Source organism: Salmo salar, chromosome ssa13 (assembly GCF_905237065.1).
Source record: "Salmo salar chromosome ssa13, Ssal_v3.1, whole genome shotgun sequence".
NCBI classification, from domain to species: domain Eukaryota; kingdom Metazoa; phylum Chordata; class Actinopteri; order Salmoniformes; family Salmonidae; genus Salmo; species Salmo salar.
This window is the reverse complement of record NC_059454.1, coordinates 12,836,552-12,980,399: the sequence shown is the minus strand read 5'-3', so window position 1 is coordinate 12,980,399 and position 143,848 is coordinate 12,836,552. Positions and strand designations below refer to the sequence as shown.

General features: G+C 44.0%; 5 protein-coding genes across 13 annotated transcripts; 2 read left to right on the top strand and 3 right to left on the bottom strand.

Annotated features, from left to right (window-relative positions):
* Window positions 1-27,855: 27,855 nt before the first annotated feature.
* Window positions 27,856-41,383, bottom strand: LOC106566469 (minor histocompatibility antigen H13). 2 transcript variants are annotated; one of them, XM_014134535.2, is made up of 13 exons: window positions 40,998-41,380; window positions 40,016-40,051; window positions 39,245-39,343; window positions 38,855-38,937; window positions 38,670-38,758; window positions 38,485-38,570; window positions 38,041-38,166; window positions 37,648-37,705; window positions 32,738-32,821; window positions 32,519-32,555; window positions 32,331-32,433; window positions 32,134-32,219; window positions 27,856-29,178 (listed from the first exon to the last, which is right to left on the bottom strand). In XM_014134535.2, exons 1-13 carry the CDS (start codon window positions 41,223-41,225, stop codon window positions 29,106-29,108), a joined length of 1,188 nt encoding a protein of 395 aa, XP_013990010.1. In that variant the 5' UTR covers window positions 41,226-41,380; the 3' UTR covers window positions 27,856-29,105. The 2 variants fall into 2 exon arrangements, with proteins under 2 accessions (XP_013990010.1, XP_013990011.1); XM_014134536.2 differs by lacking the exon at window positions 40,016-40,051 and having other exon boundaries at window positions 40,998-41,383.
* Window positions 41,384-41,463: 80 nt separating this feature from the next.
* On the bottom strand, window positions 41,464-53,486 carry LOC106566468 (deoxyribonuclease gamma). 2 transcript variants are annotated; one of them, XM_045692951.1, is made up of 10 exons: window positions 53,269-53,428; window positions 44,735-44,838; window positions 44,339-44,493; window positions 44,047-44,135; window positions 43,507-43,593; window positions 43,185-43,297; window positions 42,997-43,109; window positions 42,686-42,843; window positions 42,483-42,579; window positions 41,464-42,305 (listed from the first exon to the last, which is right to left on the bottom strand). In XM_045692951.1, the coding sequence occupies exons 2-10, from the start codon at window positions 44,766-44,768 to the stop codon at window positions 42,153-42,155; spliced, it is 999 nt and encodes a 332-aa protein (XP_045548907.1). In that variant the 5' UTR covers window positions 44,769-44,838; window positions 53,269-53,428; the 3' UTR covers window positions 41,464-42,152. The 2 variants fall into 2 exon arrangements, with proteins under 2 accessions (XP_045548907.1, XP_013990009.1); XM_014134534.2 differs by lacking the exon at window positions 44,735-44,838 and having other exon boundaries at window positions 53,269-53,486.
* An 11,877-nt stretch (window positions 53,487-65,363) lies between these two features.
* Window positions 65,364-69,222, top strand: LOC106566466 (sorting nexin-21). 2 transcript variants are annotated; one of them, XM_014134532.2, is made up of 4 exons: window positions 65,364-65,561; window positions 66,368-66,575; window positions 66,994-67,142; window positions 67,217-69,222. In XM_014134532.2, exons 2-4 carry the CDS (start codon window positions 66,380-66,382, stop codon window positions 67,985-67,987), a joined length of 1,116 nt encoding a protein of 371 aa, XP_013990007.1. In that variant the 5' UTR covers window positions 65,364-65,561; window positions 66,368-66,379; the 3' UTR covers window positions 67,988-69,222. The 2 variants fall into 2 exon arrangements, with proteins under 2 accessions (XP_013990007.1, XP_013990006.1); XM_014134531.2 differs by having other exon boundaries at window positions 66,368-66,647.
* Window positions 69,223-69,299: 77 nt separating this feature from the next.
* LOC106566485 (inositol 1,4,5-trisphosphate receptor type 3) lies at window positions 69,300-121,629 on the bottom strand. 6 transcript variants are annotated; one of them, XM_045692949.1, is made up of 58 exons: window positions 121,194-121,629; window positions 106,271-106,341; window positions 104,891-105,012; window positions 104,628-104,714; window positions 100,002-100,160; window positions 99,670-99,768; window positions 99,256-99,339; window positions 98,460-98,606; window positions 98,265-98,360; window positions 98,090-98,149; window positions 97,843-97,982; window positions 97,647-97,746; window positions 97,396-97,556; window positions 97,054-97,195; window positions 96,738-96,899; window positions 96,355-96,527; window positions 96,142-96,261; window positions 95,782-95,970; window positions 92,386-92,637; window positions 92,136-92,280; window positions 91,852-91,993; window positions 91,268-91,464; window positions 91,010-91,130; window positions 90,832-90,886; window positions 89,558-89,723; window positions 89,203-89,358; window positions 87,614-87,688; window positions 87,370-87,498; window positions 87,096-87,218; window positions 86,054-86,254; window positions 85,577-85,828; window positions 85,269-85,394; window positions 84,782-84,907; window positions 84,518-84,638; window positions 83,905-84,086; window positions 82,808-82,956; window positions 82,511-82,619; window positions 82,265-82,355; window positions 81,855-82,030; window positions 81,549-81,696; window positions 81,184-81,332; window positions 78,191-78,391; window positions 77,923-78,033; window positions 77,713-77,808; window positions 77,459-77,560; window positions 77,252-77,335; window positions 75,772-75,882; window positions 75,424-75,616; window positions 75,008-75,127; window positions 74,588-74,760; window positions 74,253-74,417; window positions 73,934-74,123; window positions 71,728-71,829; window positions 71,403-71,524; window positions 71,087-71,252; window positions 70,816-70,976; window positions 70,465-70,626; window positions 69,300-70,058 (listed from the first exon to the last, which is right to left on the bottom strand). In XM_045692949.1, exons 1-58 carry the CDS (start codon window positions 121,283-121,285, stop codon window positions 69,999-70,001), a joined length of 7,914 nt encoding a protein of 2,637 aa, XP_045548905.1. In that variant the 5' UTR covers window positions 121,286-121,629; the 3' UTR covers window positions 69,300-69,998. The 6 variants fall into 6 exon arrangements, with proteins under 6 accessions (XP_045548905.1, XP_045548901.1, XP_045548902.1 ...); XM_045692945.1 differs by having other exon boundaries at window positions 69,300-69,998; XM_045692946.1 differs by having other exon boundaries at window positions 69,300-69,998; window positions 71,403-71,521.
* A 9,911-nt stretch (window positions 121,630-131,540) lies between these two features.
* Window positions 131,541-136,565, top strand: LOC106566465 (G-protein coupled receptor 37-like 1). The gene is made up of 2 exons (XM_014134530.2): window positions 131,541-132,658; window positions 134,902-136,565. The coding sequence occupies exons 1-2, from the start codon at window positions 131,585-131,587 to the stop codon at window positions 135,739-135,741; spliced, it is 1,914 nt and encodes a 637-aa protein (XP_013990005.2). The 5' UTR covers window positions 131,541-131,584; the 3' UTR covers window positions 135,742-136,565.
* Window positions 136,566-143,848: the final 7,283 nt, after the last annotated feature.

Sequence of the window (143,848 nt, the reverse complement as noted above, 5' to 3'; positions counted from 1 at the left end):
ACCTGTTAAAAACACATGCCTCCTAAAAGAGAGCATTCTCCACGTCAGGCCAGTGAGAGGTCACATGCGTGCTGTGTGTGTGTGTGTGTGTGTGTGTGTGTGTGTGTGTGTGTGTGTGTGTGTGTGTGTGTGTGTGTGTGTGTGTGTGTGTGTGTGTCTGCGCGTGTTTCCTTCTCCAGTCATCTGGGATATGCTGCTTGCTAACTGTCACTAACTGTTTCAGCACACATGCCTCCCCCTCTCCCTCTCTCTCTCTCTCTCTCTCTCTCTCTCTCTCTCTCTCTCTCTCTCTCTCTCTCCCCCTCTCAAAGTTTCTCTGAACAGCCCCCCCTTCAAACCGATTGCTGTCTCTCTCTCTCTCGGCATTGGGAACACATTATTGCCAAATCAAGTGAAATAGATAATAAACAAAAGTGAAATGAACAGTAAACATTACACTCACAAGTATAGAGATATGTAATATTATGTCTATATACAGTGTAATAATGTGCCAATAGTTAAAGTACTAAAGGGAAAATAAATAAACTATGTTTTGTATTTACAATTGTGTTGGTTCTTCACTGGTTGCCCTTTTCTTGTGGCAACAGGTCACACATTTTTCTGCTGTGATGGCACACTGTGGTATTTCACCTAATAGATATGGAAGTTCATCAAAATTGTAATCTCTCTCTCGCTTTGTCATACACATCATCATACCTCCTCTAGTGGGATGAACATGTAAAGTAGAGGAACTGTGATAAAACAGGATAACAAGGAAGATATGAATGCGTCCCATCCTTTTAACTTCATAGAATGATAGGAGTCAAACCTAGAGCTGAAGTCGTTCGTTAACCTGTTTTTCAAAGTGACTGTACAGCCTGTTCAAACAGAGGTGAGCCGATTGTAGTGGTTGTAAAAACGTATGATCATAACATGAACAATGTGACTCCTTCCTATCCCCCTGGGCATCGCCGTGGGAAGTAGAGCTGCTGCGGGTGCTCCAGCACCCCCTGAAAACCAGAATTAAAAATACAATAATCAATCATTAAAAGAAATGTAAAAAAAAAATGTAAAACAAATTCTCACATAAGTAGGTCACTGGGCCTGTTCTGTTCCTGTAACGCCCGTCTATGGGGAAGCCTCTGACTGGATCAGCCCTCCCTACAGGGCTGTTGGGGCCAGTCTCACGCCGGGTCACCTTCTCTGTATGATCCATGTGTGTGTGACATGCCGGTACCATAGCATGGCCTCAATACTGGTAGTGACGTCAGACTTTGTCCCCTCGTCCCTGTGGGTCACAGTGATGAGTGAGGAGGGGGCAGGAGGGACAAGGCAGATGGCTCATCCCTTCAAACAATCAACTTCCTGTGCCACCGGCCTGCTCGCCTCTGGACAGGAAGTACCTACATTCCCGAAAGCAGCAGAATAGAGAGGCGACCAACGGCAACAAGCTGTGTTCTCCCCTCTTTTGTTTTTCAGATCCTCTCATTTTATGGACGTGTGACCCAGATGAGAAGTTTTGTGAGGGGATGTGTGTGTCCCAGATGAGAAGTTTTGTGAGGGGATGTGTGTGTCCCAGATGAGAAGTTTTGTGAGAGGACGTGTGTGTCCCAGATGAGAAGTTTTGTGAGGGGGTGTGTGTGTCCCAGATGAGAAGTTTTGTGAGGGGATGTGTGTGTCCCAGATGAGAAGTTTTGTGAGGGGACGTGTGTGTCCCAGATGAGAAGTTTTGTGAGGGGATGTGTGTGTCCCAGATGAGAAGTTTTGTGAGGGGACGTGTGTGTCCCAGATGAGAAGTTTTGTGAGGGGACGTGTGTCTCAGATGAGAAGTTTTGTGAGGGGACGTGTGTCCCAGATGAGAAGTTTTGTGAGGGGACGTGTGTGTCCCAGATGAGAAGTTTTGTGAGGGGACGTGTGTGTCCCAGATGAGAAGTTTTGTGAGGGGACGTGTGTGTCCCAGATGAGAAGTTTTGTGAGGGGACGTGTGTGTCTCAGATGAGAAGTTTTGTGCCGGGACGTGTGTCTCAGATGAGAAGTTTTGTGACAGGACGTGTGTGTCCCAGATTAGCATGAAGAGCAGGATGGACTGTATTGTTTACAATTTTGAAATGTAACATTAAATCAAATCAAATCAAATTTATTTTTATATAGCCCTTCGTACATCAGCTGATATTCTCAAAGTGCTGTACAGAAACCCAGCCTAAAACCCCAAACAGCAAGCAAAGCATGTGAAAGAAGCACGGTGGCTAGGAAAAACTCCCTAGGAAAAACTCCCTAGAAAGGCCAAAAACCTAGGAAGAAACCTAGAGAGGAACCAGGCTATGAGGGGTGGCCAGTCCTCTTCTGGCTGTGCAGGGTGGATATTATAACAGAACATGGTCAAGATGTTAAAATGTTAAAATGTTCATAAATGACCAGCATGGTCAAATAATAATAATCATAGTAGTTGTCGAGGGTGCAACAAGCACGTCCGGTGAACAGGTCAGGGTTCCATAGCCGCAGGCAGAACAGTTGAAACTGGAGCAGCAGCACGGCCAGGTGGACTGGGGACAGCAAGGAGTCATCATACCAGGTAGTCCTGAGGCATGGTCCTAGGGCTCAGGTCCTCCGAGAGAAAGACAGAAAGAGAGAAAGAGAGAATTAGAGAGAGCATATTTAAATACACACAAGACACCGGATAAGACAAGAGAAATACACCAGATGTAACAGACTGACCCTAGCCCCCCGACACATAAACTACTGCAGCATAAATACTGGAGGCTGAGACAGGAGGGATCAGAAGACACTGTGGCCCCATCCGATGATACCCCCGGACAGGGCCAAACAGGCAGGATATAACCCCACCCACTTTGCCAAAGCACAGCCCCCACACCACTAGAGGGATGTCTCCAACCACCAACTTACCGTCCTAAGACAAGGCCGAGTATGAATTGAACATTACTAAAATGTAATAAAATGAACACAGTTTGATTCATAAAGTTGGATGCTATAAAAATCGATGTACTATAATTAACATCATATTTTCACTACAAAGAATTGAAAATGTCTTCATTAATATTCTAACTCTGAAACACAAGCACATGTCCAGAGAACAGGATCATCTCCAAATAAAACAACACATTCCTGAGTCACATTTCACATCAACAGAGAGAGGACATATCATATCAACAGAGAGAGGACATTTCATATCAACAGAGAGAGGACATTTCATATCAACAGAGAGAGGACATTTCATATCAACAGAGAGAGGACATTTCATATCAACAGAGAGAGAGACATTTATATCAACAGAGAGAGGACAAAAACAGAGAGAGGACAATATCAACAGAGAGAGGACATCATATCAACAGAGAGAGAAATCAACAGAGAGAGGTCATTATATCAACAGAGAGAGACATTATATCAACAGAGAGAGGACATTTCATATCAACAGAGAGAGGACATTTCATATCAACAGAGAGAGAGAGCGAGAGAGAGAGAGAGACAGAGAGAAACAGAGAGAGAGAGAGAGAGAGAGAGAGAGAGAGAGAGAGAGAGAGAGAGAGAGAGAGAGAGAGAGAGGGAGACAGAGAGAGAGAGGGGGGATAGGAATGGAACAAATGAAAAAGAGAAACATGCCTATGGTCTTAATAAAATTCACCCTAATTTCTCAATTTTTTCCCTTGCTCCCTCCCTCCCTCCCCCTTCCCTCCCTCCCTCCTTCCCTCCCTCCCTCCCCCCTTCCTTCCCTCCCTCTCCCTCTTTATTGGGTCTCTGGGAACATGTCTTCCCCAGCTGTACAGCCCCACAGACACACACAGGCCAGGCTCCCGGCTCTGAGCACAGCTGGCCAGACTTTGTGGAGCCAGTCGTCAGGCTGCATGAAGCCCTGCCCACCCTCGCTTCCTACGCAAACATGCCCAGGTGTGGGGGGCCCACTCCCGGCTCCCCTCTCTCCTCTCCTCCTCTGATGTGCTCCTCCATCCAGAGGACCCTTGTGTGTATGCGTGTGTGTGTGTGAGAGAGAGAGAGAGAGAGAGAGAGAGAGAGAGAGGGAGCTGTGTCCACACTGAAGGAGGATGACACCCAGGGGGGGACCGTTAACAACAACAATTACTGTTTAGTTCCGGGCTAGGTTACTGGTAACTAGCTTCACAGCAAGACTAACTACTGGGCAATATCATGTTGCAGAAAAAGTAGGATTAATTCACTTTCAATCTCTTTGAGAAGCCTCGTGTGTCGACCAATGACTGTATGGTCTTTAGACCAGCAGTCCATAAGCAAAGCCTTGCTTTTAATGATGTGTAGAGTTGATAAATTCAACCTATTCAAACTGTATTGGACAAATATTTCACATATGATAATTAATAGCTGTAATTATTCAACTTAACTTCCTATTGGCTTCCTGTTGCTACGTCAGTGTAAAAAGCATTATACCATATCTGCTCAAAGTTTAATAATTGGGACATTTTCATCTCTTGATTTAACTCATTAAGTAAGATAATGATGTCTGTGTATACCAGCTCCTAATCTCTAACAGCTGTAAACAATTGAAATGCCCCCAAGTCTGCAAAGATAGGAGAGATTGGGGGAGAGGGATAGAAGACAGATAGGAGAGATGGGGGAGAGGGATAGAAGACAGATAGGAGAGATGGGGGAGAGGGATAGAAGACAGAGATAGGAGAGATGGGGGAGAGGGATAGAAGACAGAGATAGGAGAGATAGGGGAGAGGGATAGAAGAGTGGAGAGATGGGGAGAGGGATAGAAGACAGATAGGAGAGATGGGGGAGAGGGATAGAAGACAGATAGGAGAGATGGGGGAGAGGGATAGAAGACAGATAGGAGAGATAGGGGAGAGGGATAGAAGACAGATAGGAGAGATGGGGAGAGGGATAGAAGACAGATAGGAGAGATGGGGGAGAGGGATAGAAGACAGATAGGAGAGATAGGGGAGAGGGATAGAAGACAGATAGGAGAGATGGGGAGAGGGATAGAAGACAGATAGGAGAGATTGGGGAGAGGGATAGAAGACAGATAGGAGAGATGGGGGAGAGGGATAGAAGACAGATAGGAGAGATGGGGGAGAGGGATAGAAGACAGATAGGAGAGATGGGGGAGAGGGATAGAAGACAGAGATATGAGAGATGGGGGAGAGGGACAGAAGACAGAGATAGGAGAGATGGGGAGAGGGATAGAAGACAGATAGGAGGGATGGGGAGAGGGATAGAAGACAGAGATAGGAGGGATGGGGAGAGGGATAGAAGACAGATAGGAGGGATGGGGAGAGGGATAGAAGACAGATAGGAGAGATGTTAGAGAGGGATAGAAGACAGAGATAGGAGAGATGGGGGAGAGGATTAGAAGACAGAGATAGGAGAGATGGGGGAGAGGGACAGAAGACAGAGATAGGAGAGGTGGGGAGAGGGACTGAAGAGAGAGATAGGAGGGATGGGGGGAGGGATAGAATACAGAGATAGGAGAGATGGGGAGAGGGACAGAAGACAGAGATAGGAGGGATGGGGGAGAGGGATAGAAGACAGAGATAGGAGAGATGGGGGAGAGGGATAGAAGACAGAGATAGGAGAGATGGGGGAGAGGGATCGAAGACAGTCATTCATGCTGCTAAGTGTTTAGATATCCACGAGACTGGTCACATGGTCAGGATATTGACTGTGATTTGTGTAGGGGAGGAGACAACACAGCAAACAGCTGGATATGCTTTTAGTACTCAGTGCCAGCAGTAACCCACAAGTAGACACAACAACACCACTCACCTGAACACATTCCCCATCTGCACACACCGCAAAACAAGGGGTAATTTGTCTGTCTGTAGGACAAAGAAGTTAATGAAGCACTCAGTAGAATGAAAAGGAAGCATTGCCCTAATACCAACAAATCAGAACTATGTTCCAGACTAGGGCTGTTGAATTCTGGTCCTGGAGGGCCGACACACCTGGTAGTTAATTGCAGTCCCCTGGTGTCCCAGGTCTGAGTCAGTGCCTGACTACAAGGAGAGTATTAACACCAGAAGGGTTTTGGCCCTCCAGGACCGGAATTCAACAGCCCTGTTCTACATAGAGGTATCTTAGCTCAGGGACACTTTGTTAGTCAAAGTGGTAGGCCAATTTAGTCTTTATTCACCAGGGTTAGGGTCAATTCAATTTAAATTCCAATTCCATATTTCTTCATTCAAAAGCATTGAATATAATTGGAATTACAGTGTAATTCCTGAATTGACTGGAATTGAAATGGAATTGACTCCAATCCTGTTACTCACAATCTATCTAAACAGTACTCTATCGTAGTGCTTCAGGGTCATAAGAAGGCAGAAACTGGGTAAATGTGTTGAACACATGGTCTGACAGGGTCACGCTGGGCCAGGTCACAAGGCCAGGCCTGAGGTCAGACACAGCCGTCAGCCAGTCTGCTAGTTACCCAGCTCAGCCAGCCAAGCCTCCAAGGATGGACAGACCCTAACTGCTAACATTCTACCTCCACCAAAGCCCTCGTTGGGGAATCGAATCTCACTCACTCCTACAAGAGAATGGCAGATAAGAGAGGGAGCTCATTATCCTCAAAGTGAGTAGTGGTGTGTCTGTCTGTCTGTCTGTCTGTCTGTCTGTCTGTCTGTCTGTCTGTCTGTCTGTCTGTCTGTCTGTCTGTCTGTCTGTCTGTCTGTCTGTCTGTCTGTCTGTCTGTCTGTCTGTCTGTCTGTCTGTCTGTCTGTCTGTCTGTCTGTCTGTCTGTCTGTCTGTCTGTCTGTCTGTCTGTCTGTCTGTCTGTCTGTCTGTCTGTCTGTGTGTGTGTGTGTTTAGAAAAGAGTGGGAGGAATGCAAAAAAGCAACACTCATCAGAAACGCAGAGACTCGGACTGGGAGGGAGGGAGAGAGGAGTAGAGTGAGGGAGGGGGGGAGGGAGGGAGGGAGGGAGGGAGAGAGGATTTAAGTGGATTCAGCAGCTTTCTAAGCAGAATGCTTGGGGCATCCATCTTCTCTCAGAGGCAGACATTTCCAAAGCAACGCAATGCCTCAACAAACAAACAGACAGAAAGACAACACTCCCAGAACACTGTCCCACTCTTTTCTGAACACACCAAACAATGGATCTGGTCTCAGAAAGATGGACCCAGCTGACACCCAGAGATCTGACAATGAGTGCTATGGACCCTGGTGTTATGATAGACCAAAGACCACAGGTTATAATGGTGCCACTGCTAAAAGTGATACAGTGCTATAGTGTGTTGCTCAATCTGAGAGAGCAATCCTTTCCAAAGGACCCCCCCCTATTGATGATCCACTGTACCCATCACACAAACGTGTACACACCAACAGCCAACAGCTGTATTGAGACCACAGAAACACTCCACAGCTTAACACCCCACCAGGGAGCATGTATGAGTCAGTGGAGAGTTATTAGTGTTTAAAGGTTTGGTAATCACTCGTAAAGAGAGCATGACCACAGGCACATCGTTCTTTCTCCCTGCCCCTCTCATTCTTACTTACGTGACACGTATACACATTACCGTGACAGTGGGGAAGACAAAAAAGGAAACGTTTAGAAAAAACAAGCTCCAGAAGAGACCAGAAATTATTTGAAGATTTTTTTTTAATGAAAACTTGAAATCTAGGAATTTTAACAGCTCACACCAGGCCAGTTAATTCAATGCAGCATCCCTCTCGCTCCATCTCCTTCTCTCCTTTTTCTCTCCCTCCTCCCTCCATTCCTCCCTCACTCCTTCTCTCTTTCTCCCTCCTCTTACCCTCCCTCCCTCCCACGCGCCGTAATTGAAGTCATCAGCTCTCCCTGCTCTCTGCTCCGTGGAGGAGTTGGCGTCTGACTGTCGACAGCCAGGCAGCGTGTTGGGGGCTTTGGCCCGGGATTTTTTGTGGCCGCTGCGCTCCCTATCCTGCGGGATCCTTCCCCTTGTAATTTAGCAGTGAGTTGATGACATGTGCTGGTGATATTTCCAGAGGAGCGCAAGGGGCCAGCAGCACACATCTGGAGTCTAGACCTACTGGCTCTATAGCAGGCCCACGCTCTCTGGCTCGGCCCGGGCCTTGGTGTCCAGTGTTTGCATAGCTGGTCGTGTTACATTAAAATAAAAAATGGGCCTATTTTACCTGCCCCTGTTCTCCCTGCTCGACGAAGGAGAAGCTAACTGGACGCGTTGGATGCTTAGGGATATTATTATTCTTTAAAATGTCTGGCGCCAGTTTTAGTGTCCACATTAGACAGGAAAATAATCTCTGAACAACAGCTCTTTATAAAGCCTGGATACTAAAGGGGCCAAACCCTGGAAAAACAAACACACACACACACACACACACACACACACACACACACACACACACACACACACACACACACACACACACACACACACACACACACACACACACACACACACACACACACACACACACACACACACACACACACACACACACACACACACACACAATTTGAGTCATACAACTCTAGTTTGGCAGTTTAAGCCATAACTACAGTTTACTCCAGTAAAGTAGGTTATTAAAGAGATCTGGTTTGGAGAACAGTGTTTCAAACACTGTTTGTGCTCCGGGTGAACCGTTACAGACCATGAGAGATTCACAGTATCCTTTTTCATAGAACAGTCTAAGAATATTTTAAACCAAACAAGAAAAATCTATTGATCTTTTCATTTGTATTCTGTCTCCTGCATTCACCTACTTTACCCCAATTGAAGCTGTAAATGGAGGGGGAACAACTCTTCAGTTTCACCTCTTTTACATGAAGAGACGGCCTCCTTAGAAAATGGCGCCGATGGATGGGGCTGCCGTGCTTCTATCTCTTAGGAAACTTTGCAGTATTTTTTTTTTTTTTTATGTGTTATTTCCTACATTATTAGCCCAGGAAAGTTTTGGTGTTATTACATATTATTAAACTTTTGGATATCAAAGCGGAGGTAACTCACCAGCATTACCAGCATTACGACCAGGAATACGACTTTCCCGAATCGGATGCTTTGTTCGTACCCCCCAGAGGAATTGAACTGATTCCAGAATCTGATCCAAAACACCGCCAGCGGAAAAGAGGTTCTCAGAGTTCTAGTCTGACTCAGGAGGTGCGTACATCACCCACCATTTTCGAGTATATTACTCGCTAATGTTCAGTCTCTGGATAATAAAGTTGACGAGCTCAGGGCAATGATTTCTTTCCAGAGAGACATCAGGGATTGTAAAATACTCTGTTTCACGGAAATATGGCTCTCTCGGGATATACTGTATGAGTCCGTACAGCCAGTTGGGTTCTCAGTTCGTCACGCAGACAGGAGTAAATATCTCTCCTGGAAGAAAGGCGGGGGTGTATGTCTCATGATTAACTACTCATGGTGTGATTGTGATAACATACCGGAAGTCAAGTCCTTTTGTTCCCCCGACCTAGAATACCTCACAATCAAATGCCGACCGTAGTACCTCCCAAGAGAATTATCTTTGGTTATAGTCACAGTCGTGTATATTCCCCCTCAAGCCGATACCATGACTGCCCTCAAAGAACTTCACTGGACTTGATGCAAACTGGAAACCTACAAGGCCCTCCCCCGCCCTCCCTTTGGCAAATCTGATCACGACTCCATTTTGCTCCTCCCTTCCTAAAGGCAGAAACTCAAACAGGAAGTACCCGTGCTAAGGACTATTCAATGCTGGTCTGACCAATCGGAATCCACACTTTAAGATTTTTTTTATCACGCGGACTGGGATATGTTCCAGGTAGCCTCCGAGAACAACATAGACGAATACCCTGATACGGTGACTGAGTTTATCAGGAAGCTGCCAAGGACAGTGGGCTCTCCTTCTCCGTGGCCGACATGAGTAAGACATTTAAGTGTGTTAACCCTCGCAAGGCTGCCAGCCCAGACGGCATCCCTAGTCGTGTCCTCAGAGCATGCGCAGACCAGCTGGCTGGAGTGTTTACAGACATATTCAATCTCTCCCTATCCCAGTCTGCTGTCCCCACATGCTTCAAGATGCCCACCATTTGTTCCGGTACCCAAGAAAGCAAAGGCAACTGAACTAAATGACTATCGCCCAGTAGCACTTACTTCTGTCATCATAAAGTGCTTTGAGAGACTAGTCAAGGATCATATCACCTCTACATATACTGACACTCTAGACCCACTCCAATTTGCTTACCGCCCCAGTAGATCCACAGACGATGCAATCGCCATCACACTGCACACTGCCCTATCCCATCTGGACAAGAGGAATACCTACAGTATAATGCTGTTCATTGACTATAGCTCAGCATTCAACACCATAGTACCCTCCAAGCTCATCATTAAGCTCGAGGGCCTGGGTCTGAACCCTACCCTGTGCAACTGCGTCCTGGACTTCCACCCCAGGTGGTGAAGGTAGGAAACAACACCTCCGCTAATCCTCAACACCGGGGCCCCACAAGGATGCGTGCTCAGCCCCCTCCTGTACTCTCTGTTCACCCATGACTGCGTGGTCATGCACGCCTCCAACTCAATCATCAAGTTTGCAAATCACACAACAGTAGTAGGCCTGATAACCAACAATGACGAGACATCCCACAGGAGGAGGTGAGGGCCCTGGGAGCGTAGTGCCAGGAAAATAACCTCTCACCCAACATCAACAAAACAAAGGAGCTGATCGTGGACTTCAGGAAACAGTAGAAGGAGCACCCCCCTATCTACATCGACGGGACCGCAGTGGAGAAGGTAGAAAACTTCAAGTTCCTCGGCGTACATATCACTGACAAACTGAAATGGTCCAGCCACACAGACAGTGTGTTGAAGAAGGCGCAACAGCGCCAGCGCCTCTTCAACCTCAGGAGGCTGAATAAATTTGGCTTGGCACCTAAAACCCTCACAAACTTTTACAGATGCACAATTGAGAGCATCCTGTCCCGCTGTATCGACTGCCTGGTACGGCAACTGTACCGCCCGTATTCGCAAGGCTCTCCAGAGGGTGGTGCGGTCTGCACAATGCATCACCAGGGGGCAAACTACCTGCCCTCCAGGACACATACAGCACTCGATGTCACAGGAAGGCCAAAAAGATCATCAAGGACAACAACTTTTGTTAATTACATTCCTTTACTTTAGAATTGTGTGTGTTGTTGTGATATTGTTAGATATTACTTGTTAGATATTACTGCATTGTTGGAGCTAGAAACACAAGCATTTCGCTACACCCGCAATAACATCTGCTAAACACGTCTATGTGACAAATCAAATCAAATCAGAGGATGTGTACTTGCTGAGGAGAGAGGTGAGGGTGAGTTGTCAGAGGGCCTCTCTCTCTCTCTGCTCTCTCTCTCTCCCCCTCTCTCTGTCTCTCCCTGTCTCTCTCTCTCCCCTCTTTCTCTCTGTCTCTCCCTATCTCATTCCCTGTCTGTCTGTCTGTCTCTCTCCCCCCCCCCTCTCTCTGTCTCTCCCTGTCTCTCTCTCTCCCCCTCTCTCTCTCTGTCTCTCCCTATCTCATTCCCTGTCTGCCTCTCTCTCTCTGTCTCTCCCTGTCTCTCCCTATCTCTCTACCCTCTCTCTCTCTCTCTCTCTCTCTCTCTCTCTCTCTCTCTCTCTCTCTCCCCTGTTGTCTACACCATGCTGTTGAGGCTGCTGTAGACCTTCATTGCAAAACAGTGTTTTAATAAATCATTTGGTGACGTGAATATATTTAGTATAGATTTATCTAAAAATAATAACTTTTTTAATGTTTCACAATTTGGATTTTTCTGAAATTCACTGAGGAGGATTGTCCTCTCCTTCCTCCTCTGAGGAGTCTCCACTGACTTTAAGTTATGGCTGATTCTGATCGCTAGGCGAACTTAGATTACATTTTGCAGTATGAAATAAAATCTGATTAAGTTTGTTTTGTTTCTTATTTACCTCCTCTCTCCCTATTCAGACAGGAAATGCCCTGCTGTATTTCATACAGGAGCCGTATGAGACTTGCTATATCAAACAACTCTGGTCACTAGTGCACTGCCTGGCACACGGCCAAATACGCTACTTTGAATCGCTTCATATTTTGCCAACATGGCTGTTTTAGTTCCTCCAACAAATCCAACCCTTTGACACATACTCCCAAGTACGCGCACACACACACACACACACACACACACACACACACACACACACACACACACACACACACACACACACACACACACACACACACACACACACACACACACACACACACACACACACACACACACACCTGTCAGTGTTAGAGTGAGGGTCTGGTAATGAGTTGTAGTGATTGTTTAGAGACGTTCCTCTTCCTCCAACTGAATAGTTCCACACTTAGTCCAGTACAATATGAGCAGTACCCATACAAGGACAGCAGCAGAGGGACCCAGACTCTCTCTCTCTCTCTCTGTCTCTCTCTCTCTCTCTCTCTCTCTCTCTCTGTCTCTCTCTCTGTCTCTCTCTCTCTGTCTCTCTCTCTCTGTCTCTCTGTCTCCCTGTCTCTCCCTGTCTCTCTCCCTGTCTCTCTCTCTCTCTCTCTCTCTCTCTCTCTCTCTCTCTCTCTCTCACTGTCTCTCTCTATCTCTCTCTCTCTCCCTGTCTCTCTCTCTCCCTGTCTCTCTCTCCCTGTCTCTCTCTCCCTGTCTCTCTCTCTCTCTCTCTCTCTCTCTCTCTCCTGTTGTCTGCCTGGTCTCTGAGCTCTGTTAGGTCTCCCTCCACTGCTCCACTGCTCCATTTTCCCATTGTGGGGAGGGAGTTCCAGGCCAGGGCCTGTCAACTGTGATTTCCCTGAACGAGCATTGCAGATACCCCCCGGGCAGAGGCGGATGGAGGAACGGACAGGGCGGCTGGGCTTGACACCCTGTCAGATCTGGCTTTCCCCTCCAGTATGAAAGCAGGGCCTGGTTCTCTGGTCACTACAGGCCTAATTAGTCCTGACATTAATTAAACACAAGTGTACAGTAGCACACTCTAGTAGGAGCTACTGCAGTAGCAGCCCTAGTGGTGGACTACTGGCCCCGGCCTCTGGGCTGACAGGGAGGCAGGCCAAGCACATAGCCTGTAGAGCTGCTCTGTGTTGTCTTGTTTGGTTGGCTGTCCACTGTTCTGTCTCCTGTGGTTGTCTGTTATTGGCTGCCATCTCTCTCTCTCTCTCTCTCTCTCTCTCTCTCTCTCTCTCTCTCTCTCTCTCTCTCTCTCTCTCTCTCTCTCTCTCTCTCTCTTTCTCTCTCTCCTAAGTCACAGAGTAAATGTTTAAGAAACTCTAAACTGACTGTAATGTGCACAAATATTTTCCCCACCGTTTAGCCCGCTGGGAGTGTGGGGACCTTGGACTCTCTCTCTTTTTCTCTGTCTCTCTCGCTCTCTCTCTCTAGGCTGAGGGAGCAGGGGGTGAGAGAGTGAGAGGTCCAGGGGTGAGGGTTGGGTGCAGGGTGAGGAGCAGTCAGCACCAGTTTATGATTGATCGTCCTTGAAAGCGAGAAAGAGAACAGTGGAAATGAAAATAAATGCTTTGACAATCTTTCCCATGTGTGAAAGAGAGAGAAATAGTCCTCAGAGAGAGCGAGAGCGAGAGCGAGAGAGAGGGAGAGAGAGAGAGAGAGAGGAGAGAGAGAGAGAGAGAGAGAGAGAGGGAGAGAGAGAGGGAGAGAGAGAGGGAGAGAGAAATGTGAAGAGACAGGAGAGATACAAAGAAAGAGTGATGGAGACAGATCTGTGTCAATGAGAAATAAAGTCCAAAGAACACATGTCAAATTTGCAGTTTCCCATGTGAAATAGTTTTTTTTTTACATGTTGAGCTTAAATTTGACATTACATTTCGAGTTCACATGTTAACTCCACCTTTTCACTTGTGAAAAACATTAACATGAAAATGTCACATTCACATGTGAAAATTGCATGAGCAGTTTCACATGTGAAAAACTTCCACTCTGGATTGTTTTTCACATGTGAACTTGCAATTCCACATTTGAAAATCAAATTTGCAGTTTCACATGTAAGAAAACTCCAAGTGTGAAAATCTCACTTTCACATGTGGAATTGCAGATTTAACATGTGAGGTTGAAATAATTCTCCTCACACGTAAAAAGATGGTGTTAACATGTTGCAGTAGCAATGTTGCCATCGGTGGAATTAGGTATGAATGTCCACATCTACAAAGCTCAAATACGGGACAAGGGAATGATTTTGCTGGACACTCGTAGAACAGTGGACATACTGGTGTATGAAGGGCAATGCCAGTTAAAAGGGCAATCCTTAGTTGCTACATACATTTTGAGACTTATAAATGAATGATATGCCTCATGAGCTTAGTTGAACTGTCATACCCCATCAGAACCCCAAATATAGGCTTGTTTGACTCCAAAACTTGTGAACAAAGCAATTGCAAGCAACCACTATATTGCCTAAAAACATGGTTAAAACTATAATTTAGATGACATGGATGGTCTGTCCTTGCATCCATAGCATAGTCTGTGGGTTTAAGTGTGGTTGCATTTCTCCAGTTCCATCCCTCAGCCTTTTTACTGAAACAGTGACGGGTAGAACTCTTTGAACATGTTTCAATTCTGGATTGTTGCTTTAAACACCTTTAATAGAGTCATGGTGTTATTATATGGTGCGGTGAGTTACTTTAATAGAGTCATGGTGTTATTATATGGTGCGGTGAGTTACTTTAATAGAGTCATGGTGTTATTATATGGTGCGGTGAGTTACTTTAATAGAGTCAAGGTGTTATTTTATGGTACGGTGAGTTACTTTAATAGAGTCATGGTGTTATTATATGGTGCGGTGAGTTACTTTAATAGAGTCATGGTGTTATTATATGGTGCGGTGAGTTACTTTAATAGAGTCATGGTGTTATTATATGGTGCGGTGAGTTACTTTAATAGAGTCATGGTGTTATTATATGGTGCGGTGAGTTACTTGAATAGAGTCATGGTGTTATTATATGGTGCGGTGAGTTACTTTAATAGAGTCATGGTGTTATTATATGGTGCGGTGAGTTACTTTAATAGAGTCATGGTGTTATTATATGGTGCGGTGAGTTACTTTAATAGAGTCATGGTGTTATTATATGGTGCGGTGAGTTACTTTAATAGAGTCATGGTGTTATTATATGGTGCGGTGAGTGTACTTTAATAGAGTCATGGTGTTATTATATGGTGCGGTGAGTTACTTTAATAGAGTCATGGTGTTATTGTATGGTGCGGTGAGTTACTTTATTAGAGTCATGGTGTTATTATATGGTACGGTGAGTTATTTTAATAGAGTCAAGGTGTTATTTTATGGTACGGTGAGTTACTTTAATAGAGTCATGGTGTTATTATATGGTGCGGTGAGTTACTTTAATAGAGTCATGGTGTTATTATATGGTGCGGTGAGTTACTTTAATAGAGTCATGGTGTTATTATATGGTGCGGTGAGTTACTTTAATAGAGTCATGGTGTTATTATATGGTGCGGTGAGTTACTTTAATAGAGTCATGGTGTTATTATATGGTGCGGTGAGTTACTTTAATAGAGTCATGGTGTTATTATATGGTGCGGTGAGTTACTTTAATAGAGTCATGGTGTTATTATATGGTGCGGTGAGTTACTTTAATAGAGTCATGGTGTTATTATATGGTGCGGTGAGTTACTTTAATAGAGTCATGGTGTTATTATATGGTGCGGTGAGTTACTTTAATAGAGTCATGGTGTTATTATATGGTGCGGTGAGTTACTTTAATAGAGTCATGGTGTTATTATATGGTGCGGTGAGTTACTTTTGTCATTAATATCAAGAAAAAGTAGAGCACAAAATTCTTAGTATTGCAAACAAACGTAATGAATGCGAAACCTATATCCAATAACATAAGTTAAAACAGATTAAAACAAAATGTAAACTTCACACATGTCCAAAACCCACGTGTCTGACTCATGTGAAATTGTCAACAACAACCAAAAACATTCATGAGGTTTGTTAACCATGTGTTTTTTATTACATGTCATTTTATCATGTGCTGTTTTAGTAAGGGAGGGGGACAGTGACAGCTATAATGACCAAGATAGATTGTTGCCTGAAAGCCTGTTGCAAGGTCAGGTAAAACGGCTCTGTCAGCACTGCTATGATATCATATAGGAACATTGAATCCATCACACTCAATGTAATCAACCCTGTGTCCTGCTGTGCCACTTTTGGTATGGAAAATGGAGCCTAATATTTTACATTCTGTTTTATGGTTTACTCTGTACCATCCCGGCATGGACACCCATGTGGACAGAGGGCTGTCAGTTTAACTCCTTGGATGTGCTGTTGGTGAGTGGTACAGACATCTCTCTTTTTCCACGGTGAAAATGTCCAGTAATTGACGACCCCGTCTAATATTTCAGCCCCTTAAAAGTGGTGGCCTACTGTGACCATAGTATTTGGTCACACCTCAGGTTGGAACTCTCACCATCCCCCACGATTTGATTCAGTCTGTCTTTTTCTAGCTTGTTGTTTTTCCTGAATTCTAAGTCACATGCTGTATCTGTGTCCTGGGTACCGCTCATGGAGTTTTTGAAATGAGTAGAGTACTGTATATTCTATATGATCAACTCTCACATGAACAGTGGGAAATGTGTTGTATTCAGCAAATCTCTCTCGCCCATCAACAAGCATTACGTTCTCATTTTCCATTGCTGTGTTACTCTCTTTTACTTCATTTTTTTCTGCCTCTGAATTACATGACTAGTGAGAAAACTTCCAATAAAACAGTGCATCATTTAATAAACAGAACAAGAAATAGGAACAAAGCACAGACAGGAAACTGAAACAGAAACAATGATGCCTGGGAAATGAACCAAAGGGAGCGACATATATAGGGCAGGTAATCAAGGAGGTGATGGAGTCCAGGTGAGTCTGATGACGCGGAAGTGCGCGTAACGATGGCGATAGGTGTGCGTCATAACGAGCAGCCTGGTGGCCTAGAGGTCGGAGAGGGAACACGCGTGACATTAACAGTACAAATGACTACCATGCTGAGACAATGACACAACAGTTCTAATTTCCCAGCCTCCTCCCTTCCTTGCCAGTACAGTCCCACAGGCATCTAACAGGAAGAGATTCAGAATAGTTGAATATGTTTGTGGTTGGATCTATTAAAGCTATGAGATAAATGTATAGCAGAAAGAAAGGAAACGCAACAAGGAGAAACAGATGAACTATTATAGACATGCATAACAACAAATGTTGATGGCTGTGACATTAGGGAACTAGGGCCTGACAGAAGGAGTCTAGGCTGTGACATTAGGGAACTAGGGCCTGACACAAGGAGTCTAGGCTGTGACATTAGGGAACTAGGGCCTGACACAAGGAGTCTAGGCTGTGACATTAGGGAACTAGGCCCTGACACAAGGAGTCTAGGCTGTGACATTAGGGAACTAGGCCCTGACACAAGGAGTCTAGGCTGTGACATTAGGGAACTAGGCCCTGACACAAGGAGTCTAGGCTGTGACATTAGGGAACTAGGCCCTGACACAAGGAGTCTAGGCTGTGACATTAGGGAACTAGGCCCTGACACAAGGAGTCTAGGCTGTGACATTAGGGAACTAGGCCCTGACACAAGGAGTCTAGGCTGTGAGATTAGGGAACTAGGCCCTGACACAAGGAGTCTAGGCTGTGACATTAGGGGAACTAGGGCCCTGACACAAGGAGTCTAGGCTGTGACATTAGGGAACTAGGCCCTGACACAAGGAGTCTAGGCTGTGACATTAGGGAACTAGGCCCTGACAAAAGGAGTCTAGGCTGTGACATTAGGGAACTAGGCCCTGACAAAAGGAGTCTAGGCTGTGACATTAGGGAACTAGGCCCTGACACAAGGAGTCTAGGCTGTGACATTAGGGAACTAGGCCCTGACACAAGGGTACTAGGCCCTGACACAAGGAGTCTAGGCTGTGACATTAGGGAACTAGGCCCTGACACAAGGAATCTAGGCTGTGACATTAGGGAACTAGGGCCTGACACAAGGAGTCTAGGCTGTGACATTAGGGAACTAGGCCCTGACACAAGGAGTCTAGGCTGTGACATTAGGGAACTAAGCCCTGGCACAAGGAGTCTAGTCTGTGACATTAGGGAAGTAGGCCCTGACACAAGGAGTCTAGGCTGTGACATTAGGGAACTAGGCCCTGACACAAGGAGTCTAGGCTGTGACATTAGGGAACTAAGCCCTGACACAAGGAGTCTAGGCTGTGACATTAGGGAACTAGGCCCTGACACAAGGAGTCTAGGCTGTGACATTAGGGAACTAGGCCCTGACACAAGAGGCCCTGACACAAGGAGTCTAGGCTGTGACATTAGGGAACTAGGCCCTGACACAAGGAGTCTAGGCTGTGACATTAGGGAACTAGGCCCTGACACAAGGAGTCTAGGCTGTGACATTAGGGAACTAGGCCCTGACACAAGGAGTCTAGGCTGTGACATTAGGGAACTAGGGCCTGACACAAGGAGTCTAGGCTGTGACATTAGGGAACTAGGGCCTGACACAAGGAGTCTAGGCTGTGACATTAGGGAACTAGGGCCTGACACAAGGAGTCTAGGCTGTGACATTAGGGAACTAGGCCCTGACACAAGGAGTCTAGGCTGTGACATTAGGGAACTAAGCCCTGACACAAGGAGTCTAGGCTGTGACATTAGGGAACTAGGCCCTGACACAAGGAGTCTAGGCTGTGACATTAGGGAACTAGGCCCTGACACAAGGGTACTAGGCCCTGACACAAGGAGTCTAGGCTGTGACATTAGGGAACTAGGCCCTGACACAAGGAGTCTAGGCTGTGACATTAGAGAACTAGGCCCTGACACAAGGAGTCTAGGCTGTGACATTAGGGAACTAGGCCCTGACAAAAGGAGTCTAGGCTGTGACATTAGGGAACTAGGGCCTGACACAAGGAGTCTAAGCTGTGACATTAGGGAACTAGGCCCTGACACAAGGAGTCTAGGCTGTGACATTAGGGAACTAGGCCCTGACAAAAGGAGTCTAGGCTGTGACATTAGGGAACTAGGCCCTGACAAAAGGAGTCTAGGCTGTGACATTAGGGAACTAGGCCCTGACACAAGGAGTCTAGGCTGTGACATTAGGGAACTAGGCCCTGACACAAGGGTACTAGGCCCTGACACAAGGAGTCTAGGCTGTGACATTAGGGAACTAGGCCCTGACACAAGGAGTCTAGGCTGTGACATTAGGGAACTAGGCCCTGACACAAGGAGTCTAGGCTGTGACATTAGGGAACTAGGCCCTGACACAAGGAGTCTAGGCTGTGACATTAGGGAACTAGGCCCTGACACAAGGAGTCTAGGCTGTGACATTAGGGAACTAGGCCCTGACACAAGGAGTCTAGGCTGTGACATTAGGGAACTAGGCCCTGACACAAGGAGTCTAGGCTGTGACATTAGGGAACTAGGCCCTGACACAAGGAGTCTAGGCTGTGACATTAGGGAACTAAGCCCTGGCACAAGGAGTCTAGTCTGTGACATTAGGGAAGTAGGCCCTGACACAAGGAGTCTAGGCTGTGAAATTAGGGAACTAGGCCCTGACACAAGGAGTCTAGGCTGTGACATTAGGGAACTAGGCCCTGACACAAGGAGTCTAGGCTGTGACATTAGGGAACTAGGCCCTGACACAAGGAGTCTAGGCTGTGACATTAGGGAACTAGGGCCTGACACAAGGAGTCTAGGCTGTGACATTAGAGAACTAGGCCCTGACACAAGGAGTCTAGGCTGTGACATTAGGGAACTAGGCCCTGACACAAGGAGTCTAGGCTGTGACATTAGGGAACTAGGCCCTGACACAAGGAGTCTAGGCTGTGACATTAGGGAACTAGGGCCTGACACAAGGAGTCTAGGCTGTGACATTAGGGAACTAAGCCCTGACACAAGGAGTCTAGTCTGTGACATTAGGGAACTAGGCCCTGACAAAAGGAGTCTAGGCTGTGACATTAGGGAACTAGGGCCTGACACAAGGAGTCTAGGCTGTGACATTAGGGAACTAGGCCCTGACACAAGGAGTCTAGGCTGTGACATTAGGGAACTAGGCCCTGGCACAAGGAGTCTAGTCTGTGACATTAGGGAACTAGGCCCTGGCACAAGGAGTCTAGGCTGTGACATTAGGGAACTAGGCCCTGACACAAGGAGTCTAGGCTGTGACATTAGGGAAGTAGGCCCTGACACAAGGAGTCTAGGCTGTGACATTAGGGAACTAGGGCCTGACACAAGGAGTCTAGGCTGTGACATTAGGGAACTAGGCCCTGACACAAGGAGTCTTGTGAGAGTAGTTGGAACCTGTTGAAAGTTGTTTCCCTACTGATTTTCAGTCTTATTGACTAAGAGCAACTACTGATGAAGACAACGAGTGAGAATGATTAATATAACAGCATGCAGTGGTGTAAAGTACTTAAATAAAAATACTTTAAAGTACTACTTAAGTAGCTTTTTGGGTTATCTGTACTTTAGGATTTATATTTTTGACAACTTTTACTTCACTACATTCCTAAAGAAAAGAATGTACTTTTTACTACATACATTTTCCCTGACAACCAAATGTACTCATTACATTTTGAATGCTTAGCAGGACATTAAAATAGTCAAATTCACATCCTTATCTAGAGAATATCCCAGGTCATCCCTACTGCCTCTGATCTGGTGGACTCACTAAACACACATGCTTCTTTTGTAAATGATGTCTGCATGTTGGAGTGTGTCTCTGTCTATCTGTAAATGATGTCTGAGTGTTCCCCTGGCTATCTGTAAATGATGTCTGAGTGTTCCCCTGGCTATCTGTAAATGATGTCTGAGTGTTCCCATGGCTATCTGTAAATGATGTCTGAGTGTTGGAGTGTTCCCCTGGCTATCTGTAAATGATGTCTGAGTGTTGGAGTGTTCCCCTGGCTATCTGTAAATGATGTCTGAGTGTTGGAGTGTTCCCCTGGCTATCTGTAAATGACGTCTGAGTGTTGGAGTGTTCCCCTGGCTATCTGTAAATGATGCCTGAGTGTTGGAGTGTTCCCCTGGCTATCTGTAAATGATGTCTGAGTGTTGGAGTGTTCCCCTGGCTATCTGTAAATGATGCCTGAGTGTTGGAGTGTTCCCCTGGCTATCTGTAAAGGGTGTCTGAGTGTTGGAGTGTTCCCCTGGCTATCTGTAAAGGATGTCTGAGTGTTGGAGTGTTCCCCTGGCTATCTGTAAAGGATGCCTGGGTGTTGGAGTGTTCCCTTGGCTATCTGTAAAGGATGCCTGAGTGTTGGAGTGTTCCCCTGGCTATCTGTAAAGGATGCCTGGGTGTTGGAGTGTTCCCCTGGCTATCTGTAAAGGATGCCTGAGTGTTGGAGTGTTCCCCTGGCTATCTGTAAATGATGTCTGAGTGTTGGAGTGTTCCCCTGGCTATCTGTAAAGGATGCCTGAGTGTTGGAGTGTGCCCCTGGCTATCTGTAAAGGATGCCTGAGTGTTGGAGTGTGCCCCTGGCTATCTGTAAAGGATGCCTGAGTGTTGGAGTGTTCCCCTGGCTATCTGTAAATGATGCCTGAGTGTTGGAGTGTTCCCCTGGATATCTGTAAATGATGTCTGAGTGTTGGAGTGTTCCCCTGGCTATCTGTAAAGGATGCCTGGGTGTTGGAGTGTTCCCCTGGCTATCTGTAAATGATGTCTGAGTGTTGGAGTGTTCCCCTGGCTATCTGTAAAGGATGCCTGAGTGTTGGAGTGTTCCCCTGGCTATCTGTAAAGGATGCCTGAGTGTTGGAGTGTTCCCATGGCTATCTGTAAAGGATGCCTGGGTGTTGGAGTGTTCCCCTGGCTATCTGTAAAGGATGTCTGGGTGTTGGAGTGTTCCCCTGGCTATCTGTAAAGGATGTCTGAGTGTTGGAGTGTTCCCCTGGCTGGTTGTAAATAATGTCTGAGTTTTGGAGTGTTCCCCTGGCTGTCTGTAAAGGATGCCTGAGTGTTGGAGTGTTCCCCTGGATATCTGTAAAGGATGCCTGAGTGTTGGAGTGTTCCCCTGGCTGGTTGTAAATAATGTCTGAGTGTTGGAGTGTTCCCCTGGCTTAAAAAACAAGAAAATGGTGCCGTATGGTTTACTTTATGTAAGGAATTTGCAATTATTTAAACTTTTACTTTTGATACTTAAGTATATTTTAGCAATGACATTTACTTTTGATACATAAGTATATTTAAAACCAAATACTTCTATACTTTTACTCAAGTTGTATTTTACTGGGCGACTTTTCCCTTTTTCTTGAGTCATTTTCTATTAAGATTTGTTTACTTTTAATCAAGTATGACAATTGGGTACTTTTTCCACCACTGACAGCTTGTGATGAGTGATAGGCTTTAAGATGGACTATGATATATCATTCAGCTTCCTCTCTGCATTCTCAATTACGCTTCTCTTCTTTCACTTTACTCCCCTCTTCATGCTTATAATGACTTTTTCTCTCTCTCTCTTTCCTGTCCTTAGTTTCTGTTTTGGCTATGGTCAAATGAAACGGAAGCCCCTGGCGTCTCAGAAGCTCTCTCTGGCTAATCCCCTTGACTAAGAGGACACATTTCGGTAAACAGAATTGGGTCACAAGACATAAAGAGGCAAATGTTCACCAATTACATCATAGCATTTCCTGTAAGAGAGTGAAAGAGAGAGGGGGGGTGGTGTGTGTGTGCTTGACAGTGGGGGTCTAGGGGAGAGGGAGTTGTTGTGCCCCTGCTCCCGTTTCTGTGGAGATTTCTTTGACGATTTCGTGAGAAAAAGACATGTTGGAACGGAATGAAGTATTTCACATGGTTCTCTCTTCACCCCCTTGCCCTCTTCCTCAATCCCCCCTCCACTATCTTCCCCTTTCTCTTCTCTCGTGTATCTCTCTCCCATCTCTCTCCCCGATCCCTCATCTTTCCATTTGAAACTGATTAACAGGGTAACGTGTGTCCTCTCTCTCCTGGCTGGAGGAGATTCCACAGGAAGCCATGATGTGACCCAGCAGTGAGCCATGAGCCTGATCTGGCCTGACCTGGCCTGGTTGAACCTCCTCCGACTTGGAGGAACACTGTGACCCGTCACACAGACAGGAGATTAGTATCCAGGCCAGAATATGGGGCTGGTCTGCTCCAAGCCAGGAGACTGCATTAGGCCATGTCTGGGAGGATGGCAGCTGACACATGGACCCTGTATCTGTCACTGTCGTTAGCCACCAGTCCTGAACAGTGAGCAACGTGACGTGGTGCTGTCTGGAGGATCTTGACACTGATGTAAGGTCAAAATGTCTTCCCCACACACGTTTCGTAGCAGCTGGTTTTGATAATGATAATAAAGTGGTCGTAAAGATGACGTAAATATGACATGCTAATGGGAATGTCAGGCTGCTCTGTGCATACATAAGTCATCAGAGAGAGGTGGATCTGACACTTTGTTTTTCCTTATCAATCATACAAGGCTCACTCCAGTCCACCAGCTGGGAAAACTAAGCACACACTGTTAAAAATAATTGTATAAGTGTGTTATTATTTCTTACTGAGCCCAACCAGATGTAGAACTATAAATCAGAGATTAAAAACACAAATTATTATTTCTCTGCAAAGGATGACTGTTGAACATAGCCAGTAACTGTAAATTAAAATGTTGACCAAAAATAGAACAGTTCTGCATGAATATTGACTATGGCTTTACCACTTGACTGGTTAATAGACCTCCCCTGTGTGACCTATGACCCCCCCGACTCTCAGTGGTCAACTAGGGGCAGGGGGTGGAGGGTGGGCTGGTGGGGGTGGTGAGGGATCAGAATAGATCAAAATGAGGTTACCGAGAGAGAGAGAGAGAGAGAGAGAGAGAGAGAGAGAGAGAGAGAGAGAGAGACCAAGTCACTAGGCAACACCCTGACGACGCGCTGGAGCTAATACATGCTATTTCTTTTAGGGGGCATGACACGGCCAGGGGTAGGGTCCCTCTCCCTCCCAGTGGGCCCCCGCAGAAGCACACCTGCATCGGGAGTGGGGGGGCTCAGCACAAAGACTGGAACATAGGGGCTCTGTAGTGGAGCTGCTCTAAGAGGAGAAGATACAGCAACAGAGAGAGAGAAAAGGAAGAAAGTTCTAGCTTTGGGACCTGACACCTGACCCCTCCATACAAACACACGCGGTATAGTGCATTGTTGCTGCGGCCTTACTACAGCACCATAGTCATAACAGCTGGCTCGTGTTGTATTCCTCTCTAAGTGTGTGTGTGTAGGTGTGTGCTCGTAGATCATGTTTCACCCGGCCACAACGTTCAGGCCTCTCTGTAGTGGCTTCAGTTTCACCACACAGGCCCGGGGACATGGTTTGCCTGTTGTCATGACACTGGGACTTGGTGCAGAGTGAATGCTGGGAACTGGTTTGCATCTCGGGACTCAGCAAACACAGCAGGGCAAAGACCCATGACCACCAGAGGAAGTCCACCCCCCCCACACACATACATACACGTCAGATATTAACTGTAGGAATACAATTTGACATTTTAATCATTAAGCAGACGGTCTTATCCAGAACAACTTAGAGTTGGTGCATTCATCTTAAAGTACATTTTCCACAATAAATCAGCATGGGCAAGTCTGATAATACCTTATTACTCCTCTATCAGTGAGACTAGCCTATGTAATGTACATCTCAAGCCTGAGGTGTGGGAGAGGGTATCAAGTATGTATTATGTCCTCAATGATGATAATACATCCTCATTTCCTATCTACAGGTAATATCTTCAGCTTCCTGTCTGTCCACAGAGATCACTGTGATTCATAAAGTACTTCCCCCTCACAGACACCGAGGTGATGAATGCCAGATGTAGTTGGCATATTTTATTAGCGGCTGGACGGCAGACAGTAGGTCTTTACCTCAGACTCTTCTCTCTCTCTCAGTATCCCCTAGCTACCAGACTGTCTCCACTCAGTAGCCACTCACCACCAGATTGACTGGAAGGGAGTCTGACTGTATAATCAGAATCACCTTTAGTCAACAAGGACATTTACATATAGGCAGAATCAGATTTGGTGAAATGGTGCTGCTACAGTCAATAGAATCAACAAAGAGTATAGACGATAAACAGAGCACAGAATATATACTCATCATTATCACCCTTAGTATCAGCAGAACTCGCAGCAGTCAACTGATTCGACAAGAGTCACAAAGACCGATTACACAACAACTTCATATTAGTTTCCTTCTAATCTTAACTATTAGGAGTCCTGGGCAACATTCCTAGAGTTTATCTCAAACGTGAACAGTGTAATAAATCAATCTAGAGGATGGGGTTGTGACTAACACAATGAAACAGAAAGATGAATCGGGGCTCCTGCAGAGACATTTCCTCTGCTTCCTCGTCTGTACTCTATCTCACGGCTCAGTTGTAGAGCGAGCCACTACACCCCCTGGTGGCATTTTTGCAATCTACAACCACTCATAAATTCCTACATCCCTTGAGAGAACTTATCCTCTAACACTTTGCTTTACGAGGGGCGTCACGGTAATTCCTTCACATCTCCTCACTATCCCAGACACCAGATAGGTGTGGTTTCATAAATTCTCTCAGCTCGTTTGTCTGTCTGCATATCAGTCTGTCTGGGCGGCAGGCACGGGGCCAGTAACCGAAAGGCTGGTTTTGAATCCCCGAGCCGTAATGTGAAAAATCCATTGATGTGTCCTTGACCGTCGTGTCGTCGAACAGGGAGTACAGGAGGGTGCTAAGCACACATCCATGTGGGATGGAGGGATCAGCGTGGTGGTGTTGTTGCCTATTCTCACCACCAGGGGTCAGCACATCAGGATTTCCACGATCCAGCTGTGTAGTGAACTGTGTAGCTGCAGGTGGAGTTTTTTTAAATAAGCAACACTGGAACCTACAGCACCATAGGAAAGTATTCAGACCCCTTGACCTTTTCCACATTTTGTTAAGTTACACCCTTATTTATAAAATTGAGGAAATAAAACAATATTAAAAACAAAAATACCTAATTTACATAAGTATTCAGACCCTTTTCTATAAGACTCAAAATTGAGCTCAGGTGCATAACATACTGCTTGATTAGTTGAATAGCCATCATCACTGTTACGTCCTCAGAAAGCATGAGCTCCTGAGTTGGGAAAATCTTGTGCAATACACCGACGCATGTCTTGTCTTCAAGATCCTAAATTGCCAGTCTCCTCCACTCAGTACTTTTGTTAAACAGAAAACCCAAACATATGGCAGCAGATCCACAAGGTCTGCCATGAGAGGTGACTGTATAGTTCCCTTAAGGAAAGCATCTTTAGTCAACCTGCTTTCTCTGTGAGAGCTTCCCATATCTGGAACACACACACACACACAACTGCACCACCTATCACACTTCACAAAAAACATGGCTAAAGGCCAATCAGATGTGAACATAATCCCCAGCTGTGTATTGCCGCTTTCCATGTTGTCTGTTGCTCGTGAGGTGTGGTAACACTTTGTTGCTTTTATGGATTTTGTCTTGTTGCTTTTTGTGCTATGTATGCTACATCTTGCTTGTCCTATGTTGCTCTGCGTGTGCTCAATGATGGTCTGTATTGTTATTGTAAATGTTTTTAATAACCTGCCCAGGGACTGCGATTGAAAATTCGTCAGAGCAAAAACCAAGCCATGAGGTCAAAAGGAATTGTCCGTAGAGCTCCGAGACAGGATTATGTCGAGGCACAGATCTGGGGAAGGGTACTAAAACATTTTCTGTGGCATTGAAGGTCCCCCAAAAAACAGTGGCTTCCATCATGCTTAAATGGAAGAAGTTTGGAACCACCAAGACTCTTCCTAGAGCTGGCCGCCCGGACAAACTGAGCCATCGGGGCCTTGGTCAGGGAGGTGACAAAGAACCCGATGGTCACACAGAGCTTCTCTGTGGAGATGGGAGGACCTTCCAGAAGGACAACTATCTCTGCAGCACTCCACCAATCAGGCATTTATGGTAGTGGCCAGATGGAAGCCACTCCTCAGTAAAAAAAAGCACAACAGCCTGCTTGGAGTTTGCCAAAAGGAACCTAAAGAGGACTCTGACTATGAGAAACAAGATTCTCTGGTCTGATGAAACCCAGATTGAACTACTTGGTCTGAATGTCAAACGCCACATCTGGAGGAAACCTGGCACCATCCCTATGGTGAAACATGGTGGTGACAGCATCATGCTGTGGGGATGTTTTTCAGCGGTAGGGAATGGGAGACTAGTCAGGATTGAGGCAAAGATGAACAGAGCAAAGTACAGAGAGATCCTTGATGAAAACCTGCTCTGGAGTGCTCAAGAACTCAGACAGAACCGAAGGTTCACCTTCCAAAAGGACGACCCTAAGCATACAGCCAAGAAAACGCAGGAATGGCTTCGGGACAAGTCTCTGCCCAGCCAGAGCACGGACTTGAACCAGTTCAAACATCTCAAGAGACCTGAAAATAGCTGTGCAGCAACGCTCCCCATCCAACCTGACAGAGCTTGAGAGGATTTGCAGAGAAGGGAGAAACTCTCCAAATACAGGTGTGCCAAGCCTGTAGTGTCATGCCCAAAAAGATGCTGTAATCACTGCCAAAGTTCCTTCAACAAAGTACTGAGTAAAGGGTCTGAATACTTATGTAAATGTGACATTTCAGTTATTCATAAAATTAGCAAGCATTTCGGAATTTAAAAAAAAGAAAATGTTTACATCGTCATTATAGATTATTTTATAATAATAAAAAAAAAAAAGTCTAACCTAAAATGTAGAAAGTCAAGGGGTCTAAATACTTTCTGCACTGTGACGACATCCTAATCTCCTTCCTCGAGTCGTCCATCAGATGTGCTCTCCGCGCTATCCCTTCTACAGCCCAGAATGCACTTAACTGTAGTATTGTAAATAACCAGAAAAACCCACGTGTGGGTGGCTACTTCAGTACAAAACTAAACACCTACACATAGGTTATGCTTCTCTACAGTGATATACACCAACATTTATTGAAATAAAAATCAGCTCATAAACAAAGGCTCATAATAAACTTTGAATTGCACAAGTAGAATAGGAGAAAAAAAAAACCAGTATATTTATTTGAAATGATAGCAGGGTTACTGAACTTCACCTAAACATATTACTACAAAACTGCTCAATCTTAAATCCCTAACAGGAAAAAGCCCCCCCCCCTTCTATCTGGGCCTGAAACACACTGCTCCATTCTGCAAAAGGACAGAACTTATACATAATCAAAGCAAAACAATCCCAACCTAAAGCAAGAGGAATCATTTGATCCCCTGTGTCTCCTCTCCGAGGAGATATGGTTCTCTCTCCATCTGCAGGTACCTCTCAGTCACTGCACAGGACATAACCAACTCATATACTAATAAATGACTTCCATATAACAGACTCTTCTGATTGGATATGACGGAGTATGACGGAGTATGACTCTCAGAAATCTCATTGTGTCATAGCAAATGTCCATACAAATATCAAAATGTGACATCATGATCGCACAAGTTTTGCTTACTTCCATAAATACACTGATCTGAATTCTAAGCTATTATTACCGTTACACTGGCCAACAAGTCAGGCGGCATGGAATTACACGCACTACCAAATTGGCACAATTATACCTTGAGAATGGTAGGTATTTAGGCCTACTTCCAGGCCAGAGGACTGTAGCAAAGGTGAAGGTCCTTCTAAAGCATGTGTTTGACAATCGTAGACTCATCTCCAGCCTCCTTTCCATCGTCCAATGATGTTTGATTCTCGATGAGGAAGGGATTCCTATAGAAAACCAAGACTGGACAGAAACCAAACCACCAAACCTGACCACCGTTATCTGAGACTCCGAGATCAATTTCTAAAATGTTCAGCTTCCTGTGATCTCAGATTCACCCGAAAACAAAATAGTAAAACATATGGAGTTTAAAATACTGGCGAATCAAATGAAATAAAAACAAGAAATATCATGAGAATGCAAAAGGGAAAGGAATACAAAACAAGAACGAAAACATAGGCACCAAAAAGCTGTTTTACAAAACACTTGAACTACAACATATCCCAATGTTAGAACAGTTAATTAATCACAATCATCCACTTCCATGTACAGCACACAACCCCTGGGAAACATGAACACCCTCCTAGGATGTGTATAGAGAGGAGGGCTGCTGTGAACGTGGTGGCAGAGAGTGATGGACGAGCTTGTAGGACCTTTATCATTTGTCTTTTTTCTCAACCTGTGTAGTCTCTTCCTTAGCAGCAGCATCTTCCGCAGACACTTCCTCATACCTGTCAGATGAGCAGAAAATAAAAAATGTTTTTACAGAGACCAGGAAAGACAGGATGAACAAAACGTTGCTTTCACTAAGGCACAATGCACGGCACAATTTATTCCAAATTAACATGCTTCGTGCTGATATCAAAAAACAACCAATGGGAGAGGAGTGATGATTCCAATGCTGGCCCGGGACGCCGACAAATAGATAAAAAGACGTGTCTTAGCTGCAGCCCTTGAGATGACTGAAGGGGTATCTGAATCAGACTCAACCAAAGAAACTCACAATACTTAAGATAAAAATGGTTGGGTTTAAATGTCTGGACCAGACTGGGCCTGGTTAACTAAAAGGGCTGGGTTTAAAATGTCTGGACCAGACAGGGCCTGGTTAACTAAAAGGGTTGGGTTTAAAATGTCTGGACCAGACAGGGCCTGGTTAACTAAAAGGAGAAACCCATTCTCTGGACATGGAACCCTTCTCTGGACATGGAACCCTTCTCTGGACATGGAACCCTTCTCTGGACATGGAACCCTTCTCTGGACATGGAACCCTTCTCTGGACATGGAACCCTTCTCTGGACATGGAACCCTTCTCTGGACATGGAACCCTTCTCAGTGAAAGCCTGACATTTACATTTCTTTCAAAGGAGAGGGAAGGCATCTGCCAATGCCATGGGTCCACAGAGCTCAGGTTTAGAAGCAGTGCAGAAGAAATAGAGGGAGACTGAAAGCCAGGGTTGATGACAGGGGTGGCAGGACAGGAGAGTGGGGAAGGGAGACATGGGGAGTACCTGCCCGGGAGAGAGGTGGTGGGTGCTCTGCAAAGTCGCCATTACATCAATCAAATCTTATTTGTCACATGTGCCGAATACAACAGGTATTACAGTGAAATGCTGACTTACAAGCCCTTAAACAATGCAGTTAACAAAATACCTACAAAAATAAGAAATAAAGTAACAAATAATTAAAGAGCAGCAGTAAAATAACAATAGCGAGGCTATATACAGGGGGTACCGGTACAGAGTCAATGTGGAGGCTATATACAGGGGGTACCGGTACAGAGTCAATGTGGAGGCTATATACAGGGGGTACCGGTACAGAGTCAATGTGGAGGCTATATACAGGGGGTACTGGTACAGAGTCAATGTGGAGGCTATATACAGGGGGTACCGGTACAGAGTCAATGTGGAGGCTATATACAGGGGGGTGCCGGTACAGAGTCAATGTGGAGGCTATATACAGGGGGGTGCCGGTACAGAGTCAATGTGGAGGCTATATACAGGGGGTACCGGTACAGAGTCAATGTGGAGGCTATATACAGGGGGTACCGGTACAGAGTCAATGTGGAGGCTATATACAGGGGGTACCGGTACAGAGTCAATGTGGAGGCTATATACAGGGGGGTGCCGGTACAGAGTCAATGTGGAGGCTATATGCAGGGGGTACCGGTACAGAGTCAATGTGGAGGCTATATACAGGGGGTACCGGTACAGAGTCAATGTGGAGGCTATATACAGGGGGTACCGGTACAGAGTCAATGTGGAGGCTATATACATGGGGTACCGGTACAGAGTCAATGTGGAGGCTATATACAGGGGGTACCGGTACAGAGTCAATGTGGAGGCTATATACAGGGGGGTGCTGGTAAAGCCAGTTCGTGGTGAGTAATCGCTGTTCTGATGTCCAGAAGTTATTATCGGTCATAAGAGACGGTAGCAGCAACATTATGTACAAAATAAGTTACAAACAAATGCAACAAAAACCAAACAAAATAGTATGGTTGGTTAAGAGCCCATGAAACGACAGCCATCCTCTGGGGCGCCATTAAACACGGGCGGGTTGTTGCGTCGCCAGCGTGGCGAGGAGGAGCTATGCATTGAGTTAGCCAGACTGGCCGGAGAGCCTGATACGGTGGGATAGTGTGGCAGCACTTCCTCTGACGACTCATAGCTGAGCAGGAAGAGGAGGAACACACAGCAGAGAAAGAGAGGGCGAGAGAGTGGGAGCTAGCGAGCGAGAGGACGAGCAACAAGAAAAGACAATTATGTAAAGACGCCTAAAGTTAATTAATCTCGACAAAGAAATCAGATAAAAATGAAACGAAGATCTTTGGGAGAATGAACACAGCGGTGAAGTAAAAGAATGAGTGAATATAAAGTTTGTCTTGTCCGAGACACCAGCAGTGAGAGATAGGAACCAGTCAAAAGTACGCTGGCAAGGCAGATTGTCAGTTGGTACGGAGCCTTGGCACTGCCACCTTTGACACCCAGGTCTCTTAGCCTCTCTCCACATATTGTGCCACCCCAAGGTCACATCTCTGCTGTTACCATGGTGATTATCAAGCGAGGACACATTCCTGGCAGGAGAGGTTTGGGGAATGTTTCTTCTCCTTCACCAGCCCAGTCCCAGCACGGGTGGTTGCCCCAGCTGAGTGTCTAAGCACTGTTATTATGGCTAAGGGTAGGAGTTAGCGGGCCAAGGCCCTGAACCAGTAGGTTCATTTACATAACACACAATACTCCAAGCAGCACGGGTGGGAGGAATGATATCACATTTTATTTGTCACATGCGCCAAATACAACAGGTGTAGACCTTACAGTGAACTGCTTACTTACAAGCCCTTAACCAATAATGCTTTAAGAAGTTAAAAAATACAAATTAGTGTTAAATTGAAAATAAAATATCTATATCGTTGAGTCATGTAAATGATCTTTGAGTCTGGAGGAACAATTGTATGACGAGTGAAGATAGTAAAAAGAGGCATCTCAGTCTCCATGCTTAATGATCTTGGAGTGATAGATCATTTGTCAAGCTAAGAGACAGGCAACCAATAGCGCCATCTGGTGCTGAATGGCGAATGATTTGATTTGAAACAGGCTAAATGTTCACTACCACTGGTGATGAGGCTGATGCGTGAGCTTGGCTGATAAAATAAAATGCCATGATGGAAACAGGTAAGGTGTTATTACCTGAACATCTCAGTCAATTCTCCTTTCAACAGAGCTACAACCACTGGGAATCCAATACAGGCTGGAACCAGGTACAGCAAGGCAGGCTGGGAAGGAAGAGAGAGACAAGACAACCAGTTGGTACCAGCCAAGTCGACATAAAGGTGACCCTTTGACCTGCATGTCATTAGTGTGACCTGGGAATCAGTGCCTCTCACCTGGGCATGTTTGAAGGTATGCATGACCCAGATGGTCAGGCCCAGGCCAAAGATGTAGGCCAGGAAGCTGGTGTGGAAGTAGGTCCTGGTGTTCTTCTTCAGACTGGAGGGAGCAGAGACAGAACATTACACATGACAGGTAGGGAGAGGGAGGATATGGGCCATTATAGAAAAGAGTTAGAGCTCACCTGACATCAAAGCGGAGAAGTAAAGCAATGAAGATACCTGAAAAATAACATGTAATATTAACATGTAATATTAACAGAGTGGGCAGCACTATCAGAAGACAATAAGGTGTACTGGAGGTGGATCTAATGCTGAAGTACTGCCATTATCTAGTGGATGTGACATGCCAATTGGTATGTAAAATTAGACGCTACTGTTGAGGGAAGAGAATGTTTACTTGCCTGGAATGACAATATCTCCCAGGCCCAGCATTGCAAATTGACTGGCACCCAGACCCTTCTCCAGAAGGTCCTGGGGAAACACCACTGAGATGGACAGAAGAGAAGGGGGAGAAAGAGGAACAAATCGCTGTCACCGTGTCATCAGATGACCAATAGCAGAGCACACACACACACAGTACCTGGCATGAGTATTAAAATGGCGCTGGAATGTACAGCGGATGTTTTACGGGCTCCTGACCAATTCGGACATTTTGTCTGTTTTTTTTTTGCACTGATCTTAACTTTATTTGGACCTAATGTTTCAGCCAGTGTTCCCTCTGACAAAAAACAGAGCTTCTGGACATCACCAACTTCGAATTTGGATGAAGATTTCTACTTCAACGAGTCGGTGGCACAGGACATACGGTTCACCCCGGACCAGGCTCTAATCCCGACACTCGGAAGAGAAAGAAGGCAATATAAAGGCAGACGTAAGCGCACGAGGGGTGCTGTGAATGTCTGTTAACAGCTGGTGCGTAATCTCTTAAATTAAGGAAGCCTCAAGGTTCTGCCGTCCCGAGTTAGAATACCTCATGATAAGCTGTAGAACATACTATTTACCAAGAGAGTTATCTGCATATTTTCATAGCCGTCTATTAACCGCCACAAATCGATGCGGTCACTGAGACCACACTCAACCAGATGTATAAGGTAATAAGCGAACAAGAAAATGCTCACCCAGAGGCGGCGCGCCTAGCGGCCGGTACAGTAATTTAATGCAAGAAAATGGAAATCCGTCTGACCTCATTTCTACCAGCATGTCACCTGTGCAACTAGAGGCGAGAAAAATGACTCTCGATCACATTTGCTTCCCACACAGAGACGCATACAAAGCTCTCCTTCCATTTGGCTAATCTGACCATAACTCCATCCTCCTGATTCCTGCTTACAAGCAAAATCTTAAACAGGAAGTAACAGTGATGCGCCCAATATGGAAATGGTCCAAAGAAACAGATGCTAAGCTACAGGACTGTTTCCCTAACACAGACTAGAATATTATTCTGGGACTCATCCAATGGCATTGAGGAGTTACCGCATCAGTCACCGGCTTCTTTAGTCTGTCGACGAAATCATCACCACAGTGACCGCACGTACTGATCACAACCAGAAGCCATGGATTACATGCAACATCCACACTGCGCTAGGGTAGAGCTGCCACTTTCAAGTAGCGAGACACTTACCCGGACACTTATAAGAAATCCTGCTACACCCATCAAACAGGCAAAGCATCAATACAAGACTATGATCTAATTCTACTACACCGGCTCCACCGCGCATGCGGCAGGGCTCACAAACTATCAAGGATTACAAAAGGAAACCCAGCTGCGAGCTGCCAACTGACGTGAGCCTACTTGATGAACTAAATGCCTTCTATACTCGTTTCGAGACAAGCAACACTGAATGATGCATGAGAGCACCAGCTGTTCCAGACAACTGTGTGATCACGCTCTCTGTAGACGATCTGAGTAAGCCCTTTAAACAGGTTAACATTCACAAGACCACAGGGCCAGACAGATTACCAAGACGTGAATTCCAAGCACCCGCTGACAAGTGTCTTCACTGACATTTTCAGCCTCTCCCTGACCCAGTCTAACAGCTACATGTTGTTTCAAGCAGACCACCAAAGTCCCTGTGCCCAAGAACACCAAGGTAACCTGCCGAAATGACTATCGCCTCGTAGCACTCACATCTGTAGACATGAAATGCTTTGAAAGACTGGTCATGACACACCATCATTATGCCTGATCCAATCCAATTCGCATACTACCCCAATAGATCCAAAGATTATGCAATTTGAATTGCATTCCACACTGCCCTTTCCCACCTGGACAAAAGGAACACCTACATGAGAATGCTGTTCATTGACTAAAGCTCAGCATTCAACACCATAGTGCCCTCCAAGCTCATCACTAAGCTAAGGACCCTGGGACTGAACACCTCCTTCTGCAACTGGATCCTGGACTTCCTGACTGGGTAGGCAACAACGCATCCGCAACGCTGACCCTCAACTCAGGGAACCCCTCAGGTGTGCGTGCTCAGCCCCATCCTGTAGTCCCTGTTCACTCACAACTGCGTGGCGCACACGACTCCAACACCATCACTAAGTTTTCCCGACGACACGACGGTGGTAGGCCTGATCACCGACGATGAGACAGCCTACAGGGAGGAGCTCAGAGACCTGCAAGTGTGGTGCCAGGACAACAACCTTTCTTTCAACGTCAGCAAGACAAAGGAGCTGATCGTGTACCACAGGAAACGGAGGGGCGGTGCCCCCATTCACATCGATGGGGCTGTAATGGACTGTTTCGAGAGCTTCAAGTTCCCGGTGTCCACGTCACTAAGGATATCTCATAATCCAAACAACACAGTTGTGAAGAGGGCACGACAACTCCTCTTCCCCCTCAGGAAGATGAAAAGATGTGGCATGGGCAGCTGCACCATTGAAAGCATCTTGACTGGCTGCATCACCGCTTGGTGTGCCAACTGCTTGGCATTCGAATGCAAGGCGCTAGAGGGTATTGCGTACGGCCCAGTACGTCACTGGGGCCGAGCTCCCTGCAATCCAGGACCTTGACACCAGGCGGTGTCAGAGGAAGGCCCTAAAAATGGTCAGACTCCAGCCACCCAAGTCGGACTTCTTTTTGCTACCACACGGCCAGCGGCACCGAAGCACCAAGTCCGGAAACCAACAGGACCCTGAACAGCTTCTACCAGCAAGCCATAAGACTGCGAAATAGTCCAGATACCATTTGGTTAACTATCTACATTGACCGTTTTTGCAAAAACTTTAAGCATCCTTTAAGCTGCTTACTATGTCACTTTATTCTTAGTTATATGTACATATCTACCTTAATTACCTCATACCCCTGCACATTAACTCGGGACTGGTACCCCTTGTATACAGATGAAGTCAGAGGTTTACATACACTTATGTTGGAGTCATTAAAACTTGCTTTTCAACCACTCCACACATTTCTTGACAAACTATAGTTTGGCAAGTCGGTTAGGACATCTACTTTGTGCATGATACAAGTAATTTTTTCAACAATTGTTAACAGACAGATTATTTCACTGTATCACAATTCTAGTGGGTTAGAAGTTTACATGCACAGTCAACTTAGTGTCTTTAAACAGCTTGGAAAATTCCAGAAAATTATGTCATGGCTTTAGAAGCTTCTGATAAGCTAATTGACATCATTTGAGTCAATTGGAGGTGTACCTGTGGATGTATTTCAAGGCCTACCTTCAAACCCAGTGCCTCTTTGCTTGACATCATGGGAAAATCAAAATAAATCAGCCAAGACCTCAGGAAAAAAATTGTAGACCTCCACAAGTCTGGATCATCCTTGGGAGCAATTTACAAATGCCCGAAGGTACCACGTTCATCTGAACAAACAATAGTACACAAGTATAAACACCATGGGACCACGCAGCCGTCATACCGCTCAGGAAGGAGACGCGTTCTGTCTCCTAGAGATGAACGTACTTTGGTGCAAAAAGTGCAAATCAATCCCAGAACAGCAGCAAAGGACCTTGTGAAGATGCTGGAGGAAACAGGTACAAAAGTATCTATATCCACAGTAAAACGAGTCCTATATCGACATAACCTGAAAGGCCGCTCAGCAAGGAAGAAGCCACTGCTCCAAAACAGCCATAAAAAAGCCAGACTACGGTGGCTTGGGGACAAAGATCATACTTTTTAGAGAAGTGTCCTCTGGTGTGATGAAACAAAAATATAACTGTTTGGCCATAATGACAATCGTTATGTTTGGAGGAAAAAGGGGGATGCTTGCAAGCCGAAAAACACCATCCCAACCGTGTTATTGTCCAAATGAGCCAATTATTAGTTGGCTGCTACTACAGTTAGCTAGTAACGTTAGCAAACGTTAGCAAAGCACAGGGGTGGCAGCATCATGTTGTGGGGGTGCTTTGCTGCTGGAGGGACTGGTGCACTTCACAAAATAGATGGCATTATGAAGTAAAATTATGGAAGTAAAATTATGTGGATATATTGAAGCAACATCAAGACATCAGTCAAGAAGTTAAAGCTTGGTCGCAAATTGGTCTTCCAAATGGACAATGACCCCAAGCATACTTCCAAAGTTGTGGCAAAATGGCTTAAGGAGAACAAAGTCAAGATATTGGAGTGGCCATCACAAAGCCCTGACCTCAATCCTGTAGAAAATTTGTGGGCAGAACTGGAAAAGTGCGCGTGAGCAAGGAGGCCTACAAACCTGACTCAGTTACACAAGCTCTGTCAGGAGGAATGGGACAAAATTCACCCAACTTATTGTGGGAAGCTTGTGGAAGACTACCCGACATGTTTGACCCATGTTAAACAATTTAAAGGCAATGCTACCAAATACTAATTGAGTGTATGTAAACTTCTGACCCACTGGGAATGTGATGAAAGAAATAAAAGCTGAAATAAATCACTCTCTACTATTATTCTGACGTTTCACATTCTTAAAATAAAGTGGTGATCCTAACTGACCTAAGACAGGGAATGTTTACTAGGATTAAATGTCAGGAATTGTGAAAACTGTATTTGGCTAAGTTGTATGTAAACTTCCGACTTCAACTGTATATACAGCCAAGTTATCGTTACTCATCGTGTATCTATTATTACACGTTACATTTTCTATTACTTCCCTTCTCTCTGCATTGCTGGAACGGGCCCGTAAGTAAGCATTTCACTTAGTCCACACCTTTGGTTTGATAGATGCAGCTTTTCACAGGCAGTCTAACAAAACGTGAAGTGTATGGCTAACAGACATTTACATAGCACTCGTTAAAGTTAAACATTAAATACTGTGTATAAAATATTGACTGCATTGACTTTACCCCCCCAAAAAAGTCCCTTTACTCACATTTAATGGGTGCCTCGAATGACTTGGCCACAGTAACCATGACATTGGTGCCAAATACCTACAGGGATAACGGTTGTGTTTATTCAAGTGAGTCAATACACCCAGCTTAACGCTTTGACAGGGCCTGAGAGGTTTACTACAAAGCAGAATCAATGAGTTAGCCATCTACCTTGTTTAAACATTTGGATATCTATCAATCGAGATATTTAAGAAACTTGAAATTGGCATGGTCTAATTGACTCAACCAAAAGCGCATAGCAAAGTTCAGGTTTCTTAATGAACATCAATAAGTGTTTATCAAAGTAGCTGGATAACTCATTGATCCTGCTTTGTAGTATACCCCGCTGGGCTATAACCTGGTAGTACAGTATTGGGGTCATGTGGTAGACTTACCCAGAAGACATCATAAACAAACAGCCCCCCCAGCAGGATGCAGCCAGTACTGATGTTGTTCAAGTGCAGAAGTTCCACCCCATTCAGGGCGAACGCCAGGCCAAAGAGGTTGTTGGCAATCCAGTGCTGGGAAGAAATGTTCAAAGAAGAACGAAAGAACACATGTTCAAAGAAGAACACCCACACAGAAGACTAAGAACCGTATGTAAAATGTATGCACGCACGACTAGGTCGCTTTGGATAAAATAGTTTGCTAATGGCATATAGAACTAATATACTAAGACAGATGAAGACAACCACAGAGTATTAAACTGAGGGAATTTTCTAGGACTAACTATAGGCTTACACCGTTACCCTCCAAACTACCAACAAAATTGCTATGCCATAAAGGCTAAAAACACACACACACACACACAACCTTAATATACTATAATTTTAACTGACCTTCTTGAGTATGTACCAGACCCCAACCACAGTGCTGATGACCAGGCAGATCATGTCCTTGGTGTCAAACTCATAGTTGACTATCTCTGTTGGAGGGAGAGTCATCAGTGACATTAAAACACACGTGCTTTTACAGTGTATTAACCATATTACTGCTTCTAGCTGTCATTCCGTTTCCGCCTCACCTTCTTTGGTTTCTCCTGAGCCCTGAGTGAAGAGCAGCTGGTACTGCTTGATGGGAATACTAGCAGGGAAGATCCTGTTCATGAAGGGACTAATGGAGAGACAAATTATGTCGAGACCTTCAGGCTAAATCCGATGTCATAAAGTGAAAGGAGAAGCTAATAAAGTGACGAAACAAAGCTCTCACCTCATTGTATGAGACAGTGCCAAAATCCCCAGGACAAAGAAATACATTGACAGCAGCAAGTTGATGTACTCTTGAGAGAAAATCTATGATTGAAACAAAACCAATTTAGTACTACTCCACTTTCACAACATACATTATCCCAACACTAGTCTCGCTCACTTTAAATCAGAGCTGAAAAAGGGAATCAATAAGGACATAGCATGCATGATGTGAGCACAGCGTGCGAGTAAGGATTAACGCAGATACAGCTGATGGTACAGTAAAGCAGAGGTACAGTGCTATGTGGGAGATTGTTGGAGGGAATAGCAGTAGATTATTACATTGTAATAGTGCAGGAAATGATTCAGGACAAAAACAAGTGATGCAGGGGGGGGGGGGGGTGATGCTCACTTTGAAGAAGAGATAGAGGCCAAAAAGGGTGCAGCTGGCAATGATGGGGAACCGTGCAGCATCTCTGCCTGTGATGGTCTCTGGCATGTCTGAGGAGTTCTGGGGAGAAAGAAACAAGGGTTGATGTGAGTGGACAAGCATAAGCAGCACACTTCCTAAGTTCCTTCAAAACACACAAAATAAATCATTATGCAGTGGGGGGGGGGTTGGGGGAGGGGGGAGACGACACTTTTTTGGGTCGCTTATGTCCAATGTGTAGAATAGCCGGAAATTAGCTTTAAAAACAGCCAAATGTTGTCACTGTGGCAGCCAACAGGAGGGCCTACCACCTACAAGTCCCATTTGGATCCCAAAAAAAAGAGAAAGCACTATAAAGTCTCAATATCAACCTGTCTCAAAACAGTCATAACCTTTGTTTCATCACATCACAGAATAATTCATCACAAAAGTAGTAAGGTGAGTGAAACTGAGGCAGGTTGCATGTTCGTGTCCCACTAGAGATAGGCCTATCTGAATGAAATTAGCAAAATCTGCACAGGGAATATAATTAAAATGGGTCAATGTGGTGCGATGAGCAGCAAGGAACAAGACTGCAACAGGAGAGCAATTAATTCCATCCAACTCTAAAGACCTCATCTCCAGAATGATTTCACGCACACGGATGGGAAACAGACGCAGAGCGACACTGTCATGAAGCATCTTCCAGATTGACACGAACAATGTGTCAGAATAATAAAAACATCTGTTCTGATCGTCAGTTCTAATACTCACTCTGTACTCATAATCGCAACCATTTTCTCCAGCAACCTAAGGACGAAATAATTGCACAAAGTAATTAGCGGAGTATATTGTAAGTAATCTATAGTAAGCGTCAGGCGAGATTCTGGATGAGGTAGCAACCAACCACAATTCAACACCACACATGAAACGCTCTTTAGCAGAGTGCAAGTTAGTTAACCACACCGGAAAAGTAGCTCGTTTAGTTTCACGCCACTCAAAAAGCCTGTCCTCTCTAATCGGTCATGTCATCAGACAACCAGGTCGTGCATCGTCGGTTTCCCTCCACCCACCGACTGAAAGTCCACAAGTGATGGCAGTAAGGACACGTGTAGTTAAGAGAAACAAACTATGATCAGCATATTCCTACTATACATTGAGCATTGGGACCTTGGAGAAAAGAAAATGCTTAGCTAGAATTTCACTTTGAAACAATGGTTAGCAGAGTTCACGTTACCTAAAACCTTTCCAGATTATTGGCAAGCCAAAACATATCCTGAACCTTGTACACATCTCACCTGCTACAAGACCTGGCAGTAACAACCTGCTGGCTGAAATGACTCGAGAAACATCCTGCCAACGAGCTCAATGTCATGATAAAACTAAAATATATGTATTGGCTACTATCAAGAATAAACGAATCTAGTTAGCTAGGCGAGTAAACTACCAGGCCAATAAAATGAACATATGGTGCATTGATAGCCCCAGTCAAGGCCTGCCAGTCATGGTAGTTACCTAGATAACTGGCTGTCTGGCTACATCATACCGGTCTGGATATGGAACAAACACGGAGAGTGGAATGAGAGTGACAGCTGACTAGTGTTTCACGATACGTGTGCCTGGGACAGTGGCCAGACTGACCGGTGAATGTGGATCATTACCTCGTTTGTTTATGGCCCAACAGTTAGTGGGAACCTAGCTAGGCTCAGTAAACTACCTAGCTACTTACTTGTAGTCTCATTCATGTTAACATTACCTTGCTTTTGCCGCAGCTTACTGACCGCAGTGCACCGAAGAAGATGGGCAACAGAGCCATGAACACAAGGCTGCCATATGCCAGTGCTGTTCCCTCCGGTGTCGCCACAAACTTGGCCACTGTCGCGTTGACAGCGTCGGTACCGTTTGAGTCGGTTGCATTGAGTCCGTCCAGAGCGGGAGGTGTAGTTTCGTTAGGTAAGACCGATCCTTGATTAACATCGGCCATGTTTGCAAGTTGTCCACCAACCCAACGGAGTCGTGTACGCTATTTGCCGCCTATCAAGACAGCTTGTTTCTATTAATGTTGGATTCTCCTTTGCTAAGGCCACGTTTCCTAACTCCGGCAATTGACAAGCCTCTTCCTTGTTAGTTCACTTGTCAATATTGTTTCAAACCCGTACTTACTGCCGCCCAGTGGTCTGGATGGTTTGGGTAGACAGATCCTCAAACAAAATGTGGCCTACTTTGTTTTAAAATCAAGTTTTATTCAAATACTGTGTACAATACATGCATTGAACATTTACAGTGACAATGTAAAAACCACATTACATAATAGAATGTTTTAAAAACCTAAATGAATTTGAAATATTGCAACCATTAATTTACAAAATAGATGTTACTAAACGCAGAAGTAGTGGCTTCTGGAATCTGTAGCCTTCCATTCAAGATATTATATATGTCAAATACCTGAAACTACATGTCAGAGCAGAGCAAAACTGGGATCAGCAGTCCAACACCAGAGCAAATCCATAGATAAGAATTGAAAGGAGATTATTCTGTCAATTTGTGTAGTGATAAATGTTGCTGTCTCTAAAATGTCTGCAATCTCATTGGGACCAGTCAAAGACGGACTTCACTGTTTATTAGAGCAGTGGTTCTCAAACCTCTCCTCAGGTACCCCCAGTAGTTCCACGCTAGCAGACCTGATTAAACGTAGCAACTAATCATCAACATCTTGATTAGATGAATCAGGTGAGCAAGTTCAGGGCCACAGCAAAATAGTGAAGCATCTAGGAGTACCCAGGGATAGGTTTGACAACCCCTTGCATGAGTGAACCAGCTGCTCATTGAAGTTTTAGATGTCCATACCATTGAATTAGAATGAATTATACATTTCTATGATCCATACTCTGGAGAAGACCATCAGTCCTCCTCACACCATACTGGTTGAAGGTAAGATGTGCAGGGCGGAGGTGATGACAGAGAGAGCAATTAGCAGGAGAGGCTGAACCGGAGCTTGAAGCTGCCCTGACGATTTAGTCTTCAGCTCCACCTCAATAGGGAAGTGGTCACTCACTTCCAGAACCTGAAATTTGGAGATCAGTTTATTCTGTGTCATGACATCTGACACAGGAAACAGACATAAAACAGGTGACTTCAGCATGTCTGGGATGTTACATCTTCTCCTGGTGCTTTTTTGAAGATGGATAGGAGTTTGAAAGGCTAAATGAAAATGTTTGTAAAGAGGAAAAGGAAGTATTACCCTTTCCTTTGAGAGTTTATACTCATTGGCAATGTTGAAGACCTGAGCTGAATAAGGTTTGATGGCCTTCAGGAAGCGCTCTCCATGTACCACAATCCTAAGAAAAACAAAGTGTCAAATAGAGCTGAAGAGTAATATGTTATTGGATACATCAATACAGATTGTTTATAATCAAAATGCCTTCATTTCAAATTTCCACCCACCTGTCATAGGCACAGCTGGCAGTATCCCCAACAGTGGTGTCCACCTGGTCCCTGATCAACCAGAAAAATCCAGGTATTGAGAAGAGTCGGATGTTCGCCTTGTCCTGCCGGGTCATGTGCCCACAACCAGCATTGAAGGCTCCAAGGAACATCACGGCCTATGGTACAGAGTGGCATTACATTGGTGAGAGGAGTATGTTCCAAAAGTTAGATATTCAGAATCATGTAGCATGACAGATAACAGTAACTGCATTCATCTATGAAAAATAAGAACCAAACAGAAACACCAACAGGCAGCTGTCATGCCTCACCTCAGTATTCCACTTCATTTTGATTTCCTCAAAGACATCGTAGAGCTTGTCAATCTCCTTGATTGCATCAGAGGCCATAGTGTGCAGCGGGATCAGAGCAAAGTCTCCAATCACTGTTCAGAGGAAGATCATTGGAAGTTATCCAAACAGTACACAATGAATTTCAAATTCTCATGAACTTAACTAACCTGTTTCCTTGGCTTGAAATCTAACAACAAAGGGGTCTCTGGAGAACGCAGCCGCATTCCCCTCCTTTCTGTCAACGTACTGGTACTGATCCGTCAACTCTACGGTTTCATTCCTGTGGAGGCAGTTAGTTATAGCACCATTTGTTTAGGCTTAAAGTCAAGCAGGGTGACAACGTTTCACTAGCATGTAGGGCCGAGATCCAAAAGGTTAGGACAGGGGAGGCGGCATATTTAGGATCTCAAATGAATGCAAGTTTACGTCACGAGAGTAGCATTTATAAATGAAAGAGCTGAAATGGATGTAAAAGAAAGCTTCCCTTACCTGTACAGATAGACGTATTGCTCCTGGTCCTGAGGTGTTCGCCCCAGAACTCCACTGGCAACAGATTTATAGTGATAGGCATCATATCTAAGAAGAAATTAACAAAGGGTTGGTCCATAAATTAAGTGAAAAGACTTATCATAAATTATTTTCTTTATAATCAAAATCACAATTTATTTAAAGTGCATTTAACAAAATCCGCAATACACTTTTATAGGAAACAGTCAAGGAATACAAAACAATGTATATATATATATATATATATGCATGACTGAATGGTGCATGAGGAAGATCCCTCAAATTGAAATCCGGACCTCTAAGGCAGTCCCACTGCTTCCCCCCCCCCCCCCCCACCAGGGACTGTTTTAGACCTGGGACACCAGGTGGGTGCAATTAGTTATCAGGAAGAACAGAAAACCCATCACGCTCCGGACCTCGTAGGATAAGATTGGAATACACCCGAGGTAGAGTACTTGTTACAGTCAAATAGAATTCGATGGATTCTCTTTCTATGGTAACAGTATCTAGATGCAACTGTACCTGTTGAGTGCTTCCACCAAAGCTTTAGTGGCATTGCCCTGTGTGTCTTTAACCTCCTGAAGGAGACAGATGTCACAGCGAGACACAATCTGTGGACAATCAACCAACCGGATTAGAACAAGAATGTCTAAATCACGGAAAGATACCTGGATTATTATAATAATAAAGTAATTGAGATTGATTTATCCAAAAGTATGGAACTATAGTTAAAATATTTGAGTTTAGATCCTTCCTGGACCAGTCGTCATGAATAGCAACTGTATGATTGTGAAAAGACGAGGCAGAGTCTCACCCTGGTCAGAGTGTGTATCACCCTGAAGTTGGCTGATTTGGCATCGTCGAAGTTCTGGACATTGAAGGCACAGATCTTGAAGCTTGAACATGGCCCAAAAATACCAACGAGAAGGAGGAGGAGAGGAGAGTGGCAAGTCATGACTGAGCTGCTTGCTGTGAATGGAAAAGATGTGAGATTACTGGTTATACATTGTAACTTTTGTTTTTACTACACTGAATACATATACACAGTGCAGTCGGAAAGTATTCAGACTCCTTCCCTTTTTCCACGTTGTTACAGCCTTATTCTAAAATTGACTATATTCATTTTCTTCATTCTACACAAAACATCCCATAATGACAAAGCAAAAACTGGTTTAGACATTTTTGCAAATGTATTAAAAATAAAACTTACATAAGTATTTCAGACCCTTTGCTATGAGACTCATTTGAGTTCAGATGCATCCTGTTTCCATTGATCATCCATGAGATGTTTCTACAACTTGATTGGATTCCAACCTGTGGTAAATTCAATTGATTGGACATGATTTGGAAAGGCACACACCTGTCTATATAAGGTCCCACAGTTGACAGTGCATGTCAGAGCAAAAAACAAGTCATGAAGGTCGAAGGAATTGTCCAGAGCTCCGAGACAGAATTGTGTCGAGGCACAGATCTGGGAAAGGGTACCAAAACATTTCTGCAGCATTGAAGGTCCCCAAGAACACAGTGGCCTCCATCATTCTTAAATGGAAGAAGTTTGGAACCACCAAGACTCTTCTTAGAGCTGGCCGCCCAGACAAACTGAGCAAATCGGGGGAGAAGGGCCTTGGTCAGGGCCATGACCAAGAACCCGATGGTCACTGACAGAGCTCCAGAGTTCCTCTGTGGAGATGGTTGTCCTTCTGGAAGGTTCTCCCATCTCTGCAGCACTCCAAATCAAGCCTTTATAGTGGAGTGGCCAGACGGAAGCCACTCCTCAGTAAAAGGCACATGACAGCCTGCTTGGAGTTTGCCAAAAGGCACCTAAAGACTCTCAGACCATAAGAAACAAGATTCTCGGCGTCACGTCTGGAGGAAACCTGGCACCATCCCTACTGTGAAGCATGGTTATGGCAGCATCATGCTGTGGAGATGTTTTTTCAGTGGCAGGGACTGGGAGACGAGTCAGGATCGAGGGAAAGATGAAGTACAGAGAGATATCCTTGATGAAAACCTGCTCCAGAATGCTCAGGACCTCAGACTGAGGCCAAGGTTCACTTTCCAACAGGACAACAACCCTAAGCACACAGCCAAGACAACACAGGAATGGCTTCGGGACAAGTCTCTGAATGTCCTTGAGTGGCCCAGCCAGAGCCCGGATTTGAACCCGATCTAACATCTCTTGACCTGAAAATAGCTGTGTGGCGACACCCCACATCCAAACAGAGCATGAGAGGATCTGGAGAAAAGAATGAGAGAAACTCCCCAAATACAGGTGTGCCAAGCTTGTAGTGTCCTACCCAAGAAGACTCAATGATGTAATTGCTGCCAAAGGTGTTTCAACAAAGTACTGAGTAAAAGGGTCTGAATACTTTTACATCAGTTTATTTTTGTTAAATTTGATATCTTTTCTAAACCTGTTTTTGCTTAGTCATTATGGGGTAGTGTGTGTAGATTGATGGGGGGGGGGGACGATTGAATAAATTTTAGCACATGGCTGTATCGTAACAAAATGTGTAAAACGTCAAGGGGTTTGAATACTTCCCGAATGCACTGTACATGTGCGCACACACGCATGTGGACTCAGCCATAACCGTTGCTGACCGGTGTACAACATTTAGCACACAGCCATGCAAACTCCATAGACAAACATTGGCAATAGAATGGCCTTCCTGAAAAGCTCAGTGACCACCAACGTGGCATTTCTGCCCTGCTAGAGCTGCCCCGGTCAACTGTAAGTGATGTTATTGTGAAGTGGAAAAGTCTAGGAGAAACAGCTCAGCAGCGAAGTGATAGGCCACAGAACGAGACCGCCAAGTGCTGAAGCGTGTAGCTCGGAAAAATCTGGCCTCTGTTGCAACACTCACTACGTAGTTGCAAACTGCCTCTGGAAGCAACGTCAGCACAATAACTGTTCGTCGGGAGATTCATGAAATAGGCTTCCATGACAGAGCATCCGCACACAAGCTTAAGATCACCATGCCAAGCGTGAGCTGGAGTGGTGTAAAGCTGCCACCATAGGACTCCGGAAACACATTCTCTGAAGTGATGAATCACTTGTCACCATCTGGCAGATGAATACCAGGAGAACGCCATCTGCCCGAATGCATAATGCCAACTATAACGTTTGGTGGAGGAGGAATAATGGTCTGGGGCTGGTTTTCATGGTTTGGGCTAGGCCCCTTATTTCCAGTGAAGGGAAATTTTCACAAAAACAGCATACAATGACATTCTACACAATTCTGTGCTTCCAACTTTGTGACAACAGTTTGACGAAGGCCCTTTCCTGTTTCAGCACGACAATGCCCCCGTGCACAAAGCAAGGTCCATACAGAAATGGTTTGTCCAGATCGGTGTAGAAGAACTTGACTGGCCTGCAGAGCCCTGACCTCAACCCCATCGAAACACTGCGAGCCAGTCCTAATCGCCCAACGTCAGTGCCAGACCTCACTAACGCTCATGGCTGAATGGAAGCAAGTCCCCGCAGCAATGTTTCAACATCTAGTGGAAAGCCTTCCCAGAAGAATGGAGGCTGTTATCACAGCAAAGGGGGAACCAACTCCATATTAATGCCCATGATTTTGGAATGAGATGTTCGATGAGCAGGTGTCCATATCGTGTATAAACGCAACAATTTCAAAGATTTTACAGAGTTAGTTCATAAGGAAAATAAGTTCGGGCCTAATCTATGGATTTCACATGACTGGGAATACAGATATGCATTGGTTGGTCAAATTGACCTACTTACCAAGAGAACATCCCTGGTCATCCCTAATGCCTCAGTGTTGGAGTGTACCCCTGGCTATTCGTAAATGAAACAAGATAACGGTGTCGTCTGGTTTGCTTAATATAAGGAATTTTAAATGATTTACACTTTTGATACCTAAGTAGGTAATTGCTCAAATATTTACTTTTGATACTTATGTTCAAAACCCAAACACTGACTTATTCAAGTAGTATTTTACTGGGTGACTTTCACTTGTCATTTTCTATTAAGGTATCTTTATACCTTTACTGAAATATTGTAATTGGGTTCATTTTCCCACCACTGGGCCTTGTCAGACGTGATTGTAGTTCTACGGTCGAAGTTGCGAGAGCGCCACTGCCCTTAGTGGCACTCTCTACCGAGCACCGACTGAAGTGACGTGCCCCAGCCCAGACAAAATTGGTTTTATATTGGATATTCAGTTTGTCAATAGCTGTTGAACCAAGCATGCCAAAACTATGAAGTGTATATTCTGAATCAGAGGTGGATGGAGAAAAATACACTTGTTTAACCTGTTGGGGATAGGGGGCAGTATTTGCACGGCCGGATAAAAAACGTACCCGATTTAATCTGGTTACTACTCCTGCCCAGTAACTAGAAGATGCATATAATTGTTTGATTTGGATAGAAATACCCTAAAGTTTCTAAAACTGTTTGAATGGTGTCTGTGAGTATAACAGAACTCATTTGGCAGGCCAAAACCTGAGAAGATTCCAAACAGGAAGTGCTCTCTCTGACTATTTCTTGGCCTTCTTGATCATCTCTAACCAAAACAGGGGATCTCTGGCATAACGTGACATTTTTTAACGCTCCCATAGGCTCTCAGAAGGCGCCAGAACGATGAATGGTGGCTTTGCAGGCCATGGCTGAAAAACAGTAGCGCATTTGGATAGTGGTCGATCTAAGGACAATGAGACTGAGGCGCGTGCAGGAGGCGACACCATGTTTTTATCTTTGAACTAAAACAGGGTTTCCCGGTCGGAATATTATCGCTTTTTTACAAGAACAATTTTTATGCGATTTATTTTAAACAGCGTTTGACATGCTTCGAAGTACGGTAATGGAATATTTAGACATTCTTGTCACGAAACGCGTCGGGCGTGTCACCATTCTTTACCCTTCGGATAGTGTCTTGAACGCACGAACAAAACGCTGCCATTTGGATATAACTATGGATTATTTTGAACCAAACCAACATTTGTTATTGAAGTAGAAGTCCTGGGAGTGCATTCTGATGAAGAACAGCAAAGGTAATCCAATTTTCCTTATAGTAAATCTTAGTTTGGTGAGTGACACACTTGGTGGGTGTCAAAATAGCTAGCCTGTGATGCCGGGCTATCTACTCAGAATATTGCAAAATGTGCCATCACCGAAAAGCCATTTTAAAATAGCGATTGCATAAAGGAGTTCTGTATCTATAATTCTTAAAATAATTGTTATGTTTTTTGTGAACGTTTATCGTGAGTAATTTAGTAAATTCACCGGAAGTGTTCGGTGGGTATGCTAGTCACATGCTAGTCACATGCTAATGTAAAAAGCTGATTTTTGATATAAATATGAACTTGATTGAACAAAACATGCATGTATTGTGTAACATAATGTCCTAGGCGTGTCATCTGATGAAGATCAAAGGTTAGTGCTGCATTTAGCTGTGGTTTTGGTTTTTGTGACATTATATGCTAGCTTGAAAAATGGGTGTCTGATTATTTCTGGCTGGGTACTCTGCTGACATAATCTAATGTTTTGCTTTCGTTGTAAAGCCTTTTGAAATCGGACAGTGTGGTTAGATTAACGAGAGTCTTGTCTTTAAAATGGTGTAAAATAGTCATATGTTTGAAAAATTTAAGTAATAGCATTTCTAAGGTATTTGAAAATCACGCCACGGGATTCCACTGGCTCTTGCGTCCCACCTAGCCCATAGAGGTTAAACATAAGATTTCAGTAGCTCTTACACAAAGCGTTCCATGACTATGAAAATTATGTATTTTGAGTCAGTCTGATGGACAAATCCACAGCTTCTTTTTATCATTTTTTGTATAAAATACAGTTCTATTTTCAACAGCTTTAACACCAGGGTTTCCCCAAACTCGGTCCTTGGGACCCCAAGGGGTGCACATTTTAGTTTTGCCCTAGCACTACACAGCTGATTCAGAAACAATTCATCATCAAGCTTTTACAATACGAATCAGCTGTGTAATGTTAAGGCCAAAACGTGCACCCTTTGGGGTCCTGAGGACAGAGTTTGGGAAATTATGCCTTACACAAAGCATGCCATGATTATGAAAATTATATATTCTGAATCAGGGGAGGAGGGACAAAAATAAATGTTCATAGCAAGAGCTATTAAAGATTAAAAGCCCGCCCCCAAAAATAAAAATCTAAATCGGTCATGGAATGCTTTGTGTAAGAACTATTGACCAACAGTCATGTCATGATTGGTTCAATAGCTATTGACAAGAGAAACCCAAATATCCAATATAAAACAAATTTTACCTTGGTACCCCTCCAAGACCTAGTTTCCCATAGCAATGGCATTTAGGCTTACTAATGCTCTGCCATTTCCTGGTTGCTAAAATTCTAACTTCGACTAATTTCAGTTTGACAAAACAATGCCAAACGTCCTGCACGGTGTTGGGCTGTAAGCACAACCCCCACCTGTGGACATCGGGCCCTCATACCACCCTCATGGAGTCTGTTTTTGACCGTTTGAGCAGACACATGCACATTTGTGGCCTGCTGGAGGTCATTTTGCAGGGCTCTGGCAGTGCTCCTCCTGCTCCTCCTTGCACAAAGGCGGAGGTAGCGGTCCTGCTGCTGGGTTGTTGCCCTCCTACGGCCTCCTCCACGTCTCCTGATGTACTGGCCTGTCTCCTGGTAGCGCCTCCATGCTCTGGACACTACGCTGACAGACACAGCAAACCTTCTTGCCACAGCTCACATTGATGTGCCATCCTGGATGAGCTGCACTACCTGAGCCACTTGTGTGGGTTGTAGACTCCGTCTCATGCTACCACTAGAGTGAAAGCAACGCCAGCATTCAAAAGTGACCAAAACATCAGCCAGGAAGCATAGGAACTGAGAAGTGGTCTGTGGTACCCACCTGCAGAACCACTACTTTATTGGGGGTGTCTTGCTAATTGCCTATAATTTCCACCTGTTGTCTATTCCATTTGCACAACAGAATGTGAAATGTATTGTCAATCAGTGTTGCTTCCTAAGTGGACAGTTTGATTTCACAAAAGTGTGATTGACTTGGAGTTACATTGTGTTGTTTAAGTGTTCCCTTTATTTTTTTGAGCAGTGTATAAAGCAAACCAGACAGCCAGGGGCAAGCTCCAACCCTCAGACATAATTTAGAAATGCAGCACGTGTTTAGTGAGTCCACCAGATAAGAGCCAGTAGGGATGACCAGGGATGTTCTCTTGATAAGTCTGAATTAGACCATTTCCCTGTCCTGCTAAGCATTCAAAATGTAAAAAGTACTTTTAGGTGTCAGGGAAAATGTACACACTTTTCTTCAGGAATGTAGTGAAGTAAAAGTATAAAGTTGTCAAATAAGTAGAAGTAAAGTACAAATACCAAAAAAAGTAGTACTTTCAAATATTTTTACCTAAGTACTTTACATCTGTGTGTTTGTGCAAGTAAAAAAAAGCATGTTGACTCACCCTACTTGTAGAAAAACGCCAATGTCATCCTCTTTCATGTTGATGAAACGTTCTTTTTGTTGTCCTAGGCTACCTGGCTAAAATGCTTGCTCGTTAGCCTAACTTCCATTCATGGGCAACGTTAGCTAGTTAACATTAGCCTTCTACATCTAGCTACATGTTGAACTTCCATCCTCTCAGGCCAGGGACACAACAAACAATGTATGAATTAATGGTTGGATCAGAATCGCCGTTATAATCATTGGCCAGTACAGAGAATTAAGTAAAACCACAGATTTTGCTTAATTCTAGCTAGATAGCGAGCTAGCCAACGGAGGACAACAACTAGATGCAACAATTAAAGTTGTTCATGTCAATGACATATGCTCAATGCGATTTGCTAGGATAGACATCAAATCCAAGCTGGCTTCCTTTGATTTTTTTTGGTGTGTCAGGACAATGCAGAGTTGAGCTTACTCAGTTTAGCTCAAAGCTGATTAGCTAATTTATACTTTTTTTGTCAAATGCTCGCTGGCTTCCCTTGCATTCAATGCTACGGGGGGCAACAACGTCATGCTCTTTTGGACCACACAGCATCAGATATGGCCTACACAGAGAGACAGGGGCACTGTTCCTGTCACTGGGATGTTTTCTCCTGTGAGATAGTCAGCATATTGTGAATTGAAGGAAAATTATACATAAAATATATGGGGGGGGGGGGTCTGGCTTTCCCTTGGCCTCCATGAATATACTCCACTGCTCCTAGAAAGATATTGCCTATGGCTGCACATATTTGGCACATCATTGCACAAGTTAGGCTACACATGTAATATTTTGAGAAATTACAGACAGTAGGATACAAGTATCAAAATAGAACTCAATTGATTTAACATTAAAATGTATTTCAATATGATAGTCCTATAGACTACTGTAGACTCTTAACCCACCTGTTGTGTTAATTTCATGTTAACTAATTCTGTGTTCCCGGTCCAAAATGACCACCCTATTATAGCTGATTATAAATCCATAATAATACATATTAATCCCCTAATGTTGTGTGAGATCTTTTTAATCAACTTAAGTTATTGTGAACATTACAAGTTTTAAACTTCTATTTGCTATTTATGGCCTGTAGACCTCACTGACCTGAGCTCATACAACTCATTTGAGTTAAAAAGCATAATGTATTATTTTTACTATAAACAAATACTCAGATGACAGTGCTAATTATCACAGACTACTTTGTGTCAAAGTTTAACAAGGACTCTCCTCCTCACCAGTGTCATGATCAAAGATATGATCAAGAGCCTCGCATACAGTTCATCGTTTGGTCATTGTGGTGCCACAGAATGAATTGTGAGCAAGGCCTCAAAAATATATATATCAGAGCTGTGAGAAAAGTTCTATATATTATTGAAACAATGTTACTATTGTTTGTGAGAATGACAACAGATGTGCTTTCCGTGGGGTTTTCCATGGAAACCAAGAAGGGGAGTAAGGTGTGTGCTCAAACACATGCCTCTGGGAGAGGAAGAATGGGCACGTGCCTGAACTCAATTTTATACACCAATTGTAGTCTCACCCATTAATTTCTAATGACCGATCATTTTTGACCGGGAACACCAAGGGTGTACAAAGGTTAAATAAAACACCCAAAATGTAATGAAAATCATCAAAATGTATTTTGTATGTTCAGATGCCCTGTGTGGACAAAGTCATGAAATCGTATGACAATCAGATTAAATGAACGACATTTTTCAGAGAGAACTTGTAAATCGGTCCAATTCGACCGGAACACAGCAGGAGGGTTAATGCAGTCATTTCGGTTTTAAATGTTTAGCATATTCTGACGCGGGAGGGTAAAAAACTATCTGACGCACTTCGCTGTTGTAGGAGTCGTCTCAGACAGGCGTTTAAAGATGCTCCTACGAAAGATCTAACGTGTGTGTGTGTGGTTAAAGTTAGATATAAGTCTGAGAATTCAACATTTGTCTATAAAACATTCACACCAGCGGAAAAGTGATTAGATACAGAGACTCAAAAGAAGCAGACAAAACTCGGCGGCAGGAAGAGCGTTGGGCCTGTAACCGAAAGGTTGCTGGATCGAATCCCCGAGCTGACAAGGTAAAAACATGTCGTTCTGCCCTGAACAAGGCAGTTAACCCACTGTTCCCTGGTAAGCCGTCATTGTAAGTAAGAATTTGATCTTAACCGACTTGCGTATGATAGTTTGTAGGAAACAACAAAAGCATTGAAGCAGAATTACATTTAGAAGCTTTTGGTGAGCAAGGTGAAGATACAATATTTGAACAGAAACAGTGAATATCATTAGTCTACCTTGTTTGAAGAGAATTTGGTTGAATTCCAGGTCCACGGGTGTTGAATTAAACTAATCTTTAAACACCTTGACAAAAGTCCCGTCCGGCTGCCGCTGGGTGTAGGTCAGGTATCAGTTTTCACCACACCTTTAACACATCTTCCTGTCAGCTGATGTCCCGATCCGCTTCCTTTTTTTGTTCTTGTAAACTGGAATCTACCAGTACACCGGCTGACCAGTAGGAGTAAAATGCTTTTTACATTTAAAAAATATATTTATATATATATATATATATTAGGAGCAGCAGAGAGCTCAGTGACTGTTACTATGACTGTGCTGCCGATTATAGGTTACACGGTCTGACTAAATGCACTGCAAAAATATGGAAAGTTTAACACTCAAACCAGAATGTTGAATACAATTATATTTGAACGTACTCTACCGGTTGGTCCTTATGTGCATCGAAATTATAGAAAATATATCTGAAGGAAAGTATTATTTTGCTGAATTTTTTGAGCGCCGGTGGGTGTATGGTTTTGTCAACTATTTTCATTCTCCTGATGTATTCGCATGTGATGGACACGATGTAAACAATCGCCTAATGTAACAGGAGATATCCGGGAAAAAATGCTCGCTTGCAATTTGACTGCACATCGCCCGCTAATATATAATGGCTAATCTGTGGTTCGGTTGGCAATTGTTTATATATTGTGCAAGTGTTTACTTTGCATGCATCAGTAGATTGAAAATACAAACCGACAGAACCATATGCACACCAGCGTTCTAAAAGTCTGGTTAATAACACTTTCCTGTGGATATTGTGTCTCTAATTTCCACCCACATAAGGATGAAATCAGTGGACAACAGGTCAAATTCAAATTACGTTTATTCAACATTCTGTCTTGTAAAGGAACTGTTTGGAATTTGATATTATACACTAATTGTTATACACTAATTTGTTAGAGAAGAGCGAGGAAGGAGACTTCCCCAGGAGGGAAAAAGTGTGAGCAAACTACACAGATCTGAGTCAGTCATGGCCACTTCTCAAATATCTTTAAATAAAAAATATAAACATGTAATTCTTACGTGACAGCTTTACAAATTCTCAAATAATACTTTTTACATAAACACATATTTTCATGTGGGCGATCAATTAATTTGGGACTTTTTGCCTAACTTACAATAAACACCAATAAAACATATTTGGGAAGTGGCTATGACACCAATCCACCAGACTGTCTAGTAAATCTCCAATACTATTAAATTGTTCTATTGAGAAAATTATCATTTTTCTCCTCAGTGGAAAGCAATCTGAAAATGTAAGAGTCTTATCAGTGCTTTGTAGAAGGCACACATCTGTAGAATAAACATATTTCAAGCAGTTAATGAATCAATATTTATCAAGCATCTCACCCAAACATTCAACTGTCTGTAATGTTATGTTTGCAAGTGTGATTATGGTACAGCGGATGCGTCTGCCTCTCTGCACGTTCCTCTGCCCAGGCATTGCTGACACAGGAGGAAAGCTTGGCATGGGCCCTCAAATCCTGAAAAGGTTCTACAACTGTACCATTGTAAGCATATTGACTGGCTGCATCACTGCTTGGTATGGCAATAGCACCGCCCTCGATCGCACAGAGGGTTGTACGGACAACCCAGTACACCACTGGGGCTGAGCCCCCCGCCATCCAGGACCTCTATATCAGGTGGTGTGAAAAATTGTCAGACCCCAACCACCCAAGCCATAGACTATTTTCTCTGCTGCCGCACAGCAAGAGGTACCGGTGCATCAAGTCTGACACCAGCAGGCTCCTGAACAGCATCTATTCCCAAGCAATATGATAAATAGCTAACAAAGTAGTTACCTTGTATCTTTATTTACCTTTTATTTCAATATTTGCCTCTATGCACACTCACAGGGCCTTACACACTCACACTGTCACTCCAACACACACACACACACACACAAACACTCCATCATCTGCTCACTCACACATAATATGCACATACATTTATACTGACTCAACACACCCACTCACATGCAAGCTGCTGCTACTCTGTTTATCTTATATGCTGTTGCCTAGTCCCCTTACCCCTATACATATATACCTCCATCACTTAACATGTAAATATGGTATTGGAAATTACTTTTAAAATATTTCCTGTATATAGTATGCTTACTTACTTTGTGTATTTCTTGTTCCTCGTGTTTTTTTCCAGTGATTATTGAATTGTTGCATTTTGAGTTTGCAAGAAAGGCATTTCACTGTACTTGTGCATGTGACATGAAATTAAACATTCCTGATCTTACAATGCATGGAAAGTTATTTTATGTATTACCTAACCATGCATGTCATATGTTCTAGCAATCAGATGATGATGTGGCACGCCACCATTGGTTGATGCATGCAACGTCTGAGCAGGTGATGCGACCTCTGATAGATCATCAAGTAGAACATCTTTGGATCCACTCTGATTGATTGAATTTATTTGACAATTTGTAAAATCCATACCTAGCTGGGCGCTCCAGCTGGTGATGCCTCCACATTCAATATTCAATTTTAAGAAAATCAACAAGGATTACACAATAAATCTTAACAGCTTATTTCAGGTTTTCTCTGTATACATCAATGATGTCGCTCTTGCTACTGGTCCACCTCTACGCAGACGACACCATTCTGTATACATCTGGCCCTTCTTTGGACACTGTGCTAACAAACCTCCAGACGAGCTTCAATGCCATACAACACTCCTTCCATGGCCTCCAACTGCTTTTAAATGCTAGTAATACTAAATGCATGTTCTTCAACCGATTGTTGCCCGCACCCGCCCGACTAGCATCACTACTCTGGACGGTTCTGACTTAGAATATGTGGACAACTACAAATACCTAGGTGTCTAGTTACACTGTAAACTCTCCTTCCAGACTCACATTAAGCATCTCCAATCCATCTAGAATCGGCTTCCTATTTTGCAACAAAGCCTTCTTCACTCATGCCGCCAAACATACCCTCGTAAAACTGACTATCCTTCCGATCCTTGACTTCAGCGATGTCATTTACAAAATAGCCCCCAACACTCTACTCTGCAAACTGGATATCACATTGCCATCCGTTTTATCACCAAAGCCTCATACACTACCCACCCCTGCGGCCTGTATGCTCTCGTTGGCTGGCCCTCACTACATATCCGTCGCCAAACCCACTGGCTCCAGGTCATCTATAAGTCTTTGCTAGGTAAAGCCCTGCCTTATCTCAGCTCACTGGTCACCATAGCAACATCCACCTGTAGCACGCGCTCCAGCAGGTTAATTTCACTGGTCACGCCTAAAGCCAACACTTCCTTTGGCCGCCTTTCCTTCCAGTTCTCTGCTGCCAATGACTGGAACAAATTGCAAAAATCTCTGAAGCTGGAGGCAAATATATCCCTCTTTAACTTTAAGCATCAGCTGTCTGAGCAGCTTACTGATCACTGTACCTGTAAATAGCCCACCTGACTACCTCATCCCCATATTGTTATTTATCTTTTGCACCCCAGTATCTCTACTTGCACATCCTCATCTGCACATCTATCCCTCCAGTATTAATTCTAAATTGTAATTATTTTCGACCTCTAGGGCCTATTTATTGCCTACCTCCTTACTGTTCTACATTTGCACACACTTTACATAGATTTTTCACATTTTCTTTTCTTTTGTGTTATTGACTGTTTGTTTATGTGTAACTCTGTGTTGTTGTTTTTGTCGCACTGCTTTGCTTTATCTTGGCCAGGTCGCAGTTGTAAATGAGAACTTGTTCTCAACTGGCCTACCTGCTTAATAAATAAAGGTGAAATATTATTTTTTTTAAATAAAATTTGTTTTGAAGAGGGAAAGGGGGTGATGAAGCTTCGCTCCAGACCCGAGCATTCCGAGTCTTTGCGGTGATATTCTCATTTGGCTCTTAGTTGAAAATGCTTAAAAATCAATCTAGAACCATGAAAAAAATTATGCAAATAACCAATGTAAAGCCCGAAAGATTCGTGAAATGCACGTTCAAACATTTTTTTTACCTGGCCAAATTATGAGATGGTCTGCCATAAAAAAACGTTTTTACATACACTGAAAAAATCAACATGTAACAGATTGACGCGGTCTCTGCGCTATTTATTCTTTCTGCAGTGAGGATTCATCCACTTTAGATAATGTTAAGTCGTGTCAATTCGAATCTGGTATCGGAACAAAATAGTCAGCACATAGTAACTTCTGATTTCTTTGTACTTTAATTAATGCAAACACTTGAAGGGTAAATAGGTGGTTCGTATATACGGGGTCGCTGTGTCACCACGCAGGGAAAAACAGAGAACTGAGTTACACATCCTTTGCTTTTCATGAAATACTCTGACAGAGATAGTTCCCGCTCACTGCTGGCCTGTCAGAGGGAGGATGAGCGTGGTTTAAACTTACTCATCCTATCGTTGGCGTGCAGGTTGGTACCAACCTCGAGACGCCTCCTGTTACCGGGCGTAGTTATTATCTTTGGCAGTCGATTTATCTTGTGACGGTACAATGCACAGTTCTCACAAAACCCCGACACCCCTCCGTATATACATTTCACCCATATCCTACAGTTATCATTTAACAAGCTATTCCATATCCCTGATTTACAGCATCTGCATTCTTTCCATATGACTCAACATCCCATGAGCCCCTTCCTCTCACACAGCAGTATGCTCTTATCATATAGAGTATAAACTTAATAGTATAGCATAGCTTCTTTGTTATATTATATAGGTTATGCAAACAAATAGTTGGTCAAACCCTAACAATCATTATTTTGTAACTTATCTGTTTTGAGCTCAAAGCAGTAGTGGCAGCATAATTACTTTCGAGGAGAGGAGAAACTCAATTATGATCGTATTAAAGCCCATTGTGTACAGTACGTTGCCCATGCGTCATCAATGGGCCGCACGGTGAGCTCTCCTTCAGAGAGTGAATTTGAGTCAATTGGACGCTAGCTCAAAAACCCAACATTAGCCTGAATTTTGTCAACACGAAGTACAACATTACATATAGGTATTAGATAATTAACTTGTTCTCATTACTATCATATAGCTTTGGAATCGTGACATTACATACTTTAGAGGGAAATAATAAGGTGTCTCGATGTATACCGTGATTTTAAAAAGGTATTGTGTGGTGATTAGCTTAGCAACTGCGTGACGCCGCATGACAAGCCCTTAACCAACAATGCAGTTAAGAAAAAGAGTTAAGAAAATATTTACGAATTAAACTAAAGTAAAAAAATGGAGTAACAATAAAATAACAATAACAAGGCTATATACAGGGGATACCGGTACCAAGTCAATGTGCGGAGGTACAGGTTAGTCAAGGTCATTTAGGTAATATGTACATGTAGGGTAGAGGTAAAGGGACTATGCCAACAGTACGGGTAGGGGCAATGCCAATAGACCGGGTACCCATTTGATTAGCTGTTCAGCAGTCTTATGGCTTGGGGGTAAGAAGCTGTTAAGAAGCCTTTTGGACTTAGACTTGGTGCTCCGGTACCGCTTGCATTGTGGTAGCAGAGAGAATAGTCTATGACTAGGGTGGCTAGATTCTTTGGCATTTTTTTTCTATACACTGCCTGGTATAGAGTTCTTGGATGGCAGGAAGCTTGGCCCTCTGTAGCGCCTTGCGGTCGGAGGCTGAGCAGTTGCCATACCAGGCGGTGATGCAACCAGTCAGGATGCTCTCAATGGTCCAGCTGTATAACTTTTTGAGGATCTGAGTGCCCATGTCAAATCTCTTCAGTCTCCTGTGGGGGAAAAAGCATTGTCGTACCCGCTTCACAACTGTCTTGGTGTGTTTGGACGATGATAGTTTTTTGGTGATGTCGACACCAAGGAAATTGAAGCTCTCAACCTGCTCAACTACTGCCCCATCGATAAGAATGGGGGCGTGCTCGGCCCTCCATTTCCTGTACTATACGATAATCTCCTTTGTCTTCATCACGTTGAGGGAGAGGTTGTTGTCCTAGCACCACACTGCCATGTCTCTGACCTCCTCCCTATAGTCTGTCTCATCATTTTATGTGATCAGGCCTACCACCTTTGTGTCGTCAGCAAACTTAATGATGGTGTTGGAATTGTACTTGGCCACGCAGTCATGGGTGAACAGGGAGTACAGGAGGGGACTAAGCATGCACCCCTGAGGGGCCCCCGTGTTGAGGATCAGCGTGGCAGATGTGTTGTTGCCTACCCTTACCACCTGGGGGCGGCCTGTCAGGAAGTCCAGGATCCAGTTGCAGAGGGAGGTGTTTAGTCCCAGGGTCCTTAGCTTAGGAATGAGCTTTGAGGGCACTATGGTGTTGAACCGTGAGCTGTAGTCAATGAACAGCATTCTCACGTAGGTGTTCCTTTTGTACAGGTGGGAAAGGGCAGTGTGGAGTGCAACACACCAGCATTGCTTCTACACCTGCATTGCTTGCTGTTTGGGGTTTTAGGCTGGGTTTCTGTACAGCACTTTGAGATATCAGCTGATGTAAGAAGGGCTATATAAATACATTTGATTTGATTTGAACATAGATTGCGTCATTTGTGGATCTGTTGGGGCGGTATGCGAATTGGAGTGGGTCTAGGGTTTCTGGGATGATGGTGTTAAGCCATGACCAGCCTTTCAAAGCACTTCATGGCTACAGACGTGAGTGATACGGGTCGGTAGTCATTTAGACAGGTTACCTTAGGGTTCTTGGGCACAGGGACTATGGTGGTCTGCTTGTAACATGTAGGTATTACAGACTCAGTCAGGGAGAGGTTGAAAATGTCAATGAAGACACTTGCCAGCTGGTCAGCGCATGCTTGGAGTTCGCGTCCTGGTAATCCGTCTGGCCCTGCGGCCTTGTGAATGTTGACCTGTTTAAAGGTCTTACTCACATCGGCTACGGAGAGCGTGATCACACAGTCGTCCAGAACAGCTGGTGCTCTCATGCATGCTGCAGTGTTTATTGCCTCGAAGCGAGCATAGATGTCATTTAGCTCACCTGGTAGGCTCGTGTCACTGGGCAGCTCACAGCTGGGTGTCCTTTTGTAGTACGTAATAGTTTGCAAGACCTGCCACATCCAACGAGCGTCGGAGCCGGTGTAGTACGATTCAGTCTTAGTCCTGTGTTGATGCTTTGCCTGTTTGATGGTCCATCAGAGGGCTTAGCGGGATTTCTTATAAGCGTCTGGGTCAGAGTCCCGCTCTTAGCTCAGTGCGGATGTTGCCTGTAATCCATGGCTTCTGGTTGGGGAATGTACGTACGGTCACCGTGGGGACGACATCATCAATGCACTTATTGATGAAGCTGGTGACTAAGGTGGTATACTCCTCAATGCCATCTGATAAATCCCAGAACATATTCTAGTCTGTGCTAGCAAAACAGTCCTGTAGCTTAGCATCTGCGTCATCTGACCTCTTCCATATTGAGCGAGTCACTGGTACTTCCTGCTTTAGTTTTGGCTTGTAAGCAGAAATTAGGAGGATATAATTATGGTCAGATTTGCCAAATGGAGGGCGAGGGAGAAATGTATAAGCATCTCTGTGTGTGGAGCAAGTTGTTTTTCCTCTGGTTCCACATGTGACATGGCACATTGGCCAACAGGACGGATGGTAGTGGTGGTTTACTCACTCGCCGACGAATTCTCACAAGGCACCCCGACCTCCACCCCATGTATTTCCGTATTTTCTTCACGCAAATTACGGTATTTGGGCCTGATCTCGGGAAAGCAGTATATCCTTCGTGTCAGACTCATTAAAGAAACATTTTTCCTCCAATTCGAGGTGAGTAATCGCTGTTATGATGTCAAGTTGATGGGCATGTTGCAGCAGTATGTAGGAGGGAGAGTCCTAGATGTGAAAAGTGTGCAGGAGGGCATGAGACGAAGGAGTGTGTAGTTTCAGTGGATAAAGTTGTGGAGGTGCCCATAGGGCTGAAGATCAGAGGTGTCCGTTGACAGAAAGTCAGGTTGAGGTTGCTATGGTCAGAGTTGTACAGAAAGTGTCGAGCAGTGAAGAGAGTGGGAGAGGAAGATCGGACCCAGAGGATTCCTGTGAGTAGGCTTAGACTAATAGAGAGTGATGGGAAGAATATGTGCTTTCAGTAAGGTAGGTTTATTGGCATTCATAGCTATGGTTGTCAATTGTACTGCGGAAATGGATCAAAAGTCACAGAAAATAGAGGTTGTGGTGGCAGCGGCAGAGAAATACTTCGGATTGCGAGGTTTTACTGCAGAACAGCTGCAGGGGGTGTTGAGTGGCAGTGTTCTGTCCTCGCAGACCGTTGGTCTGGAGCAGAGGTGTAAAGTACCGAAGTGAAAACACTTGAAAGCACTACTTAAGTCATTTATTGGGGGATATCCGTACTTTACTTTTACTTCACTACATTTCTAAAAAAAATAATGTACTTTTTACTCCATACATTTTGCTTGACACACAAAAGTACTTCTTACATTTTGACAGGAAAATTGTCAAATTTACACACTTATCAAGAGAACATCCCTGGTCATCCCTACTACCGCTGATCTGGCGGACTCACTAAACACAAATGCTTTGTTTGTAAGTTATGTCTGAGTGTTGGAGTGTCGATCCGTCAATACATTTTTATTTTTAAACGGTGTCGTCTGGTTTGCTTAATATAAGGAATTTGAAATGGTTTATACTTTTACTTTTGATACTTAACTCTTGTGTGGTGTTCAGGTCTGTGGGACCCATTTTCAATCTTTACTAAAATAAAAATGGTTTTGTGAAGAATATGTAAAAAAAAAACATTTTCAGTGAGTGCACACTGTGCATCCCTCTACTGTATACATCTATATTACATATGTGGTGTTTGGGTACACTGGACCTGAGGCTAGGAAAAGTGTGTGTGTGTGTGTGTGTGTGTGTGTAGGTGAAAACAAGTAAAAATGAAACAAAGGTTAGCTTTGTTCCTTCATCCTGTCTTCCTCCTCCCTGGGCCTGCTGTTTCAACATATCACCAATAACCTGTCTGTCTCCCTGCCTGTCTGCCTGTCTCTCTCTTTTCTCGCACTCTTTACCCTTTGTAGTGTGTGTGAAACTACACAATGTCTTGCGAGAACCTACACAATGTTATTACAATACATTAAAAAAAAATGTTGATCCATTCTATGTGATTATTTAGGTATTTAGTAAATAAATAATTAAACCAAATTTTGTATTGCTGATTCAACTTGTTAGCCAGGGTTCGTGAAGATAACCAAGAATTTACAACTTTCAGATGAGACTAAACAAGGTGACGATTAAATATTGACTGCTATTGATGTAAAAGATTACTAGGTCTTTAAGAGTTTATTCAGAAGATAAAAGCTCTATAAACATTCTTTTGTGGTGCCCCGACTTTCTAGTTAATTACATTCACCTGATTAGCTTAATCAGGTAATATTAATTACAGAGAAAGAATTTTATAGGATAGCATGTCATATCACTTAATCCGGCATAGCCAAAGACACGACACAAGCTAGCTGCAGTCAGGTCAGTGTGGGACAAGTAGGTGGACCGCCTCCCATGTTTTACAACGCTGGGCCCAACGTTACTGTTGATGAGCAGCTTATGCCATTTAGGGGCCTCTGCCCCTTCAGGTAGTACATACCGTCTAAATCTGCAAAATATGGAATGAAGATCTGGGCTGCCTGTGATGCTGCTTCATCATATGCGTGGAACTTGCAAGTGTATACGGAGAAGCCAGATAGAGGAGGCTCTGAGAAGAACCAAGGGATGTGGGTTGTCCTGGACGTGACAAAGGGACTTCATGGCCACAACATCACATGCGATAACGTTTTTACTTCGCACAAGCTGGGACAGGAGCTCCTCAAGAGGAAGCTGACGATGTTAGCTGTTGAATACACAGAACAGGCCTATCAATTCCTCTAAGTTTGTGTTCACGGCCGACACGTCCCTAGTGTCCTACGTGCCAAAGAAAGGCAAAAATGTGGTACTCATGAGTGTGCTGCATAGGGATGGGAGAATCTGTGGCCAGGAACAGCAAAAAACTAAATCATAATGGATTATAATGCCAAAAAAGGAGGGGTGGACAATTTAGACAAGATGGTGACTGGCTACAGCTGCAAAAGAAGAGACCTATGCTGGCCACCTGTGATATTCTTCAAAATCTTGGACATCTCAGCATACAACGCGTTTGTCATCTGGATGGCGTTGAACCCAGATTGGAACAGAGGGAAGCTCCAGAGGAGACAGCTCTTTCTCGAGGAGCTGGGCAAGGCATTGGTAAGACCTCAAATCCAGAGGAGGCAACATATCCCAAGGACCCCAGCTTCTGCAGCCATCGTGAGGAGGATTCAGGAGGAGGATGCTGGTGCCCCATCCGCCCGACCCACAGAACCAACAACTCCAATAGTAAGTGTGAGTGATGTTCTTGTGTGTGTGTGTGACTCTCCTACCTCGGCCTGCTGTAACTATGTGAGTGAGTGAGTGAGTGAGTGAGTGAGTGAGTGAGTGAGTGAGTGAGTGAGTGAGTGAGTGAGTGAGTGAGTGAGATGTTAGTAAAACTCCTGAACTAAGTGTTTTCATCATTCTGGACTGCAGTCGGTAGCAACAAGAAGAAACGTTGCGATGTGTGTGGACCCAAGAAGGACAGGAAGACACAGTACACATGCATCAAGTGAAAGAAATACATTTGCAACACACACAGTAAAACTCTGTCCCTCATGTGGTGTGTAGAACGGCCTTAATTTGTGTTCAATGGGGCTCATTTATCATTTCCATAAAATACTGTATGTAAAGTTTGTTCTTCCAATTTGTTCAGTTCAAAGCAATAAACATCAATAGCAATGAAAACCTTGTTTAATTTATATTTGTTCAAGATAAGCATGATTTATTCCACCCACTTCTTGATTATTTTTGTTGACAAAAATCACATTTTATATAAAAAAAGAATCATACTTATTGATAAATGTGATCTAGCAGAGGTAAATGGTAAATATTAACCACGCATGCTGTCTATATTGCTTGTAATTGATATGTCAACATCTAAGTATTAAGTATTTTTATGTAAATTGTTATGGCTGTATGTTTTAAAAACCCAATAATGTTGTGGGTCCATCAGACCCGCGAACATTGGGTGAATAACAAAAACATGAACACCACACAAGGGTTAAGTACATTTTAGCAATCCCATTTACTTTTGATACTTAAGTATATTTAAAACCAAATACTTTTAGATTTTTACTCAAGTAGTTAATACTGGTGACTTTTACTTGAGTCATGTTCTATTACGGTATCTTTACTTTTACTCAAGTATGACAATTGAGTTTGACTCTACCACACCTGCTGTTTTGACCTCTGAATGCTCAGCTATGAAAAGCCAACTGACATTTACTCTCAAAGTGGTGACCTGTTGCACCCTCTACAACCACTGTGATTATTATTTGGCCCTGCTGGTCATCTATGAACGTTTGAACATCTTGAAGAACAATCTGGCCTTAAATGGCCATGTACTCTTATACTCTCCACCAGGCACAGCCTGAAGAGGACTGGCCACCCCTCAGACCCTGGTTCCTCTCTAGGTTTCTTCCTAAGGAGTTTTTCTTTGACACCGTGCTTCTACATCTGCATTGCTTGCTTTTTGTGGTTTTAGGCTGGGCTTCTGTATAGCACTTTGTGTCATCTGCTGATTTAGGGCTCCTGAGTGGCGCAGCGATCTAAAGCACTGCATCTCAGTGCTAGAGGCATCACTACAGACACCCTGGTTTGAATCCAGGCTGTATCACAACCGGACCCTCCCATAGGGCGGCACACAATTGGCCCAGTGTCGTCCGGGTTTGCCTGGTGTAGGCCGTCATTGTAAATGAGAATTTGTTCTTAACTGACTTGCCTAGTTAAATAGAAAAAAAATAATGAAATGTAAAAAGGGCTTTATAAATAAATGTGATTGATAGGGTAAATAGTGGAATGGGGTGGTGTTTTATTTTATTATTATAAAACGTTTTGTTTTATTATATATATATATATATATATATTTAGAGAGGTTTAATAGTTGGCAGGGTAGTTTTTACTTTTCCCCAATTTTGTAGCACCATATCACAATTCAAATAAATGTAGGTAGGTCGTGAATGGCCTCACACTTCAGTAGGTGGCGGTGAATCTACCTTCAATTGGATGCGATCCGCCAACACAATCTCGAAGAAGAAGAGATTCCGGGCTGTATCCAGCGGTAAAGAGGTCGGACAGACTGTCCTAAATAAGTTTGGGGGAAGAGACCGAAGCGGCGTAATGCTGATGAAATAAGGCTGGGTGCTTTACGGATCAATCATAACAGTGAGTAAGAGTTACAACTCCATTAGCTATAGCTACTTTTTTAGCTCGACCGCTAGGTTTAGCTAGCTAAATAAATTCAAGTAACTAAGTAATTAGCTAGCTAAATTGTTTTTCCTAGCTACAGTAGCATGCTGACTCGTTGCTATAGCTACGTTAACAAGTTAATTAGGTAAATAAGCCGATTTGACTTGCTAACTAGCTAACGTTATCTATTTGTATTATTTGCTCGCTTCGCTTAGCTACCTAGTTAGATGGTAATTGCAATCGGGATCCTTGGGACGTCCCACGTTGACATTTTAAAAGTGGGTAAAGTTAGGTAATCTTGTTTGGCTAGCTCGCAAGACTACCTAATCTATTTTGCATTCGTAACTAGCTAGGTTTTCTGCTACTGTAACGAGCTAGGTTTTCTTTCCCTTCTAGTTCAAGTCGTTGACAATACATTTGCACGTTGGAGCTCTTGCCTTGGTTCTCCATCTTGCATACATGTATGTTTTATTGTTTAAACAATCAGGCAAACGCAATATTCAAAGTACCGCTAACTAGTTAGATACAAAAGTAGCTATTGTCTTTTAAAGACCCCTACTCGAAGTGTCTGGTTTCGGGATTTCCGTTATTCATAAACTACAACGTTTCCAGTCAAACGTTCTAGTTGGGGGTGTAACGTTAGTCACCTAGTTGATCTGAGTTGTTACCATACGAAATAATGATTGATATTTACTATTATAAGATGACTTACACCTACATGGACCTCTTGTAGGTTGTACACTAAAATATACTATCTGAAATCAAATTAAATTATTTCCTAGTGGTTTGATGGGATGGCTTCTAAGCTATTGGACAGACTGAGACGAACACTGTTCAAAGGAGAAGTAGTCTCTAGGGAGCCAATTGATGTACCAGAGGACAGCTTCCCAGAGAGTTCTGAGTTAGAAGATGACACCGAGTGTCTCTCAGAGCGGCTTGGGGGAACACTCTGCTTCGATGGGGAGAGCGCCATGGAATCAGAAGACCCAGGTGAGGCCTCAGGACCAGACAGTGATTCAGACTTCCTTGGAGAGTCCGTAGAGGATGGATTCAGCAGCACAGGTAATGTAGATCTTAGCAGCAACTAAAATGGGTGCCGGTACTGTTTTATATTTAGTTGCAGGAACTTTGCAATCCTTTCTGAGCTAATATTCTGAGGTGGAGGAACGAAAGCTGTAGAATATTTGAGGTGCTGCTGAGTATCCACAACTGTGATTATGTATGGACAATGATGTACTATTAGGCACAGTCAACTGAAACAGTCTGACCAGAATAACAATAGCATTCATTCCACGGTACCGTTTTCTTGAAACCGCAAATTTCACTGAAGCTTTTTCAGTCTGATCTTTCTCAGTTTAGATGAGTGGTTTTAGGGCAGTCTGAGCTGATGTCTCTCTTTGTTCCTCAGACACCAGCCCAGTGGACCTGTCTCCTGGAGGCTCATCCCTGCTCACATGTCAGTTGCAGCGGAGCTTACGGAGCCGCACTGTGCCTGAGAAGCTGGTGTTTGAAGTGACTGATGCCAGTGTGGTGCCAGAGAGCTCCTCTAAGTATGTGGTAAGTGTGAAACAGCAGAGATGAAAGTCTAGTCCCTGGCTAAGCCTGTGTGTGACATCTCTCCCTCTCCTCAGCTCTACACCATCCATGTGATCCAGTCTGGGATGTTTGACAAAACCCCCGCCGTCATCACCCGGCGATACACCGACTTCGAGCGTCTGCACAGCCGCCTTCGCCGTCGTCACGGGGACCACATGGAGCGTGTCTGTTTCCCCCGCAAGAGGCTGCGTAAGAACTTTGTGGCAGAGACCATCGCCAAGCGGAGCCGGGCGTTTGAGCAGTACCTGACCCACATGCACTCTCTGGCTGAGCTGCGGCGCTCTGCCACCTTTCTGGAGTTTTTCTACCTGGGTGACCTGCAGGCTGGCCAGATGCTGATGCGTGTGGGCCGTTACCAGGAGGGCCTGGGCCCTCTGCTCAACGGCCTGAGGCTCCAGGAGAAGCTAGGCTGTGAGCAGCAGGGGATGCAGCAGCCACACCACCAGCAGCGCACCCACTGGCTCTTCACCCTGCTGGCCCTGGTGACCTGCTTCCAGGAGCTGGAGCAGCTGGGGGAGGCCCAGGAGTACTGTGACCGAGCCCTGAGGGACCTGGCCCCCTCACAGGAGGCCCTGCAGCAGCACCTCTTTCACCCACTGCTTATCCCTCTCCTCCAGACCAACGTCAGATTGTCGTGGAAGATCTCCAAGGATAAGCGGCGGTGGGAGGTGCTGCTGCAGGAGATCCAGGACTCTGGGGCTGATGTAGGGAACCAGCCCAGCCTGAAGGAGTACCTGATGAAGGAAAACCTAGTGGAGAGCGAGGGAAACACTAAGACCAAGGTCAAACGGGACGACACCACTTAACAAGAAGATAATGGTACTCAGTTATGAGGAATGCACTTCATGTAGCCTAGCCTAGTAATGAGGTATTTGGACTCTTTTGACATGTATTTTCTACAGGAGTCTGGACTGTTAGACATTATAATGAATACACTCAACTGACCAAGTCATACACAATAAGCAGAAAACAATCACATTTTATAGAATGTTTCTAAAGTTCTCACTAGCTTTACCTTGTAAATTGAAAACACTAAAGTCATTTTGATCATTATATTTATGATACAGCTGCTTTGTAGCAAACACTAAGATTTTTATTAAACATTGTATTTTTCCAGGTCAATATTTCAAGTACTGCTGCTTTTAAAACCTTTATTTCTTTTAATTATGCCATTCAGAATCTTGATGTGTGGATGAATAACTTTTAGGATAAAAGGATCACAGTTCATTTTGAAAAGGAAACAGGGATTTTCAAAGGCACATTTTCCACTAACTCATTTTCTACCTGTTAGACGTATTATTTGCTTGTTTACACATTAAAGAATTAAGGGAAAACAATAGATGTCTGAGCTCTCGACAAAGCACTCCTACCTGTTAAATCTGTCAAGGAATTTTAATCAACCTTAGGGAATTGGGGGTAGTTGTTAATAGCCCAGATTATTCAGAGAATGTGTTTTATTGATATGCTTCACGAGTATGCAGCCTCTGTACTTTTAGATTTTAGTCACGGTCAGTAGAGACTTACATGAGGGAAAAGCATGCTAGTCTACGGTGAGTTCCAATTCTCCTATTTGGTCCCCTTCATATGCCATAAGGGGGAGTGAGAGGGCATAGGGAGGGAGTCAAATCTGAATTCACCGCTGGAAGTGTGTGTGAGAGTTTTAGACTAGAGGTATGACGTAAGTGTCCCCCCCCCCCCACTAACTGAAATAGGTCCTGTATTACAGAGCACAGTAACCCTGTGATTAAGTGCATAAAAGGTACCTTCCAACTCTGTGAAAGAATAGGCTTGTAGTCGTCGTACTTTAATTGCCTGAGTGACAATTCCAAACCAATGTAAAGAAAATGATTGTTAGCCTAGATTAAAATACTAAGCACTCGCAACAATGCATTTCAAAGTGCCGGCCTTTTTTTAATGTTGTGAACTCTAGCCTTAACTCTGTATACTTAACCAAATCCTATTTTCAGAGTACTTTGTCTGTATTAACTTGCTTTTTAACATTGGAATGTATTTTGTTGAATAAATCTATCCTAAAAATGTAGTGAAGGGTTTTACTTTTTCCATTTGGAAGAAATTGCATACTATTACTGGCATGTTGTATAGAAGTAAAAACACCAGTTAAAATCAAACACAGTTTACTGATGCACATTCAGAAGATAACATTCCGTTGTCAAGTTTCCATTTCTCTAAGGGGCCAATACAATGGAGACATTGACAAGTAGATGTATTCCAAACCAAATCTCTGCATGCTTCAGACAAACATTTGGTGCTAGTCATGGACCTACTGTAGTAATCTGTAAATCTAATATAATGGATGAACGTGTTGCTTCCTGCTTTGCCGTAGTATCACTTTTCAATGTTGTTGTCATCTGAGATGTGTTCGCAGCAGTGCAATGCCATTAATCAATTGCTCTGATTATATTAACATGCATGGACCAAGAACAGAGATTGATAATGTTCCTCTTTCTTCAGACGTTACTGGAAGCATTGAAACCCTTTAAGGAGAAACAAGTGGATTTACAAAGAACCCAACCTCAGTAACGTAGTCCTGTCAGCATCAGTCACAACTAAAAACATTGTTTAACACGTGATTGACTCCATCAGAGAGCGTGTGTTGGCTGATCTTGGATAGTATCGATAGACTCAGTCTTTGGCAAAGCGTGGTGGCACAGTAAGACAGGACATCAATCAGGGTTTGTTGGACATCTGATGGTTTCCTCCAGCAACAGTGGGGGACATGCTAGCAGCACCAGCTCCTCCTCCTGACTGGACATCCACAAAGCCCATCCTCTGCCGCCTCTTCCTCTGATCCGTCATCTACACAGGAAACAGTATGTCAGCCAGCCAGGCCAGGGGCATCCTCCTGGAAACACTAGCCTATATCACGAGGACATCAGTTAACCAAATTCTACAATTTTTTTTCTCCAAAATAGATCAGCATCATAGGTATCCTATTAATTTATCATTATACAGGTCATTATTATAGTATGCTACTTGCCCTGGATAAGAGAATGTGAATAAGTGCATTGTATATTTTTCTGGAGCTGGCCAGCTCCTCAATGTCTCTGACAAGGGACTAGGGGCTAGATTCTATCCGTACTGCTGAAGAGCTGTGATATCGTGCGATTTGAAATGTAAAAAGGCAATTTCCGATTGAGCTGACATGCAGCGTTTAACCGTAAATGAAGGCTTCGCGAACACGAGAACACTGCATTTAAATTTCAATCGCACTATAGAGCGGATCTTCTGCAATAGGAATTGAATCTAGGCCTGTGTGTAATACCTGCTCTTTGAGCTCTGTTAGCTGTCCTGTGAGTTGGCTGACCACATTCATAGTGGACGTCAGTCTGTCCTGCAGGTTCCTCATCTCGTTCTGGTCCCCGTCTCCATCCGTCACCACCAGGGACATGGCCTGCATGCGGGGGAACCAGTCCAGGTTCTTACTCTGAGACAAGACAGGGGAGGACATGTAGAATCACTGGCAGTGCTCTTCCCTAGCAACAGATGACCCCAAAGTCAAAAGTATCCAACGCTACTTATAATAAGGATACGTTGTAAAGTGGTTTCAGTGAGAGTTATTCTAAAGGTGGTTGTTTCTCCAATTAAAATAGAACTCAACCAGCTATTACTGTACCTTTATCATGAGGGCCACATAACTCTCTGGTCCAGTGTAGTCAGTCTTGTTCTTCTCGCGAACAAGCACGATGAAATACAGGTAGTTCCAGATGTTATGTTCCAACTTTATGTGCTCCTCAAAAGACACCGTTTTATTATCAAACTTGTCCCTCTCCAGACCTGCAGGGAGTTTCAGGTTGAATGTTCAGATTGCATAACATGAGCTCATAAATCACACAATGTTTATTTTTTATGTTCCTTTAAAAAAAAAAAATCTATTGATCTCTCACCACAGATGAAGCAGGTGGTCTTGAGGACCTCCTCTTTCTTCTGTTTCTCACTACGCAAGTCAGCGAAGGTGTCGATAATGACACCAAAGATCAAGTTGAGTACGATGATGATGACAATGAAGTAGAAGAGGAGATCGTAGATGACGCGGGCTGGGAACAGCGGCTCCTGCAAGGTACGCAATGACATAAATTGTTCAAATGTAAATATGAATGTTGGCTTGTGGAACATTTTGTACTCTTTGACATGAATTGATACTGATTGTGTATTAGATGGATTGTAAGTAGGTTAATGTGTGTGGCGGGTCTTCGTTCGTACGTTTTTGGAGGGCCTGCGTAGCACGTCTCCCACCCCTCCACCGTTCCTCAAGCCGTGGTTCAGCACAGTGACAATGCACATGAGCAGAGTGTCACAGGCCCGCTCCAAATTGTTCTCCTCTGCTAAACCGTAAAATTGTTTAGCTATGTACCGCTCACACCAGACTTTTTAAAGTTCATGATATTTTACCAATCATCCATCCAAAATGTGTTTTATATTATTTAACATTTATTTCCTATCCAAACCCGTCAAACGATGAGGGTGACTTAACAATTAAAGGAGCAATAGATGACTTACTAAGTAGAGACAATAAATAGAGACTAACCCTCAGGTTCAACAGGAAGTCCTGCCTTTGCAGTGCAGCTGACTCCATCACTACTGCAGGTGTTCAGGAAGTCTTGGGATGCCTCCTCATTGCCATGTCGCCCTGTAGAAGATGATCCCAGATTAAATCACAACCCTATAGTATACCATACACTGAACATAAAGTACTTTTTTTGTTTTTGTAAATAACCTGATTCAGCTTATCAACCAGCTAATTATTCGAATCAGGTGCGCAGCACTCCAGGAAAAGGGTTGAAGTGAAAACCTACAGGACGGAAGCTCTCCAGGAAAAGGGTTGAAGTGAAAACCTACAGGACGGTAGCTCTCCAGGAACAGGGTTGGAGTGAAAACCTACAGGACGGTAGCTCTCCAGGAACAGAGTTGAAGTGAAAACCTACAGGACGGTAGCTCTCCAGGAACAGGGTTGAAGTGAAAACCTACAGGACGGTAGCTCTCCAGGAACAGGGCTGTAGAGCCCTGCCATACACTGACCAATGACCAGACATGTTTGTTTTTTATCATGTCTTATTGTACCGTCCATACGCTAACTGCTTGTAAAGGCTACCTGTCTGATTTCCAGTAAGGTAATTTGCCTTGGCGTGCCATAACGTATCATAGGAGCAGCAGCCTATATCCGGTTTCTGTAGCATGAGGTAGCTTGATGTACAAGTACACCCCAATTACTTTTCAATACATTTCAAAACAAGTATTAAGAACCTTTATTTGGAAAAAACATGTAGTTGAATATTGGAATGTACTTGCAAAAAAACGACTCAAATACACTGACATAAATACACTCCCATGAATTTAATCCAGGTATTTGAAAGTACACTACATGACCAAAAGTATGTGGACACGTGCTCATCGAACATCTTATTCCAAATTTATGGGCATTAATATGGAGTTGTTCCTCCCTTTGCTGCTATAACAGCCTCCACTCTTCTGGGAAGGCTTTCCACTTTCAGCCACAAGAGCATTAGTGAGGTTGGGCGTTTCAATTCATCCCAAAGGTGTTCGATGGGGTTGAGGTCAGGGCTCTGTGCAGGCCAGTCAAGTTCTTCGACACCGATCTCGACAAACCATTTCTTTATGGACCTCGCTTTGTGCACGGGGACATTGTTATGCTGAAACAGGAAAGGGCCTATCCCCTACAGCCCTAGACAATTATTCCTCCTCCACCAAACTTTACTGTTGGCACTATGCATTCAGGCAGGAAGTGTTCTACTGGCATCCACCAAACCCAGACTCATCCATCGTACTGCCAGATGATGAAGCGTGATTCAGCACTCCAGAGAACACGTTTCCACTGTTACAGAGTCCAATGGTGGCGAGGTTTACACCACTCCAGCCGACGTTTGGCATTGCGTATGTTGATCTTAGGCTTGTGTGCGGCTGCTCGGCAATGGAAACCTATTTCATGAAGCTCCCGACAAACAGTTATTGTGCTGCCGTTGCTTCCAGAGGCAGATTGTAACTCAGTAATGAGTGTTACAACCGAGGACAGATGTTTTTACGTGATACAGCACTTGGCAATCCTGTTCTGTGAGCTTGTGTGGCCTACCACTTCGCGGCTGAGCCGTTGTTGCTCCTAGACTTTTCCACTTCACAATAACATCACTTACAGTTGACCAGGGCAGCTCTAGCAGGGCAGAAATTTGACGAACTGACTTGTTGGAAAGGTGCATCCTATGACGGTGCCACATTGAAAGTCACTGAGCTCTTCAGTAAGGCCATTATACTGCCAGTGTTTGTCTATGGAGATTGCATGGCTGTGTTCTCGATTGTATACACCTGTCAGCAACGGTTGTGGCTGAAATAGCCGAATCCACTAATTGGAAGGGGTGTATGTATGTGTAGTGTACTTTCAAATACAATTTGGTTGACTATTTGGTTTTAAAAATAAGCATTCAAATACTCAAATAAAAGTCCTTGTTTTGGGATGTGTATTTGAAAATACTAAAATACACAAAGTATTTAAATAACAAACCCAGGTCTGAACAGGACGCTACTCTATTGCAGGGCCTTATCCCCAGTCTATCTCCTTAATGCTGAGTGCCAAGCAGAGATGCATCAGGGTCCCATTTCTTGCAGTCTTTGGTATGACTTGGCCGAGGGTTGAACTCCCAATATCAGGGCGGACACTAACCACAAGGCAATTGAGTTGGTGATGGTCCAGTAAGTCAGGTGTCTGCGGCACGGTCCAGTACCTGAGGTTATCTGAGGCAGGGGGTCCACCTCCATGAGGAAGTCATTCTTGAGGCAGAGGAAGCCCACGATGGAGAACAGGTAGACCAGGATGATGGCCAGCAGGGCAGTGAGCAGGATGGAGCGCCCATTCCGGGTCACACTCTTTATCACGTTGAACAGCGTCTCCTCTCGGTAGATCAGATCAAACAGCTACACACACACAACAAAAAGAGCCAAAACAAATCCCAGGGTCTTTGTGTGTATGTAGATGTGTACGCTGAATGATGTATTGCCAGTAATATTATTAACATAATGTTGTGAGTCATAAGGGTCACCCACCAGGAAGCTGTAGAACAGCTCGTGGACACAGAGGCCCAGGGTGCTGGTCAGAACGTAGGCTAGGTGATACAGGAACTCCACGTCCATCACCATCGCACGGTAGCCCATGATAAATGTCCCGTTGTTGCCCACGAAGCTCACCACAAACACTATCTTATTTATCAGCTGTGGAGAGGAACAGATGAACAGTCATTGGATCACCATGTTGTCATTGATATTCAGCATATTTATCAATATGTTTAACAAAACCGGCTCTGGCCTACGAGTCCAATCCTAACCTCCACATAAATGTTTCACTTAGTCTCCCAGTTGGAATTGACTTAAGTGAGGCTTACATTGAGGGTGCCCAGTAGGATGAGAGTGGGGCCGATGCCAAAGCAGTAGATGGAGCGTAGTATAAGGGCCACGGTGAAGGGCCTGAGGCCGTAACCCTGGGAGAACATTCCCATGACAGACAGACCCAGGAAGCCCCAGAACAGCATGGACAGCATTGAGTCGTCTATCGCACCTAGGGGACAGCAATCACAACATGAAACATTTTGTTTCTTTGTCTTCAATAAGTACACAGGATAATGATTCTGGGGACACACCCACACCAGTGGAGGCTGCTGAGGGGAGGGCAGCTCATACCACTCCATTCCAGCCATTGTTATAAAACATGGTTTTCATGTGTTTGGTATCATTCCATTCCAGACATTATTATGAGCCGTCCTCTCCTCAACAGCCTCCACTGACACACACAAGCAGAGCCTCACCTTGACCTGAGTCGTAGGGGTAGAAGAACGCGATGATGAGGTTGATGAAGACCGCCAGGTTAAAGGAGATGCTACCCCAGGTGCTCATCCTGCGAGAGAACCAAAACAGCACCGGCATACCTGAAACACAAAACACCCTTCAATCTTTTATCACCACACAGCATCCGTGAGAGAGAGAAAGAGAGATTAAAGCCAGTAGAACATGGACAGGGGGATCAGAAGAGCCAAGCTTATATTTGAATAATTTAGACACTTATCAAGAGTGACAGATAGTGTATTCATCTTAAGATAGCTAGTTGGGACAACCACATGTCACAGAAAGTAGATTTTGGCCTCAATAAGTAGTTATCAGCAAAGTCAGTCCTAGTAGGAAAAGACAGGTGCGAGTGTTACTTCCTTGAATTGTTTTTGCTTACTGCGGAGCTTCTTCTGCCACTCCATCTCGTTGTGGAGGAAGGAGGCCTGTTGGAAGAAGTGTGTGACCTTGCTGCCCTGCTCGTCCTGCTCAGTGGTGTTGAACACACGGAACTTGGACTCCTCCATCAGGAACTCACAGATGGGATGAATGGGGAACACGAGCTGCTCCATGCTGCGGTCCTCACGCACAATCTGACCGGAAGACAGACGGACAGGGACAACAAGTTAAGACAGTGGTCTTTTGCAGTCGGCACTTCAGTTCAAGTGAACTTCAGACTATTCACAATGAGCAAGCTTGACTACTGTAGTACGGGGTGAATTAAGGGGAGAAGTGTGGCTGTGGAGACCTCTATCTGTGAAGTGTGCTGGTCATAGAACTCCAGTGGGTCCTGCTCCTCGATCTCCACCGGCACCGTAGATTTCAACATCTGAGAGAGAGGTCTGTTGTTCAGGTTCAGCTACAGGAAGTCAACAGGAGAAACAGAGGTTCAACTGCAGGTCGTCAACAGGAGAAACAGAGGTTCAACTGCAGGTCGTCAAAAGGAGAAACAGAGGTTCAGCTGCAGGTCGTCAACAGGAGAAACAGAGGTTCAACTGCAGGTCGTCAAAAGGAGAAACAGAGGTTCAGCTGCAGGTCGTCAACAGGAGAAACAGAGGTTCAACTGCAGGTCGTCAACAGGAGAAACAGAGGTTCAGCTGCAGGTCGTCAACAGGAGAAACAGAGGTTCAACTGCAGGTCGTCAAAAGGAGAAACAGAGGTTCAACTGCAGGTCGTCAACAGGAGAAACAGAGGTTCAGCTGCAGGTCGTCAACAGGAGAAACAGAGGTTCAACTGCAGGTCGTCAAAAGGAGAAACAGAGGTTCAACTGCAGGTCGTCAACAGGAGAAACAGAGGTTCAGCTGCAGGTCGTCAACAGGAGAAACAGAGGTTCAGCTGCAGGTCGTCAACAGGAGAAACAGAGGTTCAGCTACAGGAAGTCAACAGGAGAAACACTCCTGCTCTTTTTGAACTTTTCCTGTTGAAAAACAATATCCCATGTATAAATACAGTAATGTACACACACTTAACGGTAAAAAATATATATAGTTTGAGCACCTTCGACCCCCCCCCAGAGGACAGCTGGAGCCCCTATATTATTTTTGTTGCAGTGTTGATTTCATTTAAGCCCTCGGGTTTCCAACCTGCACACAGTTTTATTTATTTGTATCTGTTTTGTTGTGTATCACTTGTTTTCTTTGGTGCAAATAAATTAAACTAAACTAAATCAGTTGATAAATGATCCGAAAAGGAGACTGGAGTAGGACTAACATCAAAACATCCTGGCTTTCCCCATTCAGCTTGTGTTTACCTTCTAGATCTACAGCTACTACTTCCAAGTCATGCTTTATGTTAAACCATTTTCCGGCATATAAACGAAGCACGGATATGCAAATATCCCCATTTGACGGCATGGTGCTTGCAACGCCAGGATAGTAGGTTTGATTCCCAGTCCCACTCATATGTAAAAAAAAAAATGTATGCTCACATGACTAAGTCGCTTTGGATAAAAGTGTCTGCTAATTGTCTTATTATTATATTGAAATCAGTTGTTAAACAAAGTTTGCAGTGAGTCTGCTACCATTGATGCGAGCAGCTATAGCATAGACGTAGAGGTAATGTGAAGGGAGTCCGTTCACAGGACAACTTCCTCCAATTAATAAGAAAACCAGATATACTGAAGAGTGCCTTGTACAAACGAACTGACTTTAAAATAAACGCACAGTAGAAAGGCTACAAAGAATTAATAGACAAAAGTGATGAAATGAGAGAGAGAGAGAAACACTGACCATGGAGGATATCCCCTCCTCTCCCGCTTCGATCCTCTTTGCAGGTTTCAGCAGATTGAGCAGGATCTTATTGTGCCTCGCCAGCTGACCAAAACATGGCCCACAATCAGAAGCATAACAGGTGAAAGCATTATTCTCTAACATTAACTTATTACGTTATTAAAGGACTGCATAAATAAAGTTCATTAATCTGAAGAGGAGCATTACCTGAAGTGCCAGGATGTAAATGTTGTGGCCGACCTCTTGAGGTGACACCACTCCAACTTCACACTCACTCTCCTGCTGGTAGGCTTTCTTTATCACCTCTACCTGGGGGCAGAGTAGAATACTGATGTCGGCTGAAGTCTACTGTACTATTCTGCACCGTCCTGTGTGTGGCTGTTTTACAGGTTAGTTATAAAGAAGAATGAGGAGAAAGAATAGAGGGAGAAGAAGAAATAGAGATGGGTCTTTGCTCTGACCAGTTCCCGAGGTCGGAGGTTAAACAGTATCCTCTCTGCATTCTCGTTGTCATGGCGACTCTCCATCAGAGCCAGCAGCAGCTTGGAGGCGTTGTCCTGGAAACAGGAGAAACAATACCGTCACTGACCATGTCATTTCAGAGGTACGACACAGAGAGGAATTAGGACACAGAGATCTATATTTATAAAGTAGAACAACAGGAAGTGAACCTTGAGCTGCAGCACCATCTCCATGCGGTAACAACACAGAGGACTGATGTCATTCAGAATGAGGGCTGTGATGATGTCGATGCCGTTGGACTCATGGGTCACTATACAGGTCTACAGAAACAGACAGTTATTATCACAACATGACAAAGTATCTGTGTTATGTCTTCAACCTCACAGAACTTTTAATAAACCTAATTTCTGGCAGTATTATCAAAGTATCTGTCTGAAGAAAAAAACTATTCTGTCAAACTGTGTGCGATTATCTGACCTGGTTCTCGTGGCAGGGGCCCTGGCAGTACTCTGTGAGCGTCTCCAGGGTCTGCGTGATGAGGACCACGTTGCTCTCGTTGATGTAGAGGCCCAGCAGGCCCAGGCCTCCCGTGGTGCTGCCACACATGACGTCCAGAAACTGCAGCGTCTCACACACCAGGTTGTAGTTGGTCTTGTTGTTCTGGCAGCGCAGGAAGTTCTGGGAGGGAAAGGGAAGGATGGTCAGTCAGTCATGTTGGGTAGCTGGGTTAAACAGACCATTTTCGGCTTCATCACCCGTAGCTACCTCATAGGTGAGTTTCGTATAACGACGACTGACTGTTTAGACCTCAGCAGAGTGTAAATTGCAGTAGTATCAGTAGTAGTAGTAGTAGCAGTAGCAGTATCAGTAGTAGTAGTAGTAGCAGTATCAGTAGTAGCAGCAGTATCAGTAGTAGTAGTAGTAGTTGTTGTTGTAGCAGTATCAGTAGTAGTAGTAGTTGTAGCAGTATCAGTAGTAGCAGCAGCAGCAGCAGCAGTAGTAGTAGTAGTAGCAGCAGTATCAGTAGTAGTAGCAGCAGTATCAGTAGTAGTAGCAGCAGTATCAGTAGTAGCAGCAGTATCAGTAGTAGTAGCAGCAGTATCAGTAGTAGCAGCAGTAGTAGCAGCAGTAGTAGGAGTAGCAGTAGCAGTAGTAGTAGTAGCAGAAGTAGTAGTAGTAGTAGCAGAAGTAGTAGGAGTAGCAGAAGTAGTAGCAGTAGGAGTAGCAGCAGTAGTAGTAGCAGCAGCAGCAGCAGCAGTAGTAGTAGTAGTAGTAGTAGTAGTAGCAGTTGTAGTAGCAGCAGAAGCAGTAGCAGCAGTATCAGTAGTAGTAGCAGTATCAGTAGTAGGAGTAGCAGTAGTAGTAGGAGTAGCAGTAGTAGTAGCAGCAGTAGTAGTAGTAGCAGTAGTAGTAGCAGTAGGAGTAGCAGCAGCAGTAGCAGTAGCAGTGGCAGTAGTAGTAGCAGCAGTGGCAGCAGCAGCAGTAGTAGCAGCAGTAGCAGCAGCAGCAGCAGCAGTAGTAGCAGCAGCAGCAGTGGCAGCAGCAGTAGCAGTAGTAGTAGCAGCAGTAGTAGCAGTAGCAGTAGTAGTAGCAGTAGTAGTAGTAGTAGTAGTAGTAGTAGCAGCAGTAGCAGCAGTAGCAGTTGTAGTAGCAGCAGCAGCAGTAGCAGGAGTAGCAGGAGTAGCAGTAGGAGTATCAGCAGCAGTAGCAGTAGTAGTAGTAGTAGCAGTAGTAGTAGTAGTAGCAGCAGCAGTATCAGTAGTAAGAGTAGTAGCAGTAGAAGTAGCAGTATCAGTAGTAGCTCGACAACTACTGTGATTATTATTATTTGACCATGCTAGTCATTTATGAACATTTGAACATCTTGACCATGTTCTGTTATAATCTCCACCCGGCACAGCCAGAAGAGGTAGCAGTATCAGTAGTAATATTATCAGCAGCAATAGCAGTATCAGTAGTAGTAGTATCAGTAGTAGCAGCAGTATCAGTATTAGCAGCGGTATCAGTAGTAGCAGTGGTAGTAGTAGTAGTAGTAGTATAACTATCAGTAGTAGTGTCAGTAGTAGTAGCAGCAGTATCAGTAGTAGTAGCAGCAGTATCACTATCAGTAGTAGTAGTATCAGTTGTTGCATCAGTATCAGTAGCAGTATCAGTAGTAATAGCGGTATCAGTAGTAGCAGTAGTAGTAGCAGTAGTAGTAGTAGTATCAGTAGTAGTAGTAGTATCAGTAGTAGCAGCAGCGGTATCAGTAGTAGCAGCGGTATCAATAGAAGTAGTAGTAGCAGCAGCAGCACCAGTAGTAGTAGTAGCAGAAACAGTAGCAGCAGCAGTAACAGTAGTAGTAGTAGCAGTAGTAGTGGTAGTAGTAATAGCAGTAGTAGCAGCACGGGTAACAGTAGTAGTAGTGGTGGCAGCAGTGGTATTAGTAGAAGCAGTAACAGTAGTAGAAGCAGTAGTAGTAGTAGTAGTAGTAGTAGTAGTAGCAGTAGTGGTAGTAGTAACAGTAGTAGTAGTGGTAGCAGAAGTAGTAATGGTAGTAGTAGTAGCAGTAACAGTAGTAGTAGTGGTAGTAGTGGTAGTAGTAGTAATAATAGTAGTGGTAGTAGTGGTAGTAGTAGTAATAATAGTAGTGGTAGTAGTAGTAATGGTAGTAGCGGTAACAGTAGCAGTAGTAGTAGTAGTAGTAGTAGTATTGGTAGTAGTAATAGCAGCAGCAGCAGCACTAGTAGCAGCAGTAACAGTAACAGTAGTGGTAGTAGCAGTAACAGTAGTGGTAGTAGTAGTAGTAGCAGAAGTAGTAATGGTAGTAGTAGTAGTGGTAGCAGAAGTAGTAATGGTAGTAGTAGTAGCAGTAACAGTAGTGGTGATGGTAGTAGTAGTAACAGTAGTAATAGTGGTAGTAGACATGGTAGTAGTGGTAGTAGCAGTAGTAGTAGTAGTAGTAGTAGTAGTAGTAGTAGTAGTAGTAGTAATGGTAGTAACAGTAGTAGTAGTAGTAGTAGTAGTAGGAGTAGTAGTAACAGTAGTAGTAGCAGTAACAGTAGTAGTAGCAGAAACAGTAGTACTAGTAGTAGTAGTAGTAGCAGCAGCAGAAACAGTAGTAGTAGTAGTAGTAGTAGTAGTAATAGCAGCAGCAGCACTAGTAGCAGCAGTAACAGTCGTAGTAGTAACAGTAGCAGCAGTAGTAACAGTAGTAGTAGCAGCACCGGTAACAGTAGTAGTAGTAGTAGCAGCAGTGGTATTAGCAGTAACAGCAGTAGTAGTAGTAGCAGCAGTAGTAGTATCAGTAGAAGCAGTAACAGTAGTAGAAGCAGTAGCAGTAGTAGTATCAGTAGAAGCAGTATTCATTCACTACTGTAAGTCGCTCTGGATAAGAGCGCCTGCTAAATGACTAAAATGTAAATGTAGTAGTAGTAGTAGTAGTAGCTGTTTCAGCTGAATCAGTGGTGCTTGTTCTGCCTCTCACCCACCTGTAGGTCCTGGTTGTGGTTCTCACAGAGCAGCTGGAGGAAGCGTAGGATGGGTTTCATGATGATAACTGCAGGGCCCATCTCTGTCTCCTGCTGATCAGACTCAGAGGCCGGGACAACGGAGCCAGGTAGAACCGACCCACCAGAGCCTGGCAGGAGACATACCAGGGAGGGAACCATGAACAAAGTGAAATGTTAGTTTAAAGACACCAACAATATACCCATACCATATAGACTTAAGTACAATACGTAGTCATTGACACACAATCATAGTTTTTTTTCTGTAAATTACAATAATTATTTCATAACTATGACAGTCGAAACCTGCATTTGACTATCTGAGATCAGAGTAGTGTCCCTCTCACCAGTCTGGAGGTCTTTGTTAGTCATCTCTCCCACACTGACTGATACGTTGGCCTTGATGTCCATCTGGGCGTTTATCATCCGGTCGTGGAGGACCTTGAAGAATTTCTCTGACTTGTTGTCCCCCATCATCAGCTTGTAGAAGGAGTTCTGAAGAAAATCCACTAAAAGGATCAGTGTGCTGCCCCCCTCCAGCAGACATATGGCCAGCTGGGTGCTCTCCTGTGTTATAGCCTACCTGTATCTCTGTGTTGCCCCCCTCCAGCAGACATATGGCCAGCTGGATGCTCTCCTGTGTTATAGCCTACCTGTATCTCTGTGTTGCCCCCCTCCAGCAGACATATGGCCATCTGGATGCTCTCCTGGAAAATCTTGTTGTTCTTGGTACTCATTATGAGGTCAGTGAAGAGCTTTGTCCCACCCTCCCTGTCCAGATGACACTGAACAGCAGCTACAGCCACCCAGTCCCTTTCCTGCTCAGCACCTAGACATACACATGAACACAGTCAGTATAGACATACACATGAACACAGTCAGTATGGACATACACATGAACACAGTCAGTATAGACATTAACACACTGTAAATAGGAACACAATCAGTATAGACATAGACATTAACACACTATAAATAGGAACACAATCAGTATAGACATAGACATTAACACACTGTAAATAGGAACAGTAATAATCTTGTTCTAAGCCTAATATAAACAAACCTGTTGCTCCCAGTTCAACCAGCTCTGCCTTGTTGTTCTTCTTGTTGGTGAACAGGTAGTTCTGTAGCAGCACCTTCCTCAGTGCAATCCCCTTATTGATGAGACATTCAGTCACACAAAAACATGGTTCGTTTCTTACCCAAATAGTACCTCAATACACACCTTCATAAAACCTTTATTAAATGCACTCAGATATTCTATTGGTTAATCTACCAGACCTACACTGACTGGTCATTAAGTCTTTACCTTCTCGTCAAAGTCCAGTGTAGGTATGAGCATCTCCTGCAGAATCCTCAGAACCTTGATACAGAGCTTCTCGTCAGAGTTCATCAGGGCTTTAGTGTGCTGAATCAGTCTGGGCCACAGGTACAGTGACAGTGTTAGGCCTCCGCCAACCCTTACCAAGACTTGCTCCACTCTACTGAACTAAAACGATTCACTGGAATGCTCTTTAACTTAGCATTTGGAAAGATTTGTATCTGTAAATTCCACTGCGTTGGTAAATAAATACACCCCCCTCAGAAGGTCAGTCCCTTGGCTTACTTTGAGATGAAGCCTCCTGATTCGCAGCTTTGCCGTGTATCCGTTCCCTCCAGGAAGAGGAGTTCAGGCTGCTGCAGGACGTCCACCAGGACAGACAGCTCAGCGTTCAACAGCGGCTTCAGACGCTGCTCTAGAGTCCCGATGATGTCCTGAACATGAATCAAATCTAGCTTTATTTAAAAAAATGGCATTAAAACATCACAACACACAATACGATATAAGATAGAGATAACATCAGTGTAGAGGAACAATGTTTACATCACAGGCACACAGAGAGATTGGACAGGGTTATAACCCCGCTGGGTCAAACACCAAACCCTCAACCAGAGAGAAGGGACAGGGTTATAACCCCGCTGGGTCAAACACCAAACCCTCAACCACAGAGAAGGGACAGGGTTATAACCCCGCTGGGTCAAACACCAAACCCTCAACCACAGAGACGGGACAGGGTTATAACCCCGCTGGGTCAAACACCAAACCCTCAAACACAGAGACGGGACAGGGTTATAACCCCGCTGGGTCAAACACCAAACCCTCAACCAGAGAGAAGGGACAGGGTTATAACCCCGCTGGGTCAAACACCAAACCCTCAACCAGAGAGACGGGACAGGGTTATAACCCCGCTGGGTCAAACACCAAACCCTCAACCAGAGAGAAGGGACAGGGTTATAACCCCGCTGGGTCAAACACCAAACCCTCAACCAGAGAGAAGGGACAGGGTTATAACCCCGCTGGGTCAAACACCAAACCCTCAACCAGAGAGAAGGGACAGGGTTATAACCCCGCTGGGTCAAACACCAAACCCTCAACCAGAGAGAAGGGACAGGGTTATAACCCCGCTGGGTCAAACACCAAACCCTCAACCAGAGAGACGGGACAGGGTTATAACCCCGCTGGGTCAAACACCAAACCCTCAACCAGAGAGACGGGACAGGGTTATAACCCCGCTGGGTCAAACACCAAACCCTCAAGAACAGTGAACAAACAGAGAGACGGAGGCCAAGGAATTTTCCCATTGCTCTTTCTGTTGTGGCTATGGTTGAATGAAGTGATGGATACAGGAGGGGAATGGGAGCAGGGTAGGTTATGGGTCCAACCTGCAGCTTCTCAATGACGTTCTTGTAGTCCCAGGGGTTGTTGGGGGCGGAGGGGCGGCTGGAGCGGGTGGAGCTCTTGTAGTTGGGGTTGGAGCGGGACAGAGAGTTGAAGGAACTGCTGCTCAGCATGGTGGTGATCTGAGACTCCAGGTCCAGGGGCAGGGAGATGGAGAGGTTCTTCGCTGCACACATAAGATTGGAGAAAGTCATCATTGAGTTCAAAAGGTACTCGCACTCAAACAATGTAGAACAATCTTAAGTTATATTTACAAACCTTTATTTAACTAGGCCAAGTCAGTTAAGAACAAATTCTTATTTACAATGACGCCCTAGGAACAGTGGGTTAACTGCCTTGTTCAGGGGCAGAATGACAGACTTTTACCTTGTCAGCTCAGGGATTCGATCTTGCAACCTTTCGGTTACTAGTCCAACGCTCTAACCACTAGGCTACCTGCCGCCCCCGACTTAATTTGACCTTGTGTGTCTAGGCCCTGTATGCCCCTGACTGTAGCCCACCTCTGGGCCCTGTATGCCCCTGACTGTAGCCCACCTCTGGGCCCTGTATGCCCCTGACTGTAGCCCACCTCTGGGCCCTGCAGTAGGTCCGTCTCACCTGTCATAGCCAGGGTACGGATGCAGGTCTCCACCAGGCCTCTGTGTTGCTGCTGCAGCCAGGGACAGTCCAGCAGACGCATGCTAGACTGGAGCAGCTGTGTCACCGTGGTGTGGTGGGTCTGGTTAAAGGCACAGAGGATATCAGAATCACACGATGAGAATTCATTACACATCATGACTGCACAAATACTGTAAGACAATACAAAGACAATACACAGGCTCTACAGTAAAGCCTCTGAGTAGGCCGCAGCAGTGAGCTGACCTGTAGAGATGTGCTGTTTTCAGAGAAGGGGGAGCTGAAGAAGGCATTGATGGTGTCAAACACCACGTTGATGATGTATTTCTCCAGGATAGGGTCAGTCAGACGCTTCTCTCTCTTGTTACACACCTAGAGAGATTAGAAAGGATAAGAACTCTAGATGATTACCCAAAGACCCAGGGGTCAGGTCAGGCAGTATGACCCTGTTAAAGCCCTCTGTTTCACGCAATCATGTGACATGCCTGGATTTGAATCTTTATTTAAAGCTTTTTCATCAAACTTGTCCCCTTATCTTTTTATGTCAGATGGTCCAGCACCATCCTCAGACAATCGCTTTCATGTTTGATGTAATTCTCATTTCTGGAAAAGGCGTAAAATACTGGATCAAATCTTGCTGTGTCACGTGATTGCGCAAAACACAGAGAGGATGAGACTTGTGGGTGAGACTTGTGGGTGAGAGTGGTCCCATTGATTGGGGAGTGAGACTTACCCTGGCCATGTCCACGACGAAATCCTCAAACAGTTTCCAGATATGGTTGCTGGTGTAGATCTCCTTCATCTCTACCTCTGTGTCTACGTAGCAGTGGTTCACAAAGTTCACATAGGCAACCTTCACCTGAGGAACACACACACGCACACACCTGGGTCACCCGTCTTTACATTTTGTAATGATAATGTTAACATTACCTTTGCAGGTGTATGTCCGCAGATCATTGCATGCTGCTATGGTTTTTTCTAAATGAGGATAATGTAGGGTACTAACTAACTAATTATATGCCTGTTCCATTTGAGACATACCTCTGTGATACAGTCCTCGTGTGTGACCACTCTCACCACGTCCTCTAGGGGCAGCAGCGAGGTACATTTGATCTCTGTGTATACGTTCTTGCCTTCAGCGCAGGCAGATAGCAGCTCCACTAGAGAGATGTGGTAGCGCAGGGGGCTGTGCTCCTGAACCCCCTCCCTGGACTCTGCCATCAGCTCCAGCATGGTGGAAAATGACGCCTTGTCATTATAAAACACCACCACATCCTCACCGGCGTTGGTTAGCTAGAGGGGAGACTAATAATTACATCCTTACCGATGTGATTACTGTGGCTGGATGTGGTTTATCTGTTATTTTAGCAGCGTTTCACACAAACTTTCGATTGTAAAACAGACTAGACAAGATAAACATGGACAAAACTTCAGCATTATTTACAACTTTTAGAGGTTGATTCCATACCAATTAAAAAGTCAGGGTTAACAAATGGGTTGTGGGGGAAGGTCCCTTACCTCAGTCATGATCATGTCCTGACACTTCTTCACATACTTCCCCTCGGCCTTGATGATGGTGTGCAGGAAGTTGAGGTACTGGACGTGGCGTCCGTGAGTGGCCAGGCAGTGGACGAAGTGCTGCAGCACGTTCTCACTGATCTCTGTACACAGTTGGTAGTTATTACTGAAGATGTGCTGAACCGTCTCAGCCTCCATGAGCTGGAGGGAGGGAGGGAGAGAGAGGGAAGGGGGAGAGAGAGGGAAGGGGGAGAGAGAAAGAGAGAGACGGGGGAGAGGGAGAGAGAGGGGGAAGAGAGAGAGAGAGAGAGAGAGAGAGAGGGGGGGAGGGAGAGAGAGCAAGGGAGAAAGAGCGAGCGAGAAAGTGAGAGGGGGGAAGGGAGAGAGAGGAAGGAAGGAAGGAAGGAAGGAAGGAAGGAAGGAAGGAAGGAAGGAAGGAAGGAAGGAAGGAAGGAAGGAAGGAAGGAAGGAAGGAAGGAAGGAAGGAAGGAAGGAAGGAAGGAAGGAAGGAAGGAAGGAAGGAAGGAGAGAGAGGGGAAGGAACAGAGAGAAAGAGAGAGAGGGGAAGGGACAGAGAGAAAGAGAAATGGGCAAGGGAGAGAGGGGGAAGGGAGAGAGAGAGAGCAAGAGAAGGGAGAGAGAGGGAGAGATGGGAAAAGAGAGAGAGAGAAAGAGAGAGAGAGAGAGAAAGGGAAGGGAGAGCGAGGGGAAGGAGAAAGGGGGAGAGAGCGAGCGAGAAAGTGAGAGAGGGGAAGGGTGAGGAAGGAAGGAAGGAAGGAAGTAAGGAACAGAGAGAAAGAGAGAGAGGGGAAGGGACAGAGAGAAAGAGGGGAAGGAACAGAGAGAAAGAGAGAGAGGGGAAGGGACAGAGAGAGAGAGAAATGAGCAAGGGAGAGAGAGAGAGAGAGAGAGAGAGAAAGGGAGAGCGAGGGGAAGGGAGAAAAAGGGAGAGAGGGAAAGGGGGAGAGATGGTTCATTATTACGTCTGATGAGAATACGATGGATTGAAGTAGAAAACAACATGGTGTGTGAATTCACTTACTCCTGGGTTCAGGAAGAGGCTGAGGTTCTTATGAAGCAGCACCTGGTTCTCCAGGTTCCCCATGCAGAACTTCTGCAGGAACAGGTGAGTGCACCTGATGATCCCTTGCATCTTGGTGTCATGCTGAAACCCAGGAAAGTGTGTGAGAGAGAGAGACAGAAGTAATGTTATTTAGGGTGGCTTTAAATTACAACACCGGGATGTTTTAGTAGATATGTTAGTATTGGACTATGTGTTTGGTTGTCAGTGTGGGGGTAAAGCACCGTTCACGTACAGCCCTCACCTGATCGTATGACACCTGCAGCAGGTCCAGCATCACTTTGTGGGCTCCCATGTTCTTCAGGAGTCTCTGCTGCTTCTTCCACACCCCCGTGCTGCACATCTTATTCAGACGCTCCATGATCTGGAGGAAACAGAATGTCTTCAGAAATACAGCACAACACTACTCCACGGGGACTATGGGACATGCTAACCTGGGTGAAGGAAAATGTGACAGTTCCAATGGAAAAGATACACACCTCTCTGACTTTCTGGTAGTTCTCATTGCTCTTATCCGACTGCTCTTTCTTCAGGGTCACATCCTCTAAGTCATTCTAAAAGGAAACCAGAAGTGCTGTTAGCATGGTGTTAGTTCCTACACTAAGTGCTGTTAACGCGGTGTTAGGTCCTACACTAAGTGCTGTTAGCGCGGTGTTAGTTCCTACACTAAGTGCTGTTAGCGCGGTGTTAGTTCCTACACTAAGTGCTGTTAGCGCGGTGTTAGTTCCTACACTAAGTGCTGTTAGCGCGGTGTTAGTTCCTACACTAAGTGCTGTTAGCGCGGTGTTAGTTCCTACACTAAGTGCTGTTAGCGCGGTGTTAGTTCCTACACTAAGTGCTGTTAGCACGGTGTTAGTTCCTACACTAAGCGCTGTTAGCACGGTGTTAGTTCCTACACTAAGCGCTGTTAGCACGGTGTTAGTTCCGACACTAAGTGCTGTTAGCGCGGTGTTAGTTCCTACACTAAGCGCTGTTAGCGCGGTGTTAGTTCCTACACTAAGCGCTGTTAGCACGGTGTTAGTTCCTATACTAAGCGCTGTTAGCACGGTGTTAGTTCCTATACTAAGCGCTGTTAGCGCGGTGTTAGTTCCTATACTAAGTGCTGTTAGCGCGGTGTTAGTTCCTACACTAAGTGCTGTTAGTTCCTACACTAAGTGCTGTTAGCACGGTGTTAGTTCCTACACTAAGTGCTGTTAGTTCCTACACTAAGTGCTGTTAGCACGGTGTTAGTTCCTACACTAAGTGCTGTTAGCACGGTGTTAGTTCCTACACTAAGCGCTGTTAGCACGGTGTTAGGTCCTACACTAAGCGCTGTTAGCACGGTGTTAGTTCCTACACTAAGCGCTGTTAGCACGGTGTTAGTTCCTATACTAAGTGCTGTTAGCGCGGTGTTAGTTCCTACACTAAGTGCTGTTAGCACGGTGTTAGTCCCTACACTAAGTGCTGTTAGCGCGGTGTTAGTTCCTACACTAAGTGCTGTTAGCATGGTGTTAGTCCCTACACTAAGTGCTGTTAGCGCGGTGTTAGGTCCTATACTAAGTGCTGTTAGCACGGTGTTAGTCCCTACACTAAGTGCTGTTAGCACGGTGTTAGGTCCTACACTAAGTGCTGTTGGCACGGTGTTAGGTCCTACACTAAGTGCTGTTAGCGCGGTGTTAGGTCCTACACTAAGTGCTGTTAGCACGGTGTTAGTCCCTACACTAAGTGCTGTTAGCATGGTGTTAGTTCCTACACTAAGTGCTGTTAGCATGGTGTTAGTCCCTACACTAAGTGCTGTTAGCACGGTGTTAGGTCCTACACTAAGTGCTGTTAGCACGGTGTTAGGTCCTACACTAAGTGCTGTTAGCACGGTGTTAGTTCCTACACTAAGTGCTGTTAGCGCGGTGTTAGGTCCTACACTAAGTGCTGTTAGCGCGGTGTTAGTTCCTACACTAAGTGCTGTTAGCGCGGTGTTAGTTCCTACACTAAGTGCTGTTAGCGCGGTGTTAGGTCCTACACTAAGTGCTGTTAGCATGGTGTTAGTTCCTACACTGGTAATAATAGAGTCTCTTCAATCTAAAGCCCTCACCTCTACATTTTCATTTTTGTTCCCCTCCCCTCCTCCAGAGCCGCTCTTCTTGTCCACCCAGAGCTCAGACTTCTCCACCATGGTGCGGAGAAGGTCAAGATCACTCTTTATCAGCTTGTAGTTATCAACATCCTGCCCCGAGATTAGCAACTGGACCTGAGGACAACATGGAGAGAATTTCAGAGAGACCAGGAAACAAAGATAGCTTAGAATATATAGATGCTGTATAAGAACGAGATGGCAATAGAGTACTTGCAGATACTGTACCGAGTTTATATTGGAGTGCAGGTCATTATTGTTTGTTTATTATTTGTTTGCCTTCAGTCATTTCATCATTTTGAATTGATCTCCTTACCTGTTTAAAGGTGTGCAGGACCTCCTGTCTCTGGCTGAAGTGCTTGAAGAGCAGCTGGAGGGCCCCAGACACCAGTGCAGGGTAATCATGCATGGTGAGGTGGATCAACACCCTCAAGAACATTCGACCTCCCTCATCATCCACCTCTAGTATGCTGTTCCCTTTCCTGACAGGAGGACACAGGTACAGGTTAGCATGCTGTTCCCCTTCCTGACAGGAGGACACAGGTACAGGTTAGTATGCTGTTCCCCTTCCTGACAGGAGGACACAGGTACAGGTTAGCATGCTGTTCCCCTTCCTGACAGGAGGACAAAGGAACAGGTTAGCATGCTGTTCCCCTTCCTGACAGGAGGACACAGTCACGGGTTAGTATGCTGTTCCCCTTCCTGACAGGAGGACACAGTCACGGGTTAGTATGCTGTTCCCCTTCCTGACAGGAGGACACAGGTACAGGTTAGTATGCTGTTCCCCTTCCTGACAGGAGGACACAGTCACGGGTTAGTATGCTGTTCCCCTTCCTGACAGGAGGACACAGTCACGGGTTAGTATGCTGTTCCCCTTCCTGACAGGAGGACACAGTCACGGGTTAGTATGCTGTTCCTCTTCCTGACAGGAGGACACAGTCACGGGTTAGTATGCTGTTCCCCTTCCTGACAGGAGGACACAGTCACGGGTTAGTATGCTGTTCCCCTTCCTGACAGGAGGACACAGTCACGGGTTAGTATGCTGTTCCCCTTCCTGACAGGAGGACACAGGTACAGGTTAGTATGCTGTTCCCCTTCCTGACAGGAGGACACAGGTACAGGTTAGTATGCTGTTCCCCTTCCTGACAGGAGGACACAGTCACGGGTTAGTATGCTGTTCCCCTTCCTGACAGGAGGACACAGTCACGGGTTAGTATGCTGTTCCTCTTCCTGACAGGAGGACACAGTCACGGGTTAGTATGCTGTTCCCCTTCCTGACAGGAGGACACAGTCACGGGTTAGTATGCTGTTCCCCTTCCTGACAGGAGGACACAGTCACGGGTTAGTATGCTGTTCCCTTCCTGACAGGAGGACACAGTCACGGGTTAGTATGCTGTTCCTCTGTGTCTCAGTTGGTAGAGCATGGCTCTTGCAATGCCAGGATTGTGGTTTCAATTCCCGAGACTGTCCATATGTAAAATGTATGCACGCATGAACGTAAGTCGCTTTGAATAAAAGCATCTGCTAAATGACTTATATTATTATAACAACAAGACATGTTCTGGAGAAGGACTTCAGTAGTGAACCTACCCCACACCAAACATGGCCTCTGCCTGATCTCCTATGTGCTGCAGGTTGATGGTGGCTGTTGAAAGACAGAGTTAAGAATGTGATTTATTGAGGTGGAGAGAAGCTGTTCAAAGAGGAATAATGTATAAGGCCTGGTTAGTAGAGAGCAATGGGTCCCTTAAAATAGCCACTGCACTACCTGCTTGCTCCATTGATGTTGTAGCATCGGCATCTGCCATGGGATAAACGTCAACAAACTCCTTCTTGAAGACAGACAGCAGGAAGGAGAGCCGGTAGTCCAGGCGGACATTCAGGATAAACTGAACATCAACAAGAGAAAGAAAGAACAGCGCTTAGCATTAAAAGGGATACATGAAGGGCTATGACTTGTTTTCCATTACAAGCATAAACACAACCCTATGAGAAGATGTCGTAGCTTCCAGTCGGTTTATCAAACCTGCAGGATTTCCAGTATTTTCAACTTGGTGTCCATGACGGTGATGTCCTGTTTGCCGATGCTGTCCTTGCTGCGGTTCGGTCCTTCTATAATGGAAACAGTCCTCCCTGGACCTCCAAACATGGACTGTTTGCTGTTCAGTACCATGGTGGACATCATCTGACCCACGCCATGGATGGAACGCTTCATGTTCTTTCCTAAAACACAGAATGGGAGATGTAAAGAAGCCTGAAACTACTCCATTATAATGGAGATGGTGAAAAGCATTGAGGAAACTACTCCATTATAACGGAGATGGTGAAAAGCATTGAGGAAACTACTCCATTATAACGGAGATGGTGAAAAGCATTGAGGAAACACTCCATTATAACGGAGATGGTGAAAAGCATTGAGGAAACTACTCCATTATAACAGAGATGGTGAAAAGCATTGAGGAAACTACTCCATTATAACGGAGATGGTGAAAAGCATTGAGGAAACCTGAATATGAACGGCAGTTGTACCGATTTGTTTTTCATAAAATGTGTGGTAATTCTCCCCTAATACTGTTGAATGCAGAGAAGAGGTGTTTCTTATCCTCTTACCACTGCCATCATCCTGGAGCACTGGGTGAAGTGAAGGGTTGGGAATACAGTCAATGATTCCCAGAAGAGTGCGTGTCAACCTCAGCAGCTCAAAGAAACTGTAGAAGCCGAAGTAGATGAGGTGTCTGGCCAGGCTCACCACCTGAGGGGACAGAACATTCTAGCAGTTATCATTCTAAAGTGGTAGAGAGCCAGAGAGTTCTTGTCCCATTCCCAAATATAGGTGTTTTTGAGGTATTCACAGTATTGTTAAATGGGAATAGGAATGAGGAGGGAATTGACACCTCATAGGTGAGTTTGTTCTTCTCCTCGTCAGCGAAAGGCAGGTCGTCATTGAGGACGTTGTTGAGGTACTCCTCCATGAACACCATGGTGTTGGCAAACTTGTTCTTCTTATTGTCCCGCAAGTCATCCATGTTGGAATCATAACTAAGCAAGGGAAGAGATAAAGAAATATAGAAACACACAGCCTTAGTTAACCTGTACCTCAATGTGCACAATGCAATGTTCTGGGAAAAATGCTTGAAGTCTTACTCTTTAATTGTGATGGAGGTTGGGATCTCTGTCCACAGACGTGCAAACTTGACAGGGGTCACCAGCTCCTGAGGGTCTCGGTCGACGTGAGTGTGCAGCATGAGTCTGCAGAAGGAGGCTCTGAGGTCAAAGGGCAGCGTCTCGTCCATCATACACAGGAAGATGAGCTCCACATCCAGCTGCTTAGAGATCTCACCTATGGCCAGGTACTGGCGGTCCAAACATATCCGCGCATACAGCTTCAGCTGGTACCTGCAGGGACAAAGGGGAAGGTTTGAGAATGAATCATACACAAGACTTCATCAAAGTTGGTCACTGGGTTGAAATACTTCAGATTAGTACAATTTCCTGTTTACATTACCTTTAGTAACAGTACATTCCCATATCTAGACATAATGGAAGGGATGCAACTTTCACTGTGGACAGGGGGGATATGACCCCCCCGCATTATGAAATTGTATTTTTGTCCTCCCCCCAGTTTTATCAATGCAGTGATACAAAACATGGCAACGGTGTGCTTTAGGACCATGCGGATGCCTCAGAGAGGTCAGATAGGCAAAGCTTCTGAAAGCTGGTGTATAGGACCAGCATGGGAGAGATGAACAGAGGCAGCTGCTGTCTGTTACGCTCTTTCAATGAGTTGTAAATGCAAGCAGAGCAGAAACTGGCTACTCTTTAGTTGACTGATCTAGCTGGCAAGGTAACTGCTGTTTGACAAGGGGAAAAAATTATTTATTCCCAGTGCTGAGCTAGTAGTGTAACTGACATGTTACGTTCACTAATGTTCCATTCCCTCTCGACTGAAGTGAATGAACTACTAGCAGCTAGTTAGCTTGCTAGTAGCTACCACAGCCAGTTGAGCTCTAGCTAGCCTCTATCTGTCAGGTAGCAGTATCTAACAGCTTGTGTGTGTATGGAAATGTTTTGTAGCCTTTGTTTTGTCCTATTTCAACAGAAGTAAATTTGATGATGTACCATTAGCTAGAGCTAGCCAAAAGTTGGCTAACGCTAGCTAGCTCACTAAGTTTAGCTAATATTTTTGTCTCAATCACACTAGACATGAATCAAACAATGAAACCAGAGGCCAAACGATTGAAAACCGATATTCTATTTGTTTTTTTCAGCGCAATGTGAGTTTTTATTAGTCAGTATCGCAATGTAACTTTATTGATCTGTCAGTTTCCCTAATTAATTCACTACGTTTCACACTGACAGCTCTACAGGCTTCACTGTCATGGTGCACAGTCAGTACACAACACTATGCTCATCATGTTTTAGCAGGATCAGATGGTGACAGGTGTCCCTACTGGGTCAGACAGCCAGGGAAGACCAGTCTACGGAACTCAGGTGAATTCTGCTGTATATTATAACAATCAGCGAATGGAAACAGAGTTCCATCTCGAGTTGATGGGTACAGTCTGGGATCAGGGAATAATGGTAATTTCAATTATTTAACCATTTTTATTCTTGGATAATATAATGTATAAATGTACACCAAGGTAATTCTTTGTCATGCCTCATCTGAGCAGGATCAGATGGTGACAGGGGGTCTCATCAGGGCCAGGCAGTTAGGGAAGACCAGTCTGTGACGGCGCTGAGGTGAACTTTTGCAGATACAGTTTATTGAAACTATTTTAAGGCAGTCTGACAAACCTCTAAAGTTGATTTCCAAACTGTATCAAGGGTTGAGAGGCTTTTCGCAGTGAGACAAAACATGTAAAACAAAAATGTGAGGAAGACCTGGGAGACACTACTGATGATGATGAATGGATACAGATGTGTTTGAATGCCTAGTCATGTTCATATCATCTCAGACATAAATTACTGCGGTTTAAGACCATCCAGAGAACATACTATATGCAAGTGTAAGTGAATATCATGCACTCAGAAATGTCATTCTGCTGGAAGTGTAAAACACAAAAGGGGACATATTTGCATATGTTATGGTCTTGTGAAGGCTGGCTGAATTCTGGCAAAGAGTATGTTCTTTTATCTCAGCATGTCTACAGATTCTCCCTTCACTCTGTTTTTCTTTGCTTGGAATGTTGATACTGTAGACTTATCAGAAGAAACTATGTAACCTAGAATTTATAGCAGCTAAGAAATGCATTGCCATTAATTGAAGGTTGGTTTTCCTCCCACAATGGATGGAAGAAATGTCAAGTTATGTATCACTAGATTTATTACAAGATTAAGGGTATACTGGGCAACTTTCATAAGGACTAAAACCCTTATATAGAATACTGTACGACAAAATAAGTCTGTATCGAAAACATGCCCATGTCAGAGGAGATACCTATTTAGGCAATCCCTAGCTGCTGGGCTGCTCAGTCCTGGCCCTGGGGATCTGCCGTACTGCTGGTTGTCACTCTGGCCTTGGCCTAACACATCTGAAAACAATAATGAATGTTTCACTAAGATCCTTAAGCTGAGTGGGGTGTGTTGGGTTGGGGTGCTACAGGGCTGTTGACCCCTAGTGGCAGGACAGGGTGACCCAGCTATAGTGTGCAAGAAGAGTTCTACAGTACTATTAGGCCTATGATATGAATTATATGCAGGATGTACTGTTTCTGTGTGTTGATGTGTAGGTGTATGAGTGTTTGTATTAAACTTTTGTTTCCTCAAACTTTCCTTTGAGCGGGTTGGCTGGGCGTTCTGGCTGAAATGTGATATTGTAACGATGTGCGCTGAGAATCGGGAAGCGAGTTCAGGGAGTGAGCGTTTTAATAAATAAAAGAAACAAACACGTAACACAAACACACAGACATGACCCAGGAACAGAAACAATGACGCCTGGGGAAGGAAGAAACCAAAGGGAGCGACATATATAGGGCAGGTAATCAAGGAGGTGATGGAGTCCAGGTGAGTGTCATTATGCGCGTAACGATGGCGACGGGTGTGCGTTATAACGAGCAGCCTGGTGACCTAGAGGCCGGAGAGGGAGCCCACGTGACAGATGCAGAGGATGTCTTAATAAAGACAACCAAAAGTTGTCTTTGTACTTTATTTGTAAGAGTTGTTCATTTGTTAGGCTATTGGTTAAAGGTGCAACACAATATTGATTATTGAATTATCATTGATCTAGTTCAGTCTTAGCAATCACTTCAACATATTTAATAACGATCTCTTACCCAGCTTGATGACTGTGGGCATTTTTGCTTACTTTTTGTTGTTCTAAATAGAGACAGCTTGAAGGGCCATATTAGACTGTGTAGAAATGCAGGAAATAAGCTTTAGATGCCACACAAAAATGTGAGGGCACCCCCCCCCCCCCACCCCCACACTTCTAAAACCAAAGTTGCACCCTTAAGGGTACTGATGTTAGATAAGTAGTCTCCTTCAGGATAAATAAAGGTTAAATAAAATAAAAAATACAAAATAAATAAATCCATCTACCTATAGTATCTGAGCACGTTCTCGTCATGAGCATTCCCCTGTCTGGCCTCCTGGGCTAGCTGTCTGATGCCCTTCTCTTGCTTCTCATTGGTCTTGTCAGTCCAGACCAGCCACACCTCATCATCGTCAGCATACTCTTCCATGCCCATGTATTCAGTGGCATGGGGCATCTCTTTGGGCACGCGCCGTCTGCATGGGAAAACACATTATATAATGAACACTCAACCCAGAAGAAAAAAAAACACATACACACACACACACACACACACACACACACACACAGAGAGAGAGAGGCCATTGCATGTGAACTGTATGTTTGTGTGTGTAGGAATATACACAGTAAAGAAGAGCACCACTTACTCAGTCTTGATGAGAATGTCTTGGTTCCTGGGATCCAGCACACACTTACAGATCAGCTCCTGAGTTACAGAAATGGCCACGTTGTTGGACACACACAGATCTGACAGGTAGTCCAGAAACCTGAGGGGAAACAGGCCAATGTTTAAGTTACACCACAAAGGTTTGGAATGAACAGAAATATTATTTTTTTTGGGGGGGGGTCTCTCTCCTCACCTGGGTTCCCTGTTCTTGCGGACCAGGCTAACGAAGGTCTCCACCTCCTTCTTAGTGATGTGTTTCTCCAGCAGCTTGCGGTTGTTGTGCAGCAGGGCAGTGATGGTGTCCTCAGCCAGGATGTCATAGCCAATCTGAGACTGCATCAACCCAAACTGCTTGGCTATGTGCTCCTGAGGGGGGGAGCAAGAGTGGGGATTTTTTCTGCTGTCAGCCACTTTGTGTATCATCCAAGTAGCCTGTTGCTCTACATTTAGCTTTAGCATTTAGCTTTAGCATTTAGCTTTAGGAGCAAAGGAGGCTCAGGGATCAATCATTTTATATTGGGCCAGGAAAAGTAATCTACCCTGTTACAGAATGTCAGTCAATGTGGAGTACAGTACCTGGTTCTTGCGGTAGTCCTGCTGTGAATGTCGCAGCACCCGGTAACAGAGGCGAAACATGTACTGGTAGGGGGAATTCTTCTGGTCTGACAGCTCCTCCAATCGCAGCAATGGGCCCTCTGCCCCTTTATCCTTGAATGGGGCCTTCAGGATCCCAAAGATCTGGGGCGGGACAAAAGAATAGAGAAATATTCAAGGTAACATGTGACAATATGGATATAATTATGACAAGAAAAGATAAACCCATATGTAATCATCAATCTGATGTTTAGGCAGGCGCCATTACATTAGGCTTGTTTAAAATGGTTCTTCTGACCTGTTTGAGGATGTTTTGTTCCCTCATGAGTTTCTGTCTCTCTCGGTTGACCTTGGTCATCACCACATCTAGCACAACCTGACCGCTGTTGGGCGTGTCCACCACAAAGAACACCAGGTCCTCTAGCAGCTTAATGGCAAACCTGCAGTGTCAAGGAAAAGAACACACACAGCTGTTACTGGTCTGGCCAGGGAACTAACCCTATTGACTGCTACAGTGCTAGCGCTTAAAATGCTGACTTCAATCAAGTAGAACGGAGAGGAAACAGACCCAAAGCTTTCTTTCATAAAAATGGTTTGATTTCATGGATATATTTGTATGCCTTTTCAGCAGACACTTTACCTTCTGTCATTGGGACTGATAAATCCCTCGTTAAACCTGTCCACTACGGTGCTCAACATGAAACTGGCATCGTTGGCAAAGTCCAGGTCCCGGATCTCCATCACTGGCACTGACACGATGGCAAAGGCCTCCTTATCCTCTTTGGTAGGACAGGTGCCCAGCTGAGAGAGGGAGATGGAACAGAAAGACTGTCTGTTTCTGACAGGAAGTCAGTGTCAAGTGACAGTGCACGTACAACAGCCTATACTTACCATGAGTCTAATAGGTCTCTCCTCATCTATATCTATGGGCACGTTGGTGCTCTGGATCCACGTGTTCGTGCATAGGTGTCTGAGGCGCACATACGAATTCCTGAGAGGAAGAAAGTTTACAATAGAGAGCCAGTGAAACATAGTGAAAGCCTTTACTGTATGGTACAGTCTGTGCAAGGTCGATGCAGTACACTACCTTGGCACAAAGGAGTCTGTTTTCTGCAGAGTTGTGGGGTCTAGCTCAAATAAAGAGGCAATGTCATTCCCATGTGGCATAGCCGACAGCTTGTACTTGATCCTCTCACCCAGAATCTTCAGTTTTCTTCTACTGTCCTGCTACAGAGGGCAGGGGTCAAGGGTCAGGGTTTAACACAGTAACACTGACTGTCAGCATCACACTGGCATGAGTAACCCTAGACAGTCAAATAATATAGTACGCGTACCGTATCTTCAATCACCGACGTCTGGATTTCAACGCCGTCACCTTTGTAACCCGGATTTTCCTAAAGCAACGATAACAACACATAGTGCTCTATGAAGTAAAACGACCCAACATCAATTCAGCCTGTATAATGACCACAACGTGGTCCAATACACAGAATTGCAGCGGTGTGTTACCTCAGCTGCCAGGTAACTCCCTGTGGCAAGGTGTTTAAAACGATAGAGAGTGTTCCAGTGTCCGGCCCCTCCTCGACACGGGTCGTGATGCACCACCTTGGAAAAACAATCACACCATCAAAACAAACCCCCGTCATTACTTAAACCATTTAGCTACGGTACAACAGAGCATATTGTGTGTGTGTGTGTACCAACCTCCACTTCCCACAGGGCATTAGAGCTGGTGGCAGAGGTAGCAGACTGGCGCAGGGTGGTACGGAGGAACACATGTAGCTTGACCTTGTACTCATCACAGGTCAGGAACTTCTCCTGCTCCGCGTGGAACAACCGCACGACATCCCCCTGACCAGACACACCAGCAGAGTGATGCATTTATCATCCCCCTGACCAGACACACCAGCAGAGTGATGCATTTATCATCCCCCTGACCAGACACACCAGCAGAGTGATGCATTTATCATCCCCCTGACCAGACACACCAGCAGAGTGATGCATTTATCATCCCCCTGACCAGACACACCAGCAGAGTGATGCATTTATCATCCCCTGACCAGACACACCAGCAGAGTGATGCATTTATCATCCCCCTGACCAGACACACCAGCAGAGTGATGCATTTATCATCCCCTGACCAGACACACCAGCAGAGTGATGCATTTATCATCCCCCTGACCAGACACACCAGCAGAGTGATGCATTTATCATCCCCCTGACCAGACACACCAGCAGAGTGATGCATTTATCATCCCCCTGACCAGACACACCAGCAGAGTGATGCATTTATCATCCCCCTGACCAGACACACCAGCAGAGTGATGCATTTATCATCCCCCTGACCAGACACACCAGCAGAGTGATGCATTTATCTACAGCTGGAGGTTCTAATGCTAATATTGGTGACAGTGTTTGGCTGTGAAAGTGACCAAGAAATCGATCACAGCGAAAGAAGTTTGATAGATAGTATACATCAAGGATGTTACAGGAGACTTACTCCTTTCAAGACCTCATCCTTATGGTCACTGAACATCATGAACAGGTTGATCTTCCAGCTAGTGTTGCAGTTCACAGAGTTCACCTGCAGAGGGACGGACACACACACACACACACACACACACACACACACACACACACACACACACACACACACACACACACACACACACACACACACACACACACACACAGCATTTAACCCAGAGCTAAAATCTCAGAATGCATAGATCTGTTTCACAAGAGATTAAACATTACAGCTATTCATCATTACCGTCAGTAACAACTGTTTTGCATGTGTTGGTGTGTGTGTTCGGTGGGTGGGTGTGTGTGACAGGAAGAAGACTCACTCTTCCAGAGAGTTTGCCACGGATGAATCAGACAATGTGGTTATGACGACAGAACTCTCCATTACCTCTTTGCATCCAGCGTGGTCGGAGAGCTCATTGTTGCTGGCGTGTAAGGGCTGGCCTGAATTTACTGGGTTCAGGATCACCTTGTCTCCAACTACTACCTGTAGAACAACACATGACCAGACTGGTTACGGTTATGTGCCTTGGATGACTCTTTATTCAGACCGATGTCTGTACTCTGTACTCATCATAGTAAAAAAAACAAGCCAATGCTGTAATTGGCAGTATCCTTCTGGATAGTGGTTATGGTACTTTTCTTGATGAAGCTAACATTTAGGTTAGTGTGTATTAATGTCATTTGAGTCTGTACTGTAATACGAGTTAGTTGAGTTACATTGTCTCCGTTGGCCCTTAGCTTCCAGAAGGGTTGGATGAACATCCAGGAGCCCTCATTCCCCGTCCCGTCCAGGGTGACCCGCATGGCATTCTTCTCCAGCAGGGCAGGCAGACGCTTATTCACAGTCAGGAACTTGTTACTCTTCATATGCAGCAGCTGTCAGCCAGGATACGTAACACACAAAAAGACAGGCACACAGGCCACTGTTAAACCTCCAAAATCACTCAATTTCATATCATGTCTGTGATAATGTGCTGTTATGATGGTAGGTTGACATGGATAGAATGCACCACTATCCTATTCAAGAATGGGAATCAGCCAGCCAGGAAGGGAACCACTTAAGAAAGCATGGTTGGAAGACCAAGATGAATAGTACTAAAACCATGTATCAACAGACAGGATTCCCCCAGAGGTTATCATTCAGAAACTATGCTGTCTCAGACATTTCAATAGGAGATAATGAAGGGAAAGTAGCACACCTGTCCTCACTGAAGCTTATTATGGTTGCAAACTTCCGGGAATTTACAATAAATTCCCTGGTTTTCCAGAAATCCTGGTTGGAGGATTATGGATTTCCTGCTTATTCCCTCCCGATTCCGGGAATCCTCCAACTGGGATTTCCGGAAACCATGGAATTTATTGAAAGTTCATGGAATTTTACCACCCTAAGGAGAACAAAGGACTGGGGGAAACCTGAGGAAGGGTGAGGGTGTGTCCAAACCTTAGAAGAACATCAGTAAATCCTCAAAGCTAAATTAGACCTTACTTCCTGGAAGATAAAGTGACTCAGCAGCTTAGCTTGTCATTGTGATAACCCCAAGGTGTGCACTCGCTGCACAGCCATTAACAGATTACATCACTCACTCACTCACTCACTCACTCACTCACTCACTCACACAGTTGAATCACACCTATAATGTCTGCCCAGATCAGCGAGGGTTCTTAACATTGACTCTTCACTGTGTGTCCCCACCAATCTGTAAGTGCATTACATTTAGATCTCATCCAGAGCGACTGTTAGTTAGTACATTCATCTTCAGATAGCTAGGTGGGACAACCACATATCATAGTAAGTACATTTTTCCTCAATGAAGTTGCTAAAAATCAGCAAAGTCAGTGGTAGTAGGAAAAGACAAGAGCACAGCACTCTCTCTCTTTGTGTTGCAAGAAGAGTCAATATTGACCAGGTACATGTTCAGTGGAAATCCTGGCACCGAGACCTCAGTCAATAAATACATTTCTCATAAGATATTGACACTGTACATTTTCCTAGGAATTATTTAATATTGGGCCTTCAGTGATGAAAACAGGGGGTTGGAAATGTCTGATCATAACCATTAACAAAACTCTAAAATATGTTAAAGTTCAGACACATGTTCTTGGTTTGATAGACTAGATCAAATTTAAGAACGTTTTTGTTTAAGAAACTCAATATGTCTATTTCTGACATTAATGTACACCAATTATGCACTTTTATCTACAAATACTCATACTTCCCAGACAGTTTACCAAAACCCTTCAATGGATTCTTCCAGGTTCATTCTGAAATCCATCTACATAACACAAGACACTGTGATAACCTTCACCCTCCCCACTACCGCACCTCACATAGTCAATTCTCTATCAGATACAGAGGTACCATGCTCTGGAATTCTTAAATTCACACTGCCAAAACATCATCATCCCTCAGTAATCTCCTCCATGAAGACTGGGGGTCAGCCTGATGAACCAAACTACTCAGTAATCTCCTCCATGAAGACTGGGGGGTCAGCCTGATGAACCAAACTACTCAGTAATCTCCTCCATGAAGACTGGGGGTCAGCCTGATGAACCAAACTACTCAGTAATCTCCTCCATGAAGACTGGGGGTCAGCCTGATGAACCAAACTACTCAGTAATCTCCTCCATGAAGACTGGAGGTCAGCCTGATGAACCAAACTACTCAGTAATCTCCTCCATGAAGACTGGGGGGGTCAGCCTGATGAACCAAACTACTCAGTAATCTCCTCCATGAAGACTGGGAGGTCAGCCTGATGAACCAAACTACTCAGTAATCTCCTTCATGAAGACTGGGGGGTCAGCCTGATGAACCAAACTACTCAGTAATCTCCTCCATGAAGACTGGGGGGTCAGCCTGATGAACCAAACTACTCAGTAATCTCCTCCATGAAGACTGGGGGGTCAGCCTGATGAACCAAACTACTCAGTAATCTCCTCCATGAAGACTGGGGGTCAGCCTGATGAACCAAACTACTCAGTAATCTCCTCCATGAAGACTGGGGGGTCAGCCTGATGAACCAAACTACTCAGTAATCTCCTCCATGAAGACTGGAGGTCAGCCTGATGAACCAAACTACTCAGTAATCTCCTCCATGAAGACTGGGGGTCAGCCTGATGAACCAAACTACTCAGTAATCTCCTCCATGAAGACTGGGGGTCAGCCTGATGAACCAAACTACTCGGTAGGGATCACTGAGAAACCGGTGCGGTCTGTTCTCTGTCATCACTTAGAATCTCTTTAGAATATAAACACACTTAAGAGGAAAATCTAGACTGACTTCACCTGGCTATGGCAACCTGACAAACAGACTGTCTAGGTTTCCATACAGGTGTGACATGCAGAAACATTCCATTATGGACCAGCTATTAGGAGTCATGATGAGTAAGCTTGGGTTGTGAAACACCTGACTGTATGGAACACCAATCCCTGAAACTTGAAGGTCAATAACTCCCATTAGTGAGCGATGCTGCCCACAGCTAGCCCATTTGGGTTCTATGTTTCCTAACCGGTAAAACTGAATGTTTTTTAAACATTCCGAGAATAGAAGTGAACATTTAGCCTGTTCTGGGAATGTTTATTTTTAGGTTACAGGGAGGTTCTGAGAACATTTTACTCTGGTTCCTAGAAAGTTTTCCTCTGAGGTTAGTTAATTTTTTACTTTTTATAACTTCCTTAAAACTTTCACTGAATGTTTCCATAAGACTTTTCTGAACTCCAAGCCCAGTTAGGACACAGGGAAATTCATTTCCTTAGGCATTAATCATGCAAACACATTTCTTTTTCATCGTGACACAGCATCAGTGAGACCCAAACCTAGAATCTTCTATTCTCTGTCCATGGAATTAGTCCACTGCGCCACCAGGATGGTGCTAGCATGCCATGTTTTCATAACTCATATAAAGCTGATCATTTTAGTCTATTCAAACAGACCCCATTTCAAAGGAAACCAGCACTCATTAAGATCTGGTGTAGCCAATTAGTGGGTGTGGCCAACACACAACACAATAGAGAGAATTTGGTTGACGCTGAGAACGGAATGTATACGTTTTTAAATAACTTTATTAGAACATTCCCTGAAACTTACAATAGTTTGTGGTTTTTATGGAGCGTTTTCTTAATCTTTGAGCATGACATTAAATAGGACCATGAGGAAACCTATAGGAAACTTTATGCTGAATATCTGACAGAAGAACATTTGTTTCCTAACATTCTCTGATCTATTTGAGAACATTCCCAACATCAAACCAGTTGGAGAACGTTCCTAGAACACTACTAAAATGTCAATTAAATGTAAACATGTTTGAACTTTTCGGAAAAGTTCTGTTAAAAGTAAATACCTAGAAAATAATGTTTGTCATTTAATGTGTTGAGAATGTTCCAAAACCAAGCAACTATCCTCCACCATTTCCCAGAACGTTGTGGGAAGTATGTATGTAACATAACTATAGGACAACCACACTCTCACCAAGCTCTAAGTAACATATGGTTCTCTGAATGCTATGTGCTAGCTGGGTGCATACTTGCTGAAAGTGATTCAAAACACAGGTATTCTGGGACGGCTCCCTGATTGATACTGTGCAGGTGTGCTCAAACCATTTACCAGACACATTACTGATTGGTGACCTGCAGATCCATCACACTGAGAATGTGCAGGTGTGCTCAAACCCTTTACCAGACACATTACTGATTGGTGACCTGCAGATCCATCACACTGAGAATGTGCAGGTGTGCTCAAACCCTTTACCAGACACATTACTGATTGGTGACCTGCAGATCCATCACACTGAGAATGTGCAGGTGTGCTCAAGCTTCCCCTCAGGTACAAGACCAGCCATTCATTGACGTCAGCCTAATCCAATTACATTACGCTGCTGCCACGCTCTGTTATTATCTATGCATAGTCACTTTAAAAACTCCACCTACATGTATATATTACCTCAAATAACCGGTACCCCCACACATTGGCTCTGTACCGGTACCCCCTGTATATAGCCTCGCTATTGTTATTTACTGCTGCTCTTTAATTCTTTGTTACTTTTATCTCTTACTTTTTTTTGTAGGTATTTTCTTAAAACTGCATTCTTGGTTAGGGGCTCTAAGTCAGCATTTTACTGTAAGGTCTACACCTGTTGTATTTGGCGCATGTGACAAATAACATTTGATTTGTTTATTGTTCCACTCGTTCCGCTCCAGAGATTACCACGAGCCCGTCCTCCCCAGTTAAGGTGCCACCAACCTCCTGTGCTCAACAGTGCTACTGGGAATGCAGATCTTACCTGGATGTGTGCTGCTGGGAATGCAGATCTTACCTGGATGTGTGCTGCTGGGAATGCAGACCTTACCTGAATGACAGTGCCGTATTTTACTACATCGCCGTGGACCTTCTTGTTTTCAGTCTCGTTCTGTTTTTGCTCCAGACTAGAGGCATGCTGTGGAGAACAAGGAAAGGTTGCATCAGTGTACTGTCTCTAACCTGGTGGTATGACCCTTGTTGTACTGTCTCTAACCTGGTGGTATGACCCTTGTTGTACTGTCTCTAACCTGGTGGTATGACCCTTGTTGTACTGTCTCTAACCTGGTGGTATGACCCGTGTAAGTCGCTTACCTGTAGTTTCTGGAGTAGCACCACATCAGCAATCTTGTCCTTCTCGTGCTTGGCCTGCTTGGCTTTCCAGAACTGTTTCTGTGCAGAGTAGCGGTTCATGGGACACACTTTGAAGAGGCAGTCTAAGACAAAATAGTGTGATTAAAGAGTTAAGATTGCTAATAAGGGGACTGGCGAGTATTCAATGGTGTAGATGTTTTGGTTTCAAATATTAAAAACCTGTGAAATATGTGTGGGGGGGGCTAGTGATGCACTATTTTACGATTACTATGCCAAGATGGCTGCCATTCTCTCGAGCATCTATGTACTTTATAGCAAAGATGAGCTCTGTCACTGTCTAAGTAAGTATATAACGCTTCCACATAAAATTAATAGTTTGCTTAGGGAAGAAAATAACTAATTTGCCCCACACCCACCATAGGGGATCTGGGCGTCAGGTAAATATTGACTCTCCCCATCCTCGGAGGGATATCGTGTTTTTAAAGGAGCCTAATACTAATATTGGAGATGAAGGAGATCAGCTGGTGCTCTGCTCTGTGAGTACAGTAGTTGTTACCTGTCACACAGGTCTGGCAGGACAGTTATATCAGCACCATAACGGCAAACAACCTTGAAATGCATGTCGCCCCTCAGCAATATTGAAATGTCAACTTTAATACAGTCGAGTTGTGGCAGGCACTGGAGGCTGTAGCACCTTAATTGGGGAGGATGGGGCTCGTGGAAATGGCTGGAGCGGAATTAGTGGAATGGTATCAAATACATCAAACATGGTTTTCTGTGATTCCATTCCATTCGCTCCATTCCGGCCATTATTATGAGCCGTCCTCCCCTCACTAGCCTCAAGTGGTTGCAGGAAAAATCTTTAAAGGGAATCATGCAAACTACTGACAGAATATTAGTCATATAAAGCCATCATATGGGAAACAATTAATGTTATTAGACTGTACTGGACAGTATTGCTGAGACTTTTGGGACAACATACGTTTACTTAGATGGGCAAGTTGTCTTTTCTGTTTAAACTGAGATCCAAGGAGTAGGACATCAATGAACCTTTGATCAGACAGAAATGCACTGAATGCGTGTCACCCCAGTGATGGAATCGGAGAAAACTAAGTGTGGGTTTAAAAAAAAAAAAGTCTGTTTTGGAGTCTGTTCTCTCTGGTGCCCATATAAGGCTGAATAGGCAGAGAGCTGTACATTCCCCATATGTCACAGTCATGGGCACACTGAGTCACAAGCAAACACAACAACAACATATTGTGAATCACTCTCACAAACACACAGGGAAGTACACATGTACATAACACTCCCACAATGCACCCACACGCATGCACCCACACACTACATTGTAGGCCTAAATAATGAGAATACTAATCTGACCTCTGAACTTCTTGGGGGGATTGTCCAGGTCCCCTGCAGCTGGCTCTACCACACATCTGTCATCCACTAACCTGGGGAGAAACACAACGCACAGGAGATCAACACTTGCATTGCAGTGTTTGTATACGTACCCCTGAATTCCACAGCTTTTCCCCACACTTCCCTTCTAATCATGGACTGAATTAGACCTGGCACACCAGGTGGGTGCAATTAATGATCAGGTAGAAGAGAAAAGCAGCAGTAGTCCAGCCCTCGTGGGGTAAGACTGGAATAACACCCTGATATACATAATGACAACATATGGCAAAGCTAATGTTGTTGTGACACTAATGTCCTTATGCAGAAACCATCTACAATGATTTCCACTTGGAATTACTCCAGGTCTCATTGTGGTCAGACTTCAGTAGCTAACCACTGTGAGAGCTAGTGACTTAAAGGACTTGCTAGTGACGTAGCCCTTTCCTGCAGTCAAATTACCTAGTGGCCTCATTGGTGGAATGTAAATATTTTTCATAATTAACAAAAATATATTTTGGGGGCTGAAAATGGTGTTTCTATGTCAAACTGTTTTGTCATATTTCAGTCTTCTGAGATGTATATAAAGTGTAATATTGGGATGCAAACTCAAGACAAAGGAGATGATTGTGGACTACAGGAAAAGGAGGGCCAAGCATGCCCCCATTCTCATCGACGGGGCTGCAGGGGAGCAGGTTGAGAGCTTCAAGTTCCTTGGTGTCCACATCACCAACAAACTATCATGGTCCAAACACACCAAAACAGTTGTGAAGAGGGCACGACAACACCTATTCCCCCTCAGGGGACTGAAAAGATTAGGCATGGGTCTTCAGATCCTCAAAAGGTTCTACAGCTGCACCATCGAGAGCATCCTGACGGGTTGCATCACTGCCTGGTATGGCAACTGCTCGGCCTCCGACCGCAAGGCACTACAGAGGGTAGTGCGTACAGTCCAGTACATCACTGGGGCAAAGCTTTCTGGCATCCAGGACCTCTATACCAGGCGGTGTCAGAGGAAGTCTCTAAAAATTGTCAAAGACTCCAGCCACCCCAGTCATAGACTGTTCTCTCTGCTACCGCACGGCAAGCGGTACCGGAGCGCCAAGTCTAGGTCCAAGAGGCTTCTAAACAGCTTCTACCCCCTAGCCATAAGACTCCTGAACATCTAATCAAATGGCTACCCAGACTATTTGCATTGCCCCCCCCCCTTTACACTGCTGCTACTTTGTTATTATCTATGCACTGTCACTTTAATAACTCTACCTACATGTACATATGACCTAAATTACCTAGACTAACCGGTGCCCCCGCACATTGACTCTGTACCGGTACCCCCTGTATATAGCCTCCACATTGACTCTGTACCGGTACCCCCTGTATATAGCCTCCACATTGACTCTGTACCGGTACCCCCAGTATATAGTCTCCACATTGACTCTGTACCGGTACCCCCTGTATATAGCCTCCACATTGACTCTGTACCGGCACCCCCTGTATATAGCCTCGTTGCTGTTATTTTACTGCTGCTCTTTCATTATTTATTACTTTTATTTCTTATTTTTTTAGGTATTTAAAAAAAAAACTGCATTGTTGGTTAAGGGCTTGTAAGTAAGCATTTCACTGTAAGGTCTACACCCGTTGTACTTGGCAAGTGACAAATAAAATGTGATTTGATTTGAAACTCAAAATGGAATACATTTCAACACTGTATCTGACATGGTACTGGTGTCTTCTTTTTTTAAGCCCATAACCATGTGTGTAAGGTGTATACTTTTGTTTCAAAGTTGGTTTTGTTTAAGACTACCCTGATTTGGCCCACTGCAGTAAAAGGTTAAAGGTCTTGCTAATGACTAGTGACTTAACCCACTAGAGCCGATGTCCACGCCCCGCGTATATCTAATTAACATAATAATAACAACAAATCACCCCCAAAAATCTGTCCTTTTCAGCTGGAGATATGTGTTTTTTTTTTTACATCCACTGATGTCGCAATTCTGCATCTGAGGTGAAATGTGACAGAGCTAAAGCGGTGTTTGTCAGACCATGAGACATCCTGAAAATTACTCTTCTCACAAAATTGTTTGTAGAGTCTGAACGGTTAGTGTCCAAACTATTATGACCCCTCTATGGAAAGATGAGACTCTCACAAACAGGTCGGTTGTTTTGCTCTAAGACGCCCACAGGCCTCACAAGACTTGTCTGAAGATCCCCCGGTGCCAGTTCACAAAATTCATGGTAGTATATATGGAGACTGCTTAGTGCCCCCACAATATAATGACAATGTAGCCTGAACAGTGAACACTAAATGAACTGTTTAGATTGTAACAATGGCCTGTCCACAAAGCATATGCCGTTTCCTGGTATGTAGACAACACTATGTCCACTGTGATTGGCCAGAGCCGACACAGTGTCTTATGACAGACTGTTACATAATGGCCAGTGTGCAAGTGAGATTTGGTTGTGGACTCTGATTAGAGCCAAAATAACTTCATTAAAATAAGTGAGTAAGATTATTCCAGATCTGTTGTTTTCCTATATTGTTGCGTAGTGATGAACCAGGATAAAGACAACAGTTTCCCAAAATGACAATCAGAAAGCAGATTGGATTGTATGATTCATGCCTTATTATCAAATTACACATGGACTCAAAGGCCAACTGTCAGTTGATTTGAGTCAGAATTCTGTATTTTATTTTTCCTCACTGTCTCACGGTCACGGTTAAGAATGACGGTTTAAAGACATCCCACGATCATGACCTGTCTGCATTTCCCCGCTATGGACTCCCACAAGCTGTCAGTAAACATAACGAATCACTAGGGACCACTATCCACAGCAGCTCAGAAAACTAAATATACAAATCAGTTGAGCCTAACTACGGTCTCCCTGCAGACTCTGAGCTTTATTCGGATCATCTGTCACATCCTTCCACTTTAAAGTCAACTCTTAGCATGAATTGAACTACAGTATGTACAGGGCCTTCAGAAAGTATTCACAACATTTTGTGGTGTTACAAAGTGGGATTAAAATGAATTTAATTGTAATTTTATGTCAACAATCTACACAAAATACTCTAATGTCAGTGGAAGAAAAATTTGAATATTTTGTATTTATAAAATAAAATAAAACACTAATATTTATATAGTGCATTCTGAAAATATTCAGACCCTTTGACTTTTTCCACATTGTTACATTACAGCCTTATTTTTAAAATGATTAAATTATTTATTTTTCCATCAACAATCTACACACAATACCCCATAATGAAAAAATTAAACATATAGATTGAAAATGTTTAGAAAAAAAAAAAATGAAATACCTTATTTACATAAGTATTAAGACCCTGTGCTTTGAGACTCGAAAATGAGCTCAGGTGCATCCTGTTTCCATTGATCATCCTTGAGATGTTTCCATAACTTGGAGTCCAACCTGTGGTAAATTCAATTGATTGGACATTATTTGGAAAGACACACACCTGTCTATATAAGGTCCCACAGTTGACAGTGCAGGTCAGAGCAAAAACCAAGCCATGATGTCGAAGGAATTGTCCGTAGAGCTCGGAGACAGGATTGTGTCGAGGCACAGATCTGGGGAAGGGTACCAAAACATTTCCGCAGCATTGAAGGTCCCCTAGAACACAGTGGCCTCCATCATTCTGAAATGGAAGAAGTTTGGAACCACCAAGACTTCCTGGAGCTGGCCGCCCGGCCAAACTGACCAATCAGGGGAGAAGGGCCGTGACCAAGAACCCGATGGTCACTCTGAAAGAGCTCCAGAGTTCCTCTGTGGAGATGGGAGAACCTTCCAGAAGGACAACCCTCTCTGCAGCACTCCAGATCAGGCCTTTATGGTAGAGTGGACAGATGGAAGCCACTCCTCAGTAAAAGGCACATGACAGTCCACTTGGAGTTTGCCAAAAGGCACCAAAAGGACTCAGACCATGAGAAACAAGATTCTGTGATTTTGTTGAAACCAAGATTGTACTTTTTGGCCTCAATGCCAAGTATCCCGTCTGGAGGAAACCTGGCACCATCCCTACGGTGAAGCATGGTGGTGGCAGCATCATGCTGTGGGGATGTTTTTCAGTGGTAGGGCAATGACCCTAAGCACACAGCCAAGACAATGCAGGAGTGGCATCGGGACAAGTCTCTGAATGTCCTTGAATGGCCCAGCCAGAGCCCGGACTTGAACCCAATCAACCTCTGGAGACCTGAAAACAGCTGTGCAGTGACGCTCCCCATCCAACCTGACAGCGCTTGAGGATCTGCAGAGAAGAATGGGAGAAACTCCCCAAATACAGGTGCCAACCTTATACTGTAGCTTCATACCCAAGAAGAGTCAAGGCTGTAATTGCTGCCAAAGGTACTTCAACAAAGTTTTGAGTGAAGGGTCTGAATACTTATGTAAGTGTTAAGGACTTGAAAAAGAAATCTAAACCTGTTTTTGTTTTGTCATTATGAGGTATTGTGTGTAGATTGAGGGGGAAAAAACAATTTGATCCATTTTAGAATAAGGCTGTAACATAACAAAATGTGGAAAAAGAGGGAAAGTATTCAGACCCGAGTCAATATATGCTAGAAATACCTTTGACAGCGATTTCAGCTGTGAATTTTTCTGGTTAAGTCTAAGGAGGTTTGCATACCTGGATTGTGCAATATTTGCCCATTTTATTCTTTTAAGAATTCTTCAAGCTCTGTCAAGTTGGTTGTTGATCATTGCTAGGAAGCCATGTCTTTCCACAGATTTTAAGCCGATTTTAAGTCAAAACTGTAACTAGGCCACTCAGGAACATTCAATATCGTCTTGGTAAGTAACTCCAGTGTATATTTGGCCTTGCGTTTTAGGTTGTCTTGCTGAAAGGTAGATTTGTCTCCAAGTGTCATCTAGTATTTTGCCTGTGCTTAGCTCAGTTTGTTTTTAGAAAAAAAAAACTCCCTAGTCCTTGCCAATGACAAGCATACCCATAACATGATGCAGCCACCACCACTGCCATGCTTTTGATACTCAGTGATGTGTTGTTGGATTTGCCCCAAACATAATGCTTTGTATGCAGGACATAAAGTTAATTTCTTTGCCACATTTCTCTCAGTATTATTTTAGTGACTCATTGCAAACAGGATGCATATTCTTGGATGTTTTTATTCTGTAGAGACTTCCTCCTTTTTACTCTGTCAATTAGGTTAGTATTGTGGAGTAACTACAATGTTGTTGATCCATCCTCAGTTTTCTCCTATCACAGCCATTAAATTCTGTAACCGTTTTAAAAAGTCACCATTGACCTCATGGTGAAATCCCTGAGGGGTTTCCTTCCTCTCCGTTAACTGCGTTAGGAATGACGCCTGTATCGTTGTACTAACTGGGTGTATTGATACACCATCCAAAGTGTGATAACTTCACCATGCTCAAAGGGATATACATCTACCAATAGGAGCCATTCTTTGAGAGGCATTGCAAAACCTTCCTGGTCTTTGTCGTTGAATCTCTGTGCTTAAAATTCAGTGCTGGACTGAAGAACCTTCCAGATAACTGTATGTGTGGGGTACAGAGATGGGGTAGTCATTCAACAATGTATGTCGAACACCATTATTATATTTAGTCCATGCAACTTATTATCGTCTAAGCAAATTTTTACTCCTGAAGTTATTTAGGCTTGCCTTAACCAAGAGGTTAAAAGACTTTTCTGCTTGTCATTATATATTAATTTGTAAAAAATAAATAATCTAAAAACAATTCCCCTTTGACATGATGGGGTATTGTGTGTAGGTTAGTGACACAATCTACATTTAATCATTTTAAATTCAGGCTGGAACAACAAACTGTAGAAAAAGTCAAGGGGTGTGAATACTTTCTGAAGGCACTGTAGGTTGTAATCTATAGCCTATTATACTGTAGGTGAGGATGTGGTCACAACAAAGCTTCTTAAAGTAGTCTGAATGCTTTGGGCTGCTCCTCTTCAGAGTGCACATAGAACCCATTACCCAAAGATGTCTGAAACATGAAGTGGTATTTCCATGACAGCAGATGAAAAACACAAGACAGGCTCACAGTTCACACAATGCAGTGGAAATATGCAAAAAGGGTTTGTATCTAAAAGACGCTGCCTGAAAGGCCAAGCTAATCCTACATCTTTACCATCGGTCTGTACATGTTTGCGTACAGAGGGTTGTCTCTGGTTAATGTCCCTATATCCCCCTCCTTCACATAATCAATGGGAGTTATCTAGCAGCCAGGTGAGGTTTGTCTACCTATTGCGGGTTCATTGCTTTGGCTAGAGTCTGGAGTGCTCCCCTGGTCATTTGCATTGCATATGAATCACTCTCAACTCAGGAATTGAGGTCTTTATAAAAACAGTTTTATTTTTGTTAAACTTCACGGTCATTGAATTAATTCACATACATAATGAATATCATTCAATGTGATTTTGAACTTATGCAAGAGATTTTGTTTATATACAGTGCATTCGGAAAGTATTCGGACTAGAGGTCGACCGATTAATCAGAATGGCCAATTAATTAGGGCCGATTTCAAGTTTTCATAACAATCGGTAATCGGTATTTTTGGCCACCGAATTGCCTTTTTTTTTTTTTACACCTTTATTTAACTAGGCAAGTCAGATAAAGAACACATTCTTATTTTCAATGATGGCCTAGGAATGGGGGTTAACTGCCTTGTTCAGGGGGGATTCGGGGATTCGTTTTTGCAACCTTCTGGTTACTAGTCCAACGCTCTAACCACCTGCCTTACATTGCACTCCACGAGGAGCCTGCATGGCAGGCTGACTACCTGTTACGCGAGGGCAGCAAGAAGCCATGGTAAATTACTAGCTAGCATTAAACTTATCTTATAAAAAACTATCACTCTTAACATAATCACTAGTTAACTACACATGGTTGATGATATTACTAGTTTATCTAACGTGTCCTGCGTTGCATATAATCGATGCGGTGCCTGTTAATTTCTCATCGAATCACAGCCTACTTCGACAAACGGGTGATAATTCAACAAGCGCATTTGTGAAAAAAGCACTGTCGTTGCACCAATGTACCTAACCATAAACATCAATGCCTTTCTTTAAAATCAATACACAAGTATATATTTTTTTTAAACCTGCATATTTAGTTAATATTGCCTGCTAACATGAAATTGGGTCACTGCTCTTGCGTTCATTGCCTGGCTCGTTGCGAACTAATTTGCCAGAATTTTACGTAATTATGACATACCTTTGAAGGTTGTGCAATGTAACAGGAATATTTAGACTTAGGGATGCCACCCGTTAGATAAAATACGGACTGGTTCCGTATTTCACTGAAAGAAAAAAACATTTTGTTTTCGAGATGATAGTTTCCGGATTCGACCATATTAATGACCTAAGGCTCGTATTTGTGTTATTATGTTATGTGTGTTATTATGTTATAATTATGATTTGATAGAGCAGTCTGACTGAGCGGTGGTAGGCACCAGCAGGCTCGTAAGCATTCATTCAAACAGCACTTTCGTGTGTTTTGCCAGCAGCTCTTCGCTGTGCTTCAAGCATTGCGCTGTTTATGACTTCAAGCTTGTCAACTCCCAAGATTAGGCTGGTGTAACCGATGTGAAATGGCTAGCTAGTTAGCAGGTGCGCGCTAATAGCGTTTCAAACGTCACTCGCTCTGAGACTTGGAGTAGTTGTTCCCCTTGCTCTACATGGGTAACGCTGCTTCGAGGGTGACTGTTGTCGATGTGTTCCTGGTTCGAGCCCAGGTAGGAGCGAGGAGAGGGACGGAAGCTATACTGTTACACTGGCAATACTAAAGTGCCTATAAGAACATCCAATAGTCAAAGGTATATGAAATACAAATCGTATAGAGAAATAGTCCTATAATTCCTATAATAACTACAATCTAAAACTTCTTACCTGGGAATATTGAAGACTCATGTTAAAAGGAACCACCAGCTTTCATATGTTCCCATGTTCTGAGCAAGGCACTTAAACGTTAGCTTTCTTACATGTCACATATTACACTTTTACTTTCTTCTCCAACACTTTGTTTTTGCATTATTTAAACCAAATTGAACATGTTTCATTATTTATTTGAGGCTAAATTGATTTTATTGATGTATTATATTAAGTTAAAATAAGTGTTCATTCAGTATTGTTGTAATTGTCATTATTACATATAAAAAAAGAAAATATTTTTTTTTAAATCGGCCGATTAATCGGCAGCAGCTTTTTTTGGGGTCCTCCAATAATCGGTATCGGCGTTGAAAAATCATAAATCGGTCGACCTCTAATTCTGACTCCTTGACTTTTTCTACATTTTGTTATGTTACAGCCTTGTTCTAAAATGGATTAAATAAAAACCTCATCAATCTACACAATACAGATCTGTACCTCGACACAATCCTGTCTCTGAGCTCTACGGGCAATTCCTTCGACCTCATGGCTTGGTTTTTGCTCTGACATGCACTGTCAACTGTAGGACCTTATATAGACAGGTGTGTGTGCCTTTCCAAATCATGTCCAATCAATTGAATTTACCACAGGTGGACTCCAATCAAGTTGTAGAAACATCAAGGATGATTAATGGAAACAGGATGCACCTGAGCTCATTTTGAGTCTCAAAGCAAAGGATCTGAATACTTACACCTTATTTACAAATGTTGTATTTTTTTTAAATAAAATTGCCAAAAAATCTAAACCTGTTTTCGCATTGTCATTATGGGGTATTGTGTGTAGATTGAGGAAAATGTTTTTTTTTTTTAATCCATTTTAGAATAAGGCTGTAACGTACTTTTGGGGGGGAAGAAGTCAAGGGTTCTGAATATTTTCCAAATGCACTGTATATATTTAAATTGTAGTATGAATACCATCAGTGGTATGCTGTTTGAATAGGCTACCATCAGTGGGTTGAAGCTTTTCACCTGAGACAGAGAATGCAAAGCATGTGTGATTGAATGCAGAGCTATCATACCTCACAAGAAGGGTGCAGGCTCTGACTAAAACTACACAACAGAAAATCAGGGCCTTTACGAAAGCTGCACCAGGTGTATGTTCGTGGTTTTAAAGTCTGTGGCACTTTTAAAAACCTATGTCAGGCAGTCTAAAGCACTGCTGAGGCACCACTACAGCCTGAGGTTTGATCCCAGGCTGTGTCACAGCTGGCCGTGACCGGAAGCCCCATAGGGTGGCGCACAATTTGCCCAGCGCCGTCCGAGTTAGGGTAGGGTTTGGCTGGGGGTATTCCTTGGCTCATCGCGCTCTAGCAACGGGGCGGGTACTGCAAGCTGACTTCGGTCATCAGGCAAACTGTGTTTCCTCTGACACATTGGTGCGGCTGGCAGTGTGTTAAGAAGCACGTCTCAACCTTCGTCTCTCCCGAACTCGTTGGGATTGGCAATTGGACATCACAAAATTATATTTTAAACTGTCAGGTCCCTGATGATTTCATTCATAAACACAGATCTGCACTGTGTTCTCTCATGTGTAAATAACTCAAACAGGCACCGACGCAGATGCTGTCAAAAATAGTTACAACTCATTTGTCCTGCTTCTTCTGTCCTTACAGGCATCATGTGTTATACAGTAAGACAGACTTAAAGCAGCTTTAGGTATTTAGCTCTGAAGTCCAGTATCCATGTTTTCAATATAAGTGCAGAATTTATTATCATTATTGGTCATTCTTGGCCATTGATACACAACTTAGATGTAATTTAATTCTAAAATAATATTTAATTCTGTTAAGTGTTAGAGCTTTGAGGTAACCCCAATGTAAACAATACAAACTTTCTCTCTGGACGGAGACCTGATGTGAACCTAAAGTACATCAGTGTGCTTCTTTCTTTTACTGGTGACTCAAGACACTTACTAAAAGCTTTGCCATACTGAGCTAGAACCTTCCAATAGGCAGCCCTATGTTGTCAGACAGTCAAATGTGTGTCCTGTCCTCGACAGAGATTTGGCATGCGTTACCCACCGCTCCATCCCTTGTTGTGACTGATTACAGCAGTCATCCCCGTGTTTGAATTTATGCAAACTAAGAGACATGATTTTAGAGACATGCTGTTGTACAGTCCTCATGTGATCCTGTGTTATAGGCTACTATCCACTTCCCCATCATTCCAGAAGGAAGCAATTGTCTCTCCACAGATGATAAATAAGTTAAACATTGACTAAATATTGTTTCAAATATGACTCAGCCAGACTTGTAGCCTACTTCGCGATAGTGGATTTGTGAAGTGAATAAATTAAGTGTTGCTAAAAGGTGACTCAAGAAGCTGTTTGAACAGGCATCAGAGGCTAAACCCTGGAGCTGTATTAGTGGCTGACTGGACAGGGCTCCGCTCTTAAGAAAAGGGTGTTATTTGTTTGTCCCCATAGGAGAACCCTTTTTGGTTCCAGGTAGAGCCCTTTGATGGTGAAAAGTAGAGGTCGACCAATTATGATTTTTCGACACCGATACCGATTATTGGAGGACCAAAAACCCCGATACCGATTAAATCGGCCGATTTTAAAAAATATTTTATTTTTATTTTTTTATATGTAATAATGACAATTACAACAATACTGAATGAACACTTATTTTAACTTAATATAATACATCAATAAAATCAATTTAACCTCAAATAAATAATGAAACATGTTCAATTTGGTTTAAATAATGCAAAAACAAAGTGTTGGAGAAGAAAGTAAAAGTGCAATATGTGCCATGTAAAAAAGCTAACGTTTAATTTCCTTGCTCAGAACATGAGAACATATGAAAGCTGGTGGTTCCTTTTAACATGAGTCTTCAATATTCCCAGGTAAGAAGTTTTAGGTTGAAGTTATTATAGGACTATTTCTCTCTATACGATTTGTATTTCATATACCTTTGACTATTGGATGTTCTTATAGGCACTTTAGTATTGCCAGTGTAACAGTATAGCTTCTGTCCCTCTCCTCGCTCCTACCTGGGCTTGAACCAGGAACACATCGACAACACCCACCCTCGAAGCAGCGTTACCCATGCAGAGCAAGGGGAACAACTACTCCAAGTCTCAGAGCGAGTGACGTTTGAAACGCTATTAGCGCACACCCGGCTAACTAGCTAGCCATTTCACATCGGTTACACCAGCCTCATCTTGGGAGTTGATAGGCTTGAAGTCATAAACAGCGCAATATATTGCGAAGGGCTGCTGGCAAAACGCACAAATGCTGTTTTGAATGAATGCTTACGAGTCTGCTGCTGCCTACCATCGCTCAGTCAGACTGCTCTATCAAATCATAGACTTAATTATAACATAATAACACACAGAAATACGAGCCTTAGGTCATTAATATGGTCGAATCCGGAAACTATCATCTCGAAAACCAAACGTTTTTCCTGTCAGTGAAACCGTTCCGTATTTTATCTAACGGGTGACATCCCTAAGTCTAAATATTCCTGTTACATTGCCCAACCTTCAATGTTATGTCATAATTACGTAAAATTATGGCAAATTAGTTCGCAACGAGCCAGGCGGCCCAAACTGTTGCATATACCCTGACTCTGCGTGCAATGAACGCTAGAGATGTGACACAATTTCATGTTAGCAGGCAATATTAACTAAATATGCAGGTTTAAAAATATATACTTGTGTATTGATTTTAAAGAAAGGCATTGATGTTTACGGTTAGGTACATTGGTGCAACGACAGTGCTTTTTTCGCAAATGCGCTTGTTAAATCAACACCCGTTTGGCGAAGTAGGCTGTGATTCAATGATAAATTAACAGACACCGCATCGATTATATGCAACGCAGGACACATTAGATAAACTAGTAATATCATCAACCATGTGTAGTTAACTAGTGATTATGTTAAGATTGATAGTTTTTTAAGATAAGTTTAATGCTAGCTAGCAACTTACCTTGGCTTCTTGCTGCCCTCGCGTAACAGGTAGTCAGGCTGCCATGCAGGCTCCCCGTGGAGTGCAATGTAAGGCAGGTGGTTAGAGCGTTGGACTAGTAACCAGAAGGTTGCAAAAACGAATCCCCCCTGAACAAGGCAGTTAAACCCCGTTCCTAGGCCGTCATTGAAAATAAGAATGTGTTCTTAATCTGACTTGCCTAGTTAAATAAAGGTGTGAAAAAAAATATATAATTTTTTTTATCAAAAAAAAATATAAACAAATTGGCGGCCAAAAATACCGATTACCGATTGTTATGAAAACTTGAAATCGGCCCTAATTAATCGGCCATTCCGACTAATCGGTCGACCTCTAGTGAAAAGGTTCTACTTAAAACTTTGTATTAGTGAAAAATAGTTATTTTCAAAGGGTGTCCCATGGGGACAATTGAAGAAGCATTTATGGTTCCAGGTAACACCTTCTTTTCTAAAAAAGCTTTGTGGGTGGGCAGCAGAGGCATCATGCCCATAGGGGGCACAGGGGCAAGTACTCCCTCAGATTTGTCCTGTAAATAAAATACTTTTTTTGTTGTTTCTCTGTAAAACTACTAGCAACCTAGCTATTTTATGAAGTTGACTTTAGCTAGCCCAGATAGGTTCTCAATCTTCCAACCTGATAACTTGCTACCAAGAAGCCATTTCAAGCTACCAATCACATTAAAGTAGCTAGGTTGTCTATCTTAGCTTGCATGCCTGCTGGCAAGGCTGGTAGACTAGAAAAGCAAGCAATAACTAAATGTACTGAATAAGACTCACAAACCTTTTAACCAGATTTTTGCAGAGAACCATATTTTGTTTCTTTAAAAAAATAAACCAGTCAAGGAGGATAGACAGCTCAAGAGGTATGCTTAGATATGCAGAAAAATACATATTGTTTACATAGAATTAAGCAGGGCCTAGCCCCACTCCGGACACCCCCAGCCATCCTCACAAACTTTGTGCCCCCTCAGATTTGTACGGTGCCTGACGCCCCTGGCGGGCAGCGCCAAGTGAACACAAAGGGCACCAGAACACATCGAATGCTGTTCCTTCTCCGGCAGCAACTGGAGAAACCACAGGAAGCACTATGAATAGAGAGGATTTGAAAACATCGCAAATGGCAACGTATTCCCAACATAGTGCACTACTTTTGACCAGAGCACAATGGGCCCTGGTCAAAAGTAGTGCACTTAATAGCGGATAGGGTTCCATTTGGTACAGCACCAAGTTACCCGAGCACCTATCCGTTGGAAATCTCCAAGGGAACACACTTGGAATCGCTTCCTGATCCAGACATAATTCCTACAAAAATAATAGCATTCAGGCAAACAATGGAAGGGGGGCTGCAGTGTATATGTGAACATAAACAACAACAGGATACTGCCAGGGGAATATATCCAGGGACAAAGTTGTAGCCATGTTGTCACACCTTTCACTGACAGAGTATTAAACCAATAATGTCTATGATCTTTTTTCAAGGACATGTTTCTGACTAGAGGAAACCACTACTTTAGACATTGGTGGCAGGTAGCCTAGTGGTTAGAGCGTTGGACTAGTAACTGAAAGGTTACAAGATCGAATCCCCGAGCTGATAAGGTAAAAATCTGTCCTTCTGCCCCTGAACAAGGCAGTTAACCCACTGTTCCTAGGCTGTCATTGAAAATAAGAATTTGTTCTTAACTGACCTGCCTAGTTAAATAAAGGTACAAAAAAAAACATATGCCTGCACAAAATCAGATGAAACAACACTATTCATCATCAACAACAATGTAGGCCTAGTGCAACTCTTCACTCTAAAGCCTTGCAATGTGAAATACAACAGTTTAAAGTGGGGCTCTCCAACCCTGTTCCTGGAGAGCTACCGTCCTGTGGGTTTTCACTCCAGCCCTATTCCTGGAGAGCTACCGTCCTGTAGGTTTACACTCCAACCCTGTTCCTGGTGGGCTACCGTCCTGTAGGTTTTCACTCCAACCCTGTTCCTGGTGGGCTACCGTCCTGTAGGTTTTCACTCCAACCCTGTTCCTGGAGAGATACCCTCCTGTAGGTTTTCACTCCAACCCTGTTCCTGGAGAGCTTCCGTCCTGTAGGTTTTCACTCCAACCCTGTTACTGGAGAGCTTCCGTCCTGTAGGTTTTCACTCCAACCCTGTTCCTGGAGAGCTACCGTCCTGTAGGTTTTCACTCCAACCCTGTTCCTGGAGAGCTTCCGTCCTGTAGGTTTTCACTCCAGCCCTGTTACTGGTCTAGAAGATGAATCCGGTTACTTACAACTTGGGTTGGAGCGAAAACCTAAAGGAGGGTAGCTCTCCAGGAACAGGGTTGGAGAGCCCTGGCTTAAAGGATTAGTTTGCTATTTTACAACTTGATGTTATATGATTCCTCAGCCTGAAAGTAGTCTATTTGCCAGGAAAAATTGAAATCCATGGTTCAGTTCTCTAAATAGATGATGTTTGTAATGACTAACTTTAGCCACTGCTAGCTGAAAATCAATGGAACAAAGTTGTAAAATAGTGAACTCCTTTTAATGAGCTTTCTGAACACAACAATTGTAATATCTTACTAGAGAACTGATGTTTCCATAGGTTATGCTTGACTATGTAGAGATCAGACTCCATGGCCCACTTTGCCATACTGAGACTGGGTATAACTTATTGTCATCAGCTGATGAAATATATGAGGGTCTCTCAGAGACACTAAATCTCAGATGCAATGATCTCATGACTATTTAATATGTCTGGAATTGTTATAATAGCTTACTGTGCTGTGTAACATGAGCTACACAAATACATGAAGCCTAAATCATGGATTCGTGGAGTTTTGTATTTCTCTGTAAAATGAATTCATTACGCAGAGAGCAAAACTTGACACAGAGGCTACAAGAGGTGAAGGAGATAAGAAGAATGAGTCTCGATTCGAAGTCGACCGATGGGGTAACTACCGTATGTTGAAATGAAGATCTGTCAAAATGACAAGACTGTAAACGTATAACCACAGGCAAGGTAAAGTATTTGTAGGGACATGCACATACTTACCCAAGTGTACTTATAAAACCATTGACAGAGCCCTCCGCGTAAAGGGAAACGATGTCCCCAATGTGCAAAAAGCTGGACATTGAATCCGACATCTTCGGTGACTTTCGCGTTGACAATTATCAACTGAAATACACGTATCCTCTTCTGTATTCTCCACTTGACTGCTGCGACTTTTTGAAGCGCTACTCGTATCTGATCTTCCCCCTCGTGCACTAAGGGCTAAGAACCCTTCATTCGAACTAATGAAGATTTCGTTGGAATGCACGGAGGACAATGTAGTTAATTCAAATTATAGCTTAAATTGTTTAATCCAATAAAGTTTAAACCCGAAAATGACCAATGACAACCCGATGTTAATGAAAGTAGAGAAAGTCCAAATGTGTCAGCGAAGTCGTCATGTTGACACTGCACCTGAAGACATAGTATTGGAACCAGGAAGTGTGTCATCTTGATAACTCCTCAGTTATCTGTTCTTGGTTCAGTTATCTTCTCAGTTGCCTGTTTCTGACTGTAGAAAGTACAAGAGAAAGATTGCGTTATACCCTCTCTTGCCTACATACATTAATACAATGAGAATTGGTACAAATGGATGGTACAGTAGGCTACAGTGCAAGGGGTTTTATTCAGTAGACATACAAATGTTTGTTTATCTGCTCATTATAGAGTCAATAAAAGTCCGATGATTGAAAGGGCGTCAATAAACCATAATCTCAACTATATAAACAAATAAACATATTTTAAACTATATATATCATAATTAAGAGATATAGTTTCATATGAACAGATATATTTGAAGAGGTTTTTAAGTTCAAAAGTGGATCACAGCTGCACTACTGTCTATGAGAGTGTGATGTAGTGGGATTCAAAAGATTCCTTTTTTATTTTGTCTTTTCTACATGCCCTGCTGGAGTTTAACTAGGCCTATTTCAGACGTCACTCTCTTACCATAGTTTACCATCTAGGGTTCTTGCTTACTACATCGTCATAGTTTTGGCCTTTCTAAAAGCTTGAGTTCAAGGTATTGAACAACATTTAGGCAGCTGTGTAGCAAACCCAGACAGCCATGCTTTTTTCCCGCCCACTGTTGACAACTCATGGTAGCAGGCGAGTCATGCTCAGCCTTTGGCTTGGACTTCCTGGTGCAGTCAAGGGGTGATACGGACTGAGGCTGAGCCAAGCTGTTTGTGTAGGAGAGACGTCTTGCTGCTTTCCTTACACAATACAGTATGTACAATGGAAATATAGCCCCTCTTTCGTGGTTTTCTAGTGGGCAGGTCTCATCTAGCTGTTCAAAAAGTCAGTGTTTGAGGAAAATGACATTTCTAACAATGTGCCAGTTAACTTAGCACTTATTCAGCAAGTGTCACTGTTCCATGGCTACAGTAGGCTACAACCTTATCTGAAGTACTTTCTGAGCCAAAGTATAACTCTCTAAACATGCAGTTCTTTCTTTCTTAGATTTCCCATTAAATATTGATTCCTCTGGTTAGCGCTGGCATTGAAAGGCCATTGTTACGGACTGACTTACTGACTGCCTTTAACTATCATTTCCCAGGCCGGACCATACATGGACACTACAAGGCAACATTTATTATCTGGCTTGGCCCATGTGAATGTATCCATGGTGAACATTTGTAATTCAAGGTTCCTCCGTCTTGTTTCTATGGTGATGGAGACAAAGGCCCAATGAAGGAGCATGAGAGAGGCCCATAGAGGTCCACTGGACCTGGGGAACATTCTGTCTCTCTCATTGTGATTAATACCTACTTTAGTAGAGACCAAACCTGGACCGTATTTTACACCCCACCTTCTCCTTTACAAGTACCACACAAACTTTAAGCTGGAAAGCCGCCACCTTAACTAATTTCATCATCATTTAACATCTGCTTTCTTGTAACCACATACACTATTACAATCCACTCAAACAGGTTTTGTGAGTTAAGGAGCATACTGTATTTATTTAACAAGGCAAGTCCATTAAAAACCAATTATTATTTACAATGACAGCCTAGGAACAGTGGGTTAACTGCCTTTTTCGGGGGCAGAAAGACAGATTTTTACCTTGTCAGCTCAGGGATTCGATCTAGCAACCTTTCGGTTACTGGACCAAACACTCTAACCACTAGGTCACCTGCTTCCCCCCTCTAACCACTAGGCTACCTGCTCTAACCACTAGGCTACCTGCCGCCCCAAAGGACTGTAAGGATTATTATCCTTATTGCTCTAATGCTGAAAAGAAAACGGACAGACACCTATTTTACTGGTATTTTTCCCCGTGTAGCTGGGTGGGTTTTAAAGGGGAATTTCACCCTGGGCTTGTTTTCATCATGTCTAAGGCATTTCTAGGTCAGTGAGATGTTTCACACACACTATCTATACAAAAGTATATGGACACCCCTTCAAATTAGTGGATTTGGCTATTTCAGCCACAACCGTTGCTGACAAGTGTATAAAATCGAGCACACAGCCATGCAATCTCCATAGACCAGGTATTACCAAACTGGGATATGCGCAATGCCGTCGGGGGTACGACAAATAAAAATGTGATTCACTTTTTCTTTTTAAAGAGACAATGCCTTCATCAAACACTGTTTCACGACGCATCAGTGACATGGCAGGAGATGTTTTGAAAACACTACTTCGCATACAAGCCAGTGAATTCAATGCGTTACAGCTGGATGAGTCAACAGATGTGGCGGGCCTGGCACAGTTCCTGGTATATGTCCGTTAAATTTATGGGGGGTCAATTAAGGAAGACAACCACTGGAAACCAGGACAACAGGAGTGGATATTTTTAAAGTACTGGACAGCTTTGTGACATCAAATGGACTTTGGTGGTCAAGATGTCCTGGTATCTGTACTGATGGCGCAAAAGCCATGACAGGGAGACAGAGTAGAGTGGTAACGCGCGTGCAAGCAGTTGCTCCCGACGCCACTTGGGTACACTGCAGCATCCACCGAGAGGCTCTTGCTGCCAAGGGAATGCCTGACAGCTTGAAATACGTTTTGGACACTACAGTGAAAATGTTTAACTTTGTTAAAGCAAGGCCCCTGAACTCTAGTGTATTTTCTGCACTATACAATGATATGGGCAGCGACCATGTAATGCTTTTACAACATACAGAAGTGCGCTGGTTATCAAGGGGCAACGTGTTTTTTGAATTAAGAGACGAGCTTAAAGTTTTCTTACTGACCATAATTTTTTTCTTGTCTGACCGCTTGCATGACGACGAGTTTCTCACACGACTGGCCTCTCTGCAACTATATTCAATGTGCAGGACGAAATTGAGGCTATGATTAAGAAGTTGGAGCTCTTCTCTGTCTGCATTAACAAGGGCAACACACAGGTTTTTCCAACATTGTATGATCCTTTTTTTTTTTTGGTGAAAAGCTTATGGACAAGCTTACGGACAATGTCAAATGTGATATAGCGAAGCACCTGAGTGAGTTGGGTGCGCAATTACGCAGGTACTTTCCCGAAACGGATGACACAAACAACTGGATTTGTTAAACCTTTCATGCCCTGCCTCCAGTCCACTTACCAATATCTGAAGAAAGAAAGCCTCATCGAAATTGCAACAAACGGTTCTGTGAAAATTGAATTTAATCAGATTTCTGGATTGGGCTGCGCTCAGAGTATCCTGCCTTGGCAAAATGCGCTGTTAAGACACTGATGACCTTTGCAACCACGTACCTATGTGAGAGTGGATTCTCGGCCCTCACTAGCAGGAAAACTAAATACAGGCACAGACTGTGTGTGGAAAATGAATTAAGACTGAGACTCTCTCCAATACAACATTGCAGAGTTATGCGCATCCTTTCAAGCACACCCTTCTCATTAACCTGTGGTGAGTTATTCACAATTTCCGATTTAACAAATGAAGTTTTATATGTAAGGTGGCTAAATAAAAAGCAAAATGATTGATTATTATTATTTGTGCCCTGGTCCTATAAGAGCTCTTTGTCACTTCCCACGAGCCGGGTTGTGACGACAAACTCACACTCATTCTTATGTTTTAATAGATGTATCGTATAGTGTGTGTGGCAGGCTTACAATGATGGCAAAAAACAACATTTGAGAGTGCACTGATCCTGGTGCTAGAGGGGGTACGCAGCTGGAGGTTGACTGTTTGAAGGGGTACGGGACTATAAAAAGTTTGGGAACCACTGCCGTAGACAAACATTAGCAGTAGCATGGCCTTACTGAAGATCTCAGTGACTTTTAATGTGGCACCGTAATAGGATTCCACCTTTCCAACAAGTCAGTTCATAAAATGTCTGCCCTGCTTGAGCTGCCCCGGTCACCTGTAAGTGCTGTTATTGTGAAATGGATACATCTAAGAGCAACAACAGCTCAGCCACACAAGCTCACAGAATGGGAGTGCTGAAGTGCGTAGTGCGTAAAAATCATCTGTCCTCGGTTGCAAACTGCCTCAGAAGCAACGTCAGCACAATAACTGTTCTTCGGGAGCTTCATAAAATTGGTTTCCATGGCCGAGCAGCCGCACACAAGCCTTAGATCACCATGCACAATGCCAAGCGTCACCTGGAGTGGTGTAAAGTTTGGGGAAGGCCCTTTCCTGTTTCAGCATGACAATGCCCACATGCACAAAACAAGGTCCATACAGAAATGGTTTATCAAGATCGGTGGAAGAACTTGACTGGCCTCAGAGAGCCTTGACCTCAACCCCATTGAACACCTTTGGGATGAGTTGGAACACCGACTGCGAGCCAGGCATAATCGCCCAACATCAGTGCCTGACCTCACTAATGCTCTTGAGGCTAAATGGAAGCAAGTCCCTGCAGAAATGTTCCAACATTTAGTGGAAAACCTTCCCAGAAGAGTGGAGGCTGTTTATAGCAGCAAAAGGGGCCCAACTCCTTATTAATGCCCATGATTTTAGAATGAGATGTTCGACAAGTGGGTGTCCAGATACTTTTGGTCATGTAGTGTAATTGCACAGCAGGAAGGCAGGTCTGGGCTTTGCTCACTGAATGATGGCCCTATGATGCCTTCTGGTGTATTGATGGGGGGGATTAAGTCATACAATCAAAATATTGACATCAAGAGGGCAGCTGACAAATACAAATGCCTACCTAAGTAAGTTATTTTTCCTGCAAGCCACCTAGCTAGTTAGCTAACAGGTTTATCTACTGAAACCCATGTTGTGTATTGCTGGCTAACATACTACATTGTTACAGTGGGGGGAAATCAAATTATTTTTCAGTTTGTTAACTTAGGTAGGTGGTTAGCTAGTCTAGCTAGCTAATTGAGCTAAACAACTACAGGTAGACATAGAGACTTCGGGGTTATGGTAAGGGCATTCATAAGCTACGGACAATGAACACAATTGCATTTTATCCATGTAAATTTCAAAGTACAGAGATACCGTGACGAAATCCTGAGGCCGACTGTCTTGCCATGCATCTGCCCCCATCACCTCATGTTACAGCATGATAATACACCGCCCCATGTCGCAAGGATCTGTACACAATTCCTGAATGGTCACTGTGCAAAGGTTGAGGGTTATGCCATATTTATTTCTATTAGGCTAGATATTGTTGTAAATGTAATCTCTGTGCCTGTCCACATGTATGCATGTTCAACTTGTCTACCCTAATGTTATGCTGCACAGTTCAACTGTCGTTCAAACTGTGCAATGGAGTATAATTTATTATATATTCTTTTGTCTTGCAGATAATACAGTGTGGTGGCTGGGCTTCTTCCTGGAGTGGATTCTTGGACAGAAACAGATTTTCTTTGCATGCGTGTGTCATTGTAGCAGAACTGTATCCCGTGAACTGTATCCTTCTCGATGGATTGGACATTATGCTGGATTTCAAGAAGATGACTCAAGAGGAGCTGTTTGATGGCAGTTTGATCATGACAACACTCCTCCCACAGCTGTATAAGTGTTCCCTGAACTTACTGTATGTTCCTTTGTAATGGCAATTTCATCATGACCACCTCTCCCATCATCTGCTGATCACCACTTCTCTTAGTCTTCGTTGTCGATTCGTGAAAACAGCAGTCTCATAAAATGTCTGTGTCCAGTTGCAAGGGATCAGTTTGAATTTAGAAAATGCTCAGTTATTAAAATAAATACTTTTTTTGCTCCATGAAGTAATCCAAGACAGGTGTCTGTCATCATGATATGCAACACTTTGGGGTGGACACCCACCTGTTTTGAAATAGATAAGATGGCAGCGTACACTGTTGGATTACTTAATTGTTTAGGGACAATGAGGGACATTGGGAGCTGCTTTTGAGAGGAAAGATCAGTCAACAAAGTGAATGGGCTGGGGGAGCTGCAGAAGGTGTGACAAGTTTTAGGAGGACAGTTCTTACACAGTATATATATGTGTATGGGAGATTGAGGAGAAATGCCACCTTTTAATTGTTCTCATAAACAACAATACATTTACTGTCTCTAAGCACAACTGAAACACCCTTCCTAATCTCAAAGACCTGTCTGTAAACTTCCCCCAGTCCATTGACTTTGACAAATAATTTGTGTCAATAGTAGCCCTTGGCAGGGGATTTTTGTAGATGTGTCTTTGTATTGTGTTTTGAGAATCTGCAGAGAGAAGAATGAGGTGGTTGTGTCATTACTGTTGTGGTCTTGATTTGATAGTTTTCAGTGTCCTTTGCATGTTTCTGTCCCACAATCTTGTTGTGCTCCATAACCGCAAGGTGTGTCCGCTCCCTCATGCGTGTGTACACAAAATGCCGCCGCTTTGTATTTTTTTCAGCAGGGTGGACTCCAGATAACCTGAGTTTTACAAAGAGAAAAAAGGTAGACTAAATTGATGACATGGTCTGGAAGGTTCTCTGTGGTCCTCAGTCTACATCTAACCACCTGTAACCCCACAACACAAACCATACAAACATGCTTACTGTAAATCTTAGCCGTCAGCTTGTACACATTTTTAGCCAACTTACCTTAACCTTGTGCAGAGCTAATGGAATGGTGGAATCAGATGATGTACCACCTACAACAAAACACCCAACAATACACAATTTAACCACCCCACTAATTGTATTGATCTCTATTAGACTGGCTATCATAGCATACCTAACATGGACATTTCAGTATTGTCAGCTTGCTGTTAGCTAATTAGCATCAGCTGAGAACCAACTAACCAACCATAGACAATTTATACACATTCATCATTACTACCAACACACCGAGAGTGAGTTAGCTATAATCGACAATTCTATTTTTAGTAACAGTGTTTTCCAGACAAGGGTGTAATAGATGGCTACCAGATTGAGTTACTCTTATTTGCTAACGTTAGCTAGCTTACATTCGCTAACGTTAGTCAAACTGGTATTGCATCACTTCCCAGCTGTCGTTTAAATGCATTCCCCATCCATTCAGCCTGAAAATCCCTCTGATAATCTTTGGTCACTGTAAGCATCATTTTTGATAGCTGCAAATAACTGGCAGCATCGGGGTACATTTCTGGTAGGTAGCTAGTACGGTGAAAGATAACTTACTTTCATGCTTGTTTGTAATTAGCACAGCCAGACAGAACATGATGACAAACGTTATTGAAAAACAAACATAAAAGAAGAGAAGTTCTGAGAGTACTATGTGTTGGTTGTTCGAAGTAAACAACGCCATCAACCAAGTTTGTGGGCATGCCCCATCTACCTAACGGAGCGGTATCTGCATTTGCTATGAATGCTGGACTTTATGGTTCACTATGAGCAGCCAAATACACAGGAAGCCGAAACTTCCTGATTCTACCATTGAAATGAAATAGTGCTCTTTCTAGCTTGTGGTTTGGATAATTTTGAAGTTTATGACAAAAACATAATGTTGTTAATATAGTCATGACTAATCTCAGCAAAAAAAGAAATGTCCTTTCACTGTCAACAGCGTTTATTTTCAGTAAACTTAACATGTGTAAATATTTGTATGACACTAACAAGATTCAACAACTGAGACATAAACTGAACAAGTTCCACAGACATGTGACTAACAGAAATGGTATAATGTGTCCCTGAACAAAAAGGGGGTCAAAATCAAAAGTAACAGTTAGTATCTGGTGTGGCCACCAGCTGCATTAAGTACTGCAGTGCATCTCCTCCTCATGGACTGCACCAGATTTGCCAGTTCTTGCTGTGAGATGTTACCCCACTCTTCCACCAAGGCACCTGCAAGTTCCCGGACATTTCTGGGGGGAACGGCCCTAGCCCTCACCCTCCAATCCAACAGGTCCTAGACGTGCTCAATGGAATTGAGATCCGGGCTCTTCGCTGGCTATGGCAGAACACTGACATTCCTGTCTTGCAGGAAATCACGCACAGAACGAGCAGTATGGCTGGTGGCATTGTCATGCTGGAGGGTCATGTCAGGATGAGCCTGCAGGAAGGGGACCACATGAGGGAGGAGGATGTCTTCCCTCTAACACACAGCGTTGAGATTGACTGCAATGACAACAAGCTCAGTCCGATGATGCTGTGACACACCGCCCCAGACCATGATGGACCCTCCACCTCCAAATCAATCCTGCTCCAGAGTACAGGCCTCGGTGTAACGCTCATTCCTTCGACGATAAACGCAAATCCGACCATTACCCCTGGTGAGACAAAACTTCTACTCATCAGTGAAGAGCACTTTTGACAGTCCTGTCTGGTCCTGCGATGGTGGGTTTGTGCCCATAGGCGACGTTGTTGCCGGTGATGTCTGGTGAGGACCTGCCTTCCAACAGGCCTACAAGTCCTCAGTCCAGCCTATTGCGGACAGTCTGAGCACTGATGGAGGGATTGTGCGTTCCTGGTGTTGGATGTTGTTGCCATCCTGTACCTGTCCCGCAGGTGTGATGTTCGGATGTACCGATCCTGTGCAGGTGTTGTTACACGTGGTCTGCCACTGCGAGGAAGATCAGCTGTCCGTCCTGTCTCCTTGTAGCGCTGTCTTAGGCGTCTCACAGTACGGACATTGCAATTTATTGCCCTGGCCACATCTGCAGTCCTCATGCCTCCTTGCAGCATGCCCAAGGCATGTTCACGCAGATGAACAGGGACCCTGGGCATCTTTCTTTTGGTGTTTTTCAGAGTCAGTAGAAAGGCCTCTTTAGTGTCCTAAGTTTTCATAACTGTGACCTTAATTGCCTACCATCTGTAAGCTGTTAGTGTCTTAACGACCGTTCCACAGGGGCATGTTCATTAATTGTTTATGATGCTTCATTGAACAAGCATGGGAAATAGTGTTTAAACCCTTTACAATGAAGATCTGTGAAGTTATTTGGATTTCTACGAATTATCTTTGAAAGGCAGGGTCCTGAAAAAGGGCCGTTTCTTTTTTTGCTGAGTTTATAGGCAGTGGCAGAGCCAGGGTGAAATTCCCTTCTAAAAGGAGACTTTGTTGTGTATTTTCAGAGAGAGAGAGAGAGAGTGAGAGTACGTACAAGCATATGAGAGGGAATACCTCCCAGGGGACATAGGAAACATTCAAACATCCAACTGCCAGTCAACAGGTTGCCCACTATTTCCTGGACCAGAGAACTCCTTCCTGTAGCTGGCCATCTATCTATTATATTTGAGTTCCATTCTGCCTCATTAGGGCATAGCATTACTCATTTCAGTCTGACATTTTGGCCTTTTGGTGAATTCTATAACCCCCTTCATGAAAGGTGTTTGTACTTAAAAAATGCTCTCCGCCTCGGACACTACACTCTTAGAAAAAAAGGTGCTATCTAGAACCTAAAATGGTTCTTCGGTTTTAGAACTCTTTTTTCTAAGAATGTAGAAACATACCTGAGGCTTAGGAATGCGCCTTTACCATGGAACCTGTCTGTGTGCGTGTGTGGACATACGTTGGTGCAGGAAAGAGGTATGCCTTATTGCCGGGAGCAGTGCAAATGAGCACTGTAATGACACATTCCAATAGATTGTAGATTAAGTAAATTACTCCACCTCTCCTGTGGGCAAAACCTGTCAATGCTGTTGTGTGTATAGTAGGGGAGCTGGGCTGTTCATGTGGATTTTGAAACAGGATGCTGTTCCTACACTATGAAAATACACTGCGCCTTTGGATAACACAACAGATCTGCTTATATATACAAGACACACAAGAAAGCCATCTGCATGTATCCTTATTGATGTTGAACCACCTGGATGTAATATTGAAATGAATGGGACCAGATCTGTATTTGGGATTGGTGTACTTTTTGGAGACATGCACTGCCCTCTACATGCACAACATAAAACTGCAACTGATAAGTATTTTGACCAGCAGAGGGCACAAACGTTTTGCTCCATTTGGGGGTCCATAGAGAGAAACAGATGAGTTCGCCTCTTGTCTTTCCCTTTTCAAAGGGACCAGCCACCCATGAATGAGCAGGCAACGGTACTTGTTAACAGACTCACAGACCCGCCTATGGGACTGCAGCCACAGGACGCAGAGAGAGGCAAGTTCCCCAAGCTTCAGCATCCCACCACGGATTGGGTAACTTCTTCTTCTCTACTAAATGAACTGCTGAGGGGGCCTCATTTTGACACCGTCTCCTGCAGTGAGCAAAGCTGGGAAGTTCTGGAATTTAAAAGAAAAGCTACTTTTCAGGCTACTGCTCTCAAGATGATTCTCTCTATTTCACTGGTGGTACTATTGACAGTGTGGGCTTCCGATGCCAAAAACATTCCCCAGACAAACAGTGCATCTCTTGAAAAGGATATGTTAAATCTCGACATTCAAGTCATTCAAAGCCATGGTTATGGCAATGAGGATGTGAAACGACTGGAATGGGACAAGCACCACAAGAGAGCACCGCGGGGTGCAGAGGACGAGGACACAGACGCAGGTGAACCTCAGTCTACCTTCTCACGGTCTTATGGGAACGAGTTCACCTCACCCAGAGCTACCCAGTTCTCTAGCTCAACCCTGGAAACTGGGGCCAACACAGACTCAACTCTGGACACTGGGGCCAACACAGACTCAACCCTGGACACTGGGGCCAACACAGACTCAACACTGGACACTGGGGCCAACACAGACTCAACCCTAGAGACTGGGGCCAACACATACTCAACCCTGAATACTGGGGCCAACACAGACTCAACCCTGGACACTGGGGCCAACACATACTCAACCCTGGACACCGGGGCCACTGGGGCCAACACAGACGTGGATCAGGGCAACAGCAGCACTACAGGAAGGGGGATCACCAACATCCACAACCCTCTGTACCCGGTGACTGACAGTTCCTACACTGCCTACGCTGTCATGTTCCTGTCCCTGGTGGTGTTCTCTGTGGGGATTATAGGGAACCTGGCTGTGATGTGCATCGTCTGGCACAACTACTACATGAGGAGTACCTGGAACTACATCCTGGCCAGCCTGGCTTTCTGGGACTTCCTGGTGCTCTGCTTCTGTTTACCTGTGGTGGTCTTCAATGAGCTCACCAATAAGAGGCTGCTGGGGGACATCTCATGCAGAGCGGTACCATATATGGAGGTGGGTTTGATTCCCTTAGCCCCCCCACCATCACCACACCCCTCCCCACACACCCCTCAAGCCACACCCTCCCCTTATGCCATGGTGGAATCACATGAAAATTATTAATGAACACAACTATTTGTACATGACTATATGATAAGTACCTGCTGTTGCCTAAAACAATCACACATTTATTTTTGTTGTTCTTTTGATTATATAATTATAGGATATTTACAATGATTTATGACATTGTTGCAAACCAGGCCGTAAAAGAAGGTTATGGGTTGAATTATGTTTATGGGCCACATAGTATTGTGAAATGTTTTTAAATGTTTAATACTTTTTTACCAACTGAATATTTATAGTATGTTTTCTGGTAAACCAAAGTTTATTAACTGATAATAAACAACACATTACATAGCTGTATGTAAGCAATACATTATAGAGTATCTACGATTTTGGTCTTATCAATATAGATACTACACTGTAAACTCATCGTTGTATATCTCGACGGCTAATGTAACAGGTCGGAAAGACTTCTTCCATATTGAAACTGTTCTGTAATTTAAATTACGAGTAAAACTACTATAAAAAATACTTCTCTGTCCATCGATTTTGGAATTTTTGATGCTCCCTGACTGTCTAGAGTTAATTTCAGTAATTATTAGTGAGCTGGACCCGGTCAATAAACTGTATGAATGTAGTGATTATTAGTGAGCTGGACCCAGTCAATAAACTGTATGAATGTAGTGATTATTAGTGAGCTGGACCCAGTCAATAAACTGTATGAATGTAGTGATTATTAGTGAGCTGGACCCAGTCAATAAACTGTATGAATGTAGTGATTATTAGTGAGATGGACCCAGTCAATAAACGGTATGAATGTAGTGATTATTAGTGAGCTGGACCCAGTCAATAAACTGTATGAATGTAGTGATTATTAGTGAGCTGGACCCAGTCAATAAACTGTATGAATGTAGTGATTATTAGTGAGCTGGACCCAGTCAATAAACTGTATGAATGTAGTGATTATTAGTGAGCTGGACCCAGTCAATAAACTGTATGAATGTAGTGATTATTAGTGAACTGGACACAGTCAATAAACTGTATGAATGTAGTGATTATTAGTGAGCTGGACCCAGTCAATAAACTGTATGAATGTAGTGATTATTAGTGAGCTGGACCCAGTCAATAAACTGTATGAATGTAGTGATTATTAGTGAGCTGGACCCAGTCAATAAACTGTATGAATGTAGTGATCATTAGTGAGCTGGACCCAGTCAATAAACTGTATGAATGTAGTGATTATTAGTGAGCTGGACCCAGTCAATAAACTGTATGAATGTAGTGATTATTAGTGAGCTGGACCCAGTCAATAAACTGTATGAATGTAGTGATTATTAGTGAGCTGGACCCAGTCAATAAACTGTATGAATGTAGTGATTATTAGTGAGCTGGACCCAGTCAATAAACTGTATGAATGTAGTGATTATTAGTGAGCTGGACCCAGTCAATAAACTGTATGAATGTAGTGATTATTAGTGAGCTGGACCCAGTCAATAAACTGTATGAATGTAGTGATTATTAGTGAGCTGGACCCAGTCAATAAACTGTATGAATGTAGTGATTATTAGTGAGCTGGACCCAGTCAATAAACTGTATGAATGTAGTGATTATTAGTGAGCTGGACCCAGTCAATAAACTGTATGAATGTAGTGATTATTAGTGAGCTGGACCCAGTCAATAAACTGTATGAATGTAGTGATTATTAGTGAGCTGGACCCAGTCAATAAACTGTATGAATGTAGTGATTATTAGTGAGCTGGACCCAGTCAATAAACTGTATGAATGTAGTGATTATTAGTGAGATGGACCCAGTCAATAAACTGTATGAATGTAGTGAATATTAGTGAGCTGGACCCAGTCAATAAACTGTATGAATGTAGATCCATCTGTGTTTTTTTTTATGACTGTTGTGATCTTTCAATCTACAAATGTGGGTGGAATTAGCAAAAACTACACTTTTCACATGCTGCACACAACATTTATAAACACGTATCATGTTTGACACCCCTTTTTTTTTTAACATAATACGTGTTTAGAAATGCTGTGTGCAGCATGTGAAAAGTGTAGTTTTCGCTAATTCCACCCACATTTGTAGATTGAAAGATCACAACAGTCATAAAAAAACACAAATAAGCATCGTGAAAGATGTAGCATATCTGACAAGTTCTTCCTCTTTAATCCATATAACACTCCAGGTGACCTCCCTAGGGGTGACATCCTTCAGCCTGTGTGCCCTGGGTATTGACCGCTTCAACTCTACCACCAGCTCCCAGCCCAAAATCCGGCGAGTGGAGAGCTGCCAGTCCATCCTGGCCAAGCTGCTGGTCATATGGCTGGGCTCCATGGTGCTGGCGGCCCCAGAGCTACTGCTGTGGCAGCTCAGCCAGGCCGTGTCTCCAGCCACAGGGGTCGTGGTGGACTCCTGCACCATGAATCCTACCTCCAACCTCCCCGAGTCCATGTACACCCTTGTCATCAACTACCACGAGTGCCGCATATGGTGGTACTTTGGTTGCTATTTCTGCCTGCCCGTGGTCTTCACCCTCTTGTGCCAGCTGGCCACCTGCCACGTGTCCAATGACGGTATCCCCCAGCGCTTAGAGGAACGCTCCCCCTCCAAGAAGCAGAAGATACAACACAGTCAACAGGTGGAGCGCCAGCTCAATTACACCGTGATGGCCCTGACTGTGGTTTACGGCGTCTGCTCCCTGCCGGAGAACGTGTGCAACATCGTCCTGGCCTACACCGCCATGCCCGTCTCTGACAACACTGCTACCCTGCTGGCCCTCATCAACCAGTTCTCCCTGTTCTTAAAGTCGTCGGTGACGCCGGTGCTGCTGCTGTGCCTCTGTAAGTCTCTGAGCCAGGCCTTCATGGACTGCTGCTGCTGCTGCTGTGAGGAGTGCCAACCCAGGGGCTCCCATTCCCCTGGCACCGAGGCCAAACTCAAGAGCACCAACGAGATGTCCTCCTCCATCTTCTTTGACAAAGCCAAGGACAGCTCCACCATCTTGTCGATCAGCGGGTCCAGCTGAACTGGCCTCTCCTGCTTTCTTTCCTTTCCATCACCTAAACTGGTTAGATGTGGTAACAAAGCAACTCACCTTTCAGTAGTGGACATTCCAGTCTCAACCATGGACACACCTTTGTTTTCAGTATTGTTAGTCAGAAGACAGGGACCACTGCCAGCGTCACCTTCTCTGTACCCTTAATGTCTGTAATGTCTCTCCTTTTGATGTTCTCTCCAGACAGATACAACACCCCATCCAGTTTTAAGGTGGTTCATTTTACAGGAAGTTCAGACATTGACTAAAGTGCAGACTAGGGGGCTGGAGGGAAGAAGGAGAAGAGCTCCATTTAATATCCTTGTAGAAGTGTCACCCCAATGTGTTTATTCTAAAGATTATTAGGTCAAAAATAAACAGAGTATTATGCTAGATTATTATACTAGGGTTGACTAACAGCCCCAGGGTGTCCGGCACTGAGATCGTTATTTCTTGATGTCACAACAATTAACATATCTGTAAAATGATGTTGCCTTATAATTTTCTTCATGTCCCCCAATTATCGATGCAGCTACTTCATCTTTAGCCGTCCCATGTCATTGTATCAAGTATTGTTTTGAGTTATATTAATAATCAACAGGGATGGTTTAGACGGTATTTTCCATCAAATCAAAGTGCTGTGAATAATGCAAAATTATTTTAACAGATAGTCATGAGAAATCACTGTACAGAGGTCAAGGTTATAAACTGGTTATAAGAAGGTTAGGAAAGAAGTCAGACATCATTTTGTGAATAATAGAAAAATCCACCAGCTGTAGTTGTCTTTAATTTATCCAATAAAGGTTTGTAATTTATCAGCGCTTGTCATTTTTCTCACAGAGAGATTTCATAAACGTCAGTAAAAAAAAAAATGCTCAACCAGATGTAGGGATTTTGGGTGATTTGTGCTTGACGCCCATCCCACTGACCCTCTGAAACTCAATAATGGAGTCCTCTCTCTGACCTGGAGCATATTTCTCCTCTCACTGATTCAGGCTTTGGCCAGCAGCAGAGCTCCTCTCACTGATTCAGGCTTTGGCCAGCAGCAGAGCTCCTCTCACTGATTCAGGCTTTGGCCAGCAGCAGAGCTCCTCTCATAAGGGTGTCATTGTTCTCCAGGGGCCAGTGGAAGCCTCCACTCTGAGGCCCTGGGAGTGGAACTACAGTTGAGTTGCCAGGTTACTGTCCCAAAATTCACAGGTATTGCAGACGGGCCAAAGCTGGGCAAGCCTTCCACCGTTTTCTCACCCTGTCTGGTGCCCCTGTCCAAATGAACACGTGGCACTACTGCATGTTCTCTCATGTTGTCGCGAAGGTTCGAAAGAAATATATGTTGTTTTTTTACTTAAAAAGATTGAGATGGACATTGGCTTGGTGAGAAGTTTCCAATGTGATGGACTAGGTTCAATCAGAGAACACCACCACAGCATAGACACCAGGATTATGTAATGCATTGTTTCCAACATACAATGAAACTCAAGCCAAATTGATTGGACAGCATATCAAAAGATCACCAGTAAGCCAATAGAGGGCAAAATAGTAATGACGTCTTTTTGTAGGCATTAACAACAATTAACTCCACCATGGCTTGTTGGCCAAAGCCTATGGGGATCAACACTGAAAATAAGGTCTGAGGAGATCTTATACTGTACGTTTTGCTCTATGACCAGTGTTCATTGTCAGGTTCCTCTGCCTCTGCTGCAGTTAATTATTGTAATTATTTTAACCCTTATGAAAAAAAGATGGCTGCTAATAGCGCGTCCACAATAAAACTTTTTGTTTTACGACAGTAATTTTGCAGTGTAACTGCAGTTACAGTGCAGTATACAGTAAATGCAGTTCAACTTTTGTAAGGGCACTTTTTGTGAATTTTGAAGCATTTCTGTAATCAAAACAAGCACATAAAGACTTCCTCATTGATAAAGTTCATGTTAACTGACTGATATTATCTCATAAAACAAAACATATAAGATCTCCTAATGCTATGTTAACCTCCGACCTTATTTTCAGCGTATATCCCAAAACCCCATTCTTTCCTCATTCATTTTCCCCATAGGACTGGCCAACAAACCAGAGGTAGAAAATGCTAACTCATGAATGTTTTTTAGGACTACAAGCTGGCGAGCTCTATAGGGCCAACCAATACCCAATTGTGATTAGCTTAGAAGTCAGTTTGAATGTACAGAGACAGTCTGGTTCCTCCATTAAATGATGCACTGATTGAAGGGTTTACAGACAGAGGAGGGTATTTTTTTTCCGGGGGTTGGTTGACCTCATTAGAGTCTCTCTCTCTGGGTCTTGGAGCGTGTTCAGAGGCTGTCAGGGCCTGGGTAGATGGTGCTGGAGCTTCATTAGCAGTGAGCAGAGCTCCTCACCAGCTCCTGTGGACACTAATGACTGAACAGTGAACAGTCGCCTCTCTGTTTCATTAATGAAGCCACCGACACAAATCAACAGACAGCCTCCCCATGCCACAACATCCAATGCCAGTCCACTAACATACAAGGACTGAGGGAGTGGGATGGTTCATGAAGCCCTGCAACAGGTAAACAAATAGAGAGCGTCATTCCAGGATTAAAAGTTGACTATATGAGGACACAGCAAGCTGGTGTTACAAGCAGCAATAGGACAGAAGTGATCAACCTTATAGATCAGATAATGTGCACTCATTTTATTTATACTGTAAGTACATTTCTAAATGCTTTGATGAAACAATTTTTTTGATTACAGTTTTTCTCAATTGCTAAAACACTAAAACCCATTGGCTGAACAAAGTTCTCATTTACCTTGACTCATTTTGTTGTCAATACCTTAAACCATTTCACATGGTAAAACACAATTTACAGATCTCACTTAGACTTTTCAGCAAAACTCTAAACACATTCTTATTCTCAAAACACATTCTGCACTCTAATGCACATGTCATCCATACTGGTAAACACAAGTGGCAACAATCAAATACAAATAGAGAACACAGGTCATTGATTGAACACAACCACTCAAAATTGATTTAACCTGTTTTCAAATGATGCGACACAACCAATATAAGCCAGTTCAGAGAGCAAACAGGTTGTTGAAGTTGGGAAGGAGAAAGTCTGAGAATGGATAGAAGAAACAATGTGAGAGGACGAGGACCGGTGCATATGCGAGGTGGGCGACGAGGAGGAAGAGGAGGAGGAGGGCAAGGAAGAGGAGGACGAAGAGGAAGAGGAAGACAAAGAGTGGAAATATCTGATGAAATTCGAGCAACAGTTATAGACCATGTTCTTGTCCATGGACTGACAATGAGGGAAGCAGGACTTAGAGTGCAACCCAATTTGAGCCGATTTTCTGTGTCCACCATAGTAAGGACATTCAGAGAAGAGAACAGGTACAGTAGACTACTGTATTTTTGTAATTGAAAATTTACTGCACTACACTATATGCAGCTGTTTCAATAGACATTTGTAAAGTGAATCACTGTATATATTGTACTGCATGAATATGTTTTGTAACTGCACAACTACTTTTTGTGAAATTGCAAGGCTGCCACATGCAGGTGGAAGGACAGCTATATTAACTCGGGAGCAAGAGGCCGTTATAGTTGGCATGGTCCTTCAAGATAATGCAATACGACTCAGAGAAATCCAGGAACGAGTGATACAAGACAACACACACTTCCAGGGAATCGACAGTGTGAGCATTTCCACTATTGACCGTGTCCTCCATCGTAACAGGATGCGAATGAAACAAGTATACAGAGTACCTTTTGAGCGCAACTCACCAAGGGTGAAAGAACTGCGAGCTCAGTATGTGCAAGTAAGTGTACATTCAGAAACATTTACTGTAATCCAGATTGTCTACAGTACTAACACATACTATGTGAATGACATTACTCTTAAGTACATACAATGTATGCGAATCAGAAGTGCATACAGTAGGCCTAATTGTACTCTACAGTATAGCACTGTCTCTGTACGACTTACAAAATCCTACATACAGTATATTGTATTTCTACACACACAATATTTGACTTGGAATCCTTGGACAGACCCCATGAGTTCATCTTTGTCGATGAAGCAGGCTTCAATCTAACAAAGAGGAGAAGGAGAGGCCGAAACATGATTGGACAGCGGGCCATTGTTGAAGTCCCTGGTCAACGAGGTGGCAACGTCACAATCTGTGCTGCTATCAGCAACCATGGTGTTCTACATCACCATGTTACACTCGGGCCATATAACACCCAGCACCTTCTAACATTTATTGCCAATCTAAGAGATATTTTATTTGAGCAGCAGGTTCAAGAGCAGCAGGGTCAAGAGCAGCATGAGAATCCCATTCCCACCTATGTGATAGTGTGGGACAATGTCAGTTTCCACCGAGCTGCTCAGGTAAGGGAATGGTTTAACATCAATGGGCAGTTTATGAACTTGTACCTCCCTCCATACTCGCCTTTCCTGAATCCGATTGAGGAGTTTTTCTCCTCTTGGAGATGGAAAGTGTATGATAGACAACCCTACACCAGAGTAAATCTGCTGCAAGCCATGGATTTAGCCTGTAGTGATATAGGTGAGGAATCATGTCAGGGCTGGATACGGCACACAAGAGGCTTCTTCCCCCGTTGCCTCAGGAGGGACAATATTGCTTGTGATGTTGACGAAGTGCTCTGGCCTGACCCAGCCCAAAGACAAGAAGAAGCACATTGATCACATGTTTACTCCTTTGATTTTTGTCCCTTTTAGTATTGTATACTGTAGTACAGTGCATTGTAGGCTGTATACTGTATAATGGACCAATTGTATGGCCCTGAACATTGTGCTTTCCATTTATTAACAGTACTGACTGCTTAATAGATTTTGACTGGTTGCAGGTTCATATCAACAAAGAACAAGAATTACAGTATCACAGAGACAAAGGACAAGTTTGTGAGATGCAGGGTACAGTACTGTAAAAATAGTGGTACAAGGAGGAGGAAGAACAAAAAACAAAATTGAAAAGAGCAAAGCAGAGTAGTAATTTCTGATCAATTTTGAGCTACTATGATAGAACATATTTTCGTTCATCAAAAGTCAATGACGGAAAAATATGAATATTTTTTTCGATTACAAATTTACTTCTCCCTGAGAATTGTATGTTTTGAACAATGTGTTTTCTATTTTTCAGTGTATTGTTTACTGACTGCTTGAGAGTGTATATCATTTTGATCACTTTGTTTATGATTTGAGAGCAGTGTTTGATTTTGAACACAGGTAAAACTGTTTTGAGGCGAATGTTTCATTTTGCGAGAGGAGTCAGAGGTTATTTAAATAGTGCTTGAAGATGAGGTTTAATGTTTAATGTTTTCAGGAAATGGAGCAAGGTTTCAGAAATTGTGTTTTAGCAATTGAGAAAAACTGTAAACTACTTTTTCCTGCATTGTAGTGTATTTATGAAACACCAAAGACGAGGGAGGGAGGGAGGGAGGGAGGGAGGGAGAGAGAGAGAGAGAGAGAGAGAGAGAGAGAGAGAGAGAGAGAGAGAGAGAGGCCTCTTTGGTTTGGCTCAGTGAACGTAGACTAATATGACCTGAATGTCCCCACTTATGAACACAGAGCTGCCTCACCTCCCCCTGATGCGGGGACAATGTTTGTTTTGTTCTGTGGGAAAACTGACTAGGATTGGGGGGGAGCTCTGTTGTCATGGCAGAGGCCTGACAGAGAGCTTTGGCCCTCCGAGGAACACAAATTGATCTGAATCAGAGAGGCTGGCGTGGATCCTGAGCATGAATGTCCACACACACACCGGTCCGGTCCAGACCCAGGCCTCTATAGCGGACCACCTTGTTCTCTCTGGACAGGAAGCCTCATTATTGTCATGCCAAGGAGGGACAAGAACAGAGCTTGTTGTCACAACTCGTTCGTATTCATGGCCTAATGCGGCTCAACCCAGAGAAGAAGGAGAGTAGGGAGGAAAGTAACTTCTATTCAGCCTTAGCCTGGGCCGTTCTGAGATCACCGATCTCATAGTACATCTCTGGTACCCACAGTTCCTCCCCTCTCTGGGGTCTGGGTGCTTGGGAAGATCTCCAAAACAACACAACAGTTCCTCCCCTCTCTGGGGTCTGGGTGCTTGGGAAGCTCTCCAAAACAACACAACAGTTCCTCCCCTCTCTGGGGTCTGGGTGCTTGGGAAGCTCTCCAAAACAACACAACAGTTCCTCCCCTCTCTGGGGTCTGGGTGCTTGGGAAGCTCTCCAAAACAACACAACACAACAGACCTCTCTGAGGTCTGGGTGCTTGGGAAGCTCTCCAAAACAACAACAACAGTTCCTCCCCTCTCTGGGGTCTGGGTGCTTGGGAAGCTCTCCAAAACAACACAACACAACAGACCTCTCTGAGGTCTGGGTGCTTGGGAAGCTCTCCAAAACAACACAACAGTTCCTCCCCTCTCTGGGGTCTGGGTGCTTGGGAAGCTCTCCAAAACAACACAACACAACAGACCTCTCTGGGGTCTGGGTGCTTGGGAAGCTCTCCAAAACAACACAACACAACAGACCTCTCTGGGGTCTGGGTGCTTGGGAAGCTCTCCAAAACAACACAACACAACAGACCTCTCTGAGGTCTGGGTGCTTGGGAAGCTCTCCAAAACAACACAACAGTTCCTCCCCTCTCTGGGGTCTGGGTGCTTGAGAAGCTCTCCAAAACAACACAACTTCTTTACCACTTTGGTGCTTAGATTTGTCACACACAAAGGCTTTACCCATTTGTTGAAAATCAGCATTGAGAAAGAGGTGAGAGTGTTGTAGGGGAAGAACACCCTGCTCATATGTGTGTAGTGTATTATTTATTTGTATTTAACCTTTTTTAACTAGGCAAGTCAGTTAAGAACATTTTCTTATTTTACAACGACGGCCTACCCCGGCCAAACCCTCCCCTAACCTGGACAATGCTGGGCCAATTGTGCGCCGCCCTATGGGACTTCTGATCACAGCCGGTTGTGATACAGCCCGGGATCAAACCAGGGTCTGTAGTGACGCCTGTTGCAGTGTCATATACACGTTTAAAGTAGCGTTTAAATAAGAAAACAAATTGACAATACAACTTTCATAACAGGGGGGTGCCCTATACCTGCGCCCAGAGGGGAGTAGTTCAATGTACGGGTACAGGGGTCTAAAATGATTTTGTGAGCCTTGCAGAGGGCCCTGACCTTAAAGATCTCATCCAGGCCTGTCTGTTTGACTCCAAGTACCCTGCTGAGGGCCCTGATCTTAAAGATCTCATCCAGGCCTGTCTGTTTGATCCCAAGTACCCTGCTGAGGGCCCTGATCTTAAAGATCTCATCCAGGCCTGTCTGTTTGACTCCAAGTACCTTGTGGAGGGCCCTGACCTTAAAGATCTCATCCAGGCCTGTCTGTTTGATCCCAAGTACCCTGCTGAGGGCCCTGATCTTAAAGATCTCATCCAGGCCTGTCTGTTTGATCCCAAGTACCCTGCTGAGGGCCCTGATCTTAAAGATCTCATCCAGGCCTGTCTGTTTGATCCCAAGTACCCTGCTGAGGGCCCTGATCTTAAAGATCTCATCCAGGCCTGTCTGTTTGACTCCAAGTACCTTGTGGAGGGCCCTGACCTTAAAGATCTCATCCAGGCCTGTCTGTTTGATCCCAAGTACCCTGCTGAGGGCCCTGATCTTAAAGATCTCATCCAGGCCTGTCTGTTTGACTCCAAGTACCCTGCTGAGGGCCCTGACCTTAAAGATCTCATCCAGGCCTGTCTGTTTGACTCCAAGTACCCTGCTGAGGGCCCTGACCTTAAAGATCTCATCCAGGCCTGTCTGTTTGACTCCAAGTACCCTGCTGAGGGCCCTGATCTTAAAGATCTCATCCAGGCCTGTCTGTTTGACTCCAAGTACCTTGCTGAGGGCCCTGATCTTAAAGATCTCATCCAGGCCTGTCTGTTTGATCCCAAGTACCCTGCTGAGGGCCCTGATCTTAAAGATCTCATCCAGGCCTGTCTGTTTGACTCCAAGTACCTTGCTTGCTGTGGTGATAATCCTTCTCAGCATATTTCTCTGGCTGACAGTGGAATTGCCAAAGCAACAAACAATACAAAAAGTTAAAATACTCTCAATGAAAGATTTGTAA

What these genes read in the sequence shown, in the direction of transcription:
- LOC106566469 (XM_014134535.2), bottom strand. Translation starts at nt 41,225, where the DNA reads ATGGCCGATGTTAATCAAGGATCGGTCTTACCTAACGAAACTACACCT. An exon ending in GCCTCTATCTCTTCTTCAAA is followed by an intron (nt 38,938 to 39,244) that starts GTGAGCATCACC and finishes TTTCAATCATAG; the next exon opens with ATTTTCTCTCAAGAGTACAT. An exon ending in ATTCGAGGCACCCATTAAAT is followed by an intron (nt 32,822 to 37,647) that starts GTGAGTAAAGGG and finishes TGTCCATCTCAG; the next exon opens with TGGTGTTTCCCCAGGACCTT.
- LOC106566465 (XM_014134530.2), top strand. Translation starts at nt 131,585, where the DNA reads ATGGGACTGCAGCCACAGGACGCAGAGAGAGGCAAGTTCCCCAAGCTT. An exon ending in GAGCGGTACCATATATGGAG is followed by an intron (nt 132,659 to 134,901) that starts GTGGGTTTGATT and finishes ATAACACTCCAG; the next exon opens with GTGACCTCCCTAGGGGTGAC.
- LOC106566485 (XM_045692945.1), bottom strand. Translation starts at nt 121,285, where the DNA reads ATGTCGGATTCAATGTCCAGCTTTTTGCACATTGGGGACATCGTTTCC. An exon ending in GACATTCTCATCAAGACTGA is followed by an intron (nt 95,971 to 96,141) that starts GTAAGTGGTGCT and finishes TTTCCCATGCAG; the next exon opens with ACGGCGCGTGCCCAAAGAGA. An exon ending in AGCACACTTCACAGATAGAG is followed by an intron (nt 75,617 to 75,771) that starts GTCTCCACAGCC and finishes TCTTCCGGTCAG; the next exon opens with ATTGTGCGTGAGGACCGCAG.
- LOC106566468 (XM_045692951.1), bottom strand. Translation starts at nt 44,768, where the DNA reads ATGAGTCTCATAGCAAAGGGTCTGAAATACTTAT. An exon ending in TTGGTGGAAGCACTCAACAG is followed by an intron (nt 43,594 to 44,046) that starts GTACAGTTGCAT and finishes ATTTCTTCTTAG; the next exon opens with ATATGATGCCTATCACTATA. An exon ending in ATAAACTCTCAAAGGAAAGG is followed by an intron (nt 42,306 to 42,482) that starts GTAATACTTCCT and finishes TCCAAATTTCAG; the next exon opens with GTTCTGGAAGTGAGTGACCA.
- LOC106566466 (XM_014134531.2), top strand. Translation starts at nt 66,380, where the DNA reads ATGGCTTCTAAGCTATTGGACAGACTGAGACGAACACTGTTCAAAGGA. An exon ending in GGATGGATTCAGCAGCACAG is followed by an intron (nt 66,648 to 66,993) that starts GTAATGTAGATC and finishes TTTGTTCCTCAG; the next exon opens with ACACCAGCCCAGTGGACCTG. An exon ending in AGAGCTCCTCTAAGTATGTG is followed by an intron (nt 67,143 to 67,216) that starts GTAAGTGTGAAA and finishes CCCTCTCCTCAG; the next exon opens with CTCTACACCATCCATGTGAT.